Here is a 144,179-nt window from a genome sequence, read left to right as displayed (position 1 = left end):
TTTGCAGGGTGTGGCTAGCCCTGTACTGTGCGGCGCTGTGGCCCAGCTAATCACAGGCCAGCTATCAAGGGCCAAACCTCAGCTGGCACTGGTCGTCTGTACAGTCAGAAATTGGTCCTTGCGATACTTGGGGGCCTAAACAGGTTAAATGCATCCTGGGTAAAGTGGCAAGTCGTGGCAGTGGGTGAAGTAATGGGGGTCTGATAACCTGGATTACAGAGAACTGAGGCTACAAGGCAGAGGCTCACTCTTACAATAAGCCCTGTTATCTAGCATCATCCAACCAAGCAACCAAGGACTTGGTCAGCACTTTGCTAGGGTTTTGGGGGATGGCGCATGTTGTCCCCATCCTGAGAAAAAAGTCTCTGCTCTGGGATAGCTTACAAACAATTTAGGGAGTGAACACTAACAATGCAGAGAACGACTTAAAGAACAATCAAGTTCAAAGGCAGTAAGTGCAATCGAAGTTCAGAGATGAAATCATGGGCGGGCACTAGTCCAACTGGTACTACATCACCATGGTGGGATTTCATCTGGGCCTTGAAAGATGAGCAGGATTTGGATACGTAGAAGGGAATAGGGACGGTTTCCAGATGTGAAGAGCACAAACAAAAGTTTAAAGGTGGCAATAAACCAGATGTATATGTGCGTATGCGCATGAAGTTGTGGCAGAGGAGGCCCGCAGGGCAGAGAGGGCTGAGGTCAAGAGCGCTATGGAAGGCTTCGGACCTGATGTGATTGGTGACAGGGAGTCAATGTACGTTGGTCACCAGGAGGTAGGGTGGGGGGATATGGACCAAGTGATGCTTTAGGAAGTGATCTAGCAGCAGTAGTTGACAAAGGACGGATGCTCTGGCTGATGTCCATTCTTGGTGTGTATCTTCCTGTGGACACAACTGAGTACATTATACTTCTGCGTTCACATGTCTGCTTTCCTCACTGACACCAGGAGCTCCTTAAGAGAAGTGGCCATGTTTTCTCCACCTTCCTCTTCTGCCATCTACCTGGCTCGTAGTAGGCACTCAGTGAACACTGAATAGAAGAATACATCCTTTCATTTTAATTAACTGAATTATTATGACATTCCATACAAGGATGACAACTGTCAAAGAATTAGACTAAATTGTACCTGATACTAAAACAAGGCAAATCACAATTCGATCTTTTTAAAAAATGATTTGTGAAACACTTTAGGATCTTACAGCTGTAAGATCTTTGTAAGCAGCAGTTACTGTATAATAAGTCCCGTTTCACAGGATACTAGATGAGTTTTCTACCTACATTATGGACTTAGATATGTCATGCCTCAGATTATATTCCACTAAACCTGTATACATATAGTAAGAACCTGTTCTAGTACAGCTCTTTTTTTTTTTTTTTTGCGGTACGCGGGCCTCTCACTGTTGTGGCCTCTCCCGCTGCGGAGCACAGGCTCCGGACGCGCAGGCCCAGCGGCCATGGCCCACGGGCCCAGCCGCTCTGCGGCATGTGGGATCCTCCCAGACCGGGGCACAAACCCGCGTCCCCTGCATCGGCGGGCGGACTCTCAACCACCGCGCCACCAGGGAAGCCCTAGTACAGCTAATTCTTAAAGTGGACATTTGTCCTGTCCTAGTGTTCAGAAGGGATTTCATTGTAGCTGCAACTCCCTTTAAACAAACCCAATATCGAAAAAATCCAGCCTGGTAGTAATTTTCTCTTTAGAAGAAGATTCACAATAGGACTCTTGAAAGTAGTAAAAATTTCCTCTTAATTGAAATAAGATTTGATTTTTAAAAGTTAAGTAATTTGAAATGCAAAAAATGAGTTGATTTATGAAACTTTGACTTCTCTTCCCAGGAAATCATTTGTAAAGTGAGGCATGCCTATAAGCCTATTTGAGATAAAAGGGGTTCGGAGAGGGCAGATTTCTAGTTTGGGGGACAGTGGGCAGAGGAGTTGAGAGACCACAATCCCTCAGAGTCAGGCTCCAGGCTTAGCCATGAAGCAGGTCTCCGAACCTTCGTTTCCATCTTCAATAAATGTCTTTTCTGCCCTCCCCTCCCAAGACCAGTTCAGTTCTGGGCTGTGGGGGTACACAGGGGAGCTGTCCCAGGTAGAGCAGAGTCTAGTCCACATGTTTATGTGTACACTCATTCAACGATTCACTAAGCACCTACTGTGAGCCAGACCCTGTGCTCAGCTCTGGAGAGAGAACCATGAGCAAGACAGGAAAGCCATGGTTCTGGCTTCCAGGAAGCTGCAGAGCAGCAGGGAGACATGTAAACAAGGAACAGGCTTGGAAGGATCAGGAAAGTCTTCAGAGACCGGGACGTTCCCCAGAGGAGGGGAGAGGGGTCAAGTGCTGCGGGCAGAGGTCACAGCAGGTCCGTACAGGAGGTCTGCAGGGGTGAGGGAGAAGTTCAGTGAACTGAAAGAAGCTGAGAGTGTGGGGCAGGGAGTACAAGGCCGAGGAAGATGATGCACTTGGGAGTGGCTCCAACAGACTTGCTCTCTAATATGCACACTTTCCTCCCTTCACCCACTTGCTCCCTTTCAAAGAGAAGAGAATTTAATTTAGAAGAATCAGGTTTTATTTAGTGATGTGAACATTAAGAATTTGCCTACATGGATGAAATATTCACAAAGGACTTGATTATTCACACTCATAAATACAGAGGAAGTCTGCTGAATAAAAAACGCTCCTTTACCCATCCAAGCTGCTGTCGGGGACAGCAAAGGGCCTGCCTGTTCCACAGCAGTCTTCAGTCTTCATGAATGTTGAAAAGCTTTGCTACTTCGTTGAGATCTTCATGTTCCTCACCGTCCTTAATGATCTGAGGGACAGAGGAACAAGGAGCGTGTGGGCTGGGCCGCACACCAGGGTAGCCCGGGCCAGTCGCCACTTCACACTGGGAGGGAGTTGTGGGAATGGCTTTCTACGAAGCCCAAGTGAGCATATGCCAATGCCCATGCTACCCAGCCATGTCCCGAGTGAAAAAGAAACATACCCGAGCCAAGGTGATACCTTTGTTCTGCTCAGGCACAGTCTGACCTGGGTGGACAGTGCGTGGCAGGACATCTGACAAAGTCACAGGGACGGTTTCCGCCCACACCTCCCATCTTCCTCTCAGAGCTCTGACGGGCACCTACCTTCCTTGCTATTGGCATTCGGTTGAAGATGTTCCACAGCACGATTCCCACCACCACTTTGTCCCTGAGGTAGAAGATGACGCCTTTGCCGTAGTCCTCCCCTTGGGCAGGGGCCTGGGGGACTACAGGGTTGCTGGGAGGAAGAGTGATTTCTGAGGCCTCAGACTCTGTCTCACTCTCTGATCGGATACCAGTCCCTGTAGCCAATCCCCAAAACAAACAAGCAAAGTCAAAACAAAACAAAGTCAGTTCTTATGAGCTTGGAAATTCTAGAAGGCAAGTATCTTTCAACACCTGCTTCAAGCTGCTTCTAAATGATTTGTTTTTCTATGCCACCTCAGTAAACACTGGCCTATTCCAGCCCCTCTCCATTGACAAAGCCAACAAAAGCTCTTCCTTGCCAGCTCCTGGGCACTGGGTCAGTCTGACCCCAAACTTCCTATCTCATTTTCAATTTACATTACGGATATTTCCTGGGATCTTTTTTCAAACTACAGAAGACTTGCTCTTGTCCCCTGAGAAACATTCTAGTGCTACATGGTCAGTACAACAGCCACTAGTCACATATAGCTATTCTAATTAAAATTAATTCAAAATTGAAGTTTGTTTTAGTTAAAATTAAATAAAATGTAAAATTCAGTTCTTCATTTGCACTACCCACATTTCAAATACTAAAGAGCCACATGTGGTTAGTGGCTAATGTATTGGACAGAGTAGAGATAGAACACTGCCATCATAGCAGAAAGTTCACTTGGATGGCACTGCCAGAGACACTCTGGCCAAAGCAGAAGGCACTTCCATATGGAAGAACCATATGGAAGTGTTTCCTCCTGTGCAGGGTGGTGGCAACAGCCTGGGGAGAGGGCATTTTGTCTTCTGGGAACAACCAGGCTTCAAGTAATACTGCCCAGTGGAGAGAGTAGTGACCTGTAGTTTATAAACACCTACTGTATAAGTCCCTGGGTCCCCCTGCTGGATCCACTTCCCAGGAGAGGTCCGAATTAAGGAGTGGGTATATGTAATCCACTTAGATTACACGGGAAAAGGACCTCGTATCCATATAATGTCTTGCTTTCTCCTTCTTAAAGAACAACTTGTCCTTGAAATGCCTCTAACAAGAGGACACAGAGGTTAAATAACTTCAGCCAAGGTCACGAAGGGAGAGAGAAGAGACCTAGGAGTTAATGAAAGAGATGTGTGTCGGAGAGAAGTTCATTCCGAGAGGTGCCTCCCGTCTAGAGAAAACCCGCTATTAAGATCTGACAAATGGAATTAGAGGCAGCTCAAGGACTACTCAGCCCAGTTCTTCACTGTTCAGGGCCCAAGGAGGGGAGCAGGTCCCAAACTAAGGTTCTCAGGCCTAGTTCTTGGGATCAGCAGGAAGCAAAAAAAAAAAAAAAAGCCATTGAAAAAGTTCAGGTTTTCTTCATCACGCAGGTCTTCCCAGTCCCTCGGGACAAACTAGACTTACAGAGTCGTTGAGTTAGCCACCGTCCAAGAGTCCAAGAGTCTAGGACGACACCCACAATCCACAATATCTATGCTTTGACCAGGATACCTGATTTTGCCAGCTCTCAGACCACTAAAGAGTGAGGACTTCGGGTTTGGTTTATTTTAAAGCACAACATGAAGAGAGGCTTTCACTGACAGTTCCCTCTGGCCAACACAGATACCCCTTGTTCAGGAGGATTTGGACCATGGTTTCTCAACACTCTTCCAAGAGAAGTGGTTGGGCTTCCTTACCTGACTGCTCTGTGGCAGATTTGGGGTTGTCTTGTGCGGTTGCTTTTGCAAAAACGCCGACTGTGGGCAAACTACTGTCCACAAGACCAATAGCTTCATAGCCAACATCGGGGCCCAAATCACTCCTAAGGAAGGAGAGAGAAGAGGGTGTTCTGTCAAAGGACTGTAAAGGATGGTGCGGTAGAACGTTTCCGCTAAGGCGCCACACTTTCATGCCAACCAAAGAAACTGGTATGTGCCACAGCAAGAGAAACGCCAAACTGATCTGTCGCCTGCTAGGACATCTGGGGACAATTGTGAGAAAGCACAATTATTCCAAACAGGTTTTATTTTCCTAACAAGCCACTATGCATATCACAGATCCATACAATGATCTATACTTTCTTAAATTTAATCATTAATTTTTACCATATCACATTTGGGGGGGTGGGTTCCCCACATTTACTATTCACTACCTTCCTTTACTCTTTTTAAAACTGCCTTTTTGAAACTTTGAAGAGTGCTCCATATTTATGGAATCCAGAACCTGGGGTATTTTGTGGTTTTATTAACTGACAATATTTCCTCTTAGCCTTCAATTTTCAAGGCTGAAGTGCTTTCTATAAAGTGGCACCTTCACTCACTTGGTCATTTTATTTTCATTGTCCTTCTTGGAAACTTTTCCTATCATCATCATGCTGTTTTTAATATGCTAGGAACTTCACAGAATACTTGTGGCACAGACACACTATGGTTTTGTAATCATCCAAGCTACTTGAGATGTTTTGTTTCTGGTGCTCTACCTTTTGTTATCTTCTCGGCCACAGAAGCTCACTGGACTGGTGTCTTCAGGGAACAGTCTACAATGACTTCTTGGATTCCGTTCCTGGAACCTAACTGATAATTGTACAGCTACGAACTACTTTTTTTCCTAACTGCATTATCTTACACGTGTTGACCCTGAAAGCCATCTGTTATGTTTTTTGCTGCCCACTCATGAAACTGTGTGTGATCGTCTTAAAATGTACTCCCATCAGCTGAGAATTTCCCCAACAGAAACTGCTTAGAGGCTTCTGAAACCCTGAAGTTTTATGTACCCCATCTTTCACATCAAAAAGATGAGAGTGGGCCAAACAGGGCCAGCTCCAGTATTCAAGAATGTCCATTGAGAACTTTCTACTACCCAGAGAGCTGCCTATATACGTCTGACTCTGAGTTGCTGATCTTAAGGGTTACATATGAGTGAGCTGCCTTATTTGTCAGTAGGTTGGGCTCAGCAGAATTAGCAGCAAAGAGCAAATAAAATATACTGCTGTCTGTATCTAAGAGCACACTTTTGTACTACCTACTGTAGCTCGAACTCTGAGCTATTTTAGCAGAAGTGCTGATGCCATTTCCATTCATTCACCTAGTCTAACTTATGTCAGATGGAACCCTTTTGCCAGAAGATGGCTCGGGGGTAGGATGCGTGGACACGAGATGGAATTTTTTCACCCTCTGTATGAAGCTAACTGGCCCACCAGGAAACCAAAGCATGTAACTCTGGTTCCATTAATTCTGTGTTCTAACCAATTGAGTCCTCAAGGCACAAAACTATTACCAGAACATTGACTGATGCCAGTACGGCTTAGCAGCTCCAGTCATATTTTCTCCAGCCAATCTTCCGCTCACAACAGCGTGATCATGGTGCTCCACCCGCCTTCTACCCAACTTTATATCGTAGAAACATGCAGCATCTCCTGCCTTTGGAGACAAATACATTACATGAGCACATGATAAAAAAGCAAGTTAAGGACAGAACATACACTTTGGGGGCTCAAAAAATGCTTGTGATGTTAACTAATGATTTCCAACCACAGGCCAGAATCATACCTACACTACCAAAAACAGTTGCGCTTCCATTTTTACAAAAACCATTCTATGCTTCCACAAAGCTACCCTTAATCGTCCATGCTCCAGCTTACACCTATTTCTTCTCTTTCTGCCCTCAGCAGAAACAGGATATTTAATAACCATGATTTGCAGAATATTCTTTCCTGTGTGGAATCCGGTTTTTAGATGTGACTGCCTCTTACCTAGACATCTTTTCCAAGATGCACTTTTTTTGGTCATTCACTATTCACTCATTAATTCAACAAGTATTTACGGAATACTTGCTCTGTACAAAGCATTATACTGTCTGGGCTGCAGAGGCACGCCCGGCATAGACCTGGCCCATGAGGAGTGTGTAAGTGAGCTGAGGAAGGTGTGGCACTCCTCCTCACTATGGCGCACCCTGCCAGAGGCACGCAGTGAGTGAGCTCAGTGTTTCAAGCAGAGAGAGAACCCCCGGCTGGAGGTGAACAAGGCCAGCTTCACAACGGATGTGGTATGGGAGCTCTCTCACCCTTTGTTCATCTTTGTGGCTATTCAGACACCCCCAAAGCAACCTAAAAATCCAACATGTGAGCAATGGCGAGATAAACTCTGAAATCCACCTAACGGAATATTATACAGTCGTTACACTGCTTATGGAATCTGAAGCAATGTGGAAAAAAACTTACATTCGAATGTTAAGTGAAAAAGAAAATACAAATGTTTATACGTAGTATGCTCGCCATGACTGTCTACAACAAAGAAAAAAACTATGCGCGAGAAAGTGAAGGGAAGAAACTACACCTAAACATCAGTGGTTGCTGCAGGGAAATGTCCCTTTCTCCTTTTTGCCTGTGTTTTTCATACTGAGCATGTATTGCTTTTATAACAATTTTTTAAAATCCAGTACACTGTAACTTTAAAAAAAAAATCTTTACGGGAAAAACACCCTGCAAAGTTCCTATGTCTTCAGTTGCAGAGTCCATAATCAAACACAATACACTTGTAATGATCTAACAATAGGGAAATTACCTCATGGTTCCTACATACTATAGTCTTGTTTGTGTCATAACAGATTTTTGAAAACAGCTAAAAATAGTACTCAAGGAAAATGAAAATGGAGTAATTTTCCTTTCCAGAGAATGTTATAAAACTGCCTCATTCTCCATTCCCTGGACTCGTGTTCAGGCAAGGGAATAGCAGATCAGTCTGAAAGCTGCGCACACGCCCGCCAGGGTCATGTTGATGGCTGCTGCCAACAGTGGAACCAGGAGAGACCTACTCCTGTGGGCACGAACACTGTTCATTTCCTTTTCCATGAGCCTGCGGCATGAGGCCAGACCTGATCTCGTAAACCAAGCAGTTCACGAGTTTCTGCTCTCCACCCTCAGCTTCCAAACACGCTGACCCTATTTGGGTGAGCTGCTGCCGAGCCTTCGCACACCACCGGGCAGACCTGCTCCCAGGCCGGGACCAAGGCACCGTGCCTGGTCAGGCTGTCATTGCATACTTACCACCCAGATGTTAGAGCGGGCCTGGAGCTCTGCATTTACACGGAAGCCACCAAAGTCAGAGTCTATCTCCAGTCCGCCAGTCTTGGCCAACTCAACATTGGGCTCCAGGCCCACGGCTGCCACTATGTGGTCAGTTTCTACCTGAGGACAAAAAGAATTCAGTCAATTATTACAGTTTCCTCATATGCCTATGAACCCAGCGACTGTAAATCAGAGTCACAAAAAAAATCACAAAAAATCAGGGCTTTACAAAAAAAAAATCATCGGGTAACTCTGGTCAAAAGATTTTAAGTTCCATTTCATAAAGTGCCACCCCTCCACACATACATACCCGCTACCATCTGAACAGAAATCTGCCACCCGAGGAAGGCCTCAAAAATCTGTGACACACATAGGAAGAGGCTATGGGAAATGGTTCCCAGCCGGCTACTCTGGCTCTCATCATTCTTCTTTTAGCAAAAGACAGTTCATTAAGAACATTATGACAGGTTAATGGCGACTGCCAAGACAGCTAATCTACTGGTATCAAATGAAGGAGTGAGAATGAGGAAAGGGCAGAGCACGCTTGGAAGGTGTTCTGGCAGCCTGTCTTCCCCTCCTTACCTTCCGGCCATCTTTCAGCTTGATGAGTAACCTGCCACCGCCAACTCCAACTGATTGCACAATAGCACTGGGCAGCACCTTAACCCCCTCTGTAAAGGCAAACGAGACCTGAGGCTGAGCCTGTGAGCCTACCACCTTCGTGACAACCAGAGAAGCTAATGAGAGTAATCATTAGTACGTAGGCAGCCTTGGAGAGCCACAGGCACCCACGCCCACAGTTCACTTCCAGCACTTCCAGGAATCTGGTGTGTCAGATTCAGAACACCTACATGAAGCTGGCTGACGTGAGAATGGTGGAAATTTTCATCGGGCAGCTGGTAAGGCTTATGGACAGAGGGTTCCCAAAGAAGCAAATTTTGCCTTAGTCTTCACTCAAGGCAAGAGTGGGAGCATATGGAAAGAGTGTCTCTACCTTGCCTGACTTTTTCCATGGTCCAGTTGCTGAGGTATTCGGGGAGGATCTTTCCCATATTTCCCTTCTCAGGGAAGAGCTGAATCACTTCTGTGCCCGAGGCTCGAGCTGGGAAGAAGAAACAGAGTAGGTATAGTGGAGGCAAAAGTCAATCCTAGAAGACAGGAAGAGAAGTAAAGGAGCCGCAGGCAGCCGTCTACTAAACACAGGGCAATGCCGCGACCCAGGCCAGAGCGCACATTTGTGGGGCACTAGGGCACAAGGGCATCCACAAGGCAAATACAACAGATGCCAGAACTTGTCCCTGGATTCAACTACATACTGTGAACTCAGTGCACTTATACTTAGGCTTACACAAGTGCCTTGCAAGCTCTGAATAGTAAGCACCCTCCCGAGAAGATGCCCTGATTTCACACAGCTGAAAAATAACATTAAGAAAAAAATGGTTGCCATGAAACATTCAAACTGGAACTCACAGATCTGTCAAGCTGGGAACCATCATGTATCTGAAAGAAGTCTTTGACTTTTACAGGGAGCAGCAGTTCAAAGATACATACAGTTCTGTAGTCTACATTGCCCCTACCATCTTAATAACTCACTTTCCTTAATATTTTATTTCTAAGGAGTCCTGGCCTAGAGGCGAGAGGAAAGGAAAAAGGAAAGAAAGCGGCACTGCTCAGCTGCTCAGATGACAGCTTTTCTATCACTAAGGCATCCCTCATCAGACCTAACTCAGTGATTAGTTTTTCACCATGTAAACCTTAATCAAACTCTTTCTACTGATCCTGGTAAATGCATCTCTGAGAAGCATGTGATATAAGACCAGAGAAAGAAAATCGAGGTCACTCCCCAATACTCACCCTTTCGGCCAAGAGCACAGGCCAGTTCACTACCAAGGAAGCCCCCACCGATAATTGTAATCGACTTGACTTCCCGGGAAATCTTCTCTAAGGTTCTAAAGTCTTCAATCTGCAGGATCACACAAGTTTAGTCCACTGATTTCCCAAAGGGGCATAGGATGATAATACCAGGAAATATTTTTGCTAAATCCTTGACAACAATAATTTGCACACAAAATCTTCTCCTTGTATAAAGTGGCTCAATTACAGCCTCTATTTTATTGATGTAAATTTCTTTCTCCAATGTAACACTCTTTCTAATAACAGCGGTTCTCAACTGGGGGCAGATATACTCCCCCTCCCCCAGGGGACATCTGGCAATGTCTGGAGACATTTTTGGCTGTCACAACTAGAGTGGGGAGATACTAGTTGAAGCTAGTATGTAGAGCCCAGGGACGCTGCTGAACACCCTACAATGCACAGGACAGCCCCTCACAACAAATGGTTATACGGCCCAAAATGCCAATAGTGCCAAGGTTGACAAACCTTGTTGTATCAAGAACTTAAAGGACAGTACAAACCTTTTCCGACACCCACAGCGGTGGCTGAAATTTTTCAGCAGTTTTCATAAGTAAAGCATGGTGTTAAGAAGCAATCCCCCGCTTCCTTTTTCACTTGGGTACTCTTAACTTTCCCCCCTAAAGTCTCTACAAAAGCACTTGCATTGAAAAATGCCAAGAGGCTATAAGGAGTTCCAATGACTCAAATGCATCAGGAGAAAACAACTATGGAAGGGCAATCGAAGGAACTATAGCAAGCAATAAAAAACACTAAATCTGTTTTTCTCCTAGGAGCTCAAAACCCTTGAGTGAGGTATCTGAGGTGCAGAGAGAGGAAGTGACTTGCTCAAGGCCAGATAACAAGCCTGCAGAAGAGCCATAGTTAGAACTTCAATCTCCCAATTCCCGGGTGGGTACTTGGAGACCACAAGATTATGCTACCTCTTCAAAACCGCCACAACGAAAGCACTAAAGCTGACAATTACCTTTCTGAAAAGTGTTGTCCTACTCTTCACCTCTGCTCCAGCCCTGTCAATGGCAGACAGACTTCTTGGCGTGCCTCCTGGAAATAAGAGGAGAAAAGTCCTTCAGCCCAATGAGCTGGAGCTAGCCCAAACAATCCCCCCACAAAGGTGGTGCTGTGGCGTGTGCTGCTGGTGTCACAGTGGCATCAACAGGATACAAGGCTTTGTTTTCCCTCCACTCGCCCCACAGTGGGCTTTAATCAATTTCCTTTGAAAAGCAGATTTGAGAGTATCTCTTCAAAGGGCCCACCATTTCCACAGATGGCCAGAAGCCCTCACTTTTTGCTCCCGTTCTCGTCTACTTTTTCATGAGGATTCACCAGAAAGCACGGCTATGTTTGTTTAAGCAACTGCATCCTTCTCCTCTCTTGATTTCTGATTGGAACTGGCAATGAAGCCATGAGGTTATATCACTTTCAGGACACAGGGCAGAGGGCAGAAGGCAAAGGCTAAGCAGGGAGAGAAAAAAGAAAGGCAGTCCTCTTCAGTACCCATCCGTCATGCCTTTACCAGAAGAAACAATACGCATAATCCAGACGGGCAACTGATCAGATGCTTGTAGTTAGCCAAGCTTTGCACCAAGAGAAGACACCCACTTCAGAGTCTGGGTTTCAGTTTTCTTAAGATTAAGTAATGCCTTTATACTAAAACTTGAATGAGCTGTATCAGGGAATAAAGCCACCTCCAGAAATACTCACCTGTTGCAATCAAGCACTTTTCATAGGTTATTTGAGAGCCATCATTAAGTTTTGCCACATTGCCTCTCACATCCAGCTGTACTACCTGGTACAGTCAAACACATACACACACAGAGAGATAGAAATTGGCTTTAAAATTTTTTACTGAGATATACAACATAAAATTCACCATTTTAAAGTGTACAGTTCAGTGGGTTTTAGTATATTCATAAGGTTGTGCAACCATCACCACTATATAATTCTGGAACATTTCCATCACCCCCCAAAGGAACCCTGTACCCATCAGCCCAATGAGAAGAGCTAGTTCTTGACCTAAGGTGATCCTTAAGAAACCATTTCTAGGTAATCACTGGCACTACAGTTTCTGGTACCCAGTTTCTTCAAGTAGTCATGATTTCCTAAGCAGCCAACATTAGAGTTAAGTCCCTACTGTCCCAAAGTTCCTGCCCAATTTGTGGAAATGGAGAACAGGGACAGACTTTTCTGCCTGGCTCTTTGGGACCCTTACTTCTTTAACAACTCTCCTACATCCTCAACAGCTTTGCAGGATGCTTTCTCCAACTTCTAGCTTTCACTAAAACTGAGCCCGTTCCCCCCGCCCCCAGGAAAGCTCATACATAGAGACTGCTCACTCACCCAAATTCCTCCCCATCACAAGGAGAGGGTGTTGGCTGCTGGTGGTTCCAAGTTATTCTTGTACTATCATCCCCTCTGAAGGACACCGACATATATCCCTGCAAATCAGTGTTATCCAGCCTCCTCCTGGTCACTCCTCATTCACTGAAGTCCTTGGCAGCTGGCTTATACTTCTCCTCTGAGCCACATCTAGAATCCTATCTCTTAAACTTCTACTTCAAACATCTCACTCTTTGGTCACAATTTTCCATTCTTCCAGCTTTCTCTCGGTTCCACCGTCACCTATCCTTGCTTTTGATTTTCTCCATTTACCCAGTGGGCTGTTCCATTCCAACTAATCTGGGCCAGTAGTAGATCATCCAAACTGTGCTCTTGCCAGCATCCCTAATTTCCTTGTACCCTGCTCCTTAGGGTGAAAAGCTTGAGCTTTGCAGTCAGACAGACTAGGGTTCCTGGCTCTGCTCTACTCCTTATGAGCAGTGAGACCATTCATTCAAGACATATTTATTAAGCACCTAGTATGTGTCGGGCACTGTGGTAAGTGCTGGGGACACAATGTTGAGAAAAACAGATACCTTCCTGCCTTCAGAGTGTAGTAGCCAAGACAGACAATTTAACATGTACTACAATCAAGAGTGAAAAATCAAGTGAGAAATGCTCTAAGAAGGACAGTACAGGTAGCGCTAGAAACATATGCCAGGTGCACTCAATCGAGTTTTCTGGGGTGGAGGGGTGGGGGTGGGCAACGACATAAACTGAGATTGGATGGGTGTGCAGCTTCCCTAGCCACCTTTGATTTGTCCTGGGTAAGATCCCTCTTCAATCCAACCCCTGTACTCAACCCTCAAACTGCTCACTCTCAGATAACCACCTGGTGTCCTAGTTTATTGCAAAGACAAGTAAAGCCATCAGATGTGATCTTCCTCAGCTTCCCGTACGGATTCCCACCTCCCAACGCCCAAATAAAAACTTTACTTCCTTTCTTCCAGCTTCTGGGATGAGGTGGCCTTTCTGTTCTGTTTCTATGCCTGACCCCCATCCCTTTCTTTCTCTCCCAGAACATTCCCCTATTAGTCACCTGCTCATTCCCCCATCTCTCTCCTGACATCCTACCCCTCAGCCCATTGACATGTTTAAGTCTGTCCCATCCTAAATGTCCCACCTTTGATTCTATGTCCTCCTCAAGCTTTTGTCCAATGTCATCTCCGTTTTGTCATTTAAACTTTCTGAAAGAGAAGTTTATCTTCTTTTCTAACTTCACAATGATATCTGAACACCCAAATGTAATGGGTCATTTTATGATTCTTTTTTTAGCAGATTCTTTTGCTGCGGTAATACTATGGATCACATCCTGCTTCTTGAAACTCCAACCTTGGCCCCTGCCCTGGGTTTTCCTCATCCTATGCTTTTAGTACTTCTTTCCTAGTCTCCTTTTTGGACATTTTTTCTTAAGCCCGTTTCCTGAAATCTGGGTTCCTCAGGGTTCCATCTTTGCCTCACTCCTTTTCTGACTACCTCAGTTCTCCACGGGAGGCCTCACCTACTCTCATCGTTTCAAACCCTACTCACATGTGGATGATTCCCAAATCTGTATCTGAGCCCAGAACCCTCCTCTGAACATTACAGTCATGTATCCAACTGCCCTTAGGACATATCCACACAGATATTCCATTTAATACTTAACAGTCCAAAACGAAATTTTATGTCCCCCTTAAACTAGGTCTTCCTCTTGCAATGTCTCTCTCAGCTGGGGGTGTACCACCATCTACCACACGAGCTGGAAATCAGAAAGTCATCTTTGCCTCCCCCGCTCCCTCACGTTCTGCCTCCAATCAGTTGCCACCACGCCCTACCAAGTTTGCCTTTTTGCCGTCAGTCTGTTCCCTGCTCTTCACCACCTTTCTGTTAGGAAGCTATACAATGATGTCATTAAGAGCTTGGGCTCTGGAATCAGAATTCTCCATTCAGAGAGATCTGGGCTCAAATTCTGTCTCCACCACTTATTAACTATGTGATCTTGAGCAAGTTACTTAACCTCTTTTTCATCTCAATTTCTTTCTCTATAAAATGAAAATAATAATAGTACCTACTTCGTAAGATTATTGTGAGGGTAAAATGATGTAATACACGTAAAGCACTTAAAAAAACTATGCTTACTTCATCTTCTTCATCATTATCACCACCACCACCACCACTACTGCCCTAATTTGGGCTCCCATCATCTCTCACCTGGATTATTATAATCGTCTTCAAAATGGTTTATCTCTAATCTTGTTCCCCTGAAGACCATCTTCCTCACAGCCAACCGAGTGATTACTTAAAATTCAATCCAACTGTTTTATATCCTTGTTTAAAACTCAACAGCTCCTCAGTGCCAATGCGATAAAACTCAAGCTCTTTCACACGACAGAGCTCTCGACGATCAGACCCCGCACGACTTCTCAGTTTCATCTCCTGCCACTCCTTAACTTTCTGCTCTATCGGCACCTAGCTGCTTGTGTTCCCCTGCACCAAACATGCTTTTTCATACCCTTGTGCCTTTGCTTATGCTATTCTTTTTTACTTGAATGCTTTTCACTTTTCTCTAATCTGGTGAATGCTTCTTCGTTCCATAAGATTTCTCATTCTGTAAGACTGCCTTCTCCAGCAAGCCTTTCCTGAAACCATCATTATACTGGGCACACTTCCCAATAATTCCCACAGTATACTGAGTTTCTTTCTTACTTCAAATCTGTGTTATGATTATCTGTTCATGTTTCTGCCTAATACTGCTAGCCCCTGGAGGACAGGGCCTGTGTGCTATTTACCCATAGGTGATACTTAATACATAAGGTCTTCTTACCAGCTTATCCACAAACCCATATCCACCTTCTCTGCCTAACATCCCCTTATAGGAGAAGTGGGCCTATCCCTATCAAAGGTCAATGCCTCCACTTGTGCTCTGGATCCCATCTACTCTGGGCTTTGCGCCTTCTGATAACCCTTCCCTCTCTACTGGAACATTGCCATTAGTTTACAAACACACTCTAGACCTCCCTCTTGTTAACAAAAACAAAACATAACACAACAAAACAAAACCCTCCCTGGACCCTAAATGCCCTCCAGTAACTGCCCCCAGTATTCAGGCACTCAACTTTGTAAAGTCTAACAATATTTTCCATGCTGATGCCATGCCTGAATTATTTTACTATCCTGAATAATATACATTTGTCAATGTCTTGCCATCAATAATCCCAAAGAAATGTTAGTGTGGAAAAACAGGAAGAAGAAGGAAAGGCAGAGGAGCAAATCAGAAAAAGGAACAGCTTCAGAGTCACGGTCCCCAATGATCTGACTTCCCCGGGAAAGTTTAGCTAGCCTGCTACTCTAGGCTTGAGACTAGTGCTTTCCCCAGGAAGACACACTAATTAGTGTAGACCGGCAATATTAAACCTAAAATGACTTGATCTTTCTTTGATGAACTACAATGGCAGGACAGACATAAATGGTAGTGGGAATACAAGTCACCATGTTTACTGCCCACATGGGCAGATAGGTGGAGCCTGACAAAGGAAGCAGCCTACTAGCTCACCTTCTTCCCAGTGAGGACGGCCACACCACCATTCTCAATGTGAGGCAGCTCCTGAGCAGAGACATAGAAAGAAGGTGGCTGGAAATATATGCTGTACGGAGAAAAGGGAAAAAAATGTTATAAGTACCTGGAACTGCTATCAACTTCCCCCAGAGCTTTAGTAAAATTGCTTCCACCATGGAAAACTTTTAGGAACATTTTCTAAAGTAAGTCTCCAAGGCCACTAAATCTTGATCGCGACTTACTTATACAGAGGTGTTTTACACTAGTGAGTCTCAACTGGGAGCAGTTTTGCCTACCGGGGACATTTGACAATGTCTGGATACATTTTTGGCTATAATAGCTTTGGGGGAGGATGCTTCTGGTATCTAGTGGGTAGAGGCCAGGGATGCTGTTAAACGTCCTACGATGCACAGACAAGGCCCCCAAAACAAAGAATTATCCAACCCTAAAGGTGAGTAGTGCCGAGGTTGAGAAATCCTGCTCTGGATTTTGGTTCCTTTCAAAGTTAGAACACGAGGAGTGTCCAAGGAGCTGATATGCACATCCACCCAAACGAGCTGTCCAGAATGGCACTGGTCAATGGACAACTAGGTCTAGCTCCTGAGATGATTTTGCCTCAAACAGTAGACAGTAACCATGAAATATTAATTAAGGGATGGATAACATAACTGGAAGTATGCATCCTGCCTGAGAATAGGACATGATAATACGAGTGAGGGAGGCAGGTAGATTTATAAAATTTAGTCCAGTGTCAAAGGGATCCACTAATGAGAAAAAAAATTGATACCCAAAGAACATGGTACTGGACTCAGGAGATTCAAGGAGTCTTTTAAAAGGAAAGGGCTTCTTGACTTGTATTTCCAAGTCTCTCATGCAAACATTTAAATAGAGGTTCTTCCTTACAGTGTTCCCACTATATACCCCCAATTCTGAGTGCCTCCTAGGGCATCCAAGGAAGTGCCACCGAACATTTTTTTTTTTTTTTTGCTTTTATGGGACATGCCTAGGCAGGTGTGAAGAAGTGACAACACAGACTGAGCTGCTCTTCACTAGAGAAGTCTAACACAAAGGTCCTGGAAACAGGAGCATTAATGCTTCAGAGGCCAACATTACATCTTCAGTTGTTGGTAGATCTGGTTAACAGAATCCAGGACTCTTGCCACTACAGCCTGTTGTTGCCTCTAAGCTATACCAAGTGGGTACCACAGCGGACTCCAGTGTGCAGCCAAGTCATCTGTCCTACTCACTACATGCGGTTCATGCAAAATCCTGACCTACTCTTTGTGCTTAGCTGAAGTTGCTGGTCGGACCCATTTTACATAAGTGAACAGACCTCCTCTCTTTCCCATTCCATTGTTTGAATCGCAGTGTCTTTGTGACATTTGGATCATCTGAAAACCACAGTTCTTTTGAAAGAGGAGGTCTCATGTATGGCAGCTCAGGATCTTCAGATACGATTAGTACCTTTAGACACAAAACAATGATACTTATCAGAGCGAAGTCATTTAAGAGGCAAATAAAGTGTTCACATTGGCTAAGTGCTTGCAGACCACGCCCTCCATGCCAAGCAAGACAGGATGTGCCTTACCCTGGCCCCAGGATCCCGAGCCCGGATGGATCTGGCTGCAGCAAAAGCAGCAGTGCCTCCACCGATGAGCAGGAATGGAATGTGACTTGGTACCCTGACTTCAGGAACTGGCTCTCCTTCTGGAGCTGTAAGCAAAAGACCAGACAGGGTGAATTTTTTTTTAAGTCTCAGACAACTCCTTGCCACTATTTAAAAAAAAAAACAAAACACCTTTCACTTGACTTAATCGTTTACATAAAAAGCTAGCAAAACACTGCAGCTACATTAATCTTATGAAATTTCATTGCATTCTGATAGTATAGGAGAAGGAAGCATCCCTTTCATTTCATAGGTGAAAAATACCCAAAAAAGAGGTGAATAATTTGGCCAATGTCATTCACTCACTAAGTCTCTCAGAACTAGAGCCTAGCTTAGTGTTTAGCTATTTCTAAAATATATTAGAAAGTATATATTAGAAAGCTTCTGCCCTTCCCATTAATTTCTTAATGACCAACAGGAACATATCAAGTTCAGTTTCACCTTGTTAGCAATAAAGGGGGAAAACCCAGCAGATCAATCGTGGATTATTAAACAATGTTCAAAACTAAGGAGGTGGTATGAAGGAAAGCAATGGAAATCGCCTACCCAGAGTCGTGGGGCTTATTAAAGGATTAAAACATTCCTCTCTGAAAAATCAAGCCAGATGTGTGGGATGGAAGTGATGGCTAGACCTATATGCTTTAGGGAAACAAATATATCTTTAACAAATTGAAACTCCAAAGACTCAAAAGGGGAACAAAACAGACCAAAAGAATGTCCTCATGGAAAAAAGAGGGCCTTCATCTCTTTTCCAATAATTTTCCTTGCCAAGCTTGCATTTTTTATTTAAAGCTAGCCCTTAAGAGTCTAATATAAAGAAAAACAACCAATCATAATTATCACTAATTTTATTCTCAAACCCAAATTACAGTCAAAAACTGTAACAAATTGCTCCCCGGTCTGGGGTAATACCATAGTTTCTGGAAGCTTACAATCTCACAGCATCATCGTGTCTAAACAGTATATCCGCAAAGCATAGCACCCAAATTGTTTATAACTTTCCCTTTATATACTGAGTCTCAAATCATACTCACCAGATGATGTGGCCCTTTTCTGTTTCTCTTCTGGTGTCAGCCCTAACCCTGAAATTCTTTCATTGTATCTTTTTTGGTCATCTTTTATTGTCTTGTAGACCTGAAGACCCAAACATGGAGAAAATTTATTTCATCATACAGCTAGCTAGCTCATACCATAAGTAACATTCATTATCTTTCAATTAAATGAGAAGCTTTTGTCTACATGAGGTAAGTTCTTCTATGTTAGAATCACTAAGGCAAAAATTATTTTCTTAAGAAATTAAAAATACCGAGTGTGTACACACTTGGTATGGAAAGAATACAGGTAAGCAGATGGAAATGTTGCAGTTTCAGATTTCCTTAGGCTATATGTGAAGAATTTTCCTCATATTTAATTCTGAAGGTACAGCTAAAGAAAAAAGAAAAACATTTTATACTGGAAGAATCAAGTGCTAGGAAGAGCTAAACTTTATAAAAGGGGTTTTGGACTATGCTGGATACTACCTGTGAAACCAATCTATATGGTCCTGAGTAGGAAGCTGGGACATAGGTTTTCTTGGTAGATGTCCCAAGTTTCGCTAAGTACTTAGATAATGCCCTGAAGCATGTCCGCCAGTATGCCTAGTCTTATAGAGTAACCCATCTTTCCCTCAATGGCCTATCCTTTTATGACACTCAGATACTTAATGGGCAAACATCTCACTTAAACACCTACTGTATTTCAAATATACTATCTTCTCTATCCTTTCAAATTGAAGAAGGGTACCTTAGCACTGACTAGTTTTTTTTTTTAATACAGCATCAGAATTTATTGAAGATTTTTAAAAAAGCAGTAGGCAAGAATGACTTGTTTTAATTACAACACTTTTGCTCTTTTGTACCCCACAGGGTCAATAAGATAGGAATTTAAGTGACCATATGTCAGTTGAAATCCCAGATTGTTAATTAATTGGAGGAGAAAGTAAGGACAATCAGAGGAAGTATCATAAAACATGTTCTAAGAATACTTCTATGAGCCCCTTACAAAGCAGCCCACTAGGCAATGTGCTGCAGTAAGGAACCTAGACTCTCAGACCTGGACTTGACACTTATGAGCCTGGAAACATCTAACATATGATATGAATGAACTAGAAAATTAACTACTGTATGTTAAAAGATAATGGTTATTCCTTGAATGTACCACTAAATCCATCAAATTCATAAACTGAATTCAACTAACATTAATTTCAGGAAGAAAGGTTTTTTATCTTGGCATCAGATATCATACACAAGTCGAGCATTTATTCATTCCTTAAAAAAATATTTATTTTAAGAAAGGGACGTTTACCTAAAGAGACGGCTTAAGCTGGTCAGTGTGAGTGAACAGAGAAATAAACTAGGGTCATGTTCACTTTGAGAGGGATATCCAAAAATAGCCTAGGGCCTCTCATACCTCCTAATGGCTTCACACACGAAGGGAAGAGCAGACCAAGAAATATCTTGAGGTTTAGTGGGGAAAGGACAAGAAAGAGGTTTGTCACATATTTATATACATATATATTTATATATTTAGCTTTTAAGTAAATGTTCCGATATAAAAATAAGTTTACAGACATACTAAATAAAAATTTACCTTTTCCCCCCGAGTGTTTCTGTCTCCCCAGATTGCACAGATTTTCAGTTAGTAACATGAATACATGTCAGGTTAAGAAAAACTACAAACTTATAAAGTATGTTAGCAGACAACTTTCCTAAACAGATGAATATAACGCCATATATTCATCTTAAAGGAATATGAAAGGAAACAGTTCATTTTCTGAGTCAGGCAATGTGGTCCTATCAGTTGAACAATGGCAAAGGGCCCAAATACTAAATCTCATTAAATATTCTAAAGGCTACCTTGACTCTGCTCACTGACAAATCTAAGCCACCTCATTATTTAAAATGTAATATAAAACTATACAAAATAGTTTGGTAGACAAAAGCTTATCATTTAACCTGAAATCATTATAATATAGCAGCTTTATTATTACCAGTGTTGGATAAACCCAGAGGGCAATGAGGCATTTAACTGAATGGCTTGAGAGGAACTTGTGCTTCACAGACATTTCTAGGCAGGAGAAAGCAACAGTGAGTGGCCCTATCTTGTGGCCTGGCATTAAGAGATTTGCCTGGCCAGCTCTTTGGAGGCCATCCAACTCTGGTACAGCAACATAAACCAGAGGTTTAACAGGTTTCAACTGTTACAAACATATCAGATGCAAACAATTTAAATCTATTTCTGAATGAATGGGATGGAACTGATGGGAAAAGTTGAGAGAGCTATAAAATGGAAAAGTTAAGGTTTAGAGGGTAGTATCTGAATTATGAAAGAGAGGCATTTAAGAAAGCAATCCACACGAATGCATTAGCTTGTACCACTTCAGCCACTAGTTTGACCAAATTACAGATTACAAAAGGGACACTGCCAAATGAATTTACTTGAAATAGAGGCTGGGGGTGAGCGGGAAGAACACTGCAATTTCTATGGCTTTTGGGACCTCCTCCGAAGCATTCAATAAAATGCCTTTTCACAATAAAAGTAGGGTTAATTTATTGTTTCCCACAAAACACAAAAATTACATTTTACCTAAAATGATTCAAAATGGATGGTGTTCAAGTTACCTTTACTTGCATTCAATGTTTACTCTTTGAGACTGTCTTGTTAGGTATGCAGCACTAAAGCACAATATAATTTAGCATCATAAAAAAAGAATTATGAAATTGGCAAAAGTTTCAAAGAAAGGGTTGATGATGAGGATTTATAATAATCATTCAATGTATGGCTTTAGATATATCTGGTAAGACTTCCACAGTCTGAAGAATGAGACTGGAGGACTCCCTAGTGACTGACAATGTCCCTTTAATAAATACCTAGAAAGCACATGCTGTGAATATTTCATCGTATTCTAACGGATCAAGTTTTCATTAGTGCCATGGTCTCACCCACCCTACCCCAAAATATATTTTACTGTAAGTATCTTACATAATAAACTCCTGCCCCAGTGACTGTTGCTCCTACAATTAAGAAGTATACTAGGCTGCTGCCATCTTTCCCAGAAGCACCTGTAGACGCTAGTGATCTAGAAGGGGATCCTAGGTGATGACACTGCACAACTGTAGGTAAAGATAAGGCCAAGAAAGAAACAAAAGGAAATAGAAAAAGCACTAAGTATTAATGAAGAAACATTCAACACAAAGGCAGGGAAGCATTTTTGGTTACCCTGTGCTAAAAAAGAAAAAAGTGCTGCTCCAGGAATGGAGGAGAATGTATATTTCCTCAAAGTCTGTTATCAGACACAGCTCACCTATTTCTTACTCCGATTTGACCCACAACTGGCAAGAGCTGTCTACTTTTCTTGTGCACTTGGGAGTTAGGTCAGGGAATGATAATCTAAGTAGCTTCAAATAATTTTCATGTCCCCCCTTTTTTTAACCTAGATCAAGTAACAAAGATAAGTTCACCGTCTTACCAGGGTAGAAAGAACTAAAACTGTAATGTCATCCAACCATTTGCTCTCAATAAGTAAAACAAACAGCTTCCTTCAATCAAGGGTGTTACTAGGTGTTATCTAAGTTGGTTCACTCAGCCTTACATGACCCAACTTTAGACTGATCTGCTTAGTCACAGTAAACCCTGCCAAGTTAAAGAAAAATGCCCACAGAATAACTCCTCTGTGACCAGCTAAGCTGATCAGAGTTCATTTAAGGAGATATTATTGTGGTACTATTAGATAGCAGTTAAAACCATATTTCTCACCTCACACAAACTCCATCCTAAAACTGGAGATACTAGGCCTACTTCTATAATTTAGTATTTGGGTGAGATTCAGGGATAGTTTTCCTTTCAGGAATGCCAGATTGAAGGTTGTTGTTTTTAAATGTTTATTATCCCAAACTAAGGAAAAATAAAATATTTGACAAATGGGTCAAAATCAAATATTGTGCTAAGGAGCTGCAATGAATTTTGACCATATTCACAGGTTAGTGTGTCACATCCAAGAGAAAAGGTACAATTTTATGGATTAGTCAAATCTAAGAAAACGCAGAGCTTCCAAGTAAAGAGTAAAAAGACAAGTGAAAAAAGCAAAGATAATCAACGTGAGATTAAATTTCAGTCATTCCCAAATTGGCTCTCATAGGATATTAGACAGTAGGCACTTTAAAGAAGGCTTTTTGGAAATTTTTCCAAAAGGAGAAAGGAGAATTAGTTGTAAAAGTCTTAAAGCAGAGTAGTACTGAGTCTATTAATGGGAGCTGTTTGGCAGCTTCTTTACACAAGCTGCTTTTCTACTTACATATGCACCAGCTCCTATTGTTGATAAGCCCACAATAAGGACTAATACAGAATTATCGATTTTGCCCCCTGATGCACCAGAGCTAGTCATTTGTCTTGTCATCTGGAGTTCTAGAGGAACATGCCATCGCTGGAACAAGTTGCCTAAGGAACACAATTTATTAAGACACACACACATACAAAAATAAAATAGTTAATACATGTTTATGACTAAACATCAATGCACTGTACAAGTAAAGACTTAACTGCCCATTGGGCTGTGTGATATTCACTGTCAAATGACCAAGGGAAAAAAATCTTCAAAACTGTACACACAAATACAACAGATATCAGAATGCACACTCTTAAGTTGTTGGAGTTTTAACAGTACAAGTTAATGCTGTCCAGGGAGGAATTTATAGCTTCCAGAAAAGGTAATGAAAAACACACGGGCAGTTCATCAAATACCTCTCTCTTCACATCTTCACCGTAAATGAAGTAAACATGGAGAGATGACTGAATAGATAGATATAACAAGTTAACTACAGGCTACCTGGGACACACTAACAACTACTTAAGGAGTAGTCTAAATGGCTGGCTCAAACCGTGCACAAAATAATAAACTCCTGCAACACAACCTAACCAGAATACAGTTTAGTCTTGTGTGAAAGGTAATGTGTCCTGGAAGACAGAAATGGTAAAGCTTAGAAGAAAACCAGAAAAAAAAATTTAGGTGAATTTATCTCCCCCAAAGAACTGAAGAATTTTGGACTATGAAATATTTTTTACAATGACAAAATTTAAAATGTCTACCAACTATCAATACTTGGCTCTCAGTCCTCCAAAATAATACAAAGATTATGTTGATGTAAAAACTCGGTACAGCTATGTAAGAATCTGAGGATCATAACAACGCTCACAAATGGAAATGTAAGAGTTTCATAGACTTCTTTCTCCAGGAGGATGCTGGCATTTTCAGATGAAGGAAGAAGGTCTCAGCACCTTCTCTGCTTGTGATATTCCTCATGTTGACTATTAACCTAGAACAGGGGTTTGCAAAACTTTTTCTGTAAAGAACCAGATAGAAAATATTCTCAGGTTTGCGGGCCACATGGTGTCTGCTGCAGCTACTCGATTCTGCTGATGTTGCACAAAAGCCATAACATATAAATGAATGGGCGTGACTGTGTCCCAATAAAACTTTGTTAATGGACACTGAAATGTGAATTTTAAATAATTTTCAAAAAACAGTCTATTAACAGTTTTTTTCAGCCATCTGAAAAATGTAAAAACCAATTTTAGCTCAAGGGGCATACAAAAGCATGTGGGTTTGGCCTGTGGGCTGTAGTTTGCCAATCCTGATCTAGAACAATGGTTCTAAAACTTGAGTGTGCATCAGAATCCCCTGGAGGGTTTATTAAAACATGGATGGCCAGACCTACCACCCGGAGTTTCTGAGTTGGAGGATCTGGGATAGGGCTCAAGAATGTGCATTTCTAACAAGTTCCCAGGTGATGCTGATGCTGCCAGTCTACACTTTGAGAATCACTGGTCTAGAGGCAAGTAGATATGTTCTGGTCTGATCAAGCTTTAAAAGACAAACAGAACGGCGCCGGTAGCTATTCCCTATGTACTTGCAGAGATGTGAAATAGGGAGCTATCCCCCTTGCTTTCACAATTACAGGGCTCAGAGGGGTAAAAACATGTCCAAAACAGGGCTGCAGTCTCTTACCTGAAATCCTTGGGAACATGTGCATTCCAGAACTTGGAATTGTTAGGTTTGAAGTATATAATGCATACAGCATATAGTAACACCCAACACAGTAAGGGGCAGCAACCCAGTCACACACATTAATGCTTCTATGACCAAGCACACTGAGTGGAATAAACAAAAGACTCTAAGTAGCTTCTCTCCAGTTCAGGTCAGGTTTTACTGACAAATGAATTACAAAAACTTGATTTTTAGTCCTATTTTGATTTCTAGATTATAGATAAGAGACTATGGACCTATATTCTTAGAACTGGAAATGTATTTTTCTCTACTGTTTTTATTTCTTACCTGTTTTAGAATCCTTCATCACCACATGAAATACAACGGCTTATATTTGGAAATAACAACAAATCACTAAAATAAAAACATGTGCAAGAGTGGAGAAGCTTATCTTGATCTGGGCAAGCTTTTGATTTTCAGAAGTCCATAAAAACGATGAAGCATCAGAAATAGAAACTGACAACTCTCAGAGCTTAGAAAATGAAACTGGGTAGAAAAAGTTCCACATGGCTTAGCACAAAGAATTTAGTTTTGTCCTTTACCTTCACTCCAAGTTTTTCTTTACTGAAAATAAATGCTTTTAAAATTCTGTTTATCCCTCTAGATGATCCTAAATACAGAAATAATAATAACTTTGCTTTAATATAATAATTTAATATAATATTCTGATTTTGCTTGCTTTTCACAAACATAAAACTAAAGGTGTAGATTTGGGTAAGTTCAGCAGTTCTTGTCTCAATTTGCACAACAAAAAAAGACATTTAAAAGTAAATTGGTTTTCTCAGGGTATATGCCCAGTAGTGGGATTGCTGGGTCATATGGTAGTTCTATTTTTAGTTTTTTAAGGAACCTCCATACTGTTCTCCATAGTGGCTGTATCAATTCACATTCCCACCAACAGTGCAAGAGGGTTCCCTTTTCTCCACACCCTCTCCAGCATTGATTGTTTGCAGATTTTTTTTTTTTGATGATGGCCATTCTGACCGTCATACCTCATTGTAGTTTTGACTTGCATTTCTCTAAAAAAAGGTTCTAAATAACCTAGGGGCAGGACAGGAATAAAGATGCAGACGTAGAGAATGGACTTGAGGACACGGGGAAGGGGAAGCTGGGACGAAATAAGAGAGTGGCATGGACATATATACACTACCAAATGTAAAATAGATAGCTAGTGGGAAGCAGCCGCATAGCACAGGGAGATCAGCTCGGTGCTTTGTGACCACCTAGAGGGGTGGGATAGGGAGGGTGGGAGGGAGACGCAAGAGGGAAGAGATATGGGGACATATGTATAGGTATAACTGATTCACTTTGTTATACGGCAGAAACTAACACACCATTGTAAAGCAATTATACTCCAATAAAGATGTTTTTAAAAAAGTAAATTGATTTTTTACAAAGTAAATGGGTTTACATTTAAACTATTGCTTGAAAAGAAATATAATACAATACTGTCATTAACAAACCAACTTTTTACATACCTAGTGACTTTAATTTTGTAAAAGGTGATAATATTGTATGGATGTTCATATTTTCCCTCCAATTTTCTTTTACCTATAAAATTATTCCCACACCTTTCCCCCCATAGCCTCAAAGTTTTAGGAGATTTTACATTATGACTGAAACATGCCTTTTCACTTGTCTTATTAATGTGGGAGAGCCACCTTACTCCTTGACTTCTCATTGCCCCAATCTACTTGTTTTAGATTTTCTGCAGTCAAACCACATGTACAGAGGTAGAGCTCCCTTCCTCACACTTAGGATTCAATTCTTTTTTTTTTAAATTTGATCATTTATACGTAATAATATGATTGCCATTTTAGCGATAATTAGAACCTCTACTGTGTCATATAATTATCATTTCTTTTTAGTGGTTGGAATAATTAAGATCTAGTCTCTTAGCAAGTCTGATAATATAATACAACATTATTGTCTATATTCATTATATCGTGCAAAGATTCAATTCCTGTAGGTGTTTGCTCAACAAATATTTCTTGAATTAATGAATAAAATAAGGAAATAGAAATTCTACCCGGTTCTACTGATAAGGACTGAACACTTTGAAGAATTCTTTGCAAAGAAGTTTTGGCCATATCCCATTGTACAGGCTGCTTAATAATAAATTAGTAACTTCAAATACCACAGGCTAGCATTAGAATAGTACCTAAATTAGCAAATTCATTTCTTTAGACTTCATAATCTCCTGTTTTTCCATACTCCCAGAAGGCCTTTTCCAGAAATACATTCACACAATTGAGGCACCTAGGAATCTCAAGTGGTTAAGAGGTCTATATGCTCTTGAATCTTGTTTTCTGAATGTCAAACTTATTTTTCTGACATGGATAAAACACAGGATAGGACAAGCCTAGATGATCTGTCCATTGTAGTTAGATGCCTCTTGTGTGAAACACTCTGAAGGCACCAGAAGAAAAATGATTTAGATGACAGAAAAAAAAAATCTAACTCTATTCTGCAAAGTTACATCCTTCACATTACTAGGGTTTAGTCACTGAGAATTCACCACGTACCAGAGACTGTACAAAATGATGAGGACACAAAAATAAATATGACATAACTCCTGTCTCAGATAGTGTATAGCTTAGGAGGGGAGAATGGCTGCTACTATTCTGAATATCAGAAAATGAACTTGACACAAATCACAAGAGACTCAAGGCTGCTCAGTTTGGTTTTTAATCCTTAGGTCAGAAGAATGGAAGGGAAAGAGTCATTATTCATCAGAACAGTAGTTTCCAAACTTGCCTGATCATATGAATTACATCAAGGGGCTTGTTAAATATAAATATAAATTCCCAAGGCTCTCTCCTAGAGATTCTCATTCAGTACTTTTAGGGTTGGCCCTCCATTCAATTTATATGACCAGGAAAGTTTTGGAAACATAAAACTTACAATATGCAACAACTCCCTTAAAATATTAGAAAATGTCTAGAAAATACAACATATTAATTGGTTGCAGAAAATGCTGACTTGCTAAAATTTTCTTCGGGAAAGTTTTGCCTCAGCAGAAGGAGTAGGTAAAGGCTCATCTTCTAGGCTTCAAAGGAAGTGTCATGTGGCAGTGCCCAGGAAGTCTGGATCCTTGCCCTCAAGATGTCCAGTTTCCTTTTTAAAGAGGTGAGAAGGATTCTGAACAGAGAAAAATGTTCAAACATTTGAGCCTCGCCTCAGGGGTCAGTGATCAGTCTGATCACATCGGTGGCACAATGTTTGATAACCAAATAAAATACTACAGAACAGAAAATACCTACTACCTAACCAATCTGCTCAGTGCTGAATGCAGATATAAAGTGATGACTATTAATTACCTTTAATCATTTCTGGAAAGAGGCAGAGCATCCAAATAAAGTAAATAAACAAATAGTAGCAATTACGGTTTTAAGGTAAAAGGCAACATATAATGGAAACGAACCTGACAATGGTGACAGATGTGGATGAGATGTTTCAAGGGAGGTTTAAAGTTTGCTATAATCCTGGCAAAGAACTAGTGGGGAGGAAGGGATAAAAGGAGGGGAAATGGCATATCAACAAACAATGCCTCTTCCTGATCTATGCAAAAACATATGGTAAATGCTGCTATGTGCAAAAGAAATCAGATTAAAAGCAATCAGTAATCGAGCCAGAAAACAAGGCTGATGCCTTAAATGACAGAAGCATTTCTTTTTGAAATTGTAACCACCCCCACCCACTGCTAAAGGTAATGATGTTATACTCTGGTGCTTGGCCAAAGGACAAAGAGTAAGTGTATACAAAGAAATGATGGATATGTCAAGAAGTCAGAATATATTCTACAGCAGACTGCCTTAAAATAAAGTCATGCAAGGGAAAAGAACGTTTTCAGTGAGTATTTTTCAGTAGTTCTAATATCACCAACCACCTCAAATGTCTCATAAATCAATTTACCTTTGCAAATCCATACTTAATTGATGAGAACTTTTGGTCAGACTTCAGAATGCTGGCAAAAGTTGTGAGTTTTAAGCAAAATAAGTACACAAAGTTTGAAAGCCCAGTGTGGATGAAAATCTTCAGCTTACCTAAATTTCTGTCCAACTTACATAGAGCATTCTCATTTCAATGCACAAAACCCATACAGATGACATCATAGACAGGATGTTAGTTTTTAAAATCTAATCTGGTCTTTAAGTTCCCAAAGCAACATGTCTTAGAACATACCTCGGGTACACCCATCAGGAAACATTTTCTTGAGGCATAGCAACTGGAAAAACTTTTCAAATGCACATTTCCGAAGACTCTCACAATCTAAGGGAAATATTTTCCACTTTTTTTTAAAGCACCCAGAAGGCAGTTCCAAATTGAAAAGGCCTCAAGGCAGTTCCACACTGACATAGCAAATGTGAATATCCTCGGGTGGCCATTCAAAGATGATTGATAAAAAAAAAAAAGAACAACAAAACAGCACCTCCTACAGGTGGATAACTCTTTACCCCCCTGAAATTGTGCAGGTTGGAAATCAGCAGGCTCAAGACATGCTTAGATAAATTCAAGGAATCTGATGCCCAGTGGGCTAAAGGGGAACCGGATTCATCCTTAACCTTTTGAGGTCAAACTTTAGGAAGCAGTGTGGAGTTGGGGCAAGAGGATTAGGGACCTAGAGACTGGCAAACTAACCTTTGCTCTGCCTGTTACTTAGGTACGTGACCTTGAGCAAGCAATTTCACCTCTCTGTGCCTCGGTTTATTATCTATAAAATTAGTGGGTTGAACTTTACTACGAAATCCCTTCTAGCTCTAAAATTTGCTGAAACAACTTCATGGAGGGCAAATACAATGCTTTCTGCAAACTGTTTCTTCGAAGCGTTGAGACTACCAAGAATTACACTGACGAGGCATCTCAGACTAATTCTGGGTCAACTCTTCCCGGTGGCTGGCGCACAGGCGGACTGACTCCTTACTTGCACTGATTGCACTGTTTCTGTTTCACAGGGCACTCAAATCTATGAATCTGATCTGGGGTTTGGAAGGTAGGCAGGTTATATGCTCATTTACAGAAGGAACTGAGGCGTAGGGCTTAAATGTCCTGCTTAAGGTCTCTCAATCGATAAATGACAAAGTCTACTTCACCTCATTGCTCTAAAAAGGCTGACTGGGGGTGGCCGGGAGGTGGCATTGGACAATACGAGACAGCCAGCTGTTCTGTTATCCCTGAACAGCAAACCCTCCCAGAAAAAGGCCTCAAGCCGACTACTGGGCTCAAATCCCTTGAAGGTCAGGCCGGCACGGCTTGCGAAACTTACGGTTTGAATCCCGCCAATTCGGAATTCACGCGACTGTTGAGTGTGTTTATAGTTTTTCCCCAGGGGCGGGGGTGGGGTGGGGTGGGGAAGGCCTGAGAGGCATAGGGAGCCTGTAGAACCCAGGTACTTGGTCTTCAAGGTGGGGTTTGCCCGGGATGGGTCAGTCACCTGGGAGCCGGTTCCTCTGCCTCGGGCCTCGGACGCACACTGTCTGCACCAAGGGCGCCAGCTTATGCTTCAAAGCACCCGCCGCCAGGCCTCCACACCGGTACATTTCCGCAACCGCTACTCTGGACCTCCTCCTCCTTTCCTTTCTTCTTAAGCACGGACGGACCGTCAGGTCAAACACCGTGGGCCTTGGCCAGTTCCCCCGGCTCCCTTCACACGCACTCTACGTAGGCTCCTCCTCCCAGCTCCGGGTGGGCATTGGACAGCTAGGCCGGCCTTCTAGAGCAGGGGAAGGGGAAGCGCGACTGGAGGCCTACTGCGCAGGCGTAACACTCAGTGCCGCATTGCGATTGGCCCGCACGGAGAGAAGCTGTGCGCATGCGCCTAGCTGTCCGAACACTTGGAAAGACCACAGGCTGAGTTGCTTGCAAGTTTCTGTGGGTTGATGGCAACGCGTTCCGCTAAGCGAGCTCAAAAGCTGTCCAAGGAGGGACCGGTGGGGCCGCTTTGCCTGGCGGCTGTGGCCGGTGCTGCCGCTCTGTCGATGGCGGGAACCTGTAACGGCACCTCACAAAGCGTGGCCCCAGCACCGCAGTTTGTTTTTCTGTTTTAGGCCACTATTTACTAGGTACTAAGCTTTCCGGATTCTCTGGCTGTAGTCCACTTCCAGTATTTCCGTAGGTCCAGCCGGGGCACCTGGCTTCCCAGATTCGGAGTGGACTTCTGTCTTTACAAATTGCTGGCGCTTTCCCACCCAGCCCCTGTTTGCAGGACTAGTAATTCCCAAATCGGTTTTATATTGTGCAGTTCTGTGTCCTAGATGCTGTACGAGGGCTGCGGACAGTCTCCTGCTATTACGGCTTCCGTGCTTGAGAGCAGGATGCTGGCAAAAAGAGTTTGTGCTTCACAGACTTTCTGTGAGAGTATTCCTAAGCAGGATTTTAAGAGTTGTGGGAGGAGTAGGGTGAGGGGCTGAGTGTAACTAGGTGTTTTGACTCTACCAAATGTAAGCTAAATTGGAAATAAATTATTGGCTGTATGCAAAACATAACATATGCCTATTTCAAAGTTTTGAGTTACATGTTCATTTAACAGGTATTTATTGAGCACTTGCCACTTGGACTGTGCTATTAAAGGAGCTCTGGGGGATATGAAAAGTATAGGAAGTGGTCACTGTCTAGTTGGGGAGATGACATATACTGGTCATTTAAATAATAATATCTGATGTAGTGCAAGAGCAAGAGAAAATATGGGATGGAATAGCTAAGGAAGGACTTCATGTAAGAAGTGTTACTTGAGCTGTGTCTTGAAGGATGAGTAGTAAAATTCAAATAGTGGAGGAGAAGGAATGATATTTCAGATGGTGAATACTTTGGGACCAAAGGTAATATTTTCAGTGGTTAAGCACCATTGACTTTGCATCCGGTCTGCCCCAGGTTGAATCCTGGCTCTGCCACTTGGGCAAGTCACTTAACTTGTGCCTCACTTTCCTCTTTTACGAATCTCATAGGGTTGTTATGAAGGTTAAATGAGCTAATATTTGTAAAGTATCTTAGAGGAAGCACCATGCTGCTTGGAGGTATAAAACAAAACCCAGCACGTTTTCAGGGGACAATGGTAGAGAGTACATACTAGGAAGTAAGTAAGGACGGGTGAATATGGTGGGGCCAGATTTGAACAGGCAAAAGGGTTTGGCCCTAATATTGTAGGTGATGAAGTTATTATCTTTAGTGGAATAGGGATAAAGAATGAAATTACAAAGTTGTTTTAGGAAGTTTAACCCAGGAAGCAGTATTTATTGGGTGAACATGATCCAGGGTTCCCTTACTCATTAAGAATAGGTTAGGGCTTCCCTGGTGGCGCAGTGGTTGAGAGTCCGCCTGCCGATGCAGGGGACACGGGTTCGTACCCTGGTCCGGGAAGATCCCACATGCCGCGGAGCGGCTGGGCCCGTGAGCCATGGCCGCTGAGCCTGCGCGTCCGGAGCCTGTGCTCCGCAACGGGAGAGGCCACGGCAGTGAGAGGCCCGTGTACTGCAAAAAAAAAAAAAAAGAATAGGTTAATGTTCAGAAGTGCAGGTAGTAGTTGCCTTTTTTAAAAAAAACATTTATTTATTTTTATTTTTGGCTGCATTGGGTCTTCATTGTTGCGCGTGGGCTTTCTCTGGTTGCGGCTAGCAGGGGCTACTCTTTGTTGCAGTGTGCGGGCTTCTCATTGTGGTGGCCTCTCTTGTTGCAGAGCATGGGCTCTAGGTGTGCGGGCTTCAGTAGTTGTGGCACGTGGGCTCAGTAATTGTGGCTTGCAGGCTGTAGAGCGCAGGCTCAGTAGTTGTGGCACACGGGCTTAGTTGCTTTGCGGCATGTGGGATCTTCCTGGACCAGGGCTCAAACCTGTGTCCCTTGCATTGGCAGGTGGATTCTTAACCACTGCGCCACCAGGGAGGTCCCAGTAGTTGCCTTTTAAGCTAGGACTCTTTGGGGGGATAAATATTGAAAATATCAATTCCACAATAAGGTAAAAAATGATTTCTACTTATTTCATATTTTAAAGGTCTTGAAGACATTGAAATTTATTGCTATTTCTAAAAGCCAGTAATAAACATGGATTGATTAAATACAAAGTTAATCATATCTGTTGGTGAAAGAAGCTTTGGAAAACACTATCAAAATCATGACGATCAGATACCTATGAAAACAACTGGGTGTATTTGAAAGACAGTCATTTAATGATGCACAATTAACATACAAAAAAGACGTTGTACAGCACATTTATTTTTGCAATAGGTACAATGAAGTTTTCTTGTCCTCTTAATAAAAAATTATATTTTATCATTTTGGGTGGCAAAAGCAACTTACACATATTGAATAACTCCAAAAATATAAGTGAAATTTCCCCAAAATCTCACTCCACAGAGTATTTTATTAGGGCATGGGGCCCATTTTGATATACCACATTTCCAGAAATCAGTGTTTCTACCTTACAAATATAATGTGAACTCTCAGACTCAGTGACAAGTTTTTGCTGGGAGCATATGTCTAAATAATCTTATGTGGATGTAATATCTTTTTATATCTCCCAGAAAGTTAGCATTAATTATGGCTATGAATTAGCAAAGCTTCTTTTCACTCTTTTTTTTTGGCTGTGTTGGGTCTTCGATGCTGCACGCGGGCTTTCTCTAGTTGCAGCGAGCAGGGGCTATTCTTCATTGCTGTGCGTGGGCTTCTCATTGAGGTGGCTTCTCTTGTTGTGGAGCACGGGCTCTAGGCGCGCGGGCTTCAGTAGTTGTACCACGCGGGCTCAGTAGTTGTGGCTTGCGGGCTCTAGAGCACAGGCTCGGTAGTTGTGGCGCACAGGCTTAGTTGCTCCGCGGCATGTGGGATCTTCCCGGCCTAGGGCTCGAACCTGTGTCCCCTGCATTGGCAGGCGGATTCTTAACCAGTGCACCACCAGGGAAGCCCTTGTTTTCACTCTTACCTACTGGATATGCCTAATTAATAGTTACCTTTTTTAAAAAAATAGGTACTCTTCTCTAGATAATGATCACCAGGAGCATTAGCTTCCAATTCAGAGGAGAATGATTTGGCAAACTATTATCTAGACATCAACCAATCAGAAACAAAATACTGTACAATGAGGATTACTGTTCACACTGGACAATGATAATTGGTATTCATAATGATGACCTTCGATTAGCCAACTAAGATTAAATCCTTCTCGAGGTTTAATACTGAATCGTATAATCTAGGGTTTTAGAAATGGGTGACCCACATATATGCTAAAAGAGTTAGCTGTATATATATCTGCTAACTCAGCTTAAAAAGCTTCTTAACTAGAAGACCCCATTTTCCCAGCCATTTTGAGTAACTTGGACTTGGCTGAGCAGTCACATTCCAATTTGCTTACAGATCTATCACCGATGCACTGAATTGTTTTCCTCATAGTGGGAATGGATTTCGTCATACTTGTCTCTTCTGCAGCTCAGCCTCACACACAAATAAGATGGTAACTCACGTGTGCTGCTGGAATCCCTGACCTTGATGGCGTTAGCAAATAACTCATACGTCGGTGCTATTGGTATGTGTCAATATTACCTTAACTTATGAAATATGTGGGAGGAGGGATAAAGTCTTAAAAGCAAACATAAACGGGCACATTTTATTATATGTAAATTGTACCTCAGCAGAGCTGATTTCAAACAGATTCTGAACCTGCAAATCACTTTCGGCAGAGGGAATACTGGTCTTGACCAAGATGTGTGATGCTTATTAAGCCTTGGGAAGCTGCCCCCAACACTGTAAGAAAGTTCTGTTCATTTATCATCTTCCAAGCATAACCTAGGCTTCTGGCAAATTAGACCCAACCACTCTGTTCTACATTCAGTTGCAGAGGGGTGAACGCTCCTAGGGGTTTATAATTCCTTTTGAAACTCCACCATTCTGGAAGGATTTATGATTATATGGAGGGCTCAGGAATGTAACACACTGTGAGGTTCATGCTATGTCCCAAGATCCCTCCACCTGGACCTGTAATGGTTAGCCCCGGAAACGAAGTCCCCTTTTGCTGAAGCTGCCACCACCAGCTTCCCCCTTCTTCTACCCCATGTTCGGCCCTCTCCCGTGGCGGGCCTTCCCCATTGGCCAGACAAACACAACCGACTGTGGCAGCCAATGGGAGCCACTCTCCTGAACATTCAGAGGATGGGTGCTCGTGGTGTGATAAGGGGAGGTTGGTGCCTGGCACGCGCCCCCCTACATCTGACAAGTCTGTGACAGAAACACTAACTCCCCCTACACACGAACACCCGTGCCCCTGCCTACCTCTCGCAGCTGCGCGGTCCCCCATAACCCACAGCGTGTCCTGGCAGCGCCCTCCCCGGCTCCTTGGGGCGCGCGAGCGCACCTGCTTTCTCAATAAGACAGAGCATCGCTTTATCCTAAGGCTTGGGAGGGGGCTGCGGAGGCGCGGCGCAGCTGCCGGCCGCTTGGTGAAGGAGGTATCTCCGCCCCACCCCCCACCCCCGCCGAGTAGTGTCGCTCCGAGGCCGAGGTGCTCCAGAGATGCCTGAGGGTGCAGCTCTCTTTGTCCTCCCCAGCTGTGCCCGCTGACCTCGTGCGCTCCGAGAAAGTGGGGGTGGGGAGCCCGAAACCTATAAACCTATAAAATAAATGGGGGCACGGAGAAAGGAAGACCATCCTGGGGTGGTGTGTGCGGCTCTCCCCACCCAACCTTTCCTCCCTAGGCTTCCTCCCTCCGGTGTGTCCCTGGAGTCCAGGCAGGGGAGGGTCTAGGCAAAGGTGCGGTGGTGGCCGCAGCGGCCTGGGGAGCGCGGTAGGATCGCACGCCCGAGCGTCCCGTCCCAGCTCACAGGCGCAAGGAGAACGCTTGCCCACTCTCCTCCATCTCTCCTCCCCTCCCTGGCTTTTGTGTCGCTGCCTCAGAGCTGCTAGGAGGGTGCGCTGGAGGAGGGGGGGCCTGGGGTGAGAGGCACCCCCTTCACGCGCGCGCGCGCACACGTTGCTGGCGCACGCACACACGCGCGGATACAGACACGCACACACACACACACATATACACACGCACAAAGCTCGCTCGCCTCGAGCGCACTAACGTGGCCGTTTTCTTTGTGTGGAGCCCTCGAGGGGGGTTGGGGCCCGGGTCCGGTCCGGGGGAGATGGCGCAGCCCATCCTGGGCCATGGGAACTTGCAGCCCGCCTCGGCCGCTGGCCTGGCGTCCCTGGAGCTGGACTCGTCGCTGGACCAGTACGTGCAGATTCGCATCTTCAAAATCATCGTGATTGGGGACTCCAACGTGGGCAAGACCTGCCTGACCTTCCGCTTCTGCGGGGGGACCTTCCCGGACAAGACTGAGGCCACCATCGGCGTGGACTTCAGGGAGAAGACCGTGGAAATCGAGGGCGAGAAGATCAAGGTGATCCAGACGGTCAGGTCCGGGAAGGGAGGGATCTGGGAGGGGGCCTTGCCAGAGGCGTTGCTCTAGTGGTTGTAAATGTCCAGCGCGTGGCTGCGTCGCCGCTTGCTGAGCCCAAGACCCTCGGCACGTCCTTATCCCCTTCGCCTCTCTCAGTGGCCCAGTACCCACCTCACCCGTTTTCTGAGGGCAGGCGGGAGTGGCTGCATTCATGCCCTTTGCCCCTGCCTGACAGCTCCCACTAGGAAAAGCCTGTTTGATCCTATCCTTGACCCTGAGCCGGGAGCAGCGGCACCTGTGGGCAGAGGGTGGTATGAGGGATCTCCGTCCTGGTCTGTGGGAAGGATCCCAAAGCGCTTTACACATCTTGAGGTCCCTTCTACCTCGTGGGTGCCAATAGGTTGCAAAAACCTGCTTTGGCTAAGCCCCCAGGCCTTGCGGGGGTGGGGGGAGATGGAACTCCATAGAGAATGAAAGCTGCTTTATTTTAAATTACAAGTTATAATTAAGTTTAAGGCTGATTTGGAATAGGAGTGGTGTGGGGTGCTTCTGGCACACAGCCATGAACCCTTTTAAAGAAATTGAGACAGGGTTACCTGCCAACACTTCATAATAGATTAAACTAGTTCTTTTGGAAAGTACCCCTTAAATGATATCTTCTTTATTTGTCTGGGTACCTAATGCCCATTACTCATTCTGTGGGTATTGTCTTCAGCAGGCCTTTGTAAAAATGCAGAGCAACTTATCTGAGGGCTAAGGGAAGTGTCTTGGTGCCCCCCTCTCTTTAGTTTGTCAAGTAGGCTAAGTACAGATATTCTTGTCTGACCATTTGTGCTCACTTTTGGTTCAGAAAAGGTAGAAACTCGATAGGACAGTAATATTTCAATGTGCAGAGGATGGAGGGAGGGAGGACATGGCAAGGGCAGCTTCATGTGTCAGAGGAGCAGAGGGGGCAGGGTTATGGGCAGGAAAGCCACCTCAGAAGGCACTGGGCACTAAAGACCAACTTCTTTAGACCCACAGCTGGCCTTTTCTTAATTCTTTTTGTCTTTTAATTAATTAATTTTTGGCTGAGTTGAGGCTTCGTTGCTGCGCGCGGGCTTTCTCTAGTTGCGGCGAGCGGGGGCTACTCTTCCTTCAGTGCACAGGCTTCTCATTGTGGTGGCCTCTCTTGTTGTGGAGCACCAGCTCTAGGTGCGTGGGCTTCAGTAGTTGTGGCACGTGGGCTCAGTAGTTGTGGCTCGTGGCCTCTAGAGCACAGGCTCAGCAGTTGTGGCGCATTTGGCTTAGTTGCTCTGCGGCACGTGGGATCCTCCCGGACCAGGGCTCGAACTCATGTACCCTGCATTGGCAGGCGAACTCTTAACCACTGTGCCACCAGGGAAGTCCCACAGCTGGCCTTTTCTTGAGCCTATGGTCGGACACTGTCGGGTGAAGGCAACCCTCCCTCCTGCTGGGTAAACAGCCCCAGTGACCACAGGGCCTCTCTTCTGAGTGATGTGGAGAGAAGGACTGAGTAACTGAGGAGAATGATGAAATGCTCTAAACTGTACAAGGTTCCTGACTCCTTCATTATTAAAATGAATGTGTTTTAAAATGGCTTCAGAGACCAGGCCAAGGCACTAGATGTCAGGAAGATGGGCAGCTCAGTATTGGTAAGGGAGGGCTCTTGAAAACAACAGAGACCCAGGATCAGGAAGACAGGGCACTGTTTGGAAATAATGATCTTTTTTGCCCCTCGCATTTTGGAGGGAATTGCTACATTTCCTTTTAAAAGTCAAAGTAGGTCTCTGTCTCCATCCTTTCCTAGGGCTCTTATGTCAATATCTGCTTGGCTAGGACTTCTTTAATGGAACATTGTAAGACTCTGGCGTTTCTAAAACATGCCTTTTAAAATCCCAACTAGAAATGTACTTATGGATGTGCTCTTAAACCCTCAAAACCTTTTGAATTTAATGCTATCGCTTGTTTAAAATCGTGTCACATTGAGCCAACGAGTCCTCTGGATTTAAGAGAGGGGAAATAAGTCCCCTTGAAATTTAGATGGAGGAAAAGGAAGCGTTTGGGAGTCTAGGGAAGGAGAACAGGGGGAGAGGAGAGGAGGAAGCCAGAAAGTGGGAGGTGAAAACGAGTGGAAGAGGGTCACTACCCAATGGCCTTGGGGAAATTTTGCAAAGATTCCTTCCCTTCTAACACCCAGTACTTGATCAAACTGGATTTTACAGTCTCTGCCAAAGATTCCGGACTTTTTCCCAGAGGGCAGAGCCTGTGACAATGTGACTCACTAGAAACAGAGCCCAGCACAGCACCACGTGCAGATAAGTGCTTAACACAGGCTTTTTTGGGAAGATGATATTTTCAAGAGGGCAAAACCTTGTGACACTGCTCATGGAGGAGCCCTCTGAGTGCAGATTCTGAAGGAGCTCAGGGTGGGGTGTGGGAGCAGCGGGATGGCGACCCTGCCTCTGGCAAAGCTGCTACAAGCTCAGGACCCAAGCCAGAAGGCGAGACCAGCATGTCCTTGGGGAGATGGCAGAGAATGGCAGCTAGCAAATGAGCTCCATAGGAGATGATTTTGCCCCATACTCCGGCTGGCCTGAAGTTTCTCAAGGAACAGGTACCAAAATCACGCTAGGAGGTGACTGCCTTTGGGGAAGAGAGAAAAGTCCCCAGGCTGAGGTGGCCCTAGACCACAGCCAGCAAGAGAAGGCTGTCAGGCTCTAAAATGCCAGTGCTCACAGGAGAGTGGCAGAGAGGTCTCAGCAAGCTCTTCTCTCAGTTCAAGAGTAGGGTGTGGCCTCTCCGGGGCTGCCCCCCTGTGTCCCAGGGTAGCACATACTGTCAACCCCTGCAGGGGGACGACTAATTTAGCATATTTGGGGCTACTGTCTTAATTACCAGGGCCATTCCTAGGGCCTTGAAGCCCCATTTGGTGTCTCCAATCAATGTGTCCCCCATGCCCTCACAAGATTTATAATCCAGTATTTCCTGGTTCACAAGAACATCAAGAAAAGCCTACAATAATCATAATAACGACAACAAGTTCTATTTATTGAAGAAACAAAGAGCACAGGCTAGGTGCTTCCCATGCACGATCTTATTTGGTCTTCTCAGCAACCCTATGAAATTAGGACTATTATTACCATTCTTGTTTTAGAGATAAGGAGACCAAAGTTAGAGAGATTAAATAATTTGCCCCAAGGCACGTGGATCTGAGCTTCAGTCTTTGACTCTTGAGCCCAAGCACTTTGCCATCTCACTATCCTGCCTTCCCCGTGACAGGGCCAGGATTTCAACCTAGATTCCGAGCTCATGCTCTTTCCTACTGCTCTCTCCTCTAGCGGGGCAGTTATCTGGCTGGGGGGCATTGTGCTCAGGGGGAGGTGGCATGCTGGGCAACCAGCCTTATGGTCTCTTCTAGGCCAGGGGCCCAGGGTTTCAGCCCCAGAACCCAGGAGCCTTCAAGATGTCACCTTCAGCTGCACCCCAGACGTCGAGCCGAGTACCTGGGTTTTACTTTTTGCACCTTGACTGCCTCACCTTGGGTATGAGAATCAGAGGATGTTCAGAGATGGAAGAGACCTTAGAGCATCTCTAATCCGACTTCCTTGTTTTACAGAGAGGAAACTGAGGCTCAGAGAGGGAACGTGATTGCTTAAGATCACCCAGGGCCCGGCCTACAACTCAGGTCTCCTAATTCCCTTTTCGGTGCTCTTTCCACACACCATGCAGCCTGGCTTAGAAGAGCATGTAAATCCCCACTCTGGGCCAGCCCCATCATCCATCCAACCCACAAAGTTACCTGTGACAGGGACACGGTGAGACATCATATGGGAAAGCTGACAGTCCTCCCTGACATCAGCCTAGGAAGGATGGAGGCCTCCCCCAATCCCCAAAGGCAGGGTGGAGCTTCCCTTAATGACCATTAAGTGTCAGTCACCTTACAGGTTTAGCTAAATCATATTGCACCTGTCTCAGTCTAAAAGCATTGGAAAATGCCAACTGGGGCGTGTGTTTGGGGGTGGGCAGGTAGTAGAGGGGAGGCTCAGTTCTAATTTTTGAGCCATTCCTTGTAAATTTTCATGCAAGCACCCCCTGCTGTCCAGTTGGGTTCCTCCTATAGCCTGGGCAACCCTCTGCCCCAGCACTCCAGAACAGGCACGCTCGCTGCAGGACAGCCGAGGCTGTGGGCAGGTGCTGTTCAGGATCGTGGATTTCTCTTCCTCCGCTGATCACTTGGAAAAACACCTTCGTGTGCTACATTACCGAGTGGCTGAGCTAAGCGTTCCCTCGGAAGCTGCCCGCAGTCAGAATGACGTCATGTCTTCCTTAGGGCTTCTGAGCTTCCATCTTCTGCCAGTTAGCTGAATGGTTAATTATCCAGCAGTTTTGTTGTTTCTCTGTCTCCCTTGCTGCCTCTCTTGCTGTGGGTGAGTTTCTCCTTGTTGTCATCCTTTGCCATTCTCTGTGTCAGCCTGGTGTGTGAACGTGGTGTATCTTAGACGCAGATGGGACAGCCAGCTAGCTGAAGAAAGATTTATCTTAAACTTTTCCCGTCATCCACTCGGGCATCCTCCAAAGGTTACAGATGTATTTTCTCTCTCTTTCCACTTCTACCCCCCCTCCACCAGCCTCCAACAAAAGGACATTCATGCCTCATCCGTAGAAAGACGCCAGATATGTTCCCTAGGGATAAGAAATACCCATGTCAGCTAAGAGCACGTGCAGGGGTGAGGAACTTGCCGAAGCTTGCTCAGGCAGCGGTAGCCCCAGGAAAATGGTTTACAAGGCTAGATTTATCTTTGGCAGCTCCCCACCCTGTGCCCCTTGACTCTCCAGAGTCCCTGTCACTTTGGGCCTGCCCCCAGCCACCCATGGCATGTTGCTGGCCTTCCTCTCTCTTCCCCCTCCCCACTGACTGCGTTTGCCTTGGCTCGATCTCATCCTCAAGAAGCCAAGCTTGGACTTCCCTGGCGGGCCAGTGGTTGAGACTCCGCGCTTCCAATGCAGGGGACACAGGTTCAATCCCTGGTCGGGGCAGTAGGATCCCATATGCTGTGTGGCGCAGCCAAGAAAAGAAGCCAAGCTTTCTGCGCTTTCCAGGATGAGAACCAACGGATCCAAGGAGCAGTGCTACCAGGACAGGGCTCATGGGCCCTCTGAGACAATGGCAGCAGCTAATATTTGCAGAGCACTTTATATTGTGTAAAAGCTCTTCCTCGCATGTTATTTCATTTGGCTGGTCATTGACTCAGCTAGAAAGCTGAGGGGCTAGAACCCGGCTTTCCCAATTCCACATCTACTGCTGCGTCTCCAACAGCGCCAGCCCAATTAGCTGTCTGGCCAGACTTGATGGTGGCGGTTTCAGGCCAGGGGCGAAGGGGGAGTGTATTAGGCACTGTGTCCTGTACTTACAAGGAATGCTAATCCTCACAGCATCCCTACCAGATTGCTGTGTTTATCCTTAGTTTCCAGAGGAGGACACTGAAGATAAAGTAACTTGACTGAGGACACCTAACTAGTGGGACATGATTGGGTTGAGATTTGCACCCTAGTTGGTTTGACTCCACTATACCCCACTGGCCCTTGGAGAGAAAAGAGGATCCTGGGGGCATGTGTGTGGCTAAGGGGCAGGCGTCAGGTGCAGTGCCCACAGGAAGGGAGGACTGGGTGAGGGAGCGCCAGCTGCCAAAGGGAGAGGAGATGCTTTCATTGTCCGACAGAGGCCAGGGGCTTATGAGGATGCTGAGAAGGACAGGGACACTAAACCCAGAAACAAAATGAAGTCAGTCGTGTTCCAGCGAGCCTGACTGCCGTGCTGTCCCTTTTTGATGGCTCTTGAGGCCACAGCATTGGCTCTTCTGATTCTCTGCTGTGAGCAGCCTGCTTCCTGGCTCCCCCCTCACCACAGACAGGGGTGCAAAGAACTTGGGGTGGGGTTTCTAAAGAACTGGAATGAGAGCAGTAGTTGAAATTCCGAGCCTCTGAATAAAAGCTCCAAGGCTCCCCAGCCACTGGAAAGGCAAAGGAGGTCTCCAGCAGAGAGGGCCCTCCCTGCAGTTCTGGTAGCTGGGGTGGCGTGCCCAATTCTGAAGCCACAGAAAAGCCAAACAGCCAAACTACTCAGCCCCAAACACCTCATACACTCCCACCCACGTTCCTGCTAGTGGCAGGTATTTTTAGAGCCCTGAGCTCATGGTGTTAAAGCATCTGCCACATGCCTGAGGGCTGGTAGGCATTCAGCCTTACTCAGAGGCAAGAGTTACGACTACCGGAGGGTGGGGGTGGGAGCCAAGTGGTAATGATATCCTCCCAGTATACCTGCCCTCTTCCCACTGACCTCCATTCCTTTCCTGGCCTGCTCTCCTCTTTCTTCCTGCTCAGAGCACCAGAGAGGTGGAAGAAATGAAAATCTCTTCTGTCTCTGCTTGCCGAAGCAAATCAGCCTTTGAGGACTTATGTTTTTCTGGGTAACCAAAGTCGAATGTTGTCTCCGAAATCACCTTGGCAGATACCTAGGATGCCAGACAGTAGTTTTGCTGGCTCAGGCCAATACTGCTTTTTGATCACAACGACGATATTGATGACAAGCATGATGACGAGTGATCTGATGCAGAAAAAGACTGCTTACAGTCTAGCTGGAGGGATGCCAAGAACACTGATGAAACGACTAGAGAACAAATAAATATATTCTAAATGGTGTGGTGCAGACTCAAAGTGCGATAGGAATGCCTAAGGAAAGAGAACTGAAGAAAAGTTGGAGAAGGTTTTAGGAAGAAGGTGCAGTGTGAGCCGAGCCTGGGAGAATGGGTGAGATTTGGATAGAGCAATGAGGGGGCAACCACTTCTGCAGGGGAAGCTGGACTAGCAGGACCAAAGGGACAGAGGAGAGAATGAAGCAGGTGCAGCTGAGTAGTTGGAAACCAGGTTGGGTGGGGTCCGATTATGGCAGACAAACGTTTCCATTTTGATGCCACATGCAGTAGAGGGCTATCGGAATTGGCTGAAGCGGAGAATAATGTGCTGATATAAGCAGGGATTTAGGAAGGCTAGTTTGAAAGCAGTATGCAAGAGGCACTGGAGTGGAGACGTCTAGAGTCCAAAAGACTTTGCTGTAATCCGGGAGTGAGGAGAGGAGAGTCTGACCAAGAGACATGGAAATCTAAATAGGAGAAGGAGATGAATTCGAATGTCGTGCCAAAGGAACATGGCGGCCATCTCCATTGAGGAGATGAAGGGAAGCCTGGACAATGAAAACTGATGTTCACAATGATGACTCTGGGGCCCTGTAAGATCTTCATTCGGCAAAGAGATTCAATTATATTTACTAGATTATACTTACTGACTGCTAACTCCAAATAAAGGCTATACTTCGCTTTAAGAACCATAGTAGTCAATTAGTGACCATAATCGCATTTTCTTTCATAACTGAGAATTGTATAAGGCCTTGGGGCTGTCGTTCTCAGCATGATTTCTCTTGTCCAAGACTTTGGATGTATAACAGGAAATAGATTGGGCTGAATGTGTTTAGACTCCAGAGTATCCCCTGGGAGTTGTATCTTTACATATGTTATTCATTGGCCTTATCCCAAAAGCTGAGATGCAGAAGAAAAATCCAGTGAGCTAAATTACCTTTTACACAACAAAGAAGTGAACTTAAAATCAATTGAGCCACATGGTGAGATCTTAACACTAACTTTGTTTGCTTTAAAAAGTCATGAAAAAAAAACCAAACAACAAAAAAACAAAGTGATGTATGCATGAAGTAGAAAATTTGGAAAATACAAAAAAAAAGAAGAAAGTAAATATCACCTAAGTTCCACTGTTCATAAATAACCATTAATGTCCTCGCATATACACTTCCAGTCTTTCCTATGCATTTGTCTATGTTTAATTTTTTTAAAAAAAATTGGGACCATAGCATATGAAAAATTTTGTTTCCTACTTTTTTCACTTACTTATATTTTATGAGCATTTTCTACACCATTTATTCTATGAAGAGGTTATTTTAATGGCTGCATAATAGCCCATTGTATAGATATATATTGGGTTGGCCAAAAAGTTCATTCAGGTTTTTCATAACATCATATGGAAAACCCCAAACGAAATTTTTGGCCAACCCAATACATACATTTTAGCTGCTCCTCTCCTAGGAGGTTGTTTCCTGTTTTTTTGTTTTTTTTTTTTAAGTGATTAAGATCTTTGTGCAGAATTTTGACCACATATCTCTTTCTTTTCTTTTTTTGCTCCCCCCCCGTTTTATTGAGATATAATTGACGTACATCACTGTATAAGGTTAAGGTGTGCAGCATAATGGTTTGAGTTACCTATATTGTGAAATAATTACCACAGTAAGTTTAGTGAGCACGCATCATATCATACAGATACAATAAAAAGAAAAAGCCAAAAAAAGAAAAAGTTTTTCCTTGTGATGAGAATTCTTACGATTTATTCTCTTAACAACTTTCATATATATTATACAGCAGTGGTAACTATGGTCATCATGCTGTATATTATATCCCAAGTACTTATTTACGTTATCTGCTATTTCTTTTGTATAGATTTCTGGAAGTGGGATTCTAGGCTCTAAGAGTTTTGTACATTTTTAAGGTTTTTGACAATATTGCCACATTGCCCTCCAGGAAAGCTGACCAATTTACATTCCAGTTTTTCAACTAAAAACCTTAAGAAAGACTTAATAAACCCTGAAAGAAACTTCTCTCTATATGTTGATAAGTCCATTCTGCCAATTTGTCAAAGAACCACTTCCTGTGTCAGGGCTTGTCACCTCATTTTTATAATGTCACAGAACCATGTTTTCTCCTATCTGTTCATGTTTCGCTTTCTGACTCCAAATACGGGTCTTTGTATCTTCCAGGTTCAGGTGTGGGACACCGCCGGTCAGGAACGCTTCCGAAAAAGCATGGTCGAGCATTACTACCGCAATGTGCATGCCGTGGTCTTTGTCTATGACGTCACCAAGATGACATCCTTCACCAACCTCAAAATGTGGATCCAAGAATGCAATGGGCATGCCGTGCCTCCACTAGTCCCGAAAGTGCTTGTGGGCAACAAGTGTGACTTGAGGGAACAGATCCAGGTGCCCTCCAACTTAGCCCTGAAATTTGCCGATGCCCATAACATGCTCTTATTTGAGACATCGGCCAAGGACCCCAAAGAGAGCCAGAACGTGGAGTCAATTTTCATGTGCCTGGCTTGCCGATTGAAGGCTCAGAAATCCCTGCTCTATCGTGATGCTGAGAGGCAGCAGGGGAAGGTGCAGAAACTGGAGTTCCCACAGGAAGCTAACAGTAAAACTTCCTGTCCCTGTTGAAACCAAACGGTGTAAATACAAGAGCAATTATCACTGGAGGTTTTTTTCTTTCCCTTTTTTCCGTGCCTGTGTAACACTGACACCTGCTTGTTTCCATACAAATTGATATTAAAATAAAATTTGTATAGATTATCATATGCCTTCATGTCTTGCTTTCCTCCAAGAAGACATTTCTGATTGTGATGAGTAGAAGAGGCAGCTCGCCCTGCTAGAGAGGCACACTCCCTACCAGCCTTCTATGCTGCCTGAAATGCTCATCCTTTGAGTCACTTCTTCAGGACTAATTCATTCTCTCACATGATGTCATCAGTGGGCAGAAACACCTGGAGGGGGTGGAATACAGGACAGATATGCGGTTCTAGAGAGCCAGTGCAGGCAGAGGGATAGAGAAGTTTTGAAAGGAGACATTGACTCATCATTATTTCCTAGGGTCCTTGGATGTCGAGAGTAGGCTGCTCTCTTCTTATTTCCCAAAATTTAAACATAAAAATACAGGTTGCCCAACAGGCCCAGTTCCTTCCAATGCTGTTAGCTCCTGCTTCCCCATTTTTCACCAAGCAGCCCTTGATACCAGAAGTATTTCTTTCCCCCTGCCCTTTCTTGAAGAGGGCAGGGTTCAAGCTAACATAGGTCTATGATGCCCCCAGATCTTTGTTGGAAGAAATGTAACAGGAGGATTCATCCCCTACGTTCCAAGACCCTCTGATTTAGTTGTGAGAACAATGTACACACTGAAACTACTTGGGAACAAAAATTAGACAAGAATATTACCAAGTGCAAGACTGTGCTATGGAAATTGAGAGCATCATATACTCAACATCAGGGAGGAGTCACCAAAAAAGTCATTGAACTTATTTTGGTTGTTGAATAAAGTGTAATATTTGGATTGGTAAAGAGGAGGGGAGTGGGCAAAAGTAGGGAGGCAGGAATGACCCTGGGGCTTAAGCAAGAGCACAGCTAGGAGTCTGGCCCACTGACAGCTGAGCAGCCCACACCTCAGGCAGGACAGTTTATTGCTTTCTGAGCCAGTGGGAACTTCTGGTGGCTCTCCCGCAGAAGTCCTGTAGGTATTTCTTGTACATCTGGCCCTATGGATGTGAAGGCTCCTTGTCCAATGGTTAAAGAAATTAAAAGTGGCTCTGAAGGCATATCTATTGTACAACAGCCCCAGGTAGATTTCTTTGCTTGGGGGTGCTCCTAAAGGCAGCCCTCTTGTTGGAAGCCCAAGAGGAGGGGAGGGGGTCCCAGACAGATAGCCCCTGAGCACTGTCCTCTGATAGGCAAACGCAGCTCTGGCCCTGCCCCTGACAGCAAAGGGTAACAGATGTGCTTCCCACCCAAACAGCCTGTCTGCTTCTGCGTCCCTCACTGACTACTTTCCCACCCAACCCCACTCCCGTCTGGTCTCAGCCTCGGCCCAGCCGCCAGTCTGGTTCTCATCACTTTGTTTCTGCCTGGATCCTGGCTTTTGGAGTCTTCCTAGTACCCCCATTAAGGCTGTGTTTGCTGACCGGTTGTCCCCACCCAACGTCCTGCCCCCGACTCTCACCCGAGGGTCTGGGGTCCTGTTGTCTATTGGTGAACTGCCCGCTGAAGCCCCTGTCGCTGTGCTTCTCCCCGATGGAATACCCCAGGACCTTGTCTCAGACTTCAGATGCCGACTTCTTGCCCAGGATACGGACTACTGTTGTGGCATCTTTTGGCTCTTGTGACCTGGCTGCAGGGCCGGGCCACCTCTCAGTGGCTGCGGGGGCACTTGTCCATCCTAATGGATGCATTTTAGTCCGGGTCCCGGCCCATCTTGGTCACGCCCCTTTCTGCTTAAACAGGATCAAGATGACAACATTCCAAGTCCACTGACCAGGATTGCCTCTGACACCTTTCAGCCATTCAACAAATGTTTACTGAGCACCTACTGTGTGCCATTGTTCTAGGCCCCGGGGATACATAGGTGAACAAAATAAAATCCTACTCTCATAAAGGAGACAGACAGACACTGAACAAGAAACGAGATATATAAATGAGATCGTTTGAGAGAGTGATAAGGACTCTAAGGGCCATAAAATGGGGTAAATGGACAGAAAGTGAGGGAGGTAGGGGGAGGGCAACATATTAGATAGAGTGGTCACAAGAGGCATCTTTGAAGAGAGAACATCTGAGCTGAAACCTAAATGAAAGAAAGCAACCAGCTGTGAGGGAAAAGAACCCCAAGCAGAGGAAACAGCAGATACCAAGGCCCTGAGGCAGGGGTAAGGTTGGTGCATTTGAGGAACAGAAAGGGGGCTGGTGGGGCTGAGCAAGCAGGGAGGAGAATGTTGGTTTATTTAAGTGCAGTGGGAAGCCAGTGGAAGGTCTTAGCATCATCTAGATTCAGTAACCTTTGGGAAGATTCAGCAGGTTTACTGACTGGCAAGAGGGAAAAGCCTCCAGTTTTCTTAGCTCCTCTGAGAGGAATAGGCAGCCTTCCTGGGTGTGTGGGCCTCAGGGCTGTCCCTTCCACGCTGGCTGGTCCCCACCTTAAAATCCAGACTTGAGAACTGCCCCCAGACAATTATCTTTTGGTAATTGGTACCGCCAAGGCTCTGGTAGTTTTGCTGCCCAAAGCAGGCACTCACCAATCCTACCTGCCTGTATCTTCTGCAGCTCACCTGCCCAATCCCGTCCCTTCCTGTAGGATGACATTGCTCTCGCTCAGGCACCTGGGGACAGCCAAGAAGTCAGGGGGTTCCCCACTGTGGCCCCAGGAATCCTGAGAAGCTCTGGGCTCCATCCAGTCTCCCAGCCCCAGAACTTCCTGCTGGCAGCAGCAGGGTGGCGTGGTGGCACCCAGGCCTCCCACAGACTGAGCAAGAGGACCTGGGAATGGGCTGTTCCCAGAGTGCACATTGAGGAAGGGGACTCAGGAGGCCAGAGAACGGTGACACCCTTGTTGCTGTGAGGGTGGTGAGGAGCGGGGGGCTTCAAGAGACGCAGGCTCCTCATTCAGCCTCAGTAAAGCTCTGCAACGATCCATGATGGCCAGTATCTCCCCTCTACAGCCCCCCTTTACTTTCCAGACCTGTACCCTTGAGTGTTCAACAGAGACAGGACCTGGAGAAATAACTACGAACATTTCAATGCCTAGTGGATACCAGACCCTGTGCTAAAACACTTTATATTTTTTCACTAGCTCATTTAATCTTCCTTCAACCCTGTGAGGTAGGGATAATACCTTCCATTTTACCGATAAGAATATGGGTGCTGACCTGTCCAAGGTAGTAAGTGGTGAAGGGAAATTTGTCTTACTTCAAGTCTAGGCTCTTTCTATGATACTATACTGTCTTTCCAGCTGGTTCCAAGCTCCAGGATTTCTCCCCTTGCAGGGATTGTGGGTTTACTCCAGCCAGTCCCCCTGATCCACAGAGGCTTGACCAGGAGGCCACTCAGTATCCGAGAGGCCAGACGGGGACATTCATCCCTGGATGGGACACCCCTAACCACATCCTCCAGGAAACCCAAGTGGCTGACAGAAGAAGTATCAGCTCTGGGCCAAAGGAGTCCCTGAGATGTCCTTGGCTTGGACAATAGCTAGGAACCACACAGCCGGCCGGACTCCGCAGCTCAGCCTTTGGGGGCTATAGGATCCTGTTACTGGGACCCCCAGCACCACCCTTCCCCCAATATCGGAGCATTTGCTCAGGCCCCCGATTCAGCCTGAGGACTGGCTCTGGCTGAGTTCAGTGTGGCTGAGAACTGTCTCAGCAGGGTCCTTCAGTCAGAGAGACCAAGACCAAATGCTTCTCTGAGCACCGCCACCTGGAGCGGTGCTGGGGAGGGAGACCCAGGCCGGAATAGCTGGAGAAGCCCACCCCCCAAGTGTAGCTGACTGCAGCCCACCCTGTGTGCATGCGGGGCGGGGATGGAGGGCTTGGAGACGTGCTGGGAGCTCCCTGGAAAGCAAGGCTTAGCTTCTCCTGCAACTTTGAGCGGCAGATGCAGAGAGGGGTCAGTGATTATTCTGTTATAGCATCTGAGGGGACAGAGTTGCTGCCTTAACTTATAGAGACCTCCCTCCACCCACCATCCCTCATCCTCTCACTGGGAGGGGCCTTGCTCCCTCTGGAAGGGCTGGCCTAGGCCCCACTGGTTTCACACCTAGTTCTGACTCCATGACTGTCCATGTCCCTAAGGGCTGGAGCTGCAGCAGCACGACTGAGATAGGAATGCCAGAGATTGCCCTAGATTAGCAGTTCCGAAACGCTGGTTCACACCGGACTGAATGAAATCCGTTGGCACCGTGTTAAAGTATAGATTCCTGGGGCACCACCCTGGACATTCTGATCTACTAGATCTGGGGGCAAGGCCCAGGAATTTATTTTTTTTTAAATATCCATAGTTGATTCTGATGTGCCTCCAGGTCTTTCTCTCTCCCCCGCCACCCCCAGGCTTCTTGATAAACCCTAAGATCTGCAACTACCTTTCCTGAGCCACGCCTTCAAAATTAGTGGTCTAGTTAACATGGAATCCAGCCTGGTGAGGTGGATCCTTTCCTAGGATAGATGAAACTGTTCCAGTCATACCAAACGTCCTTGGGCTGGGCGTCTGAAACTAGTAGGCAAGAGCCTCTTAACCATGAGAGGCCAATGAAGAACTAATTCGGAGCATAAACAGCTCTGCACTATGAGGACCACTCTGGGCGCAAGGTTGATAATTCAATAGAAATTGCATGTCTGTTGTGCGCCCTCTGCTGGTAAAATTAGTGAAGGTGGGAAAGTGTTTACCGGTAGTTTCTTTTTTCTTTTTTTAAACATCTTTATTGGAGTATAATTGCTTTACAATGGTGTGTTAGTTTCTGCTTTATAACAAAGTGAGTCAGGGAAGCAGCTGCATAGCACAGGGAGATCAGCTCAGTGCTTTGTGACCGCCTGGGGGGGGAGGAGATATGGAGGGTGGGACGGAGGGAGACGCAAGAGGGAAGAGATATGGGGATATATGTATATGTATACCGGTAGTTTTTCTAATGGGTGCTGACCATGTCCTGGCAAGGAAGCCCATACAGAAGGAGCTAATCCTGGTCCCAGTTTGGGCACTTAAGACACTGAGAACTAGAAAGGTTACTAATTAAAAAAATATTGAGGTGGACTTCCCTGGTGGCACAGTGGTTAAGAATCCGCCTGCCAGTGCAGGGGACACGGGTTCGAGCCCTGGTCTGGGAAGATCCCACATACCGCGGAGCAACTAAGCCTGTGCGCAACAACTACTGAGCCTGCGCTCTAGAGCCCGCGAGCCACAACTACTGAAGCCCATGCGCCTAGAGCCCGTGCTCTGCAACAAGAGAAGCCACCGCAATGAGAAGCCCACACACTGCAACGAAGCCTGCTCGCCGCAACTAGAGAGAGGCTGCGTGCAGCAACGAAGGCCCAACGCAGCCAAATAAATAATTTTAAAAAAATATTGAAGTGTAATTGATATATAAAAACAACATATTGACTTTATACAATTTGATGAGTTTGGACATATGCACACACCCCGTGAAATCATCATCACGGTCAAGGTAATAAACATATCCATCACCTCCAAAAGTTTCTTTGTGCTCCACGTTTTTGTATCAAGAACACTTAAAATTTGTTAAGAGGGTGGATCTCATGTTAATGGTTACTTTTATAAGTAAGCTACCTTCACTAAATCACTGGGGCTTAACTCTCCTAAGGGAAATCTGTGACCCCTGGTGAGAACTATGAGCCTAGCAGCAGAGAGGGAGGGTAGACATTGAGAAGCACCTCACCTGTCCAGGAAGATAGATTTTGAATCTATCCAAGGGAAGTAACCCTGGGAGCCTTAAGAGAGACCCCTGGGGTCACAGGGCGAGACCCCTAAACCATGACACAGTTGAAGTAGACAGAAATGGACTTCATGACCTGAGCTGACTCTGTGGTTGGTCCTTAGTCTCTTCTCCAGTAATAAAGTAAGTATTGTGACCGGCCGTGTTTAACCTTTTTTTTTTTTTTAACATCTTTATTGGAGTATAATTGCTTTACAATGGTGTGTTAGTTTCTGCTTTATCGCGTTTAATCTTAAAGTATTGGAGGAAGCGTCAGGTAAAAGCACGGATAGGAAACCTGGCTTATCTGATCCTTACTCACCAATTCCAGGTGGAAACCTCGATGCTTCAGATAAAGGGGAAGTACACAGGTATAGTGGTCCTGCCTATCCTTTCAGGGGGATCATTCCATGGCAAGGATGATATCAGATCTAGCCTAATTTTCAATCTCTATACCTCCAACTCAAATAATGACAATTATTAATGGCAGCTAATCTTTATTGTGTACTCTGCACTGCTAAGTACTCGGTTATGTGCTTAACATGGACTATCATGCTTGATCTTCACAGTAAACTCTGAGGCACAGAATGATCAAAGCAACTTGCCCAGACTCACACTGTTGCCCAGGGTCAGAGCAGGGGCTAACCCAGGTCTGTCTAACTGCAGAGCCAGAACCACAACGCTAACTTCTCTTATCTCTATTTCTTTTTTTTTTTTTTTTTTTTGCGGTACGCGGGCCTCTCACTGATGTGGCCTTTCCTGTTGCGGAGCACAGGCTCCGGACGCGCAGGCCTAGCGGCCATGGCTTGCGGGCCCAGCCGCTCCGCGGCATGTGGGATCGTCCCGGACTGGGGCGCGAACCCGTGTCCCCTGCATCGGCAGGCGGACTCTCAACCACTGCGCCACCAGGGAAGCCCTCTTACCTCTATTTCTTTCAAGCCTGGAAGGAAGCTGTGCTCCTGGGCCTGAGACTAATGGCTCTACTCCTGCTGCATTCAGGACTAAGTAGTAGATTAGTTGGGAGTTGATCCTAGATGCCAGGGCTTGATCTGGTGAAATCCCTCTTAGCCCAGGGGTAGGTCCAGAACCTGGGAGTAGGGGCTGAGTAGGTACCTGAGGATTGAACTGTCCTCCTAGGAAGAGAGGGCAGGGCAGGGGGATGGAAAGGCTAGGAATGGGCTGGCTCTAACAGTTGGAACTTTAAAAAAGAGATGCTTTAGAAGAGCTTCTTGCACCACTTGAGAGATGGGAAGAAATGACTTTCATGAACCTTTCCAGTTCTCCATTCATATGGACAACACCAAGAATAGTGTGATTGTGCGCTAGCTTTTCTCGATGGCCGTACGCATTTTAAGCCAGCTATGAAGATAATGACGTTTTAGGCCTTTGGATAAGGGTTGCTTCCTTGTCTGCAGATCAGAAGTCTGTTTTGAAATTGTGCAGATCTTCCACTAGAGAAAATGCTCAGATTTGACCAAAGCTGGGGCAGGGAGGATGGTGCTTCCGAGTCAGTACTTCCTGATACCATTTTATTTTCAGAATAAGTAACCTGTTTGTTCCTCTGTAAAATGGGATTGAAAATCAACTTTACAGGGTTTTTTGAAGATTTAAATAAGATAGCATGTGAAATGTAGTGTACAGGTAAACATTTGTATATTATACTTTATTCAATTCCCCTAATATAAAGGGCATTAGGAAGAAACAAAAATGGAAGACTATTCAGGTTTTTCCAGATCATTCAGTTTTAAAAATAAAGCAGTATTGAATAAATTCTTCTCTTAAATTATTCAGAACTGAGGTAATTTGACCACAAAGCCACTTGAAAGTTACTGAGATAACTAAATCAAGTTTTTAAAATAATTAATTAATTAATGTTTGGCTGCGTTGGGTCTTCGTTGCTGCACATGGGCTTTCTCTAGTTGTGGTGAGCGGGGGTTACTCTTCCTTACAGTGTGTGGGCTTCTCACTGCGGTGGCTTCTCTTGTGGAGCATAGGCTCTAGGCGCGCAGGCTTCACTAGTTATGGCCCCCGGGCTCAGCAGTTGTGGCTCACGGGCTCTAGAGCGCAGGCTCAGTAGCTGTGGTGCACGTGCTTAGTTGCTCTGTGGCATGTGGGATCTTCCCGGACCACAGCTCGAACCCGTGTCTCCTGCGCTGGCAGGCGGCTTCTTAACCACTGTGCCACCAGGAAAGTCCCTTAATCAACTTTTAAAATCACTTCAAATTGTGGTCTTTAGGACATTCGAGTCAATCAGTAAATAGACAACTGGTTAAATAGCCTAATTTTCTAAGCTTGAGATATTTACTGATTTACCCAAGGATTCTTATGCTTTGAGGCTCTGAAGATTTGCTAGATAGAAATACCCCATTCTGTTCTCAACATTTTATCAAGAAAGAGAAACGTGTACAACTTCAAACGTTCCTTCTGTTCTATGTTATAATTAATCTATTCAGGTAGATATACTGGAGAAAATGGAGGACAGGAAAGGAGATAAGGGGCAAACAGATGGAGCAATTCCCAGGTTGAATGAAAATATCCCTAACTTCTGAGAAAAGCAGGTACTTTTGAATCATTTCAAAGTCCTACTAAAGGAAAGGCCACTTTACTGCTGGTATTTACAATTATACTTTTTCATAAAATTACTGGTATTAGATAAGAAGCTGAGATTCCTGGAAATGAATTCCTGGTAATAATCATTTAAAAAATTCCTGTAAAGATGGGATTCTCTCAGCACAAAAGGAATGTTTTCCCCCAAAGCAAATTGGATTCTGTACTCATTTTTAACAAGGCGGTGTCTTTTCATTGTCTTGACAGGAAAAGCCAGAACTACCCTCATTTCCGACATTAGACAATTATACCACATGTAATTGAAGCATTGTGATAAGATGTCATCCACCCTGCAGTCTGGAGGAATGTACGGCAGGACATCTGAACTACAAGCCAAAGTTACGGATAACCACAGTGCTGACGGATTGCCTCTAAAGCTGTCAATGAGAAGATTCCACTGATGTGTAGTTCCCAGGGTCTCCTTCCAGCGGTAGCAATAGTAGTAACAGCAGTGAAAGCAATCACGGCAGGAGCAGCAGCAGGAATGGCGCTAATGTTAGTAGTACTAGGGTAAGCAATGGCATTTATCGAGGGCTTACTTTTTGTCAGGCCAGTGCCAAGTTATTTATATATATATATATATATATATATATATATATATATACACACACACATATATATATATATACACACACACACACATACACTTTTCACTGATGAGGAACCTGAGGCGTGACAAGTTTAGGTAATTCACCCAAGGCTACACAGCTGGCTAGGTTCAAACCCAGGATTTAAACTTAGGACTGTCTTATTTCAAGCCTGAATTCCCTTCATACCACCATATATCCCAGTGGTATCGATAAATAGATATTTTTCAGTATGAAGGATTAAAAACAGTAGAAGAGGGGCACAGTAGCCTCTCCAAGTTGCTTGATGACAACAAGATTTTCCACGTGGTCGAATACCAAAGTGACAGGAGTGAGGAATACCAAAGTGACAGGAGTGAGGCTATGGAAGGATCTCAAAATCAGAGAATCGAGGTGTGTGAATATGAGTATGAGGTGAACCATGGTGTGATCAAGTACAAGGCAGTGTAATTTAGGAGAAATACCCTAATACTATTTATCAAAGACAGTTATGACTCAAATGAACCTAGGAGCGTTCATACATGTTCCCTAAAAATAGAAGTCTGGTGAGCTTGAGACACCAAAAGCTAATGGTATGCCTACCTTTAGTACTCTGTGCTTCAGCCATGATTCTCAAGACAGACATACTGGGTTAGGAAAAGAAAGTTAACAGAAATGATTGTGAAAGTGGTATTGGAAGGTGGGAATGAAAAATAGGGAGGAGGTTGGTGGGAATGTAAATTGATACAGCCACTATGGAGAACAGTATGGAGGTTCCTTGAAAAACTAAAAACAGAATTACAATATGACCCAGCAATCCCACTACTGGGCATATACCCTGAGAAAACCATAATTCAAAAAAGAGTCATGTACCAAAATGTTCATTGCAGCTCTATTTACAATAGCCAGGAGATGGAAACAACCTAAGTGTCCATCATCGGATGAGTGGATAAAGAAGATGTGGCACCTATATACAATGGAGTATGACTCAGCCATAAAAGGAAACGAAATTGAGATATTTGTAGTGAGGTGGATGGACCTACAGTCTGTCATTACAGAGTGAAGTAAGTCAGAAAGAGCAAAACAAATACCGTATGCTAACACATATATATGGAATCTTAAAAAAAAATGGTTCTGATGAACCTAGGGGCAGGACAGGAATAAAGACGCAGACGTAGAGAATGGACTTTAGGACGTGGGGAGGGGGAAGGGTAAGCTGGGAGGAAGTGAGAGAGTAGCATGGACATATATACACTACCAAATGTAAAATAGATAGCTAGTGGGAAGCAGCCGCCTAGCACAGAGAGATCAGTTTGGTGCTTTGTAAGCACCTAGAGGGGTGGGATAGGGAGGGTGGGAGGGAGATGCAAGAGGGAAGAGATATGGGGATATACGTATACGTATAGCTGATTCACTTTGTTGTACAGCAGAAACTAACACAACATTGTAAAGCAATTATACTCCAATAAAGATGTTAAAAGAAAAAAAAAAGAAAAATGGGGAGATTAGGGTCATTCTATCTGAATAAAATGAAGGTAGAAATAAAATCAGGAAGTTTAGTAATAGACTAACAATAATAGTAACAAAGATGACTTACACTCCTGGGTGCCAGTCACTGTTCTAAGTGCTATATACATGTATTAACTCGTTTAATTCCCTCAACCCTATGAGTAGGTGCTGTTATTTGCATTTTACAAATGAGGAAACTGAAGCACAGAGCCCAGAGTAAAATATCTAGTTGCTGGCGGGACAGGAACTCCAACCTAGGTAGTCTGCTGCAGGCCCTGGGCTCTTAGCCACCCCACCGAACTGCCCCTTTAAGGTACAGGGAGGCTTTACTATGCAGTTTGGGATTGAAGCTCATAATCTTAGTATCAAGGAAAATCTCTTGAAGCTGTTTAAGTAGGAAGTAAACTTTACAGAGTAAGAAACTCCTTAATAGATAAAAATGGGCTGAAAATAGTAATAGTTTCAAGAAAAGTAGGCAAATGTGTAGATTTGATAAGCATGAGTTACAGAGAGAAGTTAGACATAATTTCAATAGGAGTCTGAAGTCTCCTGAGTTTGAAACAATGTAAAGTGACCATATACTCCAACACAAATTACTAGTCTCTTCCAGTTATGTATTTCTTATACTTTACGACCACAATCATGAGCACACAAGTTTCTCCTGATATAATTTCCAAAACTATGAAAACGGATATTGCTAGCCTCCAGTTTCATACTCCATCTTACAAATGATTCATGAACGTGAATGAAATATCTAGAAGTTCATCTCAGTCAACACTCTCACCCAACTATTTTTTATTTCCCAGTTCAGAAAATCTAATGATTATTCTAGGTCAGCATTCTCCATACTGTATCTTATGGAGATTAATGTTTAGAAGTTATTAAGTATTGGGGGTGAAATTCCAGAGTCAAATAAATGTTTGCTAATTTTTTTCTTAGAGAACCATAAACCACATGTAGCATGAAAAATCCCACAATAAAGAATCTATTTAACTGTAACCCAGCATTTCCTAAATTTATTTGACCATGGCACTTTTATTATGCAGATCATTTACAAATTATGGACAACTCTAGACCGAGATCCCTTCTTTTGCAGAAATGGACGAGTATTACTTTTACAAGAGTACATGTAGAGAGTTAACCATGACTAGGAATAATTGGGGTATTTCATTCTCTCAATGTATAAAAACTCTGTTTCTGCTATTGGGGAGAGTGGATGTGACATTCTGAATTCACTTTCTTCTAAGAACAAATTATAAGTGATGTTTAGGTATAACAAAAATACAATAATAAAATCCAAGAACTCCAGAACAAGTTAGTACCCACATTTTACAAATAGGGCATCTGAGGTCAAGGATACTGCCACTTCCCTGGTGTTCTTCTCACATCACTAGCCACGCCTCAGTCTCCTCTGCTGATTCCTTCTCATCTCTCTAACCGCTTATTGTTGGAATGCCCCAGGGCTTTATCTGTGGACCTTGTACGTTCTCTACCTCTACTCTTTCCCTCGGAGATCTCATACCATCTTGTGACTTAAAAAAAAAATGAAATGTTGACAGCCTGGACCTCTCCCCTAAACTCCAAGCTCACACATGAGAATGTCCATGACATCCCCACTTGGATATCTAATAGGCATCTCAAATTCAAGCATGTCCCAAATCAAAGTCCTCATCTTCCCTCCCAAATCTACTCCTCTTTTAGTCTTCTCCACCTCAGTTAATATCAACATTATCTTCCCAGGTGCTTAGGCTAATGACTGTGGTGTCCCCTACAACACTTTTTCTCTCACACCTCACATCCAACAAATTCTGTTGGCTTGACTTTCACGATATAGCCCCAGTTGAACCACTTATAAACGTACACTCTTACCATCCTACTCCAAACCCCTGTTATCTTCCACCTGGATTATTACAATAGCTTCGAGCTGATCTCCCTGATTCTGCCCTTGGTCCCCTGCGTCTTATTCTCAAGTCAGCAGCTAGAGTGATCCTGTTCACTGTACTTAAGAATTTTTGTTTTTCACTGAGGTATAAAACACTCCTGTATTCATCTGGAGAGGGTGTGGAGAAAAGGGAACCCTCCTACACTGTTGGTGCGAATGTAAATTGGTGCAGCCAGTATGGAGATTCCTTAAAAAACTAAAAATAGAGTTACCATACAATCCAGCAATCCCACCCCTGGGCATATATCTGGAGAAAACTCTAACTCAAAAAGATACATGCACCCCAATGTTCACTGCAGCACTATTTACAATAGCCAAGACATGGAAGCAACCTAAATGTTTACTGACAGATGAATGGATAAAGAAGATGTGGGATACACACACACACACACACACACACAAACACACACACACACACACACAGTGGGATACTACTCAGCCATAAAAAAAGAATGAAATAATGCCATCTGAAGCAACATGGATGGACCTAGAGATTATCATACTAACGGAAGTAAGTCAGAGAAAGACAAATATCATACTATATCACTTATATGTGGAATCTAAAAAAATGATACAAATGAACTTATTTACAAAACACAAATAGGACAGCCCTGGTGGTGCAGTGGTTAAGAATCCGCCTGCCAATGCAGGGGACACGGGTTCGAGCCCTGGTCCGAGAAGATCCCACATGCCGCGGAGCAACTAAGCCCCGTGCATCACAACTACTGAGCCTGCGCTCTAGAGCCCGTGTGCCACAACTACTGAAGCCCGTGTGCCTAGAGCCCACGCTCCGCAACAAGAGAAGCCACTGCAATGAGAAGTCCGCACGCCGCAATGAAGAGTAGCCCCTGCTCGCCGCAACTAGAAAAAGCCTGCACGAAGCACGAAGACCGAACGAAAACCCAACACAGCCAAAAATAAAATAAAAATTTAAAAAATTAAATTAAATTAAATTAAAAAACAAAACAGAAACAGACTCACAGACATAGAAAACAAACTTCTGGCTACCAAAAGGGAAAGGGGGGAGGAGTGAATTTGGAATTTGAGATTAACAGATACACACTACTATATATAAAATAGACAAACAACAAGGATTTACTGTATAGCACAGGGAACTATATTCAATATCTTGTAATAACTTAGAAAATAAGTATATATGTATGTATAACTGAATCACTTTGCTGTACACCTGAAACACTGTAAATCAACTACACTTCAATAAAAAATAAAAATTAAAAAATAAAAACCACAACACTCCTTTGTTCAAAATCCACTAATGGCCTCCTCTCCCAGAATAAAAGCCAAATCTTCACAATTGCCTGTAAGGCTCTATACTACATGGTCCACATTACCTCTCAGGCTCCATCTCCTACTGTCCCCCCTTCTCCCCAACTCTACTGCAGACCCATCAGTCTTGTTGCTATTCCTTGAGCCAGGCATGATCCTACTTCAGGGCCCTTCTTTTTCTTCCTCTCATTATGCTAGCTGTAGATTTTTATTAGGTTTAGGTTAGGTTAAGGAGGTTTCCTTCATATTCCTAGTTTGCTAAGGTTTCTTTTGTAGAAGATTCACATGCCATAGAATTAACCATTCTAAAGTGAACAATTCAGTTGCATTTAGTACATTCACAATGTTGTGCAACCATCTTGTCTAGTTCCTCAACACTGTCGTCACCCTGAAAAGAAAACTCTACCTATTAAGCAGTCGCTCCCCATTCCCCCTGGCAAACACCAATCTGCTTTCTTTCTGTCTCTATAGATTTGCCTATTCTGTATATTCCATATGTCTAATTATACAATGTGACCTGTGATTTTTTTTCACTTAGCATCGTGTTTTTGAGGTCCATCCACATTGTAGCATGTATCATTACTTCATTCCTTTTCATGCCTAGATAATAGTCCATTTTATGAATATACTACAATTTATTTATCCCTTCATCTGTTTATGACATTTAGCCTGTTTCCCTCTTTTGGCTATTGTGAATAGTGCTATGAACATGCATGTACAGGTATCTGAGTCCCTGCTTTCGAGGCTTTTGGATACATACCTTGGAGTGGAACTGCTGGGTCATGTGGTAATTCTGTTTAACTTTTTGAGCAACCACTGAACTGTTTTTCACAGTGGCTGAACCATTTTGCATTACCATCAGCAACGAATGAGGATTCTAACTCCCCCTTCAGGGCTTTTGCCTTTGCTGTTGTCTCTTTGGAATGCTCTTCTGATAGATACCCAAGTGGCTCACTTCCTTATCTCCAGGTCTTTAACTCAGTTGTCATCCTGTCATGGAGGCCTATTCGGATCACCAAATTTAAAACTGCAACCTCCCAACTACCAATCCGTACTCACTATCCTCCCTCCGTACTTAATTTTTCTCAAGAGTATTGATCATCATCTAACATACTATACATTTTTCTTATTTTCTATTGTCTATGTTCCAACACTGAAAAATAACCTCCACAGGGGCAGAGATTTCGGTCTGTTTTGCCAGCACCTAGAAGAGCGTCAGGCACATAGTAAGTGCTCAATAAATATTTACTAAACAAATAAATGAGGTCCAAAGAGGTGTTTTGGCAAAGTTTGACAAAACAGAGTAAGAAACAGTCTTTGTAGTTCAGAGGTTATTTTTCTAATAATGGTGATGGATTGAAACTGAGCCAATCACACTTTTTATTCAGCTGTAACCAAGAAGCATGCGTGTGTAAGATGGCTATTTCTAAATCAGGTGAAAGGACTATTTAGCCTGAAAGTAAAGAGATCAGACTGTCAAGCTAAAACTCATTAGCACCAATTAAAACTCAACTAACTGCCTATAATAAGCAAGCTTAGTACTCACTGAGATGTTTTATTTAAATGAAGTAAAAAAATGATGCTACGGGATACAGAATTTTAAGAGCATTATACTTTAAGAAAATGAACCTAATATATACTGTAAGTAATAGGATCCTATGGAAGAACACAAAGGTGCACCCCTGCCTAAAATATTCCTATAGCAAGAATGTGGTTTATCGTATTTGTGAACTATGACAGAGGCAGAGAAAATATCTGTATATAAAAAGAGACCCTATGTTAAAACCACAAAGAAGTTATTTCTGGGCAAAAGTTTAAAGCTTGGTGCAATTAATACTGATGAATTATTCACCTGAAAATGGTTAAAATGGTAAATTTTATGTTATATATTTTTACCACAATTTTTGAAATGTAAAAAAAATGGAAAGATGGTGAATGAAAAAACATCTTAGAGACAGATATGGAAATAAAGAATAGAAATATCGCCAAGTCCACTACTAAGAAACAAGCAACTTTTGGAAATTTTGGAAAATCATTTACAGCAGAAATCAGTCTGGAAAATTGAAACTAATAAATTCAACTCTTTTGACTATGAGTTACAAATGGACTACATAACAAGTGATCCTTGAAATTGGCTTTCGATATGTTTCTGCTACAGGCTGAATATGTTTCCCCCTCCCCTCAGCCAAATTCAAATGTTGAAACCTAATCCCCAATGTGATGGTATTTGGAGGTGAGGCATCATTAGGTGATTACGTCATGAGGGTGGAGCCCTCATGAAAGAGATTAATGCCCTTGTAAAAGAGACCACAGAGAACTCTTTTGCCCTTTCTACCATGTGAGGACACAGAGAGAAGACGACTGTCTATGAACCAGGAAGCAGGTCCTCAACAGACAATGAATCTGCCAGCACCTTGATCATGGACTTCCAGCCTCCAGAAAAATGAGGAATAAATTTCTATTGTTTATAAGCCACCCAATTCTGTTATAGCAGCCCAAACGGACTAAGTTTCAAAGCACAATTCAAGAAGTTCTAATGCTAAGAGGAAAAAAACCACTCATGATTGAGCCAAACAACTTCTGAGCCTGCCCACCTTTATGGTTATTAGGATTACAAAGGGACTCCTGCCACCCTTTAAAGTTCTAAAAATTAGTAAAGTATACACAGTGAGCTTTTAACTGCGCTGAAGCAAAAACCAGAAGATGGATTCAACAGATAAAGCTCTCAGTCTGTAGGCCAAGTAATCAGGCTTCCATGTAAGAAGCAAAGCAATGCTCCTAGTTGTATGAAAAAATCTGCAGCTTTTTTTTTTTTGCGGTACGTGGGCCTCTCACTGTTGTGGCCTCTCCCGTTGCGGACGCGCAGGCTCAGTGGCCATGGCTCATGGGCCCAGCCGCTCCGTGGCACGTGGGATCTTCCCGGACCGGGGCACGAACCCGTGTCCCCTGCATTGGCAGGCGGACTCTAAACCACTGCGCCACCAGGGAAGCCCTAAAATCTACAGCTTTTATGCAAAGTTATTTATTAGAAAATAATTCCAAAGGCACTTTAACAATACAAATTTTATTAAAAAAATAAGTAATAACATCAAAACTGTTCAGCAAATCTATATTCAATGTAACCAAAATAAACAAACACCAAATAAAAAAAAATATACATCTATATATATATGGGCAAGAAACAAGTGCAGTTTTTGGTCCCAATATTTTCTGGATATATTATCTTTATCCAAAGGAGTTACATTAATGGCTAAGAAGACATTATGTGTTAGATGTACAGAAAATGTAACTTTAAAATTTGTTTTAAGGTCTGTAGGAAGTGTTTTTTGCCAATTCTTTATGTCTTTGACCTCACAATCACTAAGATAATGTTAATGATAGTCCCAAGATAGACAGAGGATATAATAATGTCTAATGGTCTAAACAATTACCAAATTAAGAAGTCAATAGGTAGCTACATAAAATCTGTGGAGAATTGTAAGGATTTTTTTGGGAGTTATTAATGAAACAAAACAAACACAAAACAAGTTTTAAAGAAAGGAAATAAAAGAGGACATGACAAAACGGACATTAATAAATTTGGTGAAGACAACATAAAACCAAGACAACAAAATTAAATTAGACTTAAAAAAAATTGAATATTAGTATTGCTGAAAACTCCTAGGGTTTTTTAACACTGGATAAAACTTTAAATGACAGTAAAAATCACTAACTTTAGAAATTTGTTTTCCAAGAACATGGAAATAACCTTGGTTCCCTACATAACCAGTTTTTATATTCCTTGGACTGCATGCATGCTAGAGAAAGATTAAAGGGCAGCAGCCAAAATGATTAAACTTCAACTTGGATGTTGAAGCATTGATTTGATGGGCTTTTTTCTTGGTCAGAATCAACCCATAAGCTTAAGATCAAGAACCAAAGCCCCCAGGGGGAAGTTGTGCTCAATTTGGTGGGCCTTGAGGTCATCTCTGGCCACATTAGCATCAGTCTTATGGGAAGCCAGTCATGAAGGAAGGGACTCTCCCTAAGATCTGATTTCTTAAGGCCACAACCTAGAGGAGGTCTCACAGTCAAACAATTCACATTCCTTGGAAAGAGAGAACAGGCATCAGATGTGTCCATCGAAGGGGGACACTGACCAGGAGTACCCTGGACTTTTTTTGAAATTTCTGTGTTGCTTCTGCATCTGAAAAATACGAAAAATAGAACAATGACAGACAAGGAACGAGGAAAAAGACAGCTATCTGACCTAAAATTGTAAGACTTATAAGAAATTAACTAAGAAACCAGACAAAACAGACAAAAAAAGATGAACAGTCACATCTTTTGGAATGCAATATTCTGAAAGCAAGTATAGCAGAGAAAAACACAAATTATTTTAAGCAAAGCAAGAAAAGACCATAGCAACAAAAGTTATTTTTGAAGAGAGCAAACTGGAGAGAAAAACATATGTTAAGATATGTTAACCTGACACAAAGATAAGGTGGAATAAGACTCTAGTGCCATCTGAAAGCTGAAAAGAGCTGAATAACGAGAACTAGTGTCATGAACTTGGCTGTTTAACCGCCTTCGTATGAGAAAACACTTCAGAACTTTGAACTTAGGAAACTGCCTTTGTGTAAGAAAACACTTCAGAACTTTGAACTTAGGAAATTCCAACTTGTCTTGCACCAGGTTGCACGAGCTCCATAGAGCAGGAATCTATTTCAACAAGCGGCTTTAAAAACAAAAACAAAAACAAAATACTTTAATATTTTTCATTTCTATTAATGATACATTTAAAAAATGCAACAGTGCTAAAATCCATCAAAGAAAAATGCACTAAATGAATATTAAACTTACGCAGAAGTGGGTCCAGAAGCTGAGATACTCCCAGGAACTGAAATTAGAAGAGTTTTACATTTAAAATAGAATATATGGGGAATGAAAAGGGGAAAGGGAGGAAGGGATAAATTAGGAGTTTGGGATTAGCAGATACAAACTACTATACATAAAACAGATAAACAACAAGGTCCCACTGTATAGCACAGGGAACTATATTCAATATCTTGTAATAAACTATAGTGGAAAAGAATCTATGTGTATGTGTATAACTGAATCACTTTGCTGTACACCAGAGACTAACACAACACTGTAAATCAACTATACTTCAAAAAAAAATTCTTAAAGAATATATGAGGAATGAAACTATCATTTTAATATGTAAGAGCCATATTGTGGCTGATCAAAAACACTGGAATAAGTATCAGAAATCCAAAGTAACACAATTATATACGTACCATTCTCTGTTATAACTTGGCAAGTATGAGTTTTACGTTGACTTAAGTGTTTAGCCATAAGATCTAAACCAGAAGAATCAGTTAGGAAATCACATTTAAGGCACACCAGAGTAATGCCCCTATGAAAAAAAGAAGACAGAAAGAAAAGGTTTTTATCTTTTATGAAAATCCATATACAAGTTCAATCATTATTTTTCCATGTAATAACTTGACTTGTTTTTTATGTGTCATGATCACCATTTGCAAATTTTGTTATATAAACCCGATATATATGAAATGGTATAACCATGTCTCTAGAAAATGGCATAGCCATGTCTAAATTATGCTAGCATTTAGTGCTCTATAAGCTTGTTCCCTCTGATGCCGGTTTCCAAAAGATATGAGTGAAGAGAACTAAAGCCCAGTCATGACTCCACTAACTTATATAACTTGTGCAAGGTACAATCTTTCCATGCCTTTGCCCATCTGCAAAGCAAGGCTACAATATTCATCCATTCAATACACATTTTCTGAGAACCTTCGTTACATACTCTGTACTACTAGATCTTATGGATACAAGAGTGAACAAAAAAGGATACACTCTGTGAAGCCTACAATCTAATGTCCTATTTAATTGATGATAAAGTCAGAAAAGAAAGGAGGCCTTAAAAATAAATCATGCAGGGAGTTTCAAGATGGCAGAAAAGTAAGAAGTGGAGATCACCTTCCTCCCCACAAACACATCAGAAATACATCTACATGTGGAACAACTCCTACAGAACACCTACTGAACGCTGGCAGAAGACCTCAGACCTCCCAAAAGGCAAAAAACTCCCCACGTACCTGGGTAGGGCAAAAGAAAAAAGAACGAACAGGGACAAAAGAATAGGGACTGGACCTGCACCAGTGGGAGGGAGCTGTGAAGGAGGAAAGGTGTCCACACACTAGAAGCCCCTTCGCGGGCGGAGACTGCGGGTGGCGGAGGGGGGAAGCTTCGGAGCCACGGAGGAGAGCACAGCAACAGGGGTGCAGAGGGCAAAGCGGAGAGATTCCCGCACAGAGGATCGGTGCCGACCGGCACTCACCAGCCCGAGAGGCTTGTCTGCTCACCCGCCGGGGCGGGCGGGGCTGGGAGCTGAGGCTCGGGCTTTGGTTGGAGCGCAGCGAGAGGACTGGGGTTGGCGGCGTGAACACAGCCTGAAGGGGGCTAGTGCACCACGGCTAGCTGGGAGGGAGTCCGGGAAAAAGTCTGGAGCTGTCTCTTTTTGAATTATGGTTTTCTCAGGGTATATGCCCAGTAGTGGGATTGCTGGGTCGTATGGTAGTTCTATATTTAGTTTTTTAAGGAGCCTTCATACTGTTCTCCATAGTGGCTGTATCAATTTACATTCCCACCAACAATTCAAGAGGGTTCCCTTTCAGAGCCCATATTCTTAAATGTGACATGACATCACCTCGCCACCTTAACCCAGGTTATCTTATTAAATCAGTGTTAACTACTGCAATAGTCTTAACCAGTCTATGTGCCTCATGTAGCTACAACTCACCTTGTATACCCCTCCAAATTGGTCTTCTTTCAGTACCCTTGATTCTACACAAAACCGCAATGGCTTTCCCAACATCCTCAAATTAAAATTAAGTCCAAATTCCCCAGCCTTTTTCAAGGATTCCACAATCTGCATCTCAGCTCAAAACCATTTCCCCAGACTCTGAACTTAATGCTATGTTATATGAACTTCATGCTCCATTCAAACTGTACTACTTGCCATTCATTGTGTATGTCTTCTGCTTTTTTCCTGTCTGCATTTTTATTCATGCTATTTCTTCCAACTAAAATGCCCCGTGCCTCTTCTTCTAAGTAGAAACCTTTCTTTCTTTTGAAATCAGTAACTCTCATTGCACTTATTACAAACCTCCTTGTGTTAATTTCTGTAGTTATTTATGTTCACACCTTACTGTAAATGGTACATTCCTTGAAGATTGGTACCAAGCCTTCTTCATCACTGTCATCTTTATAGGGCTTGCTACACTGTGTTATACATAATAGATGTACAATAAAGAATGAGCACTGCATTTTAACAAAATATTAATTACAAAATTTATTTTGTAAAATTACAAGTATGAAACCTCCCATACACAGAAAATAACCAATTTTCTGTTTAAATTTGAGATCCACCCAAGGTAAGAAAAAAGCACCTCAGATCTTTAAGGTCATACAGTTAATTTAAGAACCAAGCACACAACTGTGTTCAACAATAGTGAGGTAAAAATCAAATTCTCATCTTTACAAATCCTTTTCACTACTATAAAAATTTTTAGTACAGGTTAATACCTAAATATAGTTTATTAGAATCTTCTAATGCCTTGAATTTAGTAATATTTTAAAAATAGCACTAACATATTTTAAAAATGGAATCAAACTTTCCTCTGCCTATGAGCTACTTGTCTATCGTCCACATACTCCACATATGTCACTTTCAATATTAATTTACTCAACAAATATTTATGGAATGCCTATCATGTGCCAGGCACTACTCAATGCCCAGCAAATGTCTGGCATAGCTCAGTATCTGAACTACACACATTCTAGTGAGAAGATATAGGCAATAAACAAGAGGGTGAAATACACAATATACAATACATTGAACAGTAAAAAGCTGCCATGAAATAAAAACAAAGCAAGAAAGGGAAGAGAGGGAGTGCTGGGGGTGGGGCCTGGGGAAAGGATGCTACTTTATTATTATTTTTTTTTATTTTTATTTTATTTTTTGCAGTACACGGGCCTCTCACTGTTGTGGCCTCTCCCGTTGCGGAGCACAGGCTCCGGACGCGCAGGCTCAGTGGCCATGGCTCACAGGCCTAGCCGCTCTGCGGCATGTGGGATCCTCCCAGACTGGGGCACGAACCCGTGTCCCCTGCATCGGCAGGTGGACTCTCAACCACTGCGCCACCAGGGAAGGTCGGATGCTACTTTAAATGGGGCAGTCCAGGTAAGGCTCACTCATTGGAGGAGAGACCTAAAGGAGCTACCTAAAGGTAGCTACCATGGGAGCTAGCTACCCATACAGATATCTGGGGAAGAGGAAATGAGGCAAAAGGAATAATAAAATACAAAGGTCCTGAGACACAGCATCCCCTCTTCTACTTTTCCACTAACCTAAAGCATCAAAACAACTATTGGCTAAACTTAAGTCTATGTCTTAGCCTCCTGCTACAAAGATCTTGACACTGGTATTTCAAATAGCAATGAGAACATGAACAAAATAATTAAAGAAAGGAATATAGAGTGAAAAGGAATTAGAAGAGTGTGAAAAAATGGTTCTTAGTGGATTCTGAGCTAAGTGTGTGTGGTATAACCAAAATGAATTATCAGTGCCTTTAGAAATGTTCACAATTCCTCTGAACAGTAAACAAGTTGTGTACTTTTATTTCAAAAATAAAAAAGCCCCAAGGATTATGAAGGCTATATACTGATCACAACCAAAGTAGTGTTAGTCACTTTACTAGATATCTTAAAAGTCTTTTAAATTTTCAAATATTGCTGGAGAGCCTTATTTTTTTAATTTTATAGTGCAAATTCATGAAAGTTTCACCTTAATGCCTGACATCACTGAAACAAGTTTAGCTAGAGAATATAGGCAATCCCCTCTTTGAGGTAAGGATATAAAGTACAGAACTCTATTATGTCTAGTAGCAATCACTTCATTTTCCAAACTAGGCACTCCAGCATCAGGTTAAAAAGCTACTATAATTTTTCAGTAGAGAGAATGAAAAAAGATCGAATAGGGCTTCCCTGGTGGCGCAGTGGTTGAGAGTCCGCCTGCCAATGCAGGGGACACGGGTTCGTGCTCTGGTCCGGGAAGATCCCACAAGCTGCGGAGCGGCTGCGCCCATGAGTCATGGCCGCTGAGCCTGCGCATCCAGAGCCTGTGCTCCGCAACAGGAGAGGCCACAACAGTGAGAGGCCCGCGTACCGCAAAAAAAAAAAAAAAAAAAAAGATCGAGTAGTTACCTGAGAGTTCCAGAATGCTTCTTAAAAAGATAAAACCGTTTAGTTGGCTGGTTGCTATGAGAGCTGGAGAGACAAAAGACAAATGAGATTTTATTATACAATAAGTCATTAATTTTATGATCAGTTTTCAAGCCTATGCTTAGTTTCTTAGTTTTGAATAAAAGACCATGATTTAAGTTATAAAACTCTATTAGCATCTCTGTTTAATTCAAGATTTTTATCTTACGTTTCATTTTCCCTGTGTGTTTTCGAACAACATATTTCCCTGAGAATAATCTTAAATGATCATACCTCACCATTATAAAAAAAAAAACCCTTTACAGTTAAAAATGCAAAGAGCATCAAGTTAAGTTTTTCAACTGTTAGAAGTTGAGAACAACTTAAAAGGTATTGGCTAATAATGTATTTTGCTATAATATAAATTGTTATGAATAATAATTATTACTTTCTAATCTTGATATACTTAGCCCAGGGGACCAATCTGAATGATCCTGGAAGTAAATGTTTCTTGGGCTAAATGACATTACTTACCATCAGTAAAATGAAACATTTAAAGAATCTTTTGCAATCACTAGGAGAGCTTTAAAGAACGCGAATTAAAAGCAGAGCTCATGAGTTAAAACAATACTTTCTCTCCGCACAGAACAGAAAACCACTAACCAAATTTTGCAGCCAATGCTAATAGCTTTTATACCCCCTTTTAAACTGATAAGAAAAGCTTTCCTGTATTAGAAAGTCAGGCAGAATTAGCTGGGATTAGTGTAGCACAGTATTACTCAAACTGTGGTCCATAGACCAGCAGCATCTGTATCACCTGGGAGCTTATTAGGAATACAAAGTCAGCTCCCACTCCAGACTTACTGAATTAATCTCTGGTGGTGGAGCCCAGAAATCAGTTTCAACAAGTTTTTCAGATGATTCTTATGCAAGATAAAGTTTGAAAAGTACTAGCCCTAGCTTGCACTGACAGACCCAAACCAGACAACACATCAAGTCAATGGTTACCCTTAGACACACAGTAACTATCATCAGCATACCATGTATACATGGGGAAAGAATGGCTACCTATAATCCCAAGAAAAAATCCTCAGAATAGGTGCTATGGTGAATACAAAGAACTGCTCTCTCAAGTAGGTAAGACAGACATGTATTTAATATGAGGCAGAATAGCTGAGTAGTACAGAACTCAAAGAAACAACTGATTCGTACGAGTGGCTGTGGTGATCAGATACTTCACAGAAGGTAAAATGAAAGGGAAGGAGAAGGGCATTCCAAAGAATTAAGGAAAAGTCACTTTAGATATTGAATATGGGACAAACTATACATTGGGGAAGATTAGTCTGGGAGGCTTGACTTCTGTATGATTACAGAGTTGGTATGGGCTGAGAATAAAGATACTCAACCTCTGAGAAAAATGAAGCTTCTGTATGTACAGAGCTTAATCCTATGACAAAAGTCCACACGGGTCGGAGTGGGGGTATCCAATTAACGGAGAGGTACTTGAGGCAACCAGGGAAGCAAGGCACCAATGAAGTAGGGGAAACAGAAGAGAGCGCTTCAAGGCCCTTAGAAGAGTAAAAGTGGAAGATTTCAGTTCTGTATGAGGCTAACGATGAGTAAGCAATCAGTGTGCGTGATGACAATGCAGTGCAGGGTTGGGGCTAACTGGAAATTAGAAAAAGGCTATGAAGGAAGCCTGGAGCCAATTGGGAATATTTTGGGATAGAATGGGGTTAGAGGTCCTACAGGACAGTTGAGGAGCCTATGGAAAATGGGAAAGGAGAGGACAGAATGGTCCATGGGTTTAAGAAACACCAAAGGTAACTTCCAATTTAATCTCTTGGAAATTAGGGGCAGAATTAAAGCCCCACTGGGGCAGCCATGTGTTAGGCACAGAATAAGAGACCAGCATTCTCCCCAGCAGTATACTGAGAGAAAGGTTGGCTGTGGTCTGGTTTGGAACAACTGAGGTATGGGTGCAGAACCACTGCAGTAGTTGTGAGGCAGAGTGGTAAATTACAGAAGATGGACTTTCAGGAAGCCATGATGAATGGTGGCAGATCAAGAGAACTCCATAGGCTTCAGAAACTTAAAGTCTATTATTTCCAGGTGATGCTCCACATTTATGGAAATAATGCGTGGAGACAGACTGAGCTTAAAGGGTATTGGGGTGATAAGAGTTTGGATCCTAGACAGACAAAAATGTTTGACTTATTTGTGTCCTGTATAAATGCCAGTGAGTTAAAGGTGAAAATATCTATCAAATAGTTAGAGATGAAGAGTTGGATCTCAGGAAAACTCAGCACTGAAATTGGAGGATTTACAGTTGAAAGGTAAAAGATAAAACTCTGAGAGTGGTTGAAGTACCAAGAAAAGAAACGTAAAGAGGCAAGAAGAGCTGAAGAAAGAAAAGGTAATGAAATAGAGGAGTAGAAAACAAGAAAAAATGGTGGTAATAAAGAGAAGTTGAGAAGAGTTTCAAAAGTGAGTGATCAAAAGTATCAAATACTCTAAAGAAGTCATGGAGGAGTAAGAATGAAAAGCAGTGAGTACACTGAGTGATTAGGACATGACTGATAACCTTCAAAGGGGCAGCTTGAACTGACAGGTGGGGGTGATACTCAAATTACAAAGGGTAAAGAAACGACAAACAAGATAGTAAAGAATACTCTTTACAAATGTTGACAGTAAAAGGAAGATAAGAAAATATGCAAAGTAAAGGCAAATCTCCCTCATCCTAAAAAAAAAGAATACCTGAAAATATTTGCAGGCAGAAGGAATGTGGTAGAGAGAAAAATGAAATGAAGGTGCATAAGATTATGGAGGAAATGGAGGAGATGAGGGGCAGGATTAACTTTGAAAAAGAGGACATATCTTTTTCTGAGATTAATGTTTGGATGAAGGAAAACAAAAACGAGGTAGAAAGAGGTTAACCTTGGGAAAAATGAAAAGGATGACCTCTGAGTAATTAGTAGGCAAGGTTAACAACTGAGAGACTAGAATAAAATCTTGAAGGTAATGAAAAGGATTTAAACATGTTGTAGACAAAAACAAAGAGGTATTTTAAAAAGACAGGACCACATTAAAGTTAAAGATCAGGAATTCAGAGCTGACTGAATCAAGCACAGTTTGGTGGTCTAGAATTGAGCATAGAGAAAGATCAAAAAGGATAAGAGAGTCAAGGATAGCAAGGTTAAGCATGATTGAAGATGTAAAGGATTCTAGAACAAAAAACAAAGCAACATTCAAAACAGATGAACTTGAGGGTGAAGTTGACTATACAATTGGATTGGTGATGCTGGACTGGAAAGCGGGGTCAAGACTGAAAGTCCTGGGGTAATGAGATTTCAAAACGAATGAATATTGTATATGATGAGGTAAAATTGGATGGTGGTAAAGAAGGGGGTACAACACCTCAGAGGTGAAGTGCTGGCATTAAAGAAGTCAAGGCAACATGATGACAGGCTGATCATCAAGGGGAAACAAAAAAACTGAGAGCTAAGTTCTGAAGGCATTAAAAAATGTGGGCAAATCCTTGAAAGTGGTAGTTAACTATGACCATAAAGTAATGTAGAGGTCTTGTTATGATTTGCAAGAGAACCACTTTTATTGGTTTACCTTATTTCTGACTGAAAATAAATGCAACTACCTCAATCTGAATAATCAACTTAGTATATTTATATCTGAATAATTTTTGTCTATTAAAAAAAATCTATCCCAAAGGCATAAAGTACCAATGAGGTTCAAATGAAAGTAATGTGGGCTCTGAAGTCTTTCTCTAGCAATAGAGTACATGGTAGGTGCTCAAATAATGTAAATAGAATTGATATATGAAAAGAAATTCCAACAGTAGCGTCATGACCGGAATATCCCTGTACTCTCTCATTTCACATTCATCAAATGAATGCAAAGATAGATGGCTTGAAAGACAAATGGACAGACAGATGGATGAGAAAGAGAGAGAGAGAGAGAGAGAGTGCGAGAGAGTGAGCATGTGAGCACCGATGATGTTCCTAGCGTCTTTGACAAAGCTGAAGTCTCTAAAAGTTGACTGCTTTGAAGTTGATAACACTCACGTGGTTACATGTATTTATTTGATAAATATTTTGGAAAAATTTAAAATTTTATGGACCACTTTTTGAAAGACTTTGAAAAATAATTTCCCTAACAAACCTATTCTAATTTCATTAGTCTAACTGTTCTTAAAATTTTTGTTCCACTAATTTCATGAGTTATTATGCTGGAAAACAGTATTGGGTAATATCCTAGAAGTTCCCTGTTGCTAGATCTTTTTAGATCCTTGATGTGACAAACTGGCTTTGTTTTCAAAAACCAAATATCTAAATATTAAAAACGCATGAGAAATATTTTTAAAAAATAAAACAAACAAACAAAAAAACCCCAAAACCAAATATCTTGAATGGCAGTTTTGACTGGCAGTGTACATGTTTAACTCACCTCACCGTATGATTTATAAAGGCTTTGTTACAGTTTGTTTTGTATCTGCAAAAATTACAGTGGATATATATTGAAAAGTGGCTTGCAAAATCTTTTATTTTGGAACGACACTCAATGCACTTGTGAACTCCCCGAAGACACCTTATGGAGACAGGAAAAAATATATTGTAAAACAAAAGAATATGGTAAAGCCTTATTAATGTTTTATTAATTGAAGCCAAGGTGTTTACATTAAATCTTTAAATAGAGACTTATAATTTGAAAATCTGCTTGGAAACAACAAGCTAGAATAAGTAAAAAAGTCTAATACCAGTTAATGTTTCCTTGGAATAAAAAGGATCACGTTAACAATTCAACTATCACAAGATATAAGCATAAAATATAAGATTAGTGTAAAAGATGACAATTATACAATAAACTCAGTAATTCAAGTTCTGTTCAGCAGTTGTAGAAAGTACCTTTTTATTATCTTCTTGGCCTACATGCCAGATAAGTGATTATCATGTAAATGTGCATATCTAGTGATATGCTAAGCTATATTAAAATAACCTTTAATATTTAATATTAAATTAGGATTGTATATCAGGAATAAAAGATATTACCTTAAGTTCTTCAAAACTACGCCGATTTTATTCTTCTTGTTGCACTCTTTCTTTTGCTTGTGATAGGTTTTTGCTTTATTTTCAAATACATCTCTACCTTGACTACTTGCAGTGGACGTAGTTGCATAAGACTTTCTTGTCTTATATTTACTTTCATAAGGTTTTGTAGGATTTTCAGCAGTTTTACTTGTAGACTTTGAAGGTGAGACCTGAAGAGAAGAAGTGCTTGGAGTATTCTTGGAAGATGTAGTTGATAGACTTGAACGAACAGGTCCAACTGAAGCTCGAATAGTAACCTATAAAAATGAAGGCAATATATATTTTTAGAAAATTAAGCATCACATTAATATTAAAAAGATCAAACATTATGCAGGCCATAATTGGTTTTTGACAAGGATGTCAAAACAATTCAGTGAGGGAAACAATAGTATTATCAACAAATGGTGCTGGGACAACTGGATATCTACATGCAAAAGAATGAATTTGGACCCCTACCTCATACTAAATACAAAAATTAACTCAAAATGTATCAAAGACCAGACTGTAAGAGCTCAAACTATAAAACTCTTAGAAGAAAACATAGGAGTAAATCTTCATGACCTTGGGTTAGGCAATGATTTCTTAAATATGATACTGAAAGCACAAGCAACCAAAGAAGAATAGATAAATGGACTTGGTAAAAATTAAAACTTTTGTGCTTCGAAGGACACTATTAAGAAAGATAAAAGATAACCACAGAATGAGATAAAATATTTGCAAATCATATCTCTAATAAGGGACTTGTATACAGAATATATAAAGAACTCTTACAACTCAATAAAAAGACAAATAACCCAATTAACAAATGGGCAAATGATCTGAAAAGACATTTCTTCAAAGAAGATATACACATGAAATAAGCACATGAAAAGATGCTCAACATCATTAGTCATTAAGGAAATGCAAATCAAAACTCGAGTAATGTATCACCTCAGACCAACTAAATGACTATAATGAAAAAGACAGGTAGCAGCACGTGTTGACAGGATGTGGAGAAACTGCAGCCCTCATATATTGCTGGTGGGAATGTACAGTGGTGCAGTAGCTTTGGAAAACAGTTTGGCAGTTCTTCAAAATGTTAAACATAAGAGTTATTATATAATCCTAGGTGTTCCACTCCTAGCAATTCCACTCAAGAGAAATGTACACACAAAAACTTGTACATGAATTTTCATGAGAGCATTATTCATTACAGCCAAAAAGTGGAAACAACCCAAATGCTCATCAACTTATGAGTGAATAAATAAAATATGGTATATCCATACAATGGAATAATATTCAGCCATAAAAAAGAATAAAGTACTGATACACAAGTACTAATACAGCCTTAAAAAGGAACAAAGTACTGATACAAGCTACAATATGGATGAACCTCAGAAACATTATGCTAAGTGAAAGAAACCAGTCATAAAAGACCACATATTGTATGATTCCATTTGTATGAAATATCCAGAAGAGGAAAACCCACAGGGATGGAAAACAGATTAAAGTTTGCCTGTTGCTGGTGAAGGGGAAATTGGGAGTGACTACTAATGGATATGGGGTCTCTTTAGGGGGTGATAAAATGTTCTAAAATAGATTGTAGTGATGTTTTCACAACTCTGTGAATATGCTAAAAATGCTAAAAACCCCTGAATTGTATACTTTAAATGGGTGAATCGTATAGTATATGAATTACATGTCAATAAAGCTGTTACCAAAAAAAAATTCACTGCAATACAAAAGTTAAACATCAGAGTATAAACTATAATCAGGTAAGTCTCGCATTTATTCTAAACGGTCATACCAATTAAATGAAATTTACCCTCAGTATTTATTTACTGTTGTAATACTAGTTTTGTATTGATAGCATTTATATGTTAACACAGATAGTAATGGGTCAGAAGAGCACATTCCATGGCTATTTTATGCTCTGATATAACTAAATAGCTTTGGTAAATATAGAGGTCAAAATTTAAATCTCAAATCCTGAAATAACTCTTTGGTAACTATAAGACAGATCTCCAGAATCACTGTTAACACCTGAAACTTATATAATATTGTACATCAACTATACCTCAATTAAAAACAATAATGCACCCCCCAAAAAAACCCAGATCTCCAGTAAATGTGACCTTCTCTCTCTGGGGGTTCTTTGGGCAAAGGTTACTGCGGAGGTTACATCAATTCATCATACAGCATGGAGAATTTAATAATATTCAGAATTTTCTTAGAGGGAGCTAATACAAAATTTCTAATTTAATATTCAGAAAAAGAAATGTCTGATTATACCCATTGGTTGATAATGAAAAACAGTCACCTATATATTTGGTATCACACAAACAGCACTGAACTAGGAGTCAAAAGACCTGAGGTTAAATTTCAGTACTACCTCTTCCTAGCCATGTCACCTTGAGTAAGTAACTTATCCTCTCTAAGCCTCATCTGTAATATGGGAATAATACCTGCCTTCTCTACCTCACTGGTTTGCTACAGGGATTAAATAACAGAATGTATGAAAAAGCACATGGAAAGCTTAATTCTGAAGTGCTAACAAGACATTTAGTCTCATTTATTAATAATATCATAATTATTACTATTATTATTAATAAGGGAAGATACGAGAGAGGATTGCACTGCTTATGTTAGTATTCTGCGTGTCTTGTTCCAGCATGGAATGAATGGACTACAGGGAAGGATACTGGATAGCTTCTCTCCCTCTAGAGCTTCAGAGCATTGCTTTACATTATTTTAATGAACTCAAATAGCAGACATACTCACATCAAAGTTTAGTACTCAAATATAAGTACTAAATGTTTGGGAATTATTTCACTTTGGATTGTGCATCCCTCTACTGGAGCAAATAGTCAAAAGCTGACGTTACATAAAAGAAGTCAAAGAAAACAGATGTACATAAGGCAGAGGGAAAATGAAATTTGTCGTCAGATGTGTGTTTGCTCACTTAACAGTGCAATGCTAATTAAGAGAATTTGCTTCTCTAAGAGTTGACTCAGTAATACCAACTTCAACAAACTACGGCATTCAAGGCATTATGACAGATGTTGGAGACACAAAGATAAACATGATTCCTCACCAGCTGAAGCAGACATGTACGCTGCCAACTGGAAAAGCTCAAAAACAGACTATAGAATATTTTTTTAAAGTTAAGTATTTTTTAAAATTAATTAATTATTTTGCTGCGTTTGAGTCTTTGCTGCTGTGCGGGCTTTCTCTAGTTGCGGCGAGCAGGGGCTACTCTTCGTTGCGGTGCGTGGGCTTCTCATTGCGGTGGCTTCTCTTGTTGTGGAGCACGGGCTCTTAGGTGTGTGGGCTTCAGTAATTGTGGCTCACGGGCTCTAGAGCGTGGGGTCAGTAGCTGTGGCGCATAGGCTTAGCTGCTCCGCCGCATGTGGGATCTTCCCGGACCAGGGCTTGAACCCGTGTCCCCTGCATTGGCAGGCGGATTCTTAACCACTGCGTCACCAGGGAAGTCCCCAGACTATAGAATATTGAAACAACACAATGACTCAGTCTACAGTTAATATAGTTGCACTCACTGCAAAGGAATATGCTCCAATATAGCACATTTCAATCAACTCAAAAAACAATGGATAGGGCTTCTGCCTGCCAATGCAGGGGACACGGGTTTGAGCCCTGGTCCAGGAAGATCCCACATGCCGTGGAGCAACTGGGCCCGTGAGCCACAGCTACTGAGCCTGAGCGTCTGGAGCCTGTGCTCCGCAACAGGAGAGGCTCCGACAGTGAGAGGCCCGCGCACCGCGATGAAGAGTGGCCCCTGCTCGCTGCAACTAGAGAAAGCCCTCACACAGAAATGAAGACCCAACACAGCCAAATAAATTAATTAATTTAAAAAAAACAATGGATAAAAATTTTTCTTTCCAAGCATAGGAATGATAAAACCTAAAATTAAAATTTTAATGACAACCAGAAGTCAATTTTTAATATTATATTGAATAGATTAAAACAGGCAGGGGTTTATTTCTATTATCATACAACGTTAAAATACAACATATTTAAAACTCACTTTTGTACCAGGAGGCAATCCTTCTAGCTCTTTAGGCTTTATAAATGTCCGATGCTGGGTCCTGTGATCCAGTTTCTCTTTGTAGGTCAAAAATTGTAGTCTGCATTTTGTACAACGATGAACTCCTTTCTTCTGTTTACAATAAATATTAGAAATAATATTAGAAAATAATTTCTGCCACCACAAATCCCAAGGCCTGAAATTGCTCTTAATTCTAATAGCTAAAGAATTTTAAAACCAGAATTTTACCACATCCTATCATAAATAATTCCAAAATATTTCGCTTTTTACAAGTACTTCTTGCATTAGTATTTGAGTTTCAAAAGTATTTGTTATCATACAGGCAATCAATATGATAATTATATCAATTAGATTACAATGGGACAAGTCCTATACTATTTGTAGTGTGAGTTTACTTAATTATTAATTTGAAGTATAAACTATTCAAACATATGATATCATGAAAATGAGCTATATTATACTTTTATTCTTGGAAAGATCAAATAATTTTTGTTATTTCCATTTGTTTCACAAGTTGGTAACATAAATTGAACTTTCTAAAACCAAACAAATTTAACCAGACACTCCCAAGAAAGTTATGCTATAGAAATGGTTGTATATGTCAGTGTTTGTCCAATAGAACTTTAAACAGTGATGATAATGTGCTATACTGCACTGCCTGATATGGTATCCACTGCCACATGTGGTTATTGAGTGCTTGAAATGTGGCAAGTGCAACAGAGAAATCGATTTTAAAATTTCATTTAATTTTAATTTTAAATTAATTTAAATTTAAATAGACGCATGTGGCTAGTGACTGATATTGGACGGCATGGTTACAGAAGCATAAATCAGAACAACTGATCTGAATTTACTATTTGAGAACCCCTTGACTATGTTCCTTCTGAAACCTGGTCATATTATTACTTTACCAATAGGAAACAGGACCGAAGAGAGATGTAAGGCACTTGGCTCATAGCTAGTTAGTGTTCTTTCTACTACATACTAGCAACTGCAGTTTTTTTGTATATGCTGTCATCAATTAAAATATGTATTGTACATTCATCGGTAAATTTGGAACAACGTACAAATATAAAAATGTTTTCTCTAAAGCTGTATCTCCACAGGTTCATCACTATTTGCATTTAAAACACAAATAAACATTTAGGAAAAATCAAATGAGGTAACATACATTAAAGTACCTAGCCATTACTGGTGCACAGCAGGCATTTGATAAATAAAAATTCCTTACAAAGTTCAAAGCAATAGGTAAATATAATGTACTTGTATTACTATTTTAGTTTCATCTTAAGAAGTATGGTTAATTGGATCATATCATAGGTACAGCCAACATAAACAGATTCACCTATATGTACTCAAGAGAGGGGAAAGAGGGGGGAAAAAAAACTCAGTCAAGAAGCTGATAGCAAGGTAACATGACAGAAAGTTCCCCAGATATAGGTCCCAGAAATCTTTTCTCTACCTGTACCTATATCTCATCCAGTTTCATGACTTTAAATAGTATTCATCCAACTGCCTAATCAACATCATTACTTGATATCTAACATGCACTTCAAATCAACATGGACAAAATTAAACTCTAGATTTTCCCCCATCCACCCTTAAAAAAAATCTGTTCCTTCCCTAGTCTTCCCAATATCTCAATATATGGGAACATCATTCTTGCAGCTGCTCAGGATGAAGGAATTTGGTCACTCTTAACTCTTTCTCTCACACCCCACTGATAAAACCTTTCAGCTCTACCTTCAAAAGCATAATCTTTCCACTTGTCATCACCTCCGACCACTGCCACCAGATGAGTCCAAGTCACTCACCCGCACTCTCTCACAATAGCCTCCTACCTTCTTGTTTCCACTCTTTCCTCCCAACAGTCTATTCTCTCCATAGCAGCCAGAATAATCTCTCACATGCCTAAACACTCCAATGGCTTCCCATAACACTCCAAAATCCTGACTCTGACTTACAAGGCCATATACTATCTTCCCCGCATTCTATTGCTACAACCTCATCTCCTACTACTCTTTCTCCCACTTGTTTACCATGCTCCAGCCACACTGGCCTCCTTGTTGCTTCTTGAACATCTAGATATATGCTCACCTCACTGCCTACTTACTGTTCCCTCTGCCTGGAACATTCACTCCCAGATAGCCACATGGCTTAATCCCTTATTTCCTCTGGAGAGACTTCTTTGACCACCCCACATAAAAAAACAGAAGCTACTCTTTCACCTCCTAAGCCCTGGCATACCCTATCCTCATGTATTTCCTCCCTATGGTACTTATTACCAGCTGGCATACAGATACATTCAGACATAATACATATTCTCATTCTCTCTCCCACCTGCCACTATAATGCAAATTCCAGAGAGCACAAACTTTGTTTTGCTCACTTCTGTAAAACAGTCCCTGGCATATATTAAACAGTAAATAAATATCTGTTTAATAACCAGTAAGGCAGGCAGCAAGAGACTGACAGAGAGTGCACATGAGAAGCAAGCACAATTAAACTAGTTCAAAATGTCTGCCATTCCATTCAATGAGCATTTGCCCAGAGCCCTGAGATGGGGACATTAACCTACTATTCCCTTAGATGGACTCAAGTCTTTCATATCTCTCTTATGCATGTATACCTGTGATGTGCTGAGAATAATACAGTACGTTTTTAAAATAACATGATGTTCAACCAAAAAAATGGTGACCTATTACAAGGATAGAGAAAAAAATTGTGTTGAACTTTTTGACAAGGATACTATATCTTTTGGGCGATTTGAAGGTTTTCAAGGCTATTCTGACTCTCTGTAATATCTGCCTTTAGACCTAATGTCAGTGAAGAATGACTCTGTGGTAAAAGCTTGGGCCCTAGGTCAATTTTTGGCTCTGCCAACTATTAGAGAATGTGACACTGGGCAAGGTAACTTACTTTCTATAAAGCTTTGTTTCCTTATCTATGAAATGGAAATGATCACATACCTGCTTTGTAGAGTGGTTGTAAGGATCAGACAAGATAATGCAAGTAAAAGCGCTAGTGGCTGTCGTACAGCAAGTGATTAGTACATGTTAACTGCTTGTTATTACTATAAAGATCTAATGAGGCTATTTAACACATCTGAAATCCTTCATCCTTTCTTAAAAGTTGTACAAACTGTCCTGTTAGCTCTGAAATCACTCAATACATAATAATCTATTCTTTTAAGGAAAAGGTTACAACCAAAGTCTTTAAAAAGAATAAAATGAGCCACAGACTCAACAATTCTTATGGTCTAAAATTGCCCTAATATCTCAATTACAACCTTATAATCTTGCTCAGCTATGGTTTTTGAGTCTTTTGTGAACAATTATATTCAAACTGAGAGTCTTTCCTCTATTGATTGCTGACTGTCTACCTCTTAGGTGCTCCAAACTTACAAAAAAATTGGGCACCCATGGTGTGTCAGTAGTCCCAAGACTACTCTCCGGTTTGATGATTCAATAGAAGGACTTATAGGGCTTAAAAGCTGTTATACTCACAGCTATGATTTATTACAGTGACAGGATACAGAACAGGATTAATAAAGGAAAAAAGTGCGTTGGGTGAAGTCTGGAGGATACTGGCACCAGTTTCCAAGTGCCCTCTCCCAGTGGAGTTGCATAGGACATGCTCATCAATCCCCCAGCAACTAACTGCAGCAACAGGTATGAAGTTTTTTGGTTTTGTTTTGTGTTGTTTTATTTGGTTTTCCAGGGAAGCTCTCTTTGAGTCTTAGAGCCCAGGTTTTCACGGGGTTCAGTCACCAAATCTTCAGACTCCATAAGAAAAGCAGGCATTCACCATAAACATATTTTTGCACAAGACCTAGAAAAGCTGGTACCACATGGCTCAAGGTTCTAGGCGTGTAAAACACTCATCAATTAATAACAAAGGCTCAGTTTCCAGAGTTAGCCAAGGGCTAGTTATGCAAGTATTAGACTCTTCTGAAAACATGCATATTTGAGCAGCTCAGACCTGCTGGGTTAACGCTTTCCTATATATGTGGCAAGTTAAGACATACAACTCACGGTATGAAGAGTGACTACAGATCAGGTTAAACCATTTAGGAGACAGTCCACATAGCAAGCCCATCCATCTCTTTCTTACCTTTCTAAGCATCTATTACTCCCTCCACATCTACACCTCACTCTGGAGCTTAGTAAAGCACAAGAGAAAGAATTACGTTAAAAGCTTCATAATAAAATAGAGCTACTGCTTTATATCTCGTTCTTTCTTTCAAAATCAAAGGTCAAAGGATGAAATACAGAGTACCAAGATCAGTGTTTCAAAAACTCTATTCCTAAAGAAATGTTAATATGTGTTGTGCAAATAAAGGATTCAATGGTCAATTAAGTTTTGGGAACAACATATACAATATCACTTGCTCGGAGATTTATGATCTTTAAAGCATTTTTTAGCATGTTAAAAGCTCTGAAAAATCCTATTAAAAAATAAACAAAAAACTATTCATTTTGTAAGTGCAGCCATTTACTGAATTTCTTTTTCCAGGGACAATTTTAGAGTAGAACATCTATTTGACATCTGATGGAACATGAGGGAAACTCTAGAATAGAAAGATTTTGCCAGAGTTTAACAGTGAGGTGACATACCAGGATAAAAAAATAAGCATGTTGCCATAACACAGGTGATCTTGAATGCATTTGGATATTCTATATTTATGATTTTTTCCAATTAACAACTATAAGTTGATTTCATGATTATCTAATGACTGGAACTGAAAGCAATGTTAGCACAAGTGCTGAATAAAATGGCCATGATAACGCATTCAATAATAAGGAAATGTAATGAGCTGATCAGTGAGGAGGCAAAACCTCATTACATAATCAGATTCAGTAAATTCATTGACTTCTGATTTTGGCAAATGTATGACTGCTCTTTCAAGCACTCAAGAATAGGCTCACTGTTACCAAGTTTTCAGCCCAAATAAAGGATGGTCTAATTGTGTCAGGAAAAGAACCAGCAAGCATAAAATGAAAATTCAAGGGAAAGGTGCAAGCACTAGTACTGATATTCCAGAAATTACAAAAGCAGAACTGGTAAAAGTCATCTAAGAAACAAGTTATAACCTAAACACTGTTCTTTGGCATAGTTCACATATCTAGAAATGTGTCATTGCTGTTTCTTTTGTCACTGGCTGCTACAAGAGACCATCCTGGATCACTGATGACAACCACATGTCTTCTCATAATAAAAAGTGGGCTAGGGAATTCCCTGGAGGGCCAGTGGTTAGGACTCTGCGCTTCCACTACAGGGGCCTCTGGTTTGATCCCTGGTCAGGGATCCACAAGCCGTGGAGCGGGGGTGGGGGAAGGTGGACTAGAAAGTGGAGATAAAGTTTGAAGAGAAAGAGGAAAACAGAAGATTGTGAATCCTCAATCTTATCTTCCTTAGTTCAAACTTATCCTTTTCCCTGCTCTTTAAAATCATTCCCATTCTCACCACTCTTAAACCCTTGAAATGTCCAATATAAATATTCCACTCATCTTTCTTCTTCCCCTCCACACTACGCTCCTATTTGTACCTACCTTTCAGAATTTTCACTATCCATGAGCCTCATCATCACCAGGAAGCAGACAAGGAGAAGAAGTGGAAGTTTCACAAGTATTTCAGCATAAATTATGAATTAATGGTGTCATTTGGAACAACTTTGCTTTCCTTCTAGAACAAATCTAACCGATGTTCTAAGTTTATATATATAACCTTTTCACTAAGACAAAATGAACAAATAAGAGCTGCTAAATCTTACCTGATGCTTCATGTAATGATTCATGTAGGGGGTTGCCATTCTACTAACTTTGAGGCAAAATGGACATAGCAAGTTCTTAGTATTTTCATGGGATGCTCTAAAATGAGTTTCTACATCAGAAAATGTTGATGATCTAAACTGGCAAACCTAGAAATATAAAGAAGATTTAATTTAACTTGAAAATTTGTAACTGATATGCAATTATATCAAAGTAGCCACAATAAGTCATTTGTTTAGAGTAACATGATATACTACTAATTCAGCTCTGCTGCCTATACAACCAAGGATCCTGATACTGCAAGTAATACAGATAATCTCTGAAGCAGAAAAGTTGTCTTTCAAAGTTTAGGGATATTCCTAAACATCAGTAGATTCCCTTCTTTTCATATCTACTACCCCCCATCCCCATCCTGACTTGAATTTTCAAAGTCTGACACCTCTTGACCTATAAAGTTTTTCCTGTTACATCAAACGAGGATCCTCTTCTTTGGATTTTAAATAGCATCCAGGCTGTAACAGAGGCAATTTATCTTTATCTTGCTATCTTACTGGGGACCACTTGAAATTCTGGAAAAATACTGGCCCCAAAGCCTTTAGTTGAGTTCCCCGTAACTAACAGTATTTCCGATTTCTCTAACACGTCTATATTCTTCCCTATAGGGTAAGAAAGTCAATATGTTTGTCTTTCTCCAGCAGGGCTTTTTGTTTGTCTAGCAGAGGGGTCAGCAAACTATGGCCCACAGGTCAAATCCAACCCACCCCCCACACATACATGAGTTAAACCAAGAGTTTCAACTATTGAAGAGGGTCTTCATTTTAGTAATTCATTTTTATTTAAAAAAAAAAGAACAATACTATTTCATGGCATGTGAAAATTAAACACCTAAATACACAATAAAATGTGTGTGTACCTGGCAAACATATGGCATTTCACCGGGTTTATGAGTGTCCTTCATATGTTGTAAAAGAGTATGTTCTGTTTCAAATGATAATTCACAGATTTTACAAATAGCTGAAAGTGGAAAAAAACACATTTCATCATTTTAAGGATGTATAAATCAAAGATTCAGTTTGCACATCCATAACAACAGCAACAACAAGTAATAATAATAATAGTGGTGATGGTGGTTCCAACAATTCTACTGTGGTTAACTTTGTAATGCTGTTCTAAGGACTTTACTTAGTATTAGCTTGTTTCATTCTCATACCATCACTGAGAGCTGTACTGTTAATTTTTATCCCCATTTTTTCAGATGAGGAACCTGAGGCACAGAAAGATTAATTAACTTGACTGACATCTCACAGCTGTATTAAGAGGCAGAGCTGGGATTTGAATCCAAGCTAACTCCAGACTCTGTGATTTTAACTATCACTGCAGTTACTTTTCTTATTAGAGTGTAAATGAAGACCATTAATTTTATATTTGCAAACCAGGGAATCTGAGTTTTGTAATTTACTTCCTACATACAATGCATAAGTTATGCCAAGAAAGTTTCAATTTACAAGAGGGACTTCAATTTTAGTAAGTAATTTTATTGAAAAGTTTATACAAGTTAAAATATGCTTTCAACTTTGCCCCCAAATTACAAAATCTATTTCTTACTCTTATTTTTCCATCAGAATTCTTAAGGATTCCTCATAGGTTAGATAATCAAAATCATTAATGTTCAGGATTTTAATAAAATTGTGACTTACTAGAAAACTCATGGGGAGTGTGTGTGCTCTCAATGTGACACTGCAGCTGGAATGGTGTGGGATACTGACGGTAGCAGTGCTGGCAGGTGGTGTGGTTTTCCCAGCTCTCAGTGTTCTGCTTCTCAAGTTCCAAATGATGTTTCATGTGGTTCATAAACCTATAAATGATTGTGAACAGGTTCAAATATTCAAATTTATAACCAAAGACAAATCTCACAATAAGTATCTGAACCTAAATGTTAAAAATGCAGTTGTATTACTCAAAATAACACCTCTAAAGCCATACAGTCCTCTGGAAAAGTGTGCAATTCAAATGATCACTTTCATTAAGTGCATCAGTGAACATTCTTCTTTGCATCTTTGTTTTAAAATAATCCATTAATATAGTTAATACGAAATACTGCTAATTTGCTTCCTCACCATTATTTCAGATTAAAATTTTTTTGTAAAGAAAAACAGCAGGCTTCTTTTCCATACATGAAATACTATTTACATTTTAAAATAAAATACTTAAAGGAAACTCTACCACCAAGAGCAGCTACAGAATCATGAGAGAAATCTTTTGACAGCCTTGCGATATACAATAGCTTTCAGCTGCTTAAAAGACAAATTGTTAGTATTTTTATTTGTGTCTTGGTTTCTACATGCATGTAATAGCAATTTTAATACCTATAATTACAAGAATCTTTTATTTAATGATACAGGTTTACTGTTAGCACAAACAGTTCATTTTAACTCACAGACTGTGCCCTTTGTAGCACAGTCCATTTTTCAGTTCTACATTCTGCTATGTCAGATTCCCTAAAAGGCTTCTTATGAGAAGGAACTATGACCTTTAATGGCAGAGAGTACAATATAAACAGGCATATCTATTTCAAACGGCTTACTGAAATGTTTTACTGAATTTCAAAGTAAAGTTATTTAATCAAAATTACAATCTCAAGTCTGGGTCAAATATTAATAGCTAGTCACTATGAGTCCCTAAAGGAAATAATCTTGAAATGAAGTAATAATGTCAGCAACCTAGGCAGCACTTATTACAGAGGTTTTAACATTTATCTCTTCACACCTCCAAAACACCACTTATCTTTAGAGCTGCTTATGGTACACTTTGAAATATCTTTTTTCCCCCTTTCATTTTAATATCATCTCTATTAAAATCTATTTAAAAATCCTAGTCTTGCCTAAATATTTACATATAAAGGTCATGAGCCATTAACCTTTTAGCTCACAACTTTAGTAAAATTTATTTGTATAAAATAATCTGTTAACTAGCTATCTCTCAGTTATTACCCTGCCCCCATCAGCAGCTCACACTTCTTAAGCCAGTAGATGGAGATGTGGAAAAAAGGAAACCCCTCACAAGGCTATTCTCAGAATAAAATAACCCTAACTGGTTTTGGTGACACTCGATGTAGGGAAAAATATACTACAATATGTTGACAGGGCTGAGAGGAGAAATCTTGAGCTATTAGGGTCTACCATCCCTTAAAACCACCACCTTTATCACATCAGATAATTATAATTTCTTTTTTTATGGTAGGAATAATTAAGATCTAGTCTCTTAGCAACTTTGAAGTTTATAACACAGTATTGTTGTCTATAACCATTATGCTGTGCATTAGATCTCCAGGACTTATTCATCTATAAAAAGTTCCAAGTTTGTGCCCCTAAATAACATATCCCCAATTCCCCCATCCTTGGTAACCACTGTTCTACTCTGTTTTTATGAGTCACAGAGTTTTTTGGGTTTTTTTTTTGCGGTACGTGGGCCTCTCACTGTTGTGGCCTCTCCCGTTGCGGAGCACAGGCTCAACGGCCGGGGCTCACGGGCCCAGCCGCTCCGCGGCATGTGGGATCCTCCCGGACCGGGGCACGAACCTGTGTCCCCTGCATCGGCAGGCGGACTCTCAACCACTGCGCCACCAGGGAAGTCCTGAGTCACAGAGTTTTATCGTAACATTGTTTCAGTGTTACATAGCAAATAACAATTTCTCTTCTGTTAAGCTACTGGGACCATTAGCAATTGATGGCTGGTAGGGCTTGATAAAAGGAGGTAATGAAGTGTGAAAACTCATATGAATAATATAAGTGAAAGGTCTTTGAAAACTATAAAACGCTACCATAAATGTAGCATTCACAAGTGTTTTAGGCTTATATTACAGGGTATTTCAGTGTTTTTCTATGTACTTCATTTTGGACCCAAGAATTCACCAGGAAAAATAAATGCTGAGCTTAGAAATGACCTACCTATAGAATGTTTAAGAATGCTAGTTATAAATGATGGTTTTCAAGGGTAAATATTTTTAAAAGTTTATAAGCGTGTATGTGTCACAATATAGGTACAGACATACATATGCATATATGTATCTGACCTAAGGGAAGTGCATTGATGTCTGCAATTTACTCTGGAAAGTATAAAAAACTCAGATGGATCTATGGATAAATAGATATGTAGTAATGCAAGTAGAGTAAAATATTAATGCTGGAATTGAGGTGGTAAATATATAGAGATGTTCACTGTAAAATTTTCTCAACTTTGCTGACTATTTGAAATTTTTTATAATAAAATATTGGAAAAACAATGTCAGGCTATATAGCCAATTAAAAAATACCAATCAATATATCTTGTTACTTTGTTCTTGTTATATTTCACTTAGGATGATAGATATGTAACATGCCATATAACTCAGACTGCAAAGTATAAGCTCCTAAAATTTGAAGCATACATGTATAACTCCTCAGAATTCCATTGAGAATTAAATCTCTACTTTGAAAATGTGTTAAATTATAAAATCAAAGCAGACATGTTGCACAGAACTGGTACTTCTGGGCTTCCCTGGTGGCGCAGTGGTTAAGAATCTGCCTGCCAATGCAGGGGACACGGGTACGAGCCCTGGTCCAGTAAGATCCCATATGCCACAGAGCAACTAAGCCCGTGCGCCCCAACTACTGAGCCTGCGCTCTAGAGCCCGTGAGCCACAACTACTGAGCCCACGTGCCACAACCACTGAAGCCCGCGTGCCTAGAGCCGGTGCTCTGCAACAAGAGAAGCCACCGCAATGAGAAGCCCGTGCACCGCAACGAAGAGTAGACCCCGCTCGCTGCAACTAGAGAAAGCCCGCGTGCAGCAACAAAAACCCAACACAGCCAAAAATAAATATTAAAAAAAAAAAAAAAGAACTGGTACTTCTCTAGATGATCAAAAAAAATCACTTCTTCTGTAAGGAAAATGTACTAAAATTATAAATATGAACTGTAAAAGAGAACATTAAATAAAACAAACATGGAGGAGGTAAAATTGGATAAAGTGGTTCTTCTTGTGATAGGAAAAATAAGATTCAGAAGCAGTTAAAATTTTAATAAAAATATCTCACGGAAATTCCTAGTTCAATAATAAATACAGAGAAAAGAATGATTTTCTCCTAGCTTAAAATAAATTTTGTCCTTTCTTAAGCTATCTGAAAGAAATACAACTAAAGTGGATCCAAGTGTCAAACTCCTAAAAATACAAGAAAAGATAAAAGCTTTTCAACATGAAAATCTGCCTTTATTCTTAGTAGAAAGTTAAAATTGCTTATCTAGGATGGCACAGAAAAAGAAATACAATATTTACATCTGTAGCATCCCAATTTTCAAATAGAAATAGAAATAAGTATTTACATACCTAAGATTATTTTTAAGAACTTTCAAGCAACTGAAGCATTTAAATGTTGTATAAGTCTTCTCTTCCTCATCAACAGCTCCTTCATGTCTTCCATAGTAAAAGTCACTAACTAACATAATCAATTTTCCTTTCTCTGCACCAGTCTCATTTTTATCTTCAGTACTGGAAAGTTCCACTTTAATCATTCCCAAAAATGCATTTACCATGTCTGGACAACAACGCTGAAAGAGAAAAAAATATATAAGCCTTATTTATATTTCTTTTAAAAATTAGACACCAAAAAATGATTCTGTGTTTATAACTAGGGCCAGCTCATGTGGAAAGACAGTCTCACATAGTTTTAATCACAAACAATAAATAAAAGCTACATTTTAGAAAAAGTCTGTCACTTTCTCTAGGTGCAGAAGTATATATAACATGCTATGATTTGTGTATATTAATAGATGGAAAATAAGAACATTCACGTGTGCCGGTATACGCAGGAAGAAAATCAAAGAGGATACAAAACAAGTTAATAAAAAATGATTCCTTTGTGAGTTGTATTGAAAACTAGGCAAACAGGAGTCGGGGTGAGATTTTTTCACTATATTCCTTCTTATACTTTTTGAATCATGTGACTATAATTACCCCCAAATTAAATAAACTAAAGATAACTAACAAACTTATTCCTTTCTTTTCTCTATCTATGATGCAAAACATAAAAACATCACTTGATTGTGTATCTCTACACAATATTACATAAATAGGAAACCTGAAAGCATTGTAGAAGTTACTTCTTACTTTTAAAACCAAAGCCCAAAGTCCAGTTAACAGAAGTCACACTCAGGGAGATGGAAATAGTGATAGATCAAATACAGTTTTGCCCAAGAATAAAGAGACTGTAATTGGAATTCCAGGATGCTCCTTTTCTTTATACATTTTTTTGTAAAATGCTGAATTTCAATGAAAAAATTGCCAATCTTTGAAATAGTGAGCAATAACTTTTCCTAAATAGTTTTCTTTACCTTGTATTCTTCTCATCCCTTCTTTTCTGCATATATCCTACACTACCTTTTTTCTTGCCTCGTTCCCCCCTTCCTGCCATTTATACTGGGCATACAAAAAGAATACGGACTATCTTTCCACAGACACAAAGGACACTGTAGTATCTACTAAAATATTTTAAAGTATTTTCATTAGTACTTTGAAAATTACCTAAAACCTAATTACAAGAGCTTCTTACACCAATATAAATCTAGAATTAATTTATAACAACTACGCATACTATATTCTGGATTGAGTTAAAACTATCATTTCATATTAAATGCTCCACCATTAGGAATTTATGTCTAAGTGCTAAAAATTAAAATGCAAGGCTAAGATTTTCATTGAGTAATGTGACATGCATATATCACCATGGACAAAAAATAACATAAAAAAAGGAATTAAGTTACATGAAAAATTAAGCACCTAATAAAATGCCTGCTTTACAAAAAGTTTGAAGAATGGCATGACCTAGTCAATAAAATATCCTGATTAATATATTATTTCATTAAAAATTAAAATATAATATGTAGTGTTTGTAAACTTAATTTTAATAATTTAATGATTGGGAAGGATTTTAAAATCTCTTATAAAGTTAATCATTATGAGTATCAATTTTTACTTAAGTTATATGAAAATACCAATGAGAAGATTTCTTATCTAAATATCTGGATAAACTAGCATTTACTATATATCAATCCTTAATATTTTAATATTAATATTTTCAGAGATTTGTGAATATTTTTAAAAATCAAATTTTGAAAAAGTTTTACCTTCATGTGAAATTTCAAAGGATCCAAAAGATTGAACTGAACATTGCACTTTGGACAAGATCTTAGAAGAGGTGTTGCAGTTTTATGGAGAGTTGGTGAGGTATTTGTACCTAAAATAAATTAAGGAGTTTTATGAGTCAAATTCTCCTTTTTTAACCTTAAACCCAACCAGTAATAACAGTTTTAAACTTCATCACAATTTCTGAAATTTATGTATAAATAATACAATTTCTTTTTTATACGCCAGATTCATATTTACCTTTTGATAGCAAGACAGGGGAGGATGTCACTGAAGGAGTGTTCATTAAAGACAATGAAGCACAAGGATTTATGTCAGAAACTCCTTCGGTGATCTTTGGCTTTTTTGGACTAACAACGTTTTCTTGAGAAAGAGAAGAACATTCCATTATTATAGGCGGAGAGTCTTCTAGATCTACAATGATTAAAATAGTGGGAAAGATATTTGAAATTGCTTTAGTATAGAATATTGCTTACAAATGCTACTAAAATGGCCTTACATTTAAAATTAAGTAAGAATACTTTGGAGATAAAGGTAATATAATTGAATTACCATATCATACAACTGACAATAAAGAATGACCAAAATTTATATGATCAATAGGTAGAAAGAAACTGCACAAATAACCATTATGGACTACACAGTTTGAACAATTCATGAAATAAACTTTTTATGCAAGAAAATTCTAAAGATGCTTTCAAATTAATATATAAATAGGTATCATGAAAGAAGTCGGACCAAAAAAACCCAAGCCACGCCCCCACCAAAAAAAAGGCAGAAGAGAGAATTCTCTAAAAGCTCAGTTCCAAAAAATGAATTTCTCTTCAGATGCTTCAATGCATTTGAGCTTGTAAACAAAAACAATTTATATTCTAATCTAAAAACTTAGAGAAACTCCTTAAGATACTTTAAAAAAAGTCCTAAGATATCTAATGGAAAACCAAGTTGGTTCTTTTCCCACTTAACAACCTGATGGGTAGTTTAAATTATCTATTTAACTCCTACATGCAAAGTAGAAACAACTAATCTTAAATATCTTGAATGACAATACCTCACTTATTCATATGAAAAGGTTTGGAGTTAGTATGATGGCTTTCAAACGATGTTCCCCTGAGCCTAATGGTTCTGTTTTAGGGAATTCAGTGGGCATGTCAGACAGAGAAATTCTCATTTTACTTTAAAAAAAAATGAGACTTTTACATAAAATTCTGTTTGAATAGAGATTTCATTGCTGAAAATAGTTTTGAGTTTGAAAACCATCACTTAAAGGCTAAAGAATTATGCAATTCAGGGTATTTGCAAGAGAAGTGGGGCTATTTAGGCTATAACCAGACCCAGAAAAAGTCCCTTTTGAAAATAACACACAATTGTACTTTGTGATAAAGATTCTAAAACTGCACATGTTTTAATGCTCCCAACTGTATACTAATAGGAGAAGCAGAATAGATATATGCCAGGAAAATAAGAGTATTACACCAGTGGGCTCCTCTGTCAAATCTGCGTTTCATTCTTTGAGATAACACAGAAATGATTTTTTTCCATCTTCAAGCACATGATTACTGACAGCTATATTGCAGACACTTAGGACTGATTTCTGTGTAATCACACTAACATTCTTCTCAGTTGCTTAGGTTCACTGAACAACCAATGAGTGCTGGTATTTTGGACTAGGCAACTAGTTATCTAATAGGCTGTTTTATATATAATTTTTAAAGCATGCATAAATCTCCAAGTTAAATAAAATAACTCTGAGCTCAATAGTTTTAAATTCTGATTCTTCAACTTATTTATCTGTGTTGCCTTTGGCTTGTGCTGTTCGCTATCCTCAACAGTGCCAATAAAAATCCCATTCTCCTTCTTTAAAATCAAGTTCAAATCCAGCCATCTCCAATATCCTATGATCATCCTAGACAGGAGTCCATTAATCATGCTTCTGAACATATAGTGCATATTACTATTCATAATTATCATGCTAACAATGTTTATTGTCAAGTCTTTCAATGCTTTAATGAATTTTTCACTTCTCACTTATCTCATTTGAGCCTCAAAAAAGCCCTGAGATAAACAGAGCAAGAATCAAAATTATATAGCTAAATGGCTGATTTCAGGTCTAGAAAATGAATGCATTATGTGAGAAAAATAAAAATATCTATTTTAATAATATGAGAAAATTGAGGTGTAAAGAGGTTAGGTGATTTAATAAAGGCTACAGAAATATTTAGAATAGAGGCTCAAGCCTATATCTTCCTAATCAACTATAACCCTATTTACCATTAGGGCAAAGTTCCACTCTTTGCAGTATAACAACTTAGAGAGAGAGAGAGTGGAAGCTTCAAGAATTCAGATTTTTTCTATGAATAAAGACTGTGTGCATTATAAAATCAGATTTCAGACATCTATTTCATCTTATTTATTTTGGTTCTTGGTTATTTTACTCACTAGATAAGTGGCGCCTAGATAAGTGATTATCAAACCAAATATTATCAAGGGAAAATGTTTTTGGCGCACATATTACTATAAATTTCTTTCTATTTTGGTTTTGTAAATATATACTAACTTGTGAGTAAACAATTTAAATATTCACAAAAATTTTTGTGTACCTTTCTCCAGTTAGTGAAATACATCAAATTTGCTAACACAGAAACAATAATTGCTTTGATAACAGGGAATTTCTCAACTAGATAAAACTTCATGGCATACTATTTCAGGTTAATGAAGAACTTTGTTATGGTATACAATCAAAGAACTGTAATTCTTCTTTAATTGGAAATTTTCATTATTCCTTCAATGCATATTTACTGAGTAGTTACTATGTGCAAATCACTTATTTCTTTAGTATTGCCATTTTATACTACTACCCTATAACCATATTTAACTATCACATCTACAATATTAATTTTGATAGAAAGACTCTAGCCTATTAAGAAATCAACTATAACCATGCATTTTTTCTCATACTAATTACCAAGTAATTAATACTTTTTTTTTAAACCATAGTATTAGGGTATCAGGGGACTTCCCTGACTCACAGAAATTATATTAAGATTTTTCAGTGCATGGCTGGCTCCAAGTGAGAATGAGCTCAAAGAATATGTTAGCCAACTTAATAAAAAGAAATAAAATATTCTATCATTAAATACGATTTTATATAAAATCACCCAAGAAAGACATTCAGGAATGATTAGCTTCCATTTTACAATATATGAAAAACATAGCATGAAGATACAGGCTTCAAAATAGAAATCCATCGTATATATATATTCATCAAGTCTCTTTTTATTATATTTATAAAAACTGCCAAACCAAACCTCCTATATAAATTGCTGTTCCATCTTGGCATAGTGGTATTGAATCCTGGGTCAAGTCTAACACCAGATCTGAAGAATCATCCGATTCATCTTGTGATGAAGTCTTTATAAAATCCTGTAATAAGTTATAATTATTTCGTTTTACAAAGTTTTATAAAGGTAAATTTAACTATGTCAATACTATAAAGATAACCTTAATGATTCAATTACTAGTAAGTTATAAAACACAAAGATATTTATTACTTGCTGTCAAAATCAGCATCTACTAGGTAAAGGGTACATGAGAACTCTCTGGATTATTTTTGTAATTTTTCTGAAAATCTAAAGTTAGTTTTAAATAAACAGTTAACATTTAAAAATAATGATATTACTAGCAAAGTAGAGGTTATATTTTGGTACAACTTTTCTGCAAGAAAATTTTGGGAGTATCTATCAAGGGCTTTAAAAAGTTCATATCCTTTGATCCAATTATTCTAAATAGTCCATTTCCAAGACTTTATGCTAAGGAAATGAAAATATTTAATGGAGAATTATTTATAATAGCAAAAATTAAAAACCTGTATGTCCAACAATGGTGGAACGGTTAAATAAATTAAATAATAGACTATCATGCAACATTAAGTTTTTCAGAAACAGCCAATGACAAAGAAATGTTTCTAATATAAAGTTCAGTGGAAAAAAGAGGACCAGACACCTGTGTATAAAATATAGTCCTGATTGATGTACTCTATATACCACACTAACCATCTGCAGAAAACAAAATTCTCTTCCGTTTCTTTTCAACCCCTGTCAGGCTCTGCACCAAACCCCATACATACTACCTTTATCATGGGAATATAAGGATCCTGCTTGCGTGTTTTGTGCTTACAAGTTGAGAGAGACAATCATGTATTAAGAATTTTACTTTGCTATTAAGTTTTCTGTTGACAGAGACTTGTTATGGAGACAGATATTGAAGTGACACAAACCATTCTATTCCTAGAATTTGAGGCATTAACAGGCAGATTTCTGCATTTGAGCTTTACCATGTATTATATAAAATCAATAATAGCTATATGACTTAATTGTAACCAAGCACAATCTAACTACAAGGTAAATATTTTCTCCAAATATTTGCACTTAAAAATGGAAAATATTTACTAGCAATTCCCAAAATAGTTCTTTAACAGAAGTTCCTCCAAACAAACTTAACACTTTACTTTAAATCCTTTCCTAGGTGATAACTCTGGTCAATTAAGTACCACCATTTCAGAGAGCAGATATATTATTAAACAAATAACTTGTTAAAATAATTCTCCAATTGGGATTTTTTAATATCTCATAAAGTAGTTCAGAAAGATACCAAATACAATGGTAAGGTACAAAAGGTGATAGACTAGGATTCGGAAGACTTGTCCATTTATTTAACTATGGAACCTTGGGTAAGTCACTTATGAGATTCAAGTTATTCCTTTGCAGCTGAAATAGTAGCCACCAATTATTGTCTGTTTAAAATGTACTTGCCTCTTTCACAGTACACACGGTCCCAGACTTTCGATGGTTCAACTTACGATTTTCCATATTACGATGTTGTGAAAGCGATACGCATTCGGCAGAAACCATACTTCGAATTTTGATCTTTTCTCAGGCTAGTGATATGTGGTTCGATACTGGGCAGTGGCAGCAAGCCACAGCTCCCAGTCAGCCACGTGATCACGAGGGTAAGCAATCAATATACTTACAACCATTCTGTTTTTCACTTTCAGTACAGTACTCAATAAATTACATGAGATATTCAACACGTTATTATAACATAGGCTTTGTATTAGATGATTTTGCCCAACTACAGGCTAATGTAAGTGTTCTGAGCACGTTTAACATAGGCTAGGCTAAGTTATGATGTTTGGTAGGTTAAGTGTATTAAATGCATTTTTTTTTTTTTTTTTGGCGGTATGTGGGCCTCTCACTGTTGTGGCCTCTCCGGTTGCGGAGCACAGGCTCCAGGTGCGCAGGCTCAACGGCCATGGCTCACGGGCCCAGCCGCTCTGCAGCATGTGGGATCTTCCCGGACCAGGGCACGAACCCGCGTCCCCTGCATCGGCAGGCGGACTCTCAACCACTGCGCCACCAGGGAAGCCCAAAAATGCATTTTTAACTTAGGATATTTTCAACTTACGATGTGTTTATCAGGATGTAACCCCATCAAAGAAGTCAAAGAAGATCTGTACTACATGTATTCTGTTAAGAAGTTGTCACAGCAGTTACTAATGAAGACCTAATATGATCTCCTATTTTATAAACAGGTAAGCTAAAGTTAAGTATGGTTAAGTAAAGTTCCCAGTACAACCCAGCTTGTTACTGATGATGAAGCTGGAATTAGAACAAAGGTCGGCCTTATTACGAAGCCTGTGCCTTAAGCTATATCACACTTACTTTAAAATGGATAATAATAATTATGTCCCTGCCTGCCGAAAAGAGTTATTGAGGTTAAAGAGAATGAAAAAGTTTAAGAATTTCAGAGAAAATTCCCTAACATAGGATTCTCAATTCATTTGAGAATATATGTCATCCTCAACTGTGGCTGCATAACAGAATCACCTGGAGATTTTTCTGTTTTAATCTATTATGCCCAGGTCTCACCCAAGACCAACTGACAAAAATCTCTATTTTTAAAAAACTCTCTAGGATTGGGAACCTGATTGAGTAACTTTGATTAAACAACCATGCCCACAGAAACAAAAAATTCTGAGTTTGGATGAGCTCTAGTTTCTAACTTTTCTAACACGCAAGATATCCCTCCTCCTTATTATTCTTCTTCCCTGGGTCCAACATAGGAATGATTTTCATCTATCTGTATTTAAATAATGATGTTTCCTTTATTGTTTTTCCTTTTTTTCCCCCTTTTTTTTGGCCTCACCGCATGGCTTGTGGGATCTTAGTTCCCCGACCAGGGATTGAACCCAGGCCCACTGCAGTGAAAGCGCCGAGTCCTAACCACTAGACTGCCAGGGAATTCCCTGGTTTGTTTTTCCTAAATGCCAGACAGCTTATTACAGTATGAGGAAACCACTGAGTTAATCTGATTCCAGCTAAAATCAAATAATTTTTGCATTTCTTGTAGCCTGCAATTATCAGGTGCACCTATTAAGTTTATAAAAACATTAAGAACAGCCTGTGGATACTTAGAGAATCCAAGTTTGAGAGCCAGCGGTCTGGGTAAAGGTTGTCATTTTAGAAATGAAGAAAGTGAGGCCCACAGAGGTTGTGAAAATGCTCTACTTAGGAACAAAGACAGAATCAGCATTCAAGTCTCATTTTCAATCCAGGTTTCTTGGACCATTAGTCCAGGGCTCATATTATGATTGATAATAATCTCGGAATACAGATATAGGTTTTCCAATATTGAATTTTTTGCTTGAAAGCTCAAATTTTATCATTGGCAAGCATAGTATCAGTTTTCTTCCATGATAGGCATGCTTTGTATATTTCTGAGTACTGAAAAACTGTGTGTGGCAGATAGACTCTAAAGGTGGCCCCCATAACTTCCTCCTGATATTAACACTTGTATAATCTCCCCTTGAGTGTGGGCGGGACCTGTGATTGCTTCTAACCAAGAGAATACGGCAAAAGTGATGGGATGTACCTGATTATGTTACATAGGCCATCTTTCCCTTGCTGGCTTTGAGGAAGCAAGCAAGTCATGTTAGGAAGGCCTACACGGCAAGGAACTGAGGACGGTCTCCAGCTGACAGCAGCAAGAACTGACACCTTCAGTCTGACAACCCACAAAGAACTGGATACTGCCAACAACGTGAGCTTGGGAGCAGTATTAACTGATACTGCAGCTCTGCCTGACACCTTGATTGCAGACTGGCCCAGCAGAGGACCCAGTTAAGCCATACCCTGACTCCAGACTCATTGAAACCATGAAATAATAAGTATATATTGCTTTAAGCTTCTAAGTTTGTGGTACTATTGTTAAGCAGCAATAAATAATTACTCCATGGTGCTTTATCAGTCATCCTTTCAAGTAAAAATGGCATTCTATTTAAAAAAAACAGCTAGTTCAGCTTGCAATTCAATCTCACAAGTGCTTTTCCTCAAGAAAAACTCTATACTGCAGATACAGAAATGCTTTATGATGCATACTACCCATTTCGTCACACAGAATATTTAAAAAGAAGTGTATTCAAGGGTTGAAAGTTAATAAAATTAGAAACAATTTATTATTTCCTCAAGAATATTCTTAAGTGAAAGTGAAATTTTTCTACTGTGAGTGCTTGGTGGCCACCGATACAAAAACTACTAGTAGGGTTGGGTGGCACTGCCTTGACTCATATTAAGGCACCAGCAGTTTCACCCTCCATTGCCTTTGTACCACTAGTGCAAATGTTAACAGAGTGAAAAGGGCAAATGTCTCAGTGTTACTGTGACAATGGTTTTGACCTCACAGACTACTGAGAGTCTCAGGGAACCCCAATGGTCTGTGAAATACACCACTGCTCCAAGGCAATGCTTCTATTTTTAAAAGCACATACTTAAATGTATGTATGGATGTGTGTATGTGCATATTTTAAAAACTCTGGGCTAACCTGGATTGAAATCCCAGATCCATCATTACCAGCTGTGTGGCCTTGAGTGAATCATTTAGACTCTCTGAGCCTCAGTTTCCTCAACTATAAAATGGGGGAAATAACTGCGCTTACCTCATAAGAAAGTCATAAGAATTAAAAGAGATTAATTTATATATAGCATCTAGAACTAAGACTTACCCATGTTGACAGACTAACAAATGTTAAATATTACCATTATATATTATTTCTGTTAAAAGTTTTAAAAACTAAACTATGAAAGTATGTTTTCAAAATAAACAGCAATAATGACCTTGGAAAAATCTTCCCAATTAAGAATGCCTGGTTTAAGGGCTTCCCTGGTGGCGCAGTGGTTGAGAATCCGCTTGCCAATGCAGGGGACATGGGTTTGTGCCCCGGTCCGGGAAGATCCCAAGTGCCGCGGAGCGGCTGGGCCCGTGAGCCATGGCCGCTGAGCCTGCGCGTCCAGAGCCTGTACCCCACAACGGGAAAGGCCACAACAGTGAGAGGCCCGTGTACCACAAAAAAAAAAAAAAAAAAAAAAAACAATGCCTGGTTCAGTTTACTGTCTTAAGAATTTTGCCATTATGCAATTTTCATTACTGATTATACTTTTTTACTCACCTTTAGATAGCATAGTTTTCAATATTACACCTATTTAATTTAAGCATATTACCTGATTTATTGACAGGTTGGATAGTTAGTTCCTGCAGCTATTATTTTGGGTATTGGCTGAGCCATCATAAAGATGGTGACATTTTCTTTTTTTATACTCTAATAAAGATGTTAAAAAAATGGTATATATGTGTTAATCCCAATCTCCCAATCACAGGCTCCTTGTTTATAATAGCCCTTCCACTTTCCCTTGCTCCTTTTTTTTTTAACATCTTTATTAGAGTATAATTGCTTTACAATGGTGTGCCAGTTTCTGCTTTATAACAAAGTGAATCAGTTATACATATACATATGTCCCCATATCTCTTCCCTCTTGCATCTCCCTCCCTCCCACCCTCCCTAGCCCACCCCTCTAGGTGGTCACAAAGTACCGAGCTGATCTCCCTGTGCTATGCGGCTGCTTCCCACTAGCTATCTATTTTACGTTTGGTAGTGTATATATGTCCATGTCACTCTCTCACTTTAAAGATGGTGACATTTTCTGATAGTGATTATGTTTCTACTGGGATAGTGACTAACTATGATAGTCCACAATTCTGACTGGGTATCATAATATCCACTGTGTCCCTGATCTAATTCTGTAGTTTTAGAAACACTTACAGGTTTAGACATGCTCTGAACAGTATCAGAGCTATGTGAAGATTTAGATTCAGGATGAAATCTAGGCAAGGCAGCCACTGGATTTGATGTCGGGTGTTTGTAGTATTCACTTGTAGGCTTGAAAACATCAGTAACACCTGTATTTTAAAATTACAAAAATATTGAATATTTCTCTACACAACCAATTTTGTCAAAATATTTCACTTTAAAATTAAAATAATACAATAATACTATACCTTGACTGACTGTCTTTAATTCCTTTGAAGATGAGCTGGCAGTACCTCTGTTCAAAATATCTGTAAAAATTATATTTATTAAAAAAAATTTTATTTGAATGAAATATATATTAAGATAATAGAAAAAACTTTCCAAAAATATATCCATATATAACCAATAGTTGAAGTATATTTTTTTCTCTTAATGGTGACAGGGTTGTATATAGACCTGGGTTATTGTGACTGGAAATCAAGCCCTTCCCCAATCTCCATGCCACATTCACACCCCTAAAAGCCTGGAAGCTTCATTATGGGCAAGCTGATGGATTATCTGTACCATTACTCTTGACTTCTGAAAGGGATACCATCAGAGACTGCAGACTAAATTTAATCTAGAGTTTACAAAAGTATCTCATATCTACCTACCACACCAAAAGTCAATTTGAGCCTGACATGACCTTGTATCAGTTTAATATTGCTCACTCTTATACCCATGTGAACCCATAGCTTCTAGGTTATTGAGAAATCAAATGAAAATTTAGAAAATTGCTAATCAGGAGAAGATACAAAGCAGACAAAACAATACCATAAGACATCAAAAAATTTCCTTTTTCCCCTCCTAGTAGAAAAGAACCAGATCTCATAAAATAATTCTATAAATTAAAGGGTCACACAAAAGTAGGGTTTCTGACTAAGCACTACAGAAGTCTTCTAGGAGAAAAATCTGCTCATTCAAACAACCTGGTATTGTTTTCGTTCAGAAATTCAAGGTAAGTATTTACCCAAACCAGTAAAGAGCTATTCCTATAGTACTTTTTGGTGACTGCAGTGTATCAAACACAAGTTTTTATCCCCCCTCTTACAGTGGTTCTTTTTAAATATTTAGCTCATGTTCCATATGCTAAAGTATTTTATGGCTCACACATAAAACATCAATAAAATCATTTAAATTCTGAGTTATTTAGAAAAGAAATTTCACTGGGGTCAATTTTCTTTCTGACAGAATCACTTAAAACTAATACAGGACTTTCTTGGTGGTGCAGTGGTTAAGAATCCGCCTGCCAATGCAGGGGATAAGGGTTCGAGCCCTGGTCCCGGAAGATCCCACATGCCGCGGAGCAACTAAGCCCGTGCACCACAACTATGGAACCTGCACTCTAGAGCCCACGAGCCACAACTACTGAGTCCGTGTGCCACAACTACTGAAGCCCGCACGCCTAGAGCCCGTGCTGCACAACAAGGGAAGCCACTGCAATGAGAAGCCTGTACACCGCAATGAAGAGTAGCCCCCGCTTGCTGCAACTAGAGAAAGCCCGCACGCAGCAATGAAGACCCAATGCAGCCAAAAATAAATAAATTAATTTAAAAAAATGGATATTAAAAAAATACTAATACACATTATTCTAGTTGAGTACTAGTCATCTATAACTGATATAAATCCAATGTGAACTGTCATGCTTTCAATAAGATGATTTGAATATTGAAATATGGCAATATTTCAGTATAAAAATAATCACAGTGACTAGGAAACATTAAGAGAATATTCTGTTCCTCTATCAGCAGCAAATATGCCAACATGCCTACTTCTTTGAAGTCGCACTCCACTTAGCATCTCTCAATTTGCCACAGGAAGTGATACCGAAAATTAAACTAAATTAAATTATTCTACCTTTTATAAAACTGAATAGAAGTGCTATTCTAAGTTCAGAGTCAAGAGAAGTAAGAACTAGGCTTTCAGAAAGTTACAAACTTTTCTCTAAACTACACTATTATACACTGCCATAGTAAGCAAGAAAACACTGGTATGCTGGCTACATTCTTTGGTAAATTCTCCTGGCTTAACAAAAGTTAAGTATAATGAGGAAGAATCTGTTTCCTCATTCTCCGCTGAAACTCAGTATGTTGTTCCTCTGCATTTTACACATTTCTGATTGGACATCTTAACAAGTATCGTTAATATCTTCACTTTAACATTATAACAATGTCAAGTCTAATTACTCTACCAGAAATCCACAAAGGTACCGGACATATTCTCCTAGAAAGTGTGGATTAAGGATTAAGTGTGCTGACTGCTTGCATCATCCCAATATAGCAGCTGAAGATCAGGCCACTGTATATTCTTCATGAATATACAGTAATCAGGAGTTGCTGAAAGATGGGTGTGGCCAGAAGCTAACGGCCATGTTGGTACACAGACCAGCACCTTTTAATTTTTGTAGCCATGAATCAAGATGACTCTGATGAGGCACTTGCCTGGGTGTAAGAAACTCCATCAGAGACTAACACAAACTTATTTAGTAGTCTGATATTTTAAGCAAAGCATTCCAATACTTCCTTTTCCGGGTACATTTGGGCTTAAGGGAAAAAAAGAAAAATTAACAAATAAACAAGTAAATAGGCTACTTGGCTCCAATAAAATTATGATTTCTAATCTCAAAAGGCCTACAATGTTGTTAGGTAATCTTAACCTTTAGGTAATTTAGTTAACATTTTCCTTTTCTCTCATATGATATTTTTACCTCTCACATCTCCTTATTCAACTCCCCAACCACATTCTCTCTCTGATTCTCACAAATTCTTATTGACCTCTATGCTCTCTCTCTCTCACCTCCAGCTCCTTATAGAGTAACAAGGACATATAAGACAGCCCCAGGTTTTCCATTAGAAGCAACATCTTATAAAACTTTGCTTCACTGAAAGTGAATGCTTACTTGAAATGGCTGGTTTTGAACTTTGTATCTCTCCAACAAAGATCAGCTCATCATCATCTTCATCCTGAATTCCTTCTACTTTCTTCTGCCATGGTTCCAGCTCTTCTTCTTCACATTCCATGAACAGTTCTGCCATTTTGGAATTATCTAATTTTTCAAAAAGAGAGAATCAAATTTTATTTTTTAAATACTTTTTTTGCAATACATAGTATGATATTTAAGATGTACTTTAATATTCTGATAGCAATTACTGAACTGATATTTGTCAGTAAATGGTAACAGAAGTATGAAACTTGGAACTCAACCTCTAATATCTAAACTAGTAAAATTAATCTAGCTAGATAGATAATGGATGACAGTAGTTATTTACAGTGGCTAATAAATGTTAGGAACAATCAAATCCAATCAAAGTGAGTTTCAGTTTTATGACTAGAATATGATTATATCCATGAAAGGATTGTACCTATTATCTGAAAACCCCCCACAAACTTCTGTATTAACAAAAGGGAGATAAACTGAGAATAAGAAGCAACAGGTGGGAGATATGCTAGAAAAACTGAACCAGATTCAGGGATACCAGGCACAGGACAAGGCAGGAATGAGATGCTGGAATGAAAATAGGATAATTAAGTGAGGCTTATTCCATCCCAGAGCAGATTACGTATTTCTCACCTGAAGAAACTAAGTAAAGAACATACTGTGGATACCACCAGCCTACAAGTGCTGACCAATCACACAGAGCTACTAGGAAGCATTTTAGTGCCTCATTCTTAAATATGGATAGACACCCAATAAGCCCCAGAAATATGACTAAAATCTCCAATGTGAAAGACCAAAGTAATAAAATGGACCAAAAGATATTAAAGAAAACACAGATAATACAGAGAACAAGAGAAAACATTAGAGGCTGTAATTAGCATTTTTAAAGAGATAAGATAGGAATGTTATAAAAAGTAATATTCTCAAAGCAAAAAGATTAAAAATAAAATAGCCAAAATTCAGTAAAGAAAAATAAAATGCCAAAATTGAGTAAACAGCCCGTAAGTGGAACTAAAAGTCAAAAAGTATACATATACTAAATAGAGAAGACAAGTTTGTTATAAAATCAATTTCAAAGGTACAACTCACGTAATAAAGGCCCAGAAAAGAACAGAGAAAAAAGGGGGTATAATCAAAGGAAAAATACAAGAAAAATTCCCAGTTCTAAAGGACATAAATCTCTAGATGGAAAGGATCCACCAGCACCTAGCACAATGATCAAGAAAAAAACCTACAGTAGATGGACAAATCATGAAATTTCAGAATGCTGGAAATAAAGAGAATATCCTAAAATCTGAGAGAGCGAGAGAGAGAGAGAAGAAAGTTGGAATAATGATTTCAAAAGTCTTAGTAAAAATAATTTTCAATTTAGAATTTTATACCCAGCCAAGATTTTCGTCAAGCATGAAGTTACACATTCTTTCATCAAGAATAAAGATCCATGGTACTTCCCCGGCGGTGCAGTGGTTAAGAATCCGCCTGCCAATGCAGGGGACACAGGCTTGAGCCCTGGTCCGGGAAGATCCCACATGCCACAGAGCAAATAAGCCCGTGCACCACAACTACTGAGACTGTGTGCCACAACTACTGAAGCCAGTGTGCCTAGAGCCTGTGCTCCGCAATAAGAGAAGCCACCACAGTGAGAAGCCAGCACACTGCAACGAAGCGTAGCCCCCGCTCGCTGTAACTAGAGAAAGCCCATGCGCAGCAACAAAGACCCAACACAGCCAAAAATAAATAATGAATAAAATAAATAAAAACGCAACCTTTAAAAAGAAAAAAGAATAAAGACCAGCAACATCACACAAAATTTACCTCCCATTCACCCTTTCTATCTTAGGAAGACCCCCATCAAAATATGAGACTTAAGGAGGAAGACACAGAATGCAGAAAACATGACATTCAACACAATACAAAGACAAAGGGAAGTCCCAGGACAATAGCTGTTCAACAGGTCTAGAGAGCAACCAGCCAGAGTAGAGACGACCATTACTCCCAGGAGGAATGTCTCTAGGAGACCAAACACACACATAAACACACACACACACACAGATTAACAATCAAATTGTTAGATTACCTGACAAGTTTTACCATATAGAAAATCAACTTAAGAGGCTACAGAAGGGTGTGAGAAGACTTGGCTATAAATTTTAATAAAATTTAGCAAATTTTAAAAACCAAAAAATTTAAATTGCTGGATATAAAAAAAAAAGGAAATGTATCCATAATATATTATTACCATCGTATCAATACTATGCTCATCAGCAAACAATATTTGTTATAGTCATCACAATAAAAACATCAAATATGATTTAACCAAAAATTGAGATATAACTACATTGGGAGGTGCTTGGGGGTGGTGGTTAAGTGTACGAAAACTAAAACCCTCCTATTTCTTAATGGAAAAATCATTAGATAATGGCAAAAACTGATGATTCAAGAGACAGCAGTACATATTTCAAAAATTTAGAAATATGAAACTAATTATTAGAAAAACAGCTAAACTATTCAAAGTGGATGCCTTGAAAAAAACAGGGAGTACGTAGGCCCAAAACACATGCACACCTCTCTCTTGCTTGCTCTCTCACTTTTCAAGAATCTGTGGGTATGCAACCTATAAATTTCTGATTGTCTTTTTTAAACTATGTATTATTTTTAAAAATGCACCCAAATTAAAATAATAGCAATGAAGATGGATATAAGTGGCACTAGATATATGGAGTAAGATGTGGATGGGGTAACAACTTTGAAAAAATAAAAACAAAACAAAATAATAGCTCTAGAGTTCTGGCTTAGACAATGATATCCTTTTTTTATTAGACAATGATATCTAAAATTTACCTTTTAAATTAAATAATTTCTAAAGGTAATTTTACTAGATTAAAACAATGTCATTTCTACTTCTGACTCAAAATTAAAAGGTACTATGTGAATATAATGATTTGGGGATGGCATACAAAAGAAACACGTTAATAAATTGGTGCTATTTTCTAACAAATTTTTAAAATGTAGTTTCCCCTTCTATACAAATAATTTCTTAGCATAGTGTTGTTTAATGCTTAGTAGTTCACCTACCATAAAAGAAAATAAAAAAATCTTCCACCCTCCCAAATGTAACCAATTTTAAGAACCTATCTCTTTTCTAAACCTTACTTAAAAAATATATACAGAATGCTCTAAGTGAAATAATTAAGTGTAATTCATAGTTTAGCATTTGCATATTGTGTCCCTCAGAGCCCTCATTTGTACTGTTTTTTCCATCTAAAATACCCTTCCTCCTTACCTTATACTGTCCATATTATTCAAGTATAGTAGAAAGAGCATGGACTTGACATCAAATTGAATAGCTCAAATCTTCATTGCACCCTTTCTAATGTAACTCTGGAGAAATTACTTGAATCTGTTTCCTCACCTAAAATATGGGTGTAATATCTACCTAATAGAAGTGGTAATGTAGATTTAGGGAAAAGCTATATAGGTATCTAACTTCAAGCAATACTCAACAAAATATTAATTCCCTACTCCTTCCCAACTCTTGGTTCAATTGTAACTCCTCGATAAACTATTAGACCCTGTTTTTCTTCCACCTTTTACTACACTGACAGCCTATGCCAGGCAACTCAGAATATACTATATACAATCTCAAACTGCTATTTCTTAATGTGTCTTAACTGTACATGTCTAACTCCAAAGTAAGCTCCTTGAGAGTAAAGAACATATTTTCTTCTTCCTTTACATTTCCTTTTACACACAGTAGTCTACTGGATATGCAGTATGCACTTAACGTATGGTAATCTAAGGGCTAAGGAACTAGGCAAAGTCAGGCAATGCCAAATTAAAAAAAATGAGAGACCCATGTATACTGATAATAAAGAAATTTATATCTACGTTAATACCATGGTCTTAATGCCATGTTGATACATAGGTCTTCCTCATTCTTTTTAACTGGGTACCGTCACTGTCAATATATTCAAGATAGATGGTTGAGTAAAAAATTGTAAGGGCACATAATAGCATATATAGTATGATCTTATTTAGAAATAATTTATTTTTTGTCTATGCATAGAAAAAAGTCTGTGATTATGTATACCAAACCGATAATAGTAGTTATTTCTGGAAATGAGGAAGAAACACTTCATTTCTACTTTACTGACATTTTTATTGTATGTATTTCTTTTATACTATGGTATTACTTTAATAAATTTAAGTGTTTTTGTGTGTTTTTTTTAATGTGCCCACCTCTGTCTGTCTCACCTTTTCTCATGAAGTAAGGTTATCAGTACAAGACCCAAGTACACTAGTATCACTTGCAGCAGCAATACTTACTTTTTGGTTGAAAAGGGTTGTCGTTGTCCATCAAGTTGCAGAGTCACCTAAGCATTAACACATGACATCAATCAATTTTATGAGTCACTTTAAGTAGCACCAAATATACTGAAACATGATACTTGGGATTCAGAAATCTTGGGTCTAATTTCAATCTCCAGAAACTCACCATGTGACTCCAGACAAGGTAGCAAGGTAGCTCTTAGTTTTCTGCCCTATAAAATAAAGATACTTACTATTAGGGTGGATTTATTAAATTAAATGTACACACATTAAATATTTTTCTCTACAAAAAGTGTACCTTTTGAGTTTGATATACACATGCTACTCACTTTCCATAATTGGTTCATTCCTGAATGAATGCAAATTTTGTAAATTAAATGCTGAATGTAATAAGCATTTATTATTTGAAGAAATCTGAAACTATTAAATTACAAATAATTTTTGAAAGACACCCTTCTGTAAATGAGCAATCACCCTGTAATACATGCTTTAGTAAATCTGAATTTTGAAATGCTAAGTAACATTGACCTTTAACTGTTGCTCTTTACATTTCAGAAATAAATTAATATTATAAAAAAACACATTCAAAGAAATTTTTAGGTTTTGTTTCTTATCAACGCTAACTGAAAGGAACAGAAAATTAGTTGGATACACTTTATCATAGATTAACTCATTAAAAATAATTACTCATTGCCTCTGTACTCAATGTAATGTGCTCAGTTCTAGGGAAAAAATTAAGATGAATAAATCATAGTCCTTGCCTTCAGAAGTTTACAATCTAATGTCTACGTTTCTTTGGGCTTTTTAAAAAGCTGTTACATTAAACATTTTCAAAAAAACATTTAAATTGCTTTCTTTAAAACAGGAATTTCTGTTCTGAATTCTCATGCATATACACATTTTTTTACATACAAGATAAACATGCTTAAAAATCTATTTCAGCTATTTTAAAAAGTTAAAACTTAAACATCAATACTCTAAAGTATTAAGATAAATAGAGTTAACTGAGTTTCCACTTTATTTGTCATAATCCTCAGAGTAGCAAAAGCAAGCTTTCTTGCTTTTTCCAATTCCAAATCATTTAGACTGAATTAGGTCAAAGGAAAAAAACGACTTTAACTCCAGAAGAACTTACTGGTATAAATGTTTGAATTACTATTACAAGAATCTCTAGTGAATTCTGTACTTAAGTAAATTCCCCTATTTCTGAGGTTTGGCTAATTAAAACCTCTGAACTTAATTATCTGAATAGTTATTGCTTGTCCCTAAACGAGAATTAAGGTAATGCATATGTCAAGTAGATAAATACACGACAATTCTTGCTCAGCATTAAGGACCTACTGCTACGAAGAATATAGAACATTTTTTAAGTCACAACTGTACAGCATTTGAGACTCATATAGAATCCTTTTATTAAATGATCATATACAATATCTATTGGTACAAATACCCTAAATTGGTACTAAATGTACAAGTAGTCTATATAAACAAGTCATATCCACTGCCCATGACTACAGCGGTATCTTTTGAGGCTGATAGCAGCCACCAAGGAGCCTCAGTTGGTACATTCATAAACACTCTCAGATGCCATTAGATCCATAACTTCAGTCTAAAGCTGTGCTATCCAATAAGGTAGTTGAGCCCCCCCAAAACTAACAGTTTTGGTGGCAAGGCAAGGAATTCCATGGGACATTAAATCATCTGTTAGAGAAACGGAATATCTAGCAAAATATGCAAGAAGTAGCTTAGAATACCTGTAAGGGCAACTCCAAAGGGTCTCTAGGTTCTGCAACTCAGAGTTGGCACCAAAATAAGCGGAAAAGAACTCTCCATCTCAGCTGCTGACAAGTAACTGACTAATTCCAAGTAACTGACTAATGAAAGACCTCCTCCAGCACAACCCATTCAGTTTTTGGAGACTGCATGTATAAATAATTATAATTTACATACATATATTTTGTTTCAGCTTTTATACATCTAAAATTCAACTATCTTTTAAGAGTTAATTCTACAAAAATTAAAAAAAACATTAGTGGATTAAAATAGTTACAATAGTAAATTGTATGTTATGTGTATTTTACCACAAAATAAAATGTTTTAAAAAGTAATAGATACAATTTCACACCCACTAGGATGGTTATAACCAAAAAGACAAACAATAACAAGTGCTGGCAAGGATACGGAGAAATTGGAACCCACATACACTGCTGATAGGAGTATAAAATGGTGCAGACACTGTGGAAAACACTTTGGCAATTCCTCACAAACTTAAAGTTACCATATGACCCAGCAATTCCACTCCTAGCAAGAGAGAATTGAACACGTATGTCTACACAAAAACTTGTAGATGAAAGTTCATAGAAGTATTATTGATAATAGCAAAAAGTAAACAACCCAGGGCTTCCCTGGTGGCACAGTGGTTGAGAGTCCGCCTGCCGATGCAGGGGACATGGGTTCGTGCCCCGGTCCGGGAAGATGCCGCAGAGCAGCTAGGCCCGTGAGCCATGGCTGCTGAGCCTGCGCGTCCGGAGCCTGTGCTCTGCAACGGGAGAGGCTACAGCAGTGAGAGGCCCGCGTACCGCAAAAAAAAAAAAAAAAAAAGTAAACAACCCAAATGCCTGATTAATGGAGAAACAAAATGTGATATATCTATACAATGGAATATTGTCATAGAAAGGAATGAAGTACTGATATATACTACCAAATGGATGGATGGACCGACCTTGAGAACATTATACTAAATGAAAGAAACCAGTCAAAAAGACCACATATTGTATGATTTCATTTATATGAAATGTCCAGAAATGGCAAATCCATAAAGGCAGAAAGTAGAGTAGTGGCTGCTTAGGGCTGGGAGGGTTGGGGGGAAAATAAGGAGTGACTTCTAATGGGTATGGGGTTTCTTTATGGGGTGATTAAAAAAATGTTTTTTTGGTTTTTTTAAAAAATAAATTTATTTATTTATTTATGGCTGCACATCGGCTTTCTCTAGTTGCGGTGAGTGGGGGCTACTCTTTGTTGTGGTGTGCAGGCTTCTCACTGCGGTGGCTTCTCTTGCTGCAGAGCTCGGGCTCTAGGCGCTTGGGCTTTCAGTAGTTGTGGCTCACGGGCTCTAGAGCACAGGCTCAGTAGCTGTGGTGCACGGGCTTAGCTGCTCCGTGGCATGTGGGATCTTCCTGGACCAGGGCTCGAACCTGTGTCCCCTGCATTGGCAGGCAGATTCTTAGCCACTGCACCACCAGGGAAGTCCGAAAATGTTTTTAAATTGATTGTGGTGATGGGTGCACAACACTGTGAATGTACTAAAATCACTGAATTGTACATTGAATGGGTGAATTGTATGTTATGTGAATTATAGCTCAATAAAGCTGTTAAGCATATAATAAGCTGGTAGGATATAAGCCTGGTGGTGATGGAAGTCCCTATGTGGAGAAAGACTACCTAAGAAAGACGCCAACAAAGAGAATAGCAAAACCATAAGATTATGGAGTAGAGAAAAAGAGGGTAGGACAGGGAGACATTCAAGTTCTTTTGCTACCATTTAAACACCTAAGCCATGCTTGGAGGCAAAGTACCTACTAGAACTTTTCAGTTAAGAGAGGGAATAACTGTTCATTTCTGGTCAAACTACTTTGAGTTAAGTTTCTGGTACTTACATTCAATTCAAGATTAATAATACACTTTCCAACAAATTACCCCAACATTTTTGAAACTAACAGACCTCTGGGAAAATATTTATATTCCAGATGGTACAAGAAAGCTCTAAAACAATACATTGTTTTGCTATCTAAAATATTAACATAAGCATACTCCAAGGATCATCTGAATGACTACCTTATAACGAAGCTCAGTCACATAATTTCAGTACTCACATTTTAAAAAACTGAGATATAACTGACATACATTATATTAGTTTCAGGTGTACAACACAATGATTTGATATATGTGCATATGCAAAATGATCACCACAGTAAGTCTAGTTAACATCCATCACCACATATAGTTACAATTTTTTTTCTTGTGATGAGAACTTTTAAGATCTACTCTCTTAGCAACCTTCAACTATACAATAGTCTTAATAACTGTAGTCACCACACTATATTACATCCCCAGGACTTACAACTGGAAGTTTGTACCTTTTGACCACATTCACCCAATTTTGTCCCCCCCCTCCCCCAACCACCAATCTGTTCTCTGTATCTATGAGGTGTGTGTGTGTGTGTTTTTAAAGATTCCACATACCAGTGAGATTATATGTTATTTGTCTTTCTTTGTCTCACTTAGCATAATGCCCTAAAGGTCCATCCATGTTGTCGCAAATGGCAGGATTTCCTTCTTTTTTATGGCTGAATAGTATTCCACATTTTCTTTATTTGTTCATCCAAAGATGGACACTTAGGTTTTCCCATGTCTTGGCTATTACAATAATATTATAACATTATATTACAATAATGCTGCAATGAACATGGGGGTGCAGATATCTTTTTGAGTTAGTGTTTTCGTTTCCTCTGGATAAATACTCAGAAGAGGAACTGTTGGATCATACCAGTACTCATGTTTTTGTCTGTATTTACTACTGCATTGTCATCAAGTACTATCACTTTTACTGCTGCTGGCTAATAATAAAAGAACAGAGGGAGGGAATATCTAAATGATGCATTTATACTAAATGCAAGGAAAATGACAGTATTTATGGTTAGCTAGAGAAATGAAGGTATTGAAAACGTTTAAACAGAAAAATCTTGCTACTGTTTAGACAGATATGAATCATGGATATGAAAAACTCAAAAAAGTAGTCAGTGACTTTGTTTCACCAAAATACATTATTCAATGTATTAAAGTTGATTCGAATGGCATTGATTTTGCAGTTTTGATTATTTTGTTTTATGATTGTACAAGAACTCGAAGAATATTTAAACATTTTAAGAGGGTGTCTGTGAAAATGTTTTCCTTATAATAGGAATTAATTGGTACCGTATTCAAATCCAAGAAACACTGGATTATACCTTGGTTTCTTAGACAATTTCACTGGCATCTTAACAATTCAAACTCTCAAACCAGGTTTTGGGAATAAATCACATATAATTTAGAAGGAAAATATAGACTCATCATCTTTTCTTTGTCCAAGAAGCTTTTATATTGTGGAAATGATTTATTTTTTTGAAAGCCTGAACACATGAAGTCCAGGTACATTTTGGGCAGATTTTTAATAACTCTACTATTTCCCCCCTAATTTAAGTTCTCAACTTTTGTCTGTTGACTTTCATACTTCATCTATATGTAGAAAATAGCTAGTTGACGCTAAGGTTTAAAATTCATTAGCATAATACTTTGCAAAGATTGTCTATATTTTAAAACATTTTAAAATTAGCTCTTGGGATGGACCACCCCTCTAATAAAATTTACTTTCTGCAAAGTAATTTTTAGATCATATTCAGGGTAAAGATTTTATCTATGTTTTTATTGTAATCGATATGTAAAAGATATAACCTGGAGAAAAGACAAATGCATAATTGGCCTTTCAAAGACGAACTATATAATAAATGTTTTAATAAGTTTCATAAGATATTCTTTAAAAAAATTATTTATTTATTTGGTTGCACCATCTCTTAGTTGCAGCAGGTGGGCTCTTTAGTTGCAGCACGTGAACTCTTAGTTGCAGCATGCATGTGGGATCTAGTTCCCTGACCAGGGGTCAAACCAGGCCCCCTGCATCGGGAGCACAGAGTCTTATCCACTGTGCCACCAGGGAAGTCCCTTTCATAAGATATTCTATAATCATTAATTCCTAAAGTAATTTCAGGGAGTATATATTCTTAAGTAATTCACATTTTAGAGAAGTAAAACTGATCCACTGGGAAAATATCAAGTAAAAATATGGAGCACAATTATGGGAATACTGGACACAGGGGCTGAATGACTGAGTGGGAATTTTAAGTCTACCACACTTTCTGGTTGCCAAACCTATAGGATATTTAACTGGCCTCTTTGTTTTTGTTTTTTTGTTTGTGGCCTCTCCCGTTGCAGCGCACAGGCTCCGGACACGCAGGCTCAGCGGCCATGGCTCACGGGCCCAGCCGCTCCTAGGCATGTGGGATCTTCCCGGACTGGGGCACGAACCCATGTCCCCTGCATCGGCAGGCGGACTCTCAACCACTGCGCCACCAGGGAAGCCCTAACTGGCCTCTTTGAACTTAGTTTTTCCATCTGTAAAATGAAAACAGTAATACCTTCCTTGCAGCACTACTGGAAGGTTAAATGAAAAATTACTGTACAATACTTCGCATTATTTTGCTCAACTTTTCCTTCTTTACTGAAAATCATACAAGTTGATGAATATAAGCACTAAAAAGAAACAAAATTCTAGTTCATGTATAGAACTGTTAAATACTGTCACAAAGAAAGAACACCAGATCAGCAGTTCTCAAACTTTTTTGGGCTCAGGTCCACTCTTCATTCTTAAAACTTACTGAGGACCCCAATGAGCCTTCTGTTTATGTGGATTATATCTATTGATACTTACCATATTAGAAATTGAAACTGAGAAAAAATTTAATATATATTAACTTATTTAAAGTAATAATAATCCCATTACATGTCCATATAAATATTTTTAATTAAAATAACCAATTTCAAAAACAAAAAATTTAAGGAGAAGAATGACAATGATTTACATTTTTGCAAATGTCTTTAATATCTGTCTTAACAAAAGACAAGTGGAGGGCTTCCCTGGTGGCGCAGTGGTTGAGAGTCCGCCTGCTGATGCAGGGGACACAGGTTTGTGCCCCGGTCCGGGAAGATCCCACATGCCACAGAGCGGCTGGGCCCGTGAGCCATGGCCACTGGGCCTGCGCGTCCGGAGCCTGTGCTCCGCAATGGGAGAGGCCACAACAGTGAGAGGCCCGCGCGCAAAAAAACCCCCAAAAAACAGTGAGAGGCCCGCGCAAGTGGATTCTTTTATCAGCTTCTGGAATGTATTTTTTGTTCTTCTAAGTACATACAAAGAAGTACACCATGTCTAAACACTTATTAAATACCTAATAAAACTGGTTTCACTATTTCTTTATTCTTATGTAAATTATTTCTAAAATGGCTTATAAAAGATGAAATAAAAATTGTCCATTGGACCCAGATGGTACATAGGTATGACTACTTTTCCTGATATACTATTATTTAAAACACTCCTTAAAAGAAAACTGCTTTGCAATGAATGAATTTAAAAAGTCTAGACACATGTTTGATACAAATTACTGAGTAAAACAAGTCTTCTGGGGTCATTATTTAAAACAACCTGACTGAAAATCATATATATTTTAAGTCCTTCTCTGAAGCAAGAAGAAAAAATATTCAGGGCTACGTATTTAATTAGTGAATATGTCAAATATTTCTGATCTTTGAAAAGTCACTTTTGAAATAAAATACATTTTCAATATAAATTTCCAATATCCTATCTGTCACTAAAACTATGGGTTACTTTCTATTCACAAAAATTGCTATTCATTTAGGTATTGCCCCTGTCCAACTGGTATAACAAGAACGACAGAAAAATTTGGGTATGGATCTAAATGTCCTCTTGAATAAAGAAAACAAATTGGATAGAAGAGGAGGTACAGAATTATATATCCTTTCCCCTCACTCTCTTCCACTAAGAAAGCTGATGCTGAGAAGTAAAACCCTGGGCTGAAAAAATCAGATTGGACTAGAAAACTTAACTGGGGAAAAGGGGTTGAAGAGAAGAAGCTGAAATTTGGATCTCTTCAACGTAGAACTTTTTTCAACTTTTCAACATGCTTGGAAATAATAACAATATTATTTAAATACTAAAAAAGTTGAAAAGATATGAAGTCTTTAAAAAATATTTTACTGAAGTATAGTTGATTTACAATGTTGTGTTGATATGAAGCCTTAAATATTTTAAATATAAAGGAAAAGAATTGAAAAGTGTTACTTATATATTTTAGGTGAGTCTCCATGCTTATTCTCCTTGACCACCTCACTCTCATAAAAAATGGATCACAATATAGTGAATTAAGCACTGGGTGAGGAGTCAGAAGACCTAGGTTCGAGAATTGGTTCTATCACTCCTAGCCACATGACCTCAGTAAAGTCTCCTCCTTGAGGCTGTTTCCTCACCTTCTAAACAGTTCTATCAACACCCCACAGCCCACCTCAAAAGAGGTGATAGCCATGAAATATACAAATGCAAGATACAACTGCAGTGGGACTTGTACAAATGTTAAAACATCAAGGGCACACAGCCTTAATTTTATAAGCAACCCAGTGTCTTCATAGGCTTAGTAAAGCTTCTGCTTAAGGAGACAGTTTGAGTTTTCACTGTAACCCCCCAAAGCAAGACACATTACAAATGCTAAGACCAGACCTCTGTAGTTAAAACTCTACTTCTTGGTTTTAATTTTATGTTTAATGGCACTAAAAGGCATTAAAAATCACAGTTCAAACCTGAAAATAATAAAAGCAAAATTTAAGTTCACAGATTAAAAAATCTTTGCAAACAAAGAGAACTCCTTGGATGTAGACCTCCTGTGCTTGTAGAAGCTGGTTCACTTGACATTTTCTGCTCTGATTTCTCCTTTTTAAAAAAAAGCATTAAAACTTGGGATGAGTTAAGAGGAACTCCCTCCGTGTCTAGAGAAGGATAAAACCTCAGAATGAGATAATTTTTTCCATCTCATTAAGTAAAACCTGCAAAGATCACTGTTAAAAAACTGTGTCTCTAACTCCACGTTTCTCCTCAGGGCTCTTCTCTAGACAATAACGGAATGGAGCACGATTTCTATGACGGAGGAGCGAAGTCCCTTTGGCAAGAACAAGGGTGTGAGCATTGAATGACCAGTAACCTGGGTGGGGGGGAATCAGGACAGAAAGGAGGGGCCCAAGAGACCAGAAAGTTCAGAACCCTCTCTGGTCTCTATTCCCATGACTGAAGAGCCGTGGGGATGGGCGGGTCTCGCCAAACATCGGCATCATATATACAAAAGACCAAAGGGAGTTGCCTCCAGAAAGAAAAGCCAAAACCAAGCTGGGACCGACCGACACATAGGCCCCGGAAGGTGAGGAGGCAGTAGTGGCAACCGAGTGACCCTGGCCCTCAGGCCGCCAAACGCTGCCGCCAAGCAGCTACCTTTCCGAGATGCCTCCCCCCGCCGGACTGGTGCAAGATGGTGGCCCACCCGCCACCGCGCCGCCAAGTCCGTCCCCTCCCCCGCGCCCTGGGCCATCCTGGCAACGCACGCCAGCATCCAGACCCTCGACCTGCAGTCCTCACGGCCGGGCCACCTCAGCTGCCCTCAGAGTACGGTGGCCATAGCCTCGCGGGAGAGCCCCTGCCTGCTTCCGCGCGGCGCAGGCGGGGGCGGGGGCCACTTACCGCGAGCGGAGCAGGTCGGCCTGACTGGGACTCGGAGGAGGAGAAAGAGGAGGAGGAAAGGGAGGAGCGTGAAAACATTAGGCGGCGTCCACAGCCACAGCCTGGGGCGACTCTCAGCGCGGAGTAAGCACCTCAGAAGAGGGTAGAAGTATATAACTACGCGCGCTGACTCATGGGTAGACGCCAGCTTCTCCCCCGCCCCCCAAACATCCGGGTTTCTTTTCTAACTGACCAGGGAGGGCGGGCGCGGACATGTGCGTGGCCTTACACATTCTCGAAGGCAGCGGTGCTCTGCCTGCGGGTGGTGGGCTGTGGGCCACATTCCGCGGGTCAGGGCGAGGGTCTGGGCTGATGCCTATCTCCTCGGCCAGACCACTGTCTAGCCCGTGTTGCAATCCCGAAATCAGGGCTACACATGAAATGTGAGCACATGGAAACGTGAATTCTGGGTCCTCCCAGTGTGTAAGGGCTAGAAGCACCAATTAAAAAAAAATACTGTACCCAACAGGTGAAGACATAAATCAGATGAGTAAAAGGAATAAAAATCAGGTTATTTTAAATAATTGGTTCATTTTACTAAATTTGTTTTAAAAAATATGATTTTGGTTGCATCTCTGTTATTCCTAACTCGGTCATATAGTCGTCTATAATAGTTATTAAAATGTTAAGAAAAAAATACATTTACAAGAAAAACACTTGCAAGATACTGCTTGCACAAACATATTCTAAACAATGTGTACTAAACAGTATAGAAAATGTTCTCTCCCAATTTTCCTCACAAGGTCTATGGCACTAGTGTTCCTCCTCTCAAGACTTAAAATCTTGCCTCAGTAGTTCCTTAACACACATGTAAGTTCAATCAGCCACTGAACTCTACCAATTCTTCTATTTGAGCTAGTTTCTTCTTTCTCACCTACACTTCTTTGCTACTGGCCCTGACAGACAGAGAATAATCAAAATAACAAACTTGGAAAGTTTAAAGTTCCAAAATCTTAAAGTATTCATAGATTGCTCCCCACTTCTGGACAGGCTGATAAGAAAGCCCAGCTCCCTCTTCCATGTTGTCAGTAGCAAACTTAAAACTAGCAAATTTACAGTCCTGGCGCCTTCACCCTCGTGGGAAATTTCTAACTCGCAACTCTCCAGCCTGACTCCTCCTTTGGCGCAGGTGGGAAATTTAAAACTTGCAAACCTACAGCTAATGAGGGAGTGCTTTTCCCCAGTCCCCTGCCTAAAGACTATAAAGGCCCAACGCACTCCCTCTGCTTCTGTCTCAAGACAGTCCTGACCATTTTGGCCCCCCTGCTTTCCGTGGGGGTGTCCCTTGAGTAATAAAATTTCTCTCAAATTCTGTGTATAGTGTCATGAGCCTGCACATCTGAACTAAAATTAGGAGGAGGGAGAGTCAATCTGCCTCAGAGGGAGGACCAGAAATTGTTTATAAAACAAACAAAAATCCCAATCCAATTTATTCTTTCTTCAGGAAAAATATAGCAGCCAAGAAGACTGGAAAACTCTGGTCAGCAAATTTTCTTTCAAAAGGAAATGTACATGAGAAGCCAAATTATAATAAAAAGGACTCCTGGTGAGAATGGAATCAGCACAAGGGAAATTGTTTGGATGATTTTGACTACTCTATCCTTAAAACTCCTCCCCAAGCTTCTAGGAAACCACTCTTTTGGTTCTCTTGACTAACTGTCCACGTGGTCTTTTTTTTTCCAGGACCACCATCCATCAGGATTTACTCCTGTATAGCCTTTTGTGGGCAATTTTTAATTGAGATAAGTTAACATAAAAATACACCATTTTAAAGTGTAAATACAGTGATTTCTAATATACTCACAATATTGTGTAACTATCTCCACTGTTTAATCAGAACATTTCCATCATCCCCCAAAAGAAACCCCATACTTATTAATAGCCACTCCCAATTCCCTCCTACCCACACCCCATGGCCTTTTTTAACCAGTGGAGGGAAATAGAATCAAGGGTATCCCACAAAAGATGCAACACTCACATGTTTTTCTACTTGAGTTTGGAATAATTTTTTATCAACTTTTTATCAACCAATTTTGTGTCTCTACAGATCTGCCTGTTCTGGACATTGCACATAAATAGGATCACAGTATGCAGCTTTTTGTGTCTAGCTTCTTTCACTTACCGTAATGTTTCTGAGGTAGGTTCATCTATGTAGTAGCATGTATCAGTAGTTCATTCCATATTTATGGCTGCATAATATTTTATTGTATAGATATACCAATTTTTGTTTATCCATTCTTCAGCTGATGGATATTTGGGTTATTTCCACTTTTTGGCTATTATAAATAATACAGCTGTGAACATTGGTGTACAAGACTTAAAAAACAGCTTTATTGAGATACAGTTCTCTATTGAGATATAGACATATATTCAAATGAAAATAAAAAATTATTCCAAACTCAAGTAGAAAAACATGTGAGTGTTGCATCTTTTGTGGGATACCCTTGATTCCATTTCCCTCCACCGGTTAAAAAAGGCCATTTATAAGCAAAATGGTGATACTGTGAAACAAATTTGTCTGCTACTCCTTTTCCTTCTTCCCTTTCCATGTTTCTTCCCCTACTGCCAACACACTCCAGTACCCTGGAAATTCATGATGCCTTGGTGTGTTTATGATACCTACCTGAGCTTGCCTTCTCCAGAAAGTGTCTCATTCTATTTCTTTTTATTCTTATCTGTTGCCCTTATTTTTCTCTGAAACCTTACTTATCTCTAGCATAACCCTCAGAGACTTGCTCTTTGCTAGGTAGCTATTGTAACTGACTGACCTGGGCTAATGGACTGGTTTTGCTCCTAAAGAGTGGTTGCACACAGAAAAGTATGGCAAATTTTAACCCTTGAGAGTTGGCCATGGTAGGAAAATTACTAATCAGGGCTCACTGGTTCTAGGAGAACTAATTTACCAACACAACACTGATTAAATTCTGTGGTCTCAATGCCTGTGGCCCAGTGCTTAACTAAGAGGTGCCTCAGGAAGCGCCTCATCTTCTTTTTAACCAAAGGAGCAACTACATGTTTATATTTTGAACTCCTACCTAATACTTATGTGAAGAACAGTTTCCACTGATATAAAATAAATAATAAACATTTGAAAACTACTGTTTTAGGCCAACCAACTAATTTTGAAGATGAGTCAATGGAAAATTAGAACAGTTAAAAAGAGTTGTCCAATATCACACAAAGGACAAGAGAAAAATGGCAGGGCAAGTACTATAACCTAGGTTTCCCTATTCCTAGTCTAATGCTCTTCCTACTTTTACTCAATGGTCCCACATTAAAATTTCCCTGTTTTGTTTCTCATCCCATGAAAAAAACAAAGATGTCAAGTAGTGTATCTGATAGAATAACCAAAGTTCCCAGTAATGTATGCTGATTATGAGTGGGGCCTTCTAGAGAAAATGCCCCCTCAGAACATTTTAGTGAATGGAAGAAACTGAATGCAAGAAAGAAAGGAGAAGTAGCAGTAGAGGCACTGGGTATAATGATTACAATTGTAATTTTAAAAATTATAAAAAATTATATAGCACTTAGTGTGTGCCAAGCACTGTTCTCAGTACTTTATAATATTAATTATTCAATACAACAATTCTATCAGGAAAGTACTCTTTTTATCATCCCCATTTACAGATGGCACAAAGATGGTAAGTACTTTGTTTTCAGTCGTACAACTAGAAAGTGATAAAGCCAGGATTTGAACGCAGGCATTCCTGCTCTAGCATCTAGAATCTAAGCCATTAGACTGACTTATCTCTTCAGATGTTCAATAAATATATGTTGAATGAATAAATGACTGAATAGATAGTAGATACTGGGATCAGAGATTCTTGGGGACATATCAAATAACGGGAACATCAAACAATGCTGCCTTCACATAGAATAAGTGCAACAGAGTAAGTCGAATGAATCTTTTATTAAGAAAAAGTCACTCTTGTCATAAATTTTGGTGGGGAAAAACAGGTTTAATCAACTAGGCCTCTAGGATTCTAGTTAAGCCTTTCTATGTCCCTCACATTTCTGATTGAACCACTCAGCAGTAGAGGGCTCTTGAACAAGTCTCAAGGATGATCAGTCCACTTATATAATTTCTAGGAAAAGAGTCTTCCCACTCCTCTGGTAACTGTATGCAGAGATTGACTTAGCCCTTCAAAGTTGAAAGGTTTAAAATTTTGTAATCAGCACTTTTCATTATGCTATATGTTAAAGGGTGGGGGGGATAAGGAAGTATACAACATAGACCCTTCTCTTATGGCATTACAATCTAATTGGCAAGCTAGGCTCAACACCCCACAAATGATTAGTGAGCAATGCAAGAACACTTATAATCAAGTGTGTGATTCAGACTGTCAAGCAGAGTGAGAATTCAGAGAAATGGGATATTAGAGCAGATGGAAATAGATGTGGAAGGCCTGGTCTGAAACTGAGTTTAAACTAAGCAGGGTCTTGCAGGATGAACACAACTTGATAAAGCAAAGAAGAGCATTTTAGGTAAGAGGAGAGACATGAAGGAAACCAACCATAGATAATGCTTCTATGACTCAATAAATGGACCACTTTGATTAAAGCAGATATTGTGCATCAGGGATAAGGGAGCTAAGGTTGGGTATTTATTCATTTACTCATTCATTCATGGAGCAAATGCTAAGTGAGCACAGTGTCATGTGTTGGGAATATTGTGATAAATGGGACCCAATCCTGGCCTTCAAGTTGCTTATATTCAAGTAGTAGAAACAGATTCATAAGCATAATAGTGCTACGATAGAAGTATGATCCAAGTGGGCTCCTGACTCAGCTTGGCTGTGTCAGGGAAGGCTTCATGGAGGAAGTGATGGCTGAGCTTAAATTATTGATAGGATTCAACCAATCAAAAGCGGGGAGGACAGTTAGAGTGGCAGAGAGAAGCATGGGCAAATCCTACATGAGTAGGATCATGTAGCAGCCATGGCAATAGTCTAATCAGATCTTCCTATGAGAGTACCTGCTGTGGAGATCACTGATGACAGACTCTAGCTACAACACCCTTGAATCCATTGCAGTGTTCCCATCAGGCCATGCTTCCCCCCAGGGAATTCTCAGACAAAGACTGGGCATAGCAGGGTTACTAGTATCAGTCCATTTTTTGCCCATTGTGGGATTCTTTTAATGGACAACTTTTGCTTGGGTACTCCCCATCAACCTTGTCCAAGACTTTAGAACTTCATTGCAGTATGAGGCTCTTCCTACTCAATCCTTCTTTCCTCTCTTTCACAAGCGTCAGATCTGCATCATGGTTTCTAAGCTCTTCCCAACTACTGCTGCTCCCTCCCTTTTTATCCTTTACAAATGGTTCTTCCAATAAATATTTTGCATGTCCAATCCTGTCTTGACCTCTTCTTTTCTGAGGAATTAAACTGACACAAAGCATCAAAATATATGCAGGAGAACAAAAAATCATGCAGTATTACTTGTGGGTAAGGGCCAGTGGAGGGAAATCAGATGGAGAGGTAGATGCGGGTGGGGGTGGGGCAGATGACTGAGGGCACTGAATACCTTGCACAGGAACTTGGACTTTAAGCCTGTGGACATAGGGAGCCACTGAAAATTTTTATGGAAGAATGAAGTGCAGATTTGTGATTTGGCTTTGATCTCTCTGGACTCAAAGGGGAAGAGAGACTTGAAGGAGTTAAGGCTAGATGCATGAACAAGAGACCTGATTTTAAATCCGGCCTCTCCTACTTATTATGCATATTTGTAATATGGTAGCATCTGTAGTATTCGTAAGTAATTTACTCTGACCCTTTGTTTCCTCATCTTTAAAATGGGGGGAAGATCTACTCTACAGAATCATTTTAAAATAAAATATGATAATATAGTTAATACATGCCTAGCATAGTACCTGATACAGAGTAGAAGCTCAATAACTGGTATCTTTTTTCTCTTCTATTATTATTTTACACTTGTAACTTAAAAAATTAAAGTATTGGCTAAGGATAACAGAAAAAAAGGCTAGATGCACGGAGACTAATTAAGATGCCTTTGTGGTGGTTTAGAAAGAAATAAAAATGACAGTGACAATAGGAAGGAAGAGGAGAAGAATTTAATTAATATTTAGGCAGAAAAACTGGGGGGACTTGGTGAATGTCTGGTTGTGGGGATTAAGTGTGAAGGTGGAACCTAGGATGAGGCCCAGTTCTGTAGTGTGGGCTTCTGTGTAGAGAATATGAGAGGAATCGTCAGCTTCAAGTTCCATTTAGGATATGTTTGGGCTGTTGCTCTATGGATCATGTATGGGACATTAAGATGTCCAGCAATTTGTCATATATGGCAGTCTAAAACTTAAGAGTTAATTCTGAGTTGGAGATAAAGATTTGGGATAGGTTAGTGGGTATGTGAACTCACCTAGTGGAATGTGTCAAGTAAGAAGAGGAATGAGCTGAAGATGAATTTAAAAGTGGCACCCTTTGTATAAAAATATGTTACAGAATACTCTTTGAAATATACTCAATGGAATCTGAATTCAACAGGGTTTTATATACACCACCATCCATTTAAAAAATACCAGGAGACCCAGCCATTCCATTTCTAGATATCTAAGAGCAATGAGTATATACATCCACCATGAGATATGAACAAGAATATCCATAGTATTTTACTCGTAATAACCAAAACCTAGAGAAAAACCAATCGTCCATCAGCAGTAAATAAATAAATAATGGCACATACATACACTGGAATATTATACAGCAGTGGTTCTCACAAACCCTTTACACTCTTAAAACTTACTGAAGACACCAAGGAGTGTTTATTTCTGCAAGTTACTTATAATAATTTTTTCGTATTAAAAATTAATGCTGAAAAATTTCAAAATATTTATATATTAATTAATTTTAACAATAAATCTATTACATTAACATACATTACATAATGCATACACAGCAATGATAATTATGGCTAAAGGTTGTCACCACAGATTCTACAGACGTTAAAGGTTAATAGGAAAGCACTGTGAATGACATCATGTCAACATATTCAACAACATGGATGAAAAGGACAAATTTATTGAAAAATACAACTTACCAAAACAGACACAAGAAGCAGAAAGTCTGAATATCCCTTTATCTATTAAACAAATTGAATAGTTTTTTTGTTAAAAAAACTTTTCCAAAGGAAAACTGCAGGGTGGTCGCTACGGCGGGAGACGGGGTCTGCTAGCACTCTAATTGTCACAGAGTTTACAACTTAAAAACTGGTTTATATAAGTCCATGCCTCTCTCTCGCTTTGTCACAGCTTACCCTTCCCGCTTCCCATATCCTCAAGTCCATTCTCTACTAGGTCTGTGTCTTTATTCCTATCTTACCCCTAGGTTCTTCATGACATTTTTTTTCCTTAAATTCCATATATATGTGTTAGCATACGGTATTTGTCTTTCAACTGATTCACTTTGTTATAAAGCAGAAACTAACACACCATTATAAAGCAATTATACTCCAATAAAGATGTAAAAAAAAACTGGTTTATAAACTGTATAGTTTCTTTAGAGCTGCAAACAACAGCACTAAAATATTTATAAATATTTATAAATAAATCTAATTAAATTCCTCTACGTGGAAATTATAAAACAGAGTTGAGAGAAATTAAAGAATACCTAATACAGAAATATAGCATGATTCAATATTGTTAATGTGATAATTCTCCCCAAATCTATAGGTATAACACAAACACAAACAACTCCAGCAAGCTTTTTTTTTTTTAATGCTTAAAATACACCATTGAGAAAAAGAAAAGGCAAGCCAGATACTGGGAAAAAATATTCACAATACATACATCAAACAAGGACTTATATCCAGAATATACACACAGACATACACACACTCAATAATAAGAAAAAAAAAACAGTAATGGGAAAAAGATTTGAACATACACTTGACAAAAAGAAGACATATATATATATATATATATATATACGTATAAATGGTCAATAAGGTCATGAAAAAATACTTGATGGCACTAGTCATCAGGGAAAGGAAATTAAAAGCCACAGAGATACCACCACATACCCATTAGAATAGATAAAAAGTTTAAAACTGACCATATCGGGACCTCCCTGGTGGTGCAGTGGATAAGACTCTGTGCTCCCAATGCAGGGGGCCTGGGTTCGATCCTTGGTCAGGGAACTAGATCCCATATGCATGCCACAACTAAGGAGCCCGCCTGCCGCAATTATGGAGCCCACGTGCTACAATTAAGGAGCCCTGGAGCTGCAACTAGGGAGCCTGCCTGTGACAACTAAGACCTGGCACAACCAAATAAATTAAAACAACAACAACAATAACAAAACTGACCATATCAAGTGTTAGCAAGGATGTGGAACAACTGGAAATCTTATACTCTGCTGGTGGGAATATAATATGGTACAAACACTTTGGAAAACAGTTTGACAGTTTCTGAAAATTTTAAACATAAACCTACCATATGACCTAGCAATTCCACTTCTAGGTATTCACCTATGAGAGGTGAAAACATGTTCATATTAAGACTTGTACACAAATGTTCATAGTAGTTCTATTTGTAATAGCTAAAACTGGGAACAACCCAAATGTCTATCAACAGATGAATGGATAAACAAATTGTGGTATACAATGGAAATTGGGGTATACCCATAAAATGGAATATAACAATAAAAAGGAACAATTATTAACACAAGGAACAATATAGATGCATCTTAAAATCATCAAGCTTTGTGAAAGAAGCCATTAAAAAAGTGCATAGTGTGTGATTCCATTTGTTTAAAATCCTAGAAATGCAAAGTAACCTATAATGACAGAATGCACAGAATCGGTGAGTACTTGAGTTGGGGATGGAAGGAGAGATTCACAAGGTTGAGGCACGAGAAAACTTTTGGGAATGATGGAAATGTTTTATATTTTTCTTTTTTCCCCTTGAACTTATATTTCCATTCTACTTCTCTACAGAATTTTATCCTAATAAAATATATTTCTATTTTTGAAAGTCTTTAATTAAACATCCTCGAATACTTCTATGCAATAAAATCAGGGGCATATTCTTAATCTGATAAATTTTAGGGAAGAATTCAAAATGAAGCAGAGAATCTGGAAATTCTAGTTTGAAGATGATGGACTATAACATTCACTTGGCATTTACTACATTAAATTACTACATAACTTATTATCTATATGCCTTATTTGACTAATTAGTTCATTGAAGGCAGGGATGCATCTCAGATCTTCTATAGCACAAGACCTGTATAGCATACAATAGATGACTCATTGATTTATTTTCTTATTCATCCATGCAACAAAGATTTCTTGAGCATTTGTATATAAGGTGCTTACCAGGCCTTGGGCATATAATGAAGGGTACATGCAGGGCTCAGTAAATTCCTCTTGATAATTGATTGATAATTATTAGGTGCATATCAGAAAGGGTGTTCTCTTTTCTCCTGTAAGTACAGGTGCATCACAGGTCCTATTAACCCTGTTGTAAAATCAAGGACTCTAAGACACAGAGATTAAGTGACTCACTTAGGGTCATGTGCTTCGTTGTGAGTGAAGCAAAGATTAAGACCCTTACAGATTCTTTCCTGAAGCAAGGTGCTAGAGGAATTCATTCAGATTGACTGGGGTTCACATTTCACTAAAACGCTCTCATTTCACTTCTGCTACATCCACCTTCTCAGACTCATATTTCTGAATTGCTTTACTTCCACTTTAGACACTGTCAGGATAAATTAGACACCAAGGGTCCATGATATCCTCGGAAGCAGAACTGCTATAAAACAAGGGAGTTTTGTATTTCTATATAGTGTAGCACTTTTTTGGAGATTTTTTTCCTAAGAGCAAAAATGGAAAAGACAACTTGGGTGAATTTTGAAGCATAAAAAAAGAAAAAAAAATTTTACTTTACTACATATCCTCCAGCAAGTGTAGCCAAAGGAGTGTAAGTAATAGTAAATATTTTATCGCCTGACAGTGCATCTACGAATCGTTCTGCTGAATAATCTGATAGATTTCTGACGATGAGCAGAGAAAGGAGAATGACTCTTATGATACATAAACTTGGATCAGATATAGGCTCCGTTTTTGCTGTTATCATCCATCCATGGCCTAGCCCACTCAGTTGACATGGCATATTGTTAATAAAGCATTAGTACCACAAGTACATTGCCCTACACTGTGTTTATCTTGTTGGAAGCTGTAATTGTGTGAAACACTGGCCTCAGTGAAAAATGTAATATGTTATGAATTATATAAAGATCAAAATAATTTAGACTAATAATAGTAGTCGTTCGTGAAGAATAAAAACATGGGTTATATACTGTGTAGAGTTTATAACTCAGCATTGCTCTTAGGTTTTGTTTCCATTCTAGTCCCTTGAGAGAGCCATGAATTTCAAGCCAAGCCTTGTGGGAGAAACAAAGTTCCCCGACCAGAATGTGAGCTCCATGAAGGTGGTGAACCTGATTTATTTAACAATATCTTCCTAGCACATTGTTCTTAGAACAGAGTTTACTATTTGTTGAATGAATAAATGCATAAATGGGAGTGTAAAAAGAAAAACAACTTTCAGTTTCAAGCTAAGTCATTCTCTGATTTCCTCCAGGATGAGACACAGAAAATTAGAGCGAACCCAGTCTCCAGGGGACTGTGGCTGGTGGGGGTGCAAGGGAGCTGAGGATACCACGTGGCACTCCTACATCCCAGAGTGGGACAGAGAATCCTTGCGTATAGAATCTTGGTAGGAAACAATAAAGCATGCTCTTGGCCCTTGCCTCCCTGCCCCCACTCCTGCCCCACCTCATAGAGTTTGAAAGCGTTCTTGCATCTTTAAATTTGGATTCCTCTGGGACAAAGAAAAGGGCTTCAGATCTCGCCTGATTCTCACTAATATAGTGCCAGGTGGGAAAGCCTGCAGGTGTGGTTCAGGGATCACTGTAAGAAGCTAGAACAAGAGCAAGGTCAAGGATCAATCAGGTAGACTGATAGAGGGTCAGGCTTTGAAATGGATGGAAATTACCTCTCTGAGATAGTTCAGAATCTGGGTGAAGACAGAACAATTCAGAGGTGATTAAAAGGGAGCAGATACAGAAACATTTTGCAGATGGGAGTATGTACAAACATTTTGAAGTAGAGGATAGGGAAGGTGAAGGAACTTGTTGGGACCTAAGCCACAGACACCTTTCCTTATTTCTTTCTGGTAAAATTTCACGTTTCAGCCTACTGTGCCACATGTTCTGGGAAGGTGATTTTCCTCCTCAGCATGAGGGATGGATTATGAGTATTGTCATTACCTTGACAAGGAATGAGTTTAGGGTGGGTGTGTGACACAATTTTGTCCAGTGGAACCTAGGGGCAATTCTGCTACAGGGGTCCTGAAAGGGTTTTTCTTCCTTTGGGGGTGGGGGGAGAGAGAGAGAGGAGAGAGAGGAGAGAGAGAGGAGAGAGAGGAAGGGAGGGGGGAGGGGAGGGGAGGGGGAGGGGAGGGGAGGGGAAGGGGGAGGGGAGGGGAGGGGAAGGGGGAGGGGAGGGGAAGGGGGAGGGGAGGGGAAGGGGGAGGGGAGGGGAAGGGGGAGGGGAGGGGAGGGGAGGGGGAGGGGGAGGGGAGAGGGAGGGGGAGGGGAGGGGAGGGGGAGGGGGAGGGGAGGGGAGGGGGAGGGGGAGGGAGAGGGGGAGGGAGAATATCCCCGGTCTTTGCTGGATGCCTTCATTTGCATGTGACATCAAGGAATGCTGAAGCCATGGTGTAGCCTTGCCAGGAACTGATAGGAAATATACCATCATTCTGAGGATGGCAGAGCAGGAAGAAAAAATCCACTTGCGTCTTCGATGACATACTTGAGCTACCCAATTAACCAATCTTGGAACCATCTTCCCCCAAACTTATTTTATGAGCTAATACATTTCTTCATTTTTAAAAAGTCACTTCTGGGGACTTCTCTGGTGGTCCAGTGGTTAAGAATCCACCTTCCAATGCAGGGGACACGGGTTGGATCCCTGGTCGGGGAACTAAGATCTCACATGCCTCCGGGCAACTAAGCCTGTGCACTCTGGAGCCTGTGCGTCACAAAGAGAGAGAAGATCGCTGTGCCAGAAGGAAAAGATTTCGCATGCCACAACAAAGATCCCACGTGCCGCAACTAAGACCTGACAAGGCCAAATAAATAAATATTAAAAAAAGATTTATCAGAACACAGCCATTAAAAAAAAGTCACTTCTACTCAGGTATTCTGCTGCACTTGTACTGATGCCTTCCTTGATCCCTTGGAGTAAAGTAAGAAGTGAGAGCATGTGTGATAACTATGAGGTGTGGGGTTTGAAAAGTTTGAAACAGATATTTCAGCTTTCACCTTGGCCCCCCTTCCCTCACACCATAGCTACCCCACCTCCCACTGGACTCAGACAAGGGCCAGGAAACACAGGACTGGAGTCAGAGGATCTCTCTCTTCTGATGACCTGGGCTCTGCTTTTGGCTCAAGCTTATTGTGTATGGCTCCTTCTTCCTTGAGGACATGTTCTCTCCCAGGAGGCTCCTCAGTCACTGAGGTAATCGGACATGTCTGAACCCCAAATCACAGCTTAGACTCAAGTGGGGGACCCCAAATTCAGCACCATTTTGTGCATTATCTAGAATGCTCTGCTGCCTTTGAGCATGAAGAGAGTGAATGAAAACAGCCCAGACTCAGGGTTGGAAACTGGCACACGCTTGGGAGAAGGTCAGAGTACGCAGGAATGAGCATGGCTCCACTAGATTATAACGTCTATGAAGGTCACATACCACACAGCCCAAAATGCTGCATATACAGAGTTAGTGCTCAACAGAGGTGGACTGAATTTATTTGAAGTTGACTGGTTTCTAAACTGAAGGTCAAAAGGCTTCTTTCTACTGAATCTTCATTCAGAGTGCCTTTTACCTGCCACTCCTTTCCCTCCCAAAAAAGAAACCTTCAATATTTTCACGTCAGATATGTTTATTTTATGACATATTTGTGAGATACGGAAGGATAAGAATAGTCTAATTTAATTTACGAGAAAGCAGCAAAGACACAAAGACTTGATCTAACTTGGCCAAGGTCCCAGAGGGTGTCTGTGGCCAAGCTGGAATCGCCCACTAAGTCCTCAGGCTCTCAAGCCATTGTACTGATGTCCCTGTATGTACTTCTTTTTTTTCTTTTTGTACTTTATTGGAGTATAGTTGACTTACAATGTTTTGTTAGTTTCAGTTGTATAGCAAAGTGATTCAATTACACATATACATATATTTTCCTTCTTTTTTTTCAGATTCTTCTCCCATATGGGTTATTATAGGATACTGAGTAGAATTCCCTGTGCTATCTAATAGGTCCATGCTGGTTATCTAGTATATATATAGTAGTGTGTGTATGTTAATCCCAAGCTCCTAATTTATCCCTCCAACCGACAATTCCCCTTTGGTAACTATAAGTCTGTTTTTCAATTCTCTGCAGACAAGCAGATTAAAGTTTTACTGAGCTCTGCCGACCAGACCAAACCCAGCTCTACCCACCACCACTCCCTCCCATCAGGAAACTTCCGCAAGCCTCTGAGATAGACTCATACACGACAGGGTAGACACCAGTAGCAAGAAGAACTACAATCCTGCAGCCTCTGGAACAAAAGGCACATTAAAGGACCTAGAACAAGTAAATAGCGAACAAACACTGAGGAACAACACAATAGGTGAAATTAAAAATTCTCTAGAAGCAATCAACAGCAGAATAACTGAGACAAGAACGCATGAGTAACCTGGAAGATAAAATAGTGGAAATAACGACTGCACAGCAGAATAAAGAAAAAAGAATGAAAAGAATCGAGGACAGTCTCAGAGACCTCTGGGACAACATTAAACGCCCCAACATTCGAATTATAGGGGTCTCAGAAGAGGAAGAGAAAAAGAAACGGACTGAGAAAATATCTGCAGAGATTATAGCTGAAAACTTCCCTAATATGGGAAAGGAAATAGTGAATCAAGGCCAGGAAGCACAGACAGTCCCATACAGAATAAAACACAGGAGAAACCGGCCAAGACACATATTAAACAAACTACCAAAAATTAAACACACAGAAAATATATTAAAAGCAGCAAGGGAAAAACAACAAAAAACACACAAGGGAATCCCCATAAGCTGAACAGCTCACCTTTCAGCAGAAATTCTGCAAGCCAGAAGGGAGTGGCAGGACATATTTAAAGTGATTCAGGAGAAAAACCTACAACCAAGATTACTCTACCCAGCAAGCTACCACCTTTTAATTCATTGTTTGCAAGCCCCTCTCTAGAAGCCGACATCTCTAACAGGTGAATGACGCACACCAGTTTATGTGTCACGCCCTAGCTGGATCAATTGACTACGCTTTTTTAAAATACTAAACAATAGAGAAAACAATTATAAGGGCATCATCACTCACTTATATCTATTATTTCTATAAAACATTTCACTATTTACTTTATACTACAAAAGAGTTACGGAAACTTTCTAAAGCTCCTTGCCTCCAAATAGTGGACTGTCTAAATAAGAACTGGTACATCCAGAAGATGCAGCCATTAAAAATAATCTTTTCCAGCTCTTTTTGGAGATATAGCTGACTCTAGGATTGGAGCAGGAAATTACAATATGATTCTGGAACATCCTGTCATATCAGAAGTTAAATATCAAAGATGACTGGATCATGCTAAAAAGGACTAAGGAAGCAGAAAAGTTACCTGGGCTAGGCCGGGAGGCCAGGCGCGCCGCGGCGCGGGGAACGGGCTCCGAGGCGCGTCCTCTGCTCGCTGCGCTGACGCTCGGGCACGGAGTGGAAGCCGCAGACGCGGGCCGCTCGCCGAGCTCCCGAACCCTTTTACAGGAGCCAGGGGCACTCCTGTGAGAACACGCCCAGGGATGGCGCCCGCCCAGGCTCCGCCACGCGGAAGGGGGGCCACAGGGCTTCAGGACCCTCGTGCCGCGGCTGCCGCCTCTACCAGGCGCTGAGGCGCGCTCCGAGTCCACGCCTCCAGACCCTTGCCAATCTCGTGAGCCTTTACATTTCCACTGAGATTTCTGCCTGGCTGTCTATCACCCGCCCCTCCCAGAAGCACCGCCCCCCACACCACCCCCGACCCCGGCGCCCCAGTCAGTGAATGGTGTTCCTGAGCTTCAGCCGCGTGGCTGGCAGGGTCTAGGGGCTTCCGCCAGGTGTCACGCCTGGGCCTCTGAGGTGGGAGAGCCGAGTTCAGGACACTGGTCCACCAGAGACCTCCCGGCTCCACTCCACGTACTATCAGCCAGCGAAAGCTCTCCCAGAGATCTCCATCTCAACGCTAAGACACAGCTGCACTCACAGACCAGCAAGCTACGGTGCGGAACACCCTAGGCCAAACAACTAGCAAGACAGGAACACAACCCCACCCATTAGCAGAGAGGCTGCCTAAAATCATAATAAGGTCACAGACACCCGCAAAACACACCAGCAGATGCGGTTCTGCCCACCAGAAAGAAAAGATTCAAGCCTCATCCAGCAGAACACAGGCACTACTAGTCCCCTCCACCAGGAAGCCTACACGACCCAGTGAACCAACCTTAGCCACTGGCGGCAGACACCATAAACAAAGGGAGCTACGAACCTGCAGTCTGTGAAAAGCAGACCCCCAAACACAGTAAGTTTAGCAAAATGAAAAGACAGAGAAACACACAGGGGATGAAGGAGCAAGGTCAAAACCCACCAGACCAAACAAAGGAAGAGGAAATAGGCAGTCTCCCTGAAAAAGAATTCACAGTCATGAGAGTAAAGATGATCCAAAATCTTGGAAATAGGATGGAGAAAATACAAGAAACGTTTAACAAGGACCTAGAAGAACTGAGGAGCAAACAAACACTGAGGAACAACACAATAGATGAAATTCAAAATTCTCTAGAAGGAATCAACAGCAGAATAACTGAGGCAGAAGAACGGATAATTGACCTGGAAGATTAAATAGTGGAAATAACGACTGCAGAGCAGAATAAAGAAAACAGAATGAAAACAATCGAGGACAGTCTCAGACACCTCTGGGACAACGTTAAACGCCCCAACATTCGAATTATAGGGGCCCCAGAAGAGGGAGAGCAAAAGAAAGGGACGGAGAAAATATCCAAAGAGATTATAGCTGAGAACTTCCCTAATATGGGAAAGGAAATAGTTAATTAAGGCCAGGAAACGCAGACAGTCCCATACAGGATTAATCCAAGGAGAAAACACGCCAAGACACATATTAATCAAACTATCAAAAATTAAATACACAGAAAATATTTTAAAAGCAGCAAGGGAAAAACAATACATAACACACAAGGGAATCCCCGTAAGCTTAACAGCTCATCTTTCAGCAGAAATTCTGCAAGCCAGAAGGGAGTGGCAGGACATATTCAAAGTGATTCAGGAGATAAACCTACAACCAAGATTACTCTACCCAGCAAGCTACCACCTTTTAATTCATTGTTTGCAAGCCCCTCTCTAGAAGCAGACATCTCTAACAGGTGAATGACGCACACCCGTTTATGCGTCACGCCCTGGCTGGGTCAATTGACTAGGCTTTTAAAAAATATTAAAAAATAGAGAAAACAATTATAAGGGCATCCTCACTCACTTATATATACTATTTCTATGAAACATCTCAGTATTTAATTTATACTACAGAAGAGTTACAGAAACTTTCTAAACTCTTTCCCTCCAAATAGTGGACTGGCTAAATAAAAACTGGTACATCCAGAAGATGCAGCCATTAAAAATAATCTTTTCCAGCTCTTTTTGGAGATATAGCTGACTCTAGGATTAGAGCAGGAAATTACAATACGATTCTGGAACATCCTGTCATATCAGAAGTTAAATATCAAAGATGACTGCATCATGCTAAAAAGGACTCAGGAAGCAGAAATGTTACCTGGGCTAGGCCGGGAGGCCAGGCGCGCCGCGGCGCGGGGAACGGGCTCCGGGGCGCGTCCTCTGCTCGCTGCGCGGAGGCTCGGGCGTGGAGTGGAAGCCGCAGACACGGGCCGCTCGCCGAACTCCCCGCCCCCTTTTGCAGGAGCCACGGGCACTCCTCGGCGAACACGCCCAGGGATGGCGACCGGCCAGGCTTGGCTGCCTCGGGACTTCAGGACCGTTACTCGCCGCCAGGGAGGGAGCGCCGCGCGAATTCAGGACCGACCCGACGCGGCTGCCCACTCTAACCGGGCTTTGAGGCGAGCTCCGAGTCCACGCCTCCACACTGTTGCCAATCTCGTGAGCCTTGAGATTTCCACTGAGATTTCCGCCTGGCTGTCTATCACCCGCCCCTCCCAGACGCACCGCCCACCGACCCCGCCCCCTGGTGCCCCAGTCCGAGCATGGTGTTCCTGACCTTCAGCCGCGTGGCTGGCAGGGTCTACGGGCTTCCGCCAGGAGTCACGCCTGGGCCTCTGAGGTGGGAGAACCGAGTTCAGGACACTGGTCCACCAGAGACCTCCCGGCTCCACTCCACGTACTGTCAGCTGGCGAAAGCTCTCCCAGAGATCTCCATCTCAACGCTAAGACACACCTCCACTCACAGACCAGCAAGCTACGGTGCTGGACACCCTAGGCCAAACAACTAGCAAGACAGGAACACAACCCCACCCATTAGCAGAGAGGCTGCCTAAAATCATAATAAGGTCACAGACACCCGCAAAACACACCAGCAGATGCGGTCCTGCCCACCAGAAAGACAAGATTCAAGCCTCATCCAGCAGAACACAGGCACTACTAGTCCCCTCCACCAGGAAGCCTACACGACCCAGTAAACCAACCTTAGCCACTGGCGGCAGACACCATAAACAAAGGGAGCTACGAACCTGCAGTCTGTGAAAAGCAGACCCCCAAACACAGTAAGTTTAGCAAAATGAAAAGACAGAGAAACACACAGCGGATGAAGGAGCAAGGTCAAAACCCACCAGACCAAACAAAGGAAGAGGAAATAGGCAGTCTCCCTGAAAAAGAATTCACAGCCATGAGAGTAAAGATGATCCACAATCTTGGAAATAGGATGGAGAAAATACAAGAAACGTTTAACAAGGACCTAGAAGAACTGAAGAGCAAACAAACACTGAGGAGCAACACAATAGATGAAATTCAAAATTCTCTAGGAGGAATCAACAGCAGAATAACTGAGGCAGAAGAACGGATAAGTGACCTGGAAGACGAAATAGTGGAAATAACGACTGCAGAGCAGAATAAAGAAAAAAGAATGAAAAGAATCGAGGACAGTCTCAGAGACCTCTGGGACAACGTTAAACGCCCCAACATTCGAATTATAGGGGTCCCAGAAAAGGAAGAGCAAAAGAAAGGGACGGAGAAAATATCCAAAGAGATTATAGCTGAGAACTTCCCTAATATAGGAAAGGAAATAGTTAATCAAGGCCAGGAAGCGCAGACAGTCCCATACAGGATTAATCCAAGGAGAAACACGCCAAGACACATATTAATCAAACTATCAAAAATTAAATACACAGAAAATATATTAAAAGCAGCAAGGGAAAAACAATAAATAACACACAAGGGAATCCCCGTAAGCTTAACAGCTCATCTTTCCGCAGAAATTCTGCAAGCCAGAAGGGAGTGGCAGGACATATTTAAGGTGATTCAGGAGAAAAACCTACAACCAAGATTACCCAGCAAGCTACCACCTTTTAATTCATTGTTTGCAAGCCTCTCTCTAGAAGCAGACATCTCTAACAGGTGAATGACGCACACCCGTTTATGCGTCACGCCCTGGCTGGGTCAATTGACTAGGCTTTTAAAAAATATTAAATAATAGAGAAAACAATTATAAGGGCATCATCACTCACTTATATATACTATTTCTGTAAAACATCTCAGTATTTAATTTATACTACAGAAGAGTTACAGAAACTTTAGAAACTCTTTCCGTCCAAATAGTGGACGGGCTAAATAAGAACTGGTACATCCAGAAGATGCAGCCATTAAAAATAATCTTTTCTAGCTCTTTTTGGAGATACAGCTGACTCTAGGATTGGAGCAGGAAATTACAATACGATTCTGGAACATCCTGTCATATCACAAGTTAAATATCAAAGATGACTGGATCATGCTAAAAAGGACTCAGGAAGCAGAAATGTTACCTGGGCTAGGCCCGGAGGCCAGGCGCGCCGCGGTGCGGGGAACGGGCTACGGGGCGCGTCCTCTGCTCGCTGCGCGGAGGCTCGGGCGTGGAGTGGAAGCCGCAGACGCGGGCCGCTCGCCGAGCTCCCCGCCCCCTTTTGCAAGAGCCAGGGGCGCTCCTCGGAGAACACGCCCAGGGATGGCACCCGGCCAGGCTCGGCTGCCTCGGGACTTCAGGACCGTTACTCGCCGCCAGGGAGGGAGCGCCGCGAGAATTCAGGAACGGCCCGCCGCGGCTACCTTCTCTATCCTGGCGCAGAGGCGCGCTGAGAGTCCGGGCGTCCTGTGCTCGCTGCGCGGAGGCTCGGGCGTGGAGAGGAAGACGCAGACGCGGGCCGCTCGCCGAGCTCCCCGCCCCCTTTTGCAGGAGCCAGGGGCGCTCCTCGGAGAACACGCCCAGGGATGGCGCCCGCCCACGCTCGGCCGCGGGGGAGGAGCGCCGCGCGACTTCAGGACCCTCGTGTCGGGCGCTGAGGCGCGCTCCGAGTCCACGCCTCCACACCGTTGCCAATCTCGTGAGCCTTTAGATTTCCACTGAGATTTCCGCCTGGCTGTCTATCACCCGCCCCTCCCAGACGCACCGCCCACCGACCCCGCCCCCTGGCGCCCCAGTCCGGGCATGGTGTTCCTGACCTTCAGCCGCGTGGCTGGCAGGGTCTACGGGCTTCCGCCAGGAGTCACGCCTGGGCCTCTGAGGTGGGAGAGCCGAGTTCAGGACACTGGTCCACCAGAGACCTCCCGGCTCCACTCCACGTACTGTCAGCTGGCGAAAGCTCTCCCAGAGATCTCCATCTCAACGCTAAGACACACCTCCACTCACAGACCAGCAAGCTACGGTGCTGGACACCCTAGGCCAAACAACTAGCAAGACAGGAACACAACCCCACCCATTAGCAGAGAGGCTGCCTAAAATCATAATAAGGTCACAGACACCCGCAAAACACACCAGCAGATGCGGTCCTGCCCACCAGAAAGACAAGATTCAAGCCTCATCCAGCAGAACACAGGCACTACTAGTCCCCTCCACCAGGAAGCCTACACGACCCACTGAACCAACCTTAGCCACTGACGGCAGACACCATAAACAAAGGGAGCTACGAACCTGCAGTCTGTGAAAAGCAGACCCCCAAACACAGTAAGTTTAGCAAAATGAAAAGACAGAGAAACACACAGCGGATGAAGGAGCAAGGTCAAAGCCCACCAGACCAAACAAAGGAAGAGGAAATAGGCAGTCTCCCTAAAAAAGAATTCACAGCCATGAGAGTAAAGATGATCCACAATCTTGGAAATAGGATGGAGAAAATACAAGAAACGTTTAACAAGGACCTAGAAGAACTGAAGAGCAAACAAACACTGAGGAGCAACACAATAGATGAAATTCAAAATTCTCTAGAAGGAATCAACAGCAGAATAACTGAGGCAGAAGAACGGATAAGTGACCTGGAAGACGAAATAGTGGAAATAACGACTGCAGAGCAGAATAAAGAAAAAAGAATGAAAAGAATCGAGGACAGTCTCAGAGACCTCTGGGACAACGTTAAACGCCCCAACATTCGAATTATAGGGGTCCCAGAAGAGGAAGAGCAAAAGAAAGGGACGGAGAAAATATCCAAAGAGATTATAGCTGAGAACTTCCCTAATATAGGAAAGGAAATAGTTAATCAAGGCCAGGAAGCGCAGACAGTCCCATACAGGATTAATCCAAGGAGAAACACGCCAAGACACATATTAATCAAACTATCAAAAATTAAATACACAGAAAATATATTAAAAGCAGCAAGGGAAAAACAATAAATAACACACAAGGGAATCCCCGTAAGCTTAACAGCTCATCTTTCAGCAGAAATTCTGCAAGCCAGAAGGGAGTGGCAGGACATATTTAAGGTGATTCAGGAGAAAAACCTACAACCAAGATTACTCTACCCAGCAAGCTACCACCTTTTAATTCATTGTTTGCAAGCCCCTCTCTAGAAGCAGACATCTCTAACAGGTGAATGACGCACACCCGTTTATGCGTCACGCCCTGGCTGGGTCAATTGACTAGGCTTTTAAAAAATATTAAATAATAGAGAAAACAATTATAAGGGCATCATCACTCACTTATATATACTATTTCTGTAAAACATCTCAGTATTTAATTTATACTACAGAAGAGTTACAGAAACTTTCTAAACTCTTTCCGTCCAAATAGTGGACGGGCTAAATAAGAACTGGTACATCCAGAAGATGCAGCCATTAAAAATAATCTTTTCCAGCTCTTTTTGGAGATATAGCTGACTCTAGGATTGGAGCAGGAAATTACAATACGATTCTGGAACATCCTGTCATATCAGAAGTTAAATATCAAAGATGACTGGATCATGCTAAAAAGGATTCAGGAAGCAGAAATGTTACCTGGGCTAGGCCGGGAGGCTAGGCGCGCCGCGGTGCGGGGAACGGGCTCCGGGGCGCGTCCTCTGCTCGCTGCGCGGAGGCTCGGGCGTGGAGTGGAAGCCGCAGACGCGGGCCGCTCGCCGAGCTCCCCGCCCCCTTTTGCAGGAGCCAGGGGCACTCCTCGGCGAACACACCCAGGGATGGCGCCGGGCCAGGCTCGGCCGCCTCGGGACTTCAGGACCCTTACTCGCCGCCAGGGAGGGAGCGCCGCGGGAATTCAGGATCGACTCGCCGCGGCTGCCTCCTCTAACCGGGCGCTGAGGCGCGCTGCGAGTCCACGCCTCCAGACCGTTGCCAGTCTCGTGAGCCTTTAGATTTCCACTGAGATTTCCGCCTGGCTGTCTATCACCCGTCCCTCCCAGACGCACCGCCCCCCGACCCCGCCCCCTGGCGCCCGAGTCCGGGCTTGGTGTTCCGGACCTTCAGCCGCGTGGCTGGCAGGGTCTAGGGGCTTCCGCCAGGAGTCACGCCTGTGCCTCTGAGGTGGGAGAGCCGACTTCAGGACACTGGTCCACCAGAGACCTCCCGGCTCCACTCCACGTACTATCAGCCAGCGAAAGCTCTCCCAGAGATCTCAATCTCAACGCTAAGACACAGCTCCACTCACCGACCAGCAAGCTGCGGTGCTGGACACCCTAGGCCAAACAACTAGCAAGACAGGAACACAACCCCACCCATTAGCAGAGAGGCTGCCTAAAATCATAATAAGGTCACAGACACCCGCAAAACACACCAGCAGATGCGGTCCTGCCCACCAGAAAGACAAGATTCAAGCCTCATCCAGCAGAACACAGGCACTACTAGTCCCCTCCACCAGGGAGCCTACACGACCCACTGAACCAACCTTAGCCACTGGCGGCAGACACCATAAACAAAGGGAGCTACGAACCTGCAGTCTGTGAAAAGCAGACCCCCAAACACAGTAAGTTTAGCAAAATGAAAAGACAGAGAAACACACAGCGGATGAAGGAGCAAGGTCAAAACCCACCAGACCAAACAAAGGAAGAGGAAATAGGCAGTCTTCCTGAAAATGAATTCACAGTCATGAGAGTAAAGATGATCCAAAATCTTGGAAATAGGATGGAGAAAATACAAGAAACGTTTAACAAGGTCCTAGAAGAACTGAAGAGCAAACAAACACTGAGGAACAACACAATAGATGAAATTCAAAATTCTCTAGAAGGAATCAACAGCAGAATAACTGAGGCAGAAGAACGGATAAGTGACCTGGAAGACGAAATAGTGGAAATAACGACTGCAGAGCAGAATAAAGAAAAAAGAATGAAAAGAATCGAGGACAGTCTCAGAGACCTGTGGGACAACATTAAACGCCCCAACATTCGAATTATAGGGGTCTCAGAAGACGAAGAGCAAAAGAAAGGGACGGAGAAAATATCCAAAGAGATTATGGCTGAAAACTTCCCTAATATGGGAAAGGAAATATTTAATCAAGGCCAGGAAGCGCAGACAGTCCCATACAGGATTAATCCAAGGAGAAAGACGCCAAGACACATATTAATCAAACTATCAAAAATTAAATACACAGAAAATATATTAAAAGCAGCAAGGGAAAAACAATAAATAACACACAAGGGAATCCCCGTAAGCTTAACAGCTCATCTTTCAGCAGAAATTCTGCAAGCCAGAAGGGAGTGGCAGGACATATTTAAGGTGATTCAGGAGAAAAACCTACAACCAAGATTACTCTACCCAGCAAGCTACCACCTTTTAATTCATTGTTTGCAAGCCTCTCTCTAGAAGCAGACATCTCTAACAAGTGAATGACGCACACTAGTTTATGCATCACGCCCTAGCTGGGTCAATTGACTAGGCTTTTAAAAAATATTAAATAATAGAGAAAACAATTATAAGGGCATCATCACTCACTTATATATATTATTTCTATGAAACATCTCAGTATTTAATTTATACTACAGAAGAGTTACAGAAACTTTCTAAACTATTTCCCTCCAAATAGTGCACTGGCTAAATAAGAACTGGTACATCCAGAAGATGCAGCCATTAAAAATAATCTTTTCCAGCTCTTTTTGGAGATATAGCTGACTCTAGGATTTTAGCAGGAAATTACAATACGATTCTGGAACATCCTGTCATATCACAAGTTAAATATCAAAGATGACTGGATCATGCTAAAAAGGACTCAGGAAGCAGAAATGTTACCTGGGCTAGGCCGGGAGGCCAGGCGCGGCGCGGGGAACGGGCTCCGTGTCGCGTCCTCTGCTCGCTGCGCTGAGGCTCGGGCGTGCAGCGGAAGCCGCAGACGCGGGCCGCTCGCCGAGCTCCCCGCCCCCTTTTGCAGGAACCACGGGCACTCCTCGGCGAACACGCCCAGGGATGGCGCCGGGCCAGGCTCGGCCGCCTCGGGACTTCAGGACCCTTACTCGCCGCCAGGGAGGGAGCGCCGCGGGAATTCAGGATCGACTCGCCGCGGCTGCCTCCTCTAACCGGGCGCTGAGGCGCGCTGCGAGCCCACGCCTCCAGACCGTTGCCAGTCTCGTGAGCCTTTAGATTTCCACTGAGATTTCCGCCTGGCTGTCTATCACCCGCCCCTCCCAGGCGCACCGCCCCCCGACCCCGCCCCCTGGCGTCCCAGTCCGGGCATGGTGTTCCTGACCTTCAGCCGCGTGGCTGGCAGGGTCTAGGGGCTTCCGCCAGGTGTCACGCCTGGGCCTCTGAGGTGGGAGAGCCGAGTTCAGGACACTGGTCCACCAGAGACCTCCCGGCTCCACTCCACGTACTATCAGCCAGCGAAAGCTCTCCCAGAGATCTCCATCTCAACGCTAAGACACATCTCCACTCACAGACCAGCAAGCTACGGTGCTGGACACCCTAGGCCAAACAACTAGCAAGACAGGAACACAACCCCACCCATTAGCAGAGAGGCTGCCTAAAATCATAATAAGGTCACAGACACCCGCAAAACACACCAGCAGATGTGGTCCTGCCCACCACAAAGACAAGATTCAAGCCTCATCCAGCAGAACACAGGCACTACTAGTCCCCTCCACCAGGAAGCCTACACGACCCAGTGAACCAACCTTAGCCACTGGCGGCAGACACCATAAACAAAGGGAGCTACGAACCTGCAGTCTGTGAAAAGCAGACCCCCAAACACAGTAAGTTTAGCAAAATGAAAAGACAGAGAAACACACAGCGGATGAAGGAGCAAGGTCAAAACCCACCAGACCGAACAAAGGAAGAGGAAATAGGCAGTCTCCCTGAAAAAGAATTCACAGTCATGAGAGTAAAGATGATCCAAAATCTTGGAAATAGGATGGAGAAAATACAAGAAACGTTTAACAAGGACCTAGAAGAACTGAGGAGCAAACAAACACTGAGGAACAACACAATAGATGAAATTCAAAATTCTCTAGAAGGAATCAACAGCAGAATAACTGAGGCAGAAGAACGGATAAGTGACCTGGAAGATGAAATAGTGGAAATAACGACTGCAGAGCAGAATAAAGAAAAAAGAATGAAAAGAATCGAGGACAGTCTCAGAGACCTCTGGGACAACGTTAAACGCCCCAACATTCGAATTATAGGGGTCCCAGAAGAGGAAGAGCAAAAGAAAGGGACGGAGAAAATATCCAAAGAGATTATAGCTGAGAACTTCCCTAATATAGGAAAGGAAATAGTTAATCAAGGCCAGGAAGCGCAGACAGTCCCATACAGGATTAATCCAAGGAGAAACACGCCAAGACACATATTAATCAAACTATCAAAAATTAAATACACAGAAAATATTTTAAAAGCAGCAAGGGAAAAACAATACATAACACACAAGGGAATCCCCGTAAGCTTAACAGCTCATCTTTCAGCAGAAATTCTGCAAGCCAGAAGGGAGTGGCAGGACATATTCAAAGTGATTCAGGAGATAAACCTACAACCAAGATTACTCTACCCAGCAAGCTACCACCTTTTAATTCATTGTTTCCAAGCCCCTCTCTAGAAGCAGACATCTTTAACAAGTGAATGACGCACACCCGTTTATGCGTCACGCCCTGGCTGGGTCAATTGACTAGGCTTTTAAAAAATATTAAATAATAGAGAAAACAATTATAAGGGCATCATCACTCACTTATATATACTATTTCTATAAAACATCTCAGTATTTAATTTATACTACAGAAGAGTTACAGAAACTTTCTAAACTCTTTCCCTCCAAATAGTGGACTGGCTAAATAAGAACTGGTACATCCAGAAGATGTAGCCATGAAAAATAATCTTTTCCAGCTCTTTTTGGAGATACAGCTGACTCTAGGATTGGAGCAGGAAATTACAATACGATTCTGGAACATCCTGTCATATCACAAGTTAAATATCAAAGATGACTGGATCATGCTAAAAAGGACTCAGGAAGCAGAAATGTTACCTGGGCTAGGCCCGGAGGCCAGGCGCGCCGCGGTGCGGGGAACGGGCTACGGGGCGCGTCCTCTGCTCGCTGCGCGGAGGCTCGGGCGTGGAGTGGAAGCCGCAGACGCGGGCCGCTCGCCGAGCTCCCCGCCCCCTTTTGCAAGAGCCAGGGGCGCTCCTCGGAGAACACGCCCAGGGATGGCACCCGGCCAGGCTCGGCTGCCTCGGGACTTCAGGACCGTTACTCGCCGCCAGGGAGGGAGCGCCGCGAGAATTCAGGAACGACCCGCCGCGGCTACCTTCTCTATCCTGGCGCAGAGGCGCGCTGAGAGTCCGGGCGTCCTGTGCTCGCTGCGCGGAGGCTCGGGCGTGGAGAGGAAGACGCAGACGCGGGCCGCTCGCCGAGCTCCCCGCCCCCTTTTGCAGGAGCCAGGGGCGCTCCTCGGAGAACACGCCCAGGGATGGCGCCCGCCCACGCTCGGCCGCGGGGGAGGAGCGCCGCGCGACTTCAGGACCCTCGTGTCGGGCGCTGAGGCGCGCTCCGAGTCCACGCCTCCACACCGTTGCCAATCTCGTGAGCCTTTAGATTTCCACTGAGATTTCCGCCTGGCTGTCTATCACCCGCCCCTCCCAGACGCACCGCCCACCGACCCCGCCCCCTGGCGCCCCAGTCCGGGCATGGTGTTCCTGACCTTCAGCCGCGTGGCTGGCAGGGTCTACGGGCTTCCGCCAGGAGTCACGCCTGGGCCTCTGAGGTGGGAGAGCCGAGTTCAGGACACTGGTCCACCAGAGACCTCCCGGCTCCACTCCACGTACTGTCAGCTGGCGAAAGCTCTCCCAGAGATCTCCATCTCAACGCTAAGACACACCTCCACTCACAGACCAGCAAGCTACGGTGCTGGACACCCTAGGCCAAACAACTAGCAAGACAGGAACACAACCCCACCCATTAGCAGAGAGGCTGCCTAAAATCATAATAAGGTCACAGACACCCGCAAAACACACCAGCAGATGTGGTCCTGCCCACCAGAAAGACAAGATTCAAGCCTCATCCAGCAGAACACAGGCACTACTAGTCCCCTCCACCAGGAAGCCTACACGACCCAGTGAACCAACCTTAGCCACTGGCGGCAGACACCATAAACAAAGGGAGCTACGAACCTGCAGTCTGTGAAAAGCAGACCCCCAAACACAGTAAGTTTAGCAAAATGAAAAGACAGAGAAACACACAGCGGATGAAGGAGCAAGGTCAAAACCCACCAGACCGAACAAAGGAAGAGGAAATAGGCAGTCTCCCTGAAAAAGAATTCACAGCCATGAGAGTAAAGGTGATCCACAATCTTGGAAATAGGATGGAGAAAATACAAGAAACGTTTAACAAGGACCTAGAAGAACTGAAGAGCAAACAAACACTGAGGAGCAACACAATAGATGAAATTCAAAATTCTCTAGAAGGGATCAAGAGCAGAATAACTGAGGCAGAAGAACGGATAAGTGACCTGGAAGACGAAATAGTGGAAATAACGACTGCAGAGCAGAATAAAGAAAAAAGAATGAAAAGAATCGAGGACAGTCTCAGAGACCTCTGGGACAACGTTAAACGCCCCAACATTCGAATTATAGGGGTCCCAGAAGAGGAAGAGCAAAAGAAAGGGACGGAGAAAATATCCAAAGAGATTATAGCTGAGAACTTCCCTAATATAGGAAAGGAAATAGTTAATCAAGGCCAGGAAGCGCAGACAGTCCCAT

General features: G+C 41.1%; 3 protein-coding genes across 5 annotated transcripts; 1 reads left to right on the top strand and 2 right to left on the bottom strand.

Moving 5' to 3' along the window:
- Nucleotides 1-2,536: 2,536 nt before the first annotated feature.
- AIFM1 (apoptosis inducing factor mitochondria associated 1) lies at nt 2,537-30,503 on the bottom strand. Of its 3 annotated transcripts, none has more exons than XM_022561515.3 (16): nt 30,250-30,502; nt 21,755-21,885; nt 18,769-18,868; nt 17,657-17,781; nt 17,402-17,532; nt 16,066-16,156; nt 11,859-11,943; nt 11,122-11,198; nt 10,098-10,206; nt 9,238-9,345; nt 8,826-8,914; nt 8,223-8,363; nt 6,455-6,597; nt 4,876-5,000; nt 3,133-3,329; nt 2,537-2,816 (listed from the first exon to the last, which is right to left on the bottom strand). In XM_022561515.3, the coding sequence occupies exons 1-16, from the start codon at nt 30,353-30,355 to the stop codon at nt 2,745-2,747; spliced, it is 1,830 nt and encodes a 609-aa protein (XP_022417223.1). In that variant the 5' UTR covers nt 30,356-30,502; the 3' UTR covers nt 2,537-2,744. The 3 variants fall into 3 exon arrangements, with proteins under 3 accessions (XP_022417223.1, XP_022417221.1, XP_022417222.1); XM_022561513.3 differs by lacking the exon at nt 21,755-21,885 and adding an exon at nt 23,067-23,209 and having other exon boundaries at nt 2,538-2,816; nt 30,250-30,499; XM_022561514.3 differs by lacking the exons at nt 2,537-2,816; nt 3,133-3,329; nt 21,755-21,885 and adding exons at nt 3,343-4,306; nt 23,067-23,209 and having other exon boundaries at nt 30,250-30,503.
- Nucleotides 30,504-35,880: 5,377 nt separating this feature from the next.
- On the top strand, nt 35,881-45,645 carry RAB33A (RAB33A, member RAS oncogene family). The gene is made up of 2 exons (XM_022561530.3): nt 35,881-36,178; nt 45,057-45,645. Exons 1-2 carry the CDS (start codon nt 35,921-35,923, stop codon nt 45,510-45,512), a joined length of 714 nt encoding a protein of 237 aa, XP_022417238.1. The 5' UTR covers nt 35,881-35,920; the 3' UTR covers nt 45,513-45,645.
- Nucleotides 45,646-62,253: 16,608 nt separating this feature from the next.
- Nucleotides 62,254-127,845, bottom strand: ZNF280C (zinc finger protein 280C). The gene is made up of 20 exons (XM_022561523.2): nt 116,424-127,845; nt 107,202-107,247; nt 107,033-107,079; nt 102,668-102,814; nt 99,978-100,037; nt 99,742-99,878; nt 93,896-94,010; nt 90,828-91,001; nt 90,569-90,678; nt 88,773-88,993; nt 85,106-85,263; nt 84,322-84,422; nt 83,411-83,557; nt 77,617-77,748; nt 73,554-73,849; nt 72,952-73,092; nt 68,494-68,556; nt 64,503-64,621; nt 64,066-64,102; nt 62,254-63,940 (listed from the first exon to the last, which is right to left on the bottom strand). Exons 3-20 carry the CDS (start codon nt 107,061-107,063, stop codon nt 63,925-63,927), a joined length of 2,205 nt encoding a protein of 734 aa, XP_022417231.1. The 5' UTR covers nt 107,064-107,079; nt 107,202-107,247; nt 116,424-127,845; the 3' UTR covers nt 62,254-63,924.
- Between the last annotated feature and the right edge of the window lie 16,334 nt (nt 127,846-144,179).

The sequence above is a fragment of the Delphinapterus leucas genome, chromosome X, assembly GCF_059928025.1.
Source record: "Delphinapterus leucas isolate spDelLeu-1000000601 "Yukka" chromosome X, BTC_Dleu_Yukka2, whole genome shotgun sequence".
In the NCBI taxonomy this organism is placed as follows: Eukaryota; Metazoa; Chordata; class Mammalia; order Artiodactyla; family Monodontidae; genus Delphinapterus; species Delphinapterus leucas.
This window is presented reverse-complemented; position numbering and strand designations above follow the sequence as displayed.

Bases quoted from the DNA above. Each gene is read 5' to 3' on its own strand.
- AIFM1 (XM_022561513.3), bottom strand. From the start codon at position 30,355: ATGTACCGGTGTGGAGGCCTGGCGGCGGGTGCTTTGAAGCATAAGCTG. The intron at 16,157-17,401 runs GTCTGTTCACTT...TTCTCCGTACAG, and splicing joins TGGAATGGGAAAGAGAGGAG to CATATATTTCCAGCCACCTT. The intron at 8,915-9,237 runs GTAGAGACACTC...TTGCCTTTACAG, and splicing joins CATGGAAAAAGTCAGGCAAG to AGGGGGTTAAGGTGCTGCCC.
- RAB33A (XM_022561530.3), top strand. From the start codon at position 35,921: ATGGCGCAGCCCATCCTGGGCCATGGGAACTTGCAGCCCGCCTCGGCC. The intron at 36,179-45,056 runs GTGATCCAGACG...TGTATCTTCCAG, and splicing joins TCGAGGGCGAGAAGATCAAG to GTTCAGGTGTGGGACACCGC.
- ZNF280C (XM_022561523.2), bottom strand. From the start codon at position 107,063: ATGGACAACGACAACCCTTTTCAACCAAAAA. The intron at 90,679-90,827 runs GTAAATATGAAT...AATTTATTTTAG, and splicing joins CCCTGTCTTGCTATCAAAAG to GTACAAATACCTCACCAACT. The intron at 84,423-85,105 runs GTAAGTCACAAT...TTCCACTTTCAG, and splicing joins CACTCCCCATGAGTTTTCTA to CTATTTGTAAAATCTGTGAA.